At 32.7% G+C, this 144,179-nt stretch overlaps 1 protein-coding gene across 4 annotated transcripts; it reads right to left on the bottom strand.

Moving 5' to 3' along the window:
• Nucleotides 1–1,278: 1,278 nt before the first annotated feature.
• On the bottom strand, nt 1,279–66,755 carry LOC140433288 (phosphatidate cytidylyltransferase, photoreceptor-specific-like). 4 transcript variants are annotated; one of them, XM_072521319.1, is made up of 2 exons: nt 66,598–66,755; nt 1,279–2,548 (listed from the first exon to the last, which is right to left on the bottom strand). In XM_072521319.1, exon 2 carries the CDS (start codon nt 2,540–2,542, stop codon nt 1,364–1,366), a length of 1,179 nt encoding a protein of 392 aa, XP_072377420.1. In that variant the 5' UTR covers nt 2,543–2,548; nt 66,598–66,755; the 3' UTR covers nt 1,279–1,363. The 4 variants fall into 4 exon arrangements, with proteins under 4 accessions (XP_072377420.1, XP_072377419.1, XP_072377418.1 ...); XM_072521318.1 differs by lacking the exon at nt 66,598–66,755 and adding an exon at nt 19,186–19,408; XM_072521317.1 differs by lacking the exon at nt 66,598–66,755 and adding an exon at nt 18,824–19,067.
• Nucleotides 66,756–144,179: the final 77,424 nt, after the last annotated feature.

The following is a 144,179-nucleotide window of genomic DNA, read 5'->3' on the forward strand; positions in this document are numbered from 1 at the left end:
TCCTGCAGCTGGGTGTATACCATGTATCACAAAAAGAGGTTTAAATCTTTGTATGTAGGTATATTTAAAAACCCTTAAAAGGGCTACATCAAAAAACACAAACGTTTTCGGAATAATAATTCCATCGTCAGGTTAAAAAGCAGGTTGACATGCCTGAGCCACCAAAATATTAGGGTACAACCCTTTACAAAAAATTGAAGTTACCAAAAAATGTACATGTTGTTGTTTAAAAGTGAGTAATGTTTAATACTTTATTAGATTTAACTGCATGAAGTATGTCCTTAATATTTTTCCTTACTGTCTTACAAGGTATACACATAGTATTGTATTCTTTGTATATTGCTACTTAATTTCATTTTTCTTCTCTGTTTTAGCGTTATTCAGAGTTTTATCATACCGTTTCCTATGTTTATTTTGTTATTGCAGACACCCCGATAAGGATGATTTTCAATAATTAAGAGCTGTCGATTTCGAAGCACTGTCGAATCTTTAATCGATTGTCCTTTGGTAGTGATCTGAGATTTCTTTTAGATTGTTAATATTTATACCGGTTACTGTTGGTTTTGTAATTTTAATTTTATTCTAGCTAGTTTTAGATCTAGAACAATTTGTGTTCTGATTAGTCTATGGTCGCTGCCTGTTTGAAATTTATTGATTACGCTGACACCTTTTATTTCGTTGAATGAACTCAATGTCGTTCTTAGTGGTTCCATTTGGTGCTACTTAAGGCCATTTTCTATTTTTCTATTCGAGAAAAGTTTGAATATATGTATAAAAATATTTGAAAAGATCTTTTAAACATAACTTTAAGTATAAAATTTATAGCACGGGCCTGATAAATACTTATTCTGGTAGATTTACATTGTGGGCTTTCGTAAGTTACCAAAGATAAAAAAAATACCTAAACCAATTCTGCAGTGAATTGTAGTTTTTTTACTCGTGGACTTATTTCTTATCAATGCTATGATAGCTATGATATCATTTTCATATCATTGCGTCTTGCGTGCATGCGGTAAGTTATCGGTCCAAATATAGTACTGTCAGGCCTTGATATATTTTAAATTAGAACATGTCCTATTTTAATAAAACTTAAATAATCCATAGTAGAGAGCCTTACCTTAAAAATATAATTTTTAGTATCAGAATAAATTTAATGATATTTACTATTATTCTACGGATCTGTAATGTATAATAATTTCTTTCGTACATATCTATTGCTGGATCATGTACCTAGATTATCTGATAAAGGTTGGATTTATTATTTATTCAAAAATGACATAAAAGATAATATTTTATTATAAAAAATATAATTTAACAACAACATCACATTCACTAAAAATATAGAAATAATATTAATCACAAATCATCTATTTAAAAGTCTTTCATGTAAAGAATCTTTCAGTAATTTATAAAATTCCAATTGTGCATTTTCGTTTAAATTTAATATTTGCTGAAACACTAAATCAACGTCTGGTGTTTTTATAAACGAGCTTATATATACATTGACAAAAGCCATCATCAAAAACTGGCAGTCGAATCTGTCCATAATGCCCCCATGGCCTGGGATGAGATCACCGAAATCCTTGACTTTATTGGCTCTTTTGAAACCAGACGCTGCGAATCCTCCGAAAGGAGCTATAATACTAGCAAATATAGACATAAACAAGGAATGCTGAATGAAAGGGTAATAATTTATTGATAAGCCTGTATTTCCTATATAATAGGGAATTGGTTCAAAAACGTAACTTCTAGTACAATTTGTAGAAGCAACAATGTTATCATTAACCTCTATATATTTTATTGGACACACTAAATATTGAAAGTGACAAAAAATCCATGCTAATATACTCCCTAGTATAAAAGTACTAAGACCTCCAAGTACAAAGCCCTCTAGTGTTTTATTGGGGGAAAGACTTATTAAAGGTGTCTTACCAAAAAATTTTCCGAACACATAAGCAAATACGTCATTAAGTATAACTAACCATAAGGGAATAATTAACCAAATCAGACCTTCATACATATTTTGGTAAGTCAAGTACAACTGCAGACTAACCATCATAACAAGGAAATGTGTCCAAAATAATAAACTAAACTGTTGGCGTATAAGTTTCTTTTTTAACATGGTTAAAAACCAAATTATACCAATAAAGTACCAAATAAATGACATGAACCTATGGTATCTAGCAAGAACTTTTAGAAGGTAGTACTTCTTAATAAATACTTGAGTATATTTAGCTAATAATTCTCCAAATAACAGGTAATTAGCTGTAATTACAAAATACCAATTGATTGTCCTAAAAAACGGAACATCGGGAATTTTTTTGATTTGGTAGGCAATTTTGATGATTTCCTGAAAACATTTAAATTGAATAAAAAGTCCGGTGACTGTAATGAAAGGGACTCCGCCGTATACTACAAGACCAAACCCTGCTAACATTGACAACCCAGTGATCGTTCTTTTGAGACCGGTTCCAATCTTTGGTTTTGGTGGAGATTCTTGGACTGATGGACTGGTTTCAACGGGAAGTTTTTCAGTCTCCATGGTTGTCTGGAATAAAAGAAATTTAATTAATAATTAAATTTTATTGCAATAAACAAATATAAAGTTCTTAATTATAAAACTATTTAATTATATTAGTCATTATATCTTAATACATATATATATATATATATATATATATATATATATATATATATATATTGTTATGAAAGGTGTGTGTAGTGAAAGGACAATGGAACCTCGTATAATTATAGATTTAAGAATAAACTTGTAATTGTATTTTGCGGTGGGCATTTTTCGAAAGTAAATAAGAATTAGATTTAGATATAAGATAACAAGAATTTGGAATTTTATTTCTGTTGAAAAAGGCAAAATTGTTAATGGTTTCTGATATTCAGTCAATAGATAGTTTGTAATTAAAATTAAATTTAGAGTATAGGAGTTTGTTGGGAAAGATAATTGCCCACAAAAGTTATTTATTAATATTCATCGTATTGCTTATTGAAAATAAATAATAATTTGTGTGCATATTTATGTTGTTTTAATGTTAGTTCCGTTTCCTGGTCTATCCCGATTATGAGCAACTAGGAGATACTGAACCCACTAGAAGAGATATATAAAGTAAACTGATTAAAGTAAAATTAAGAAGGCACCCTGAGAATTTTTAATAGTAATTGATTTGTATGACTCTGCATAAATTAGTGAATTAATTAATTAAATAATTGGATTAATTAAATTAGTGTTAATTAATAATAAAACATTATAAAGCAGATCACAACAATATATATATATATATATATATATATATATATATATATATATATATATATATATATATATATATTGTTATGATGTGTTTTTTGTTTGAATGATGAGCAATGAGTATTTTTAATAATATAGGGTTTTTATCGCGGTTCTCAAAGAATTAGCTTGTAAGTACTTTTTAAATTATCTTTATTATAACTATTATGAAACACACATATATATCTAACCTAGTCAATGTAAATTTAAAATAAACTATCTTTAAACTGATATTCTTATAAAACTAATTAAATTCTATAGACAATCTAAAATTTAAACAAACTATCTTCAAAATTGAAATTGTTATGACACTAACTAAATTATATTAACAAAATTTTGTACCTTTCTTTCACTGAATGCCTAAATGAACTATTTTCCACTAAGTATATAGATTCTAATCACCACTGAATGTCTTCGTACTTCAGTTATCCTTGTTTTTTGTGAAATTACTTTTTTCAATTATCAGCTTCTACCAATTTAAGATATATTTTTCTTCACCAGCATTTATATACCACCAACCAAACCAGCAAACAGCATTTATATTTATTCTTCTTTTCAATATACCAATATCCAAATTATTATAAGTTGATTTATACTAATCTCCAACCACAATATAATTTAATTTCTTCCAATATACTTTTATAATCTTCAATAATTATTTGTGTATAATTATAAATGTGCATTAATTATATGCATAATTTTTAATCTTCATTTAACTCACTATATTAAACAATTTGACTATTTGTACCTGATTCTCTGACTCCAAATAATCTTTAATATTTCTTACTCAACTTTTCTGACTGACTTCTTGAAAATTCTGAACAATTTACTTCACTAAATGTGTCTAATAACTTTCATAATAAACTGGCCTGACTTCTGACTCAAAACTTCCAAAAACTTCTGAACAATTGACTTCACTAAGTAAATGTATCTATCTTCTAACTAACTTTCATGATAAAACTGCTAAAAACTGCCATCTTGAATCCAAATCACGGGTATTTATATGTTTTGGATTTCTAGAACCATCTCGTAAGATATCATGTTCCAATTTGTTCTATCAAATACTTGTCTGAATTTTCTGGAACAAACCATTTCGCAAACATGGCCATCTCCGGAGATCCAGAGAATTCCATTCTTTTCTATTAATAATTTTGTTTACATTTAGGCTTTTCAGATCAGAATATATAATTAAATTAGTAACTAACACTCTAATTTAATAAAATACACATTTCAAACAATATATTATTATAATAACCCCACTTATATTCGTATTATGATTCTTAATTTGACACTTGGAGTATGTATAGTTGGTTGCCTAGGCACATGGCTCACTTAAATCTATTTACAACATTAAAATTACTAAATACAACTTTTTACAATAATTATTATATGCTAATTTATTAAAAATGCCCTCACATAAATATATTTTTATTAAATTCTCTAGTATATAACTTATTTAAAACAACCAAATATCTAATATTATGTAGTATATAACTTATAAATTATTTTCTATAAACCCTAATCGTCACAATACCCCAAAAATAATATTTAAAATAAATAATTTACTTGTTATTTTTTTAAATATTAATTTTCTCATACCTTATTAAATTTAATAAATTAATAATTCAATTTTTTTTTTATTATTTAAAGTGTGTTAAATACATCCCTGTTCGCTGTCTATGTCAAAGCAGAGAACAACGGAGCACAGTTCGGCTATTCTATGGTCAAACTGTCATGTCAAATGGAGAGAATAAAATATAACCTTAATTAAAAATATAATGGATATTGTGTTCTGTTTATTTATAGACAAAATCTAGGAATTATTTCCATTCAAAATAACTTCATCAATATAAATTGGTAAGTTTTTCCACTTTATTATATTAGAAAGACATTTTTATAGCAATTATAGTATCAATTTTGTGTCTAACCCCAAATTATGATTTTTAGGGTAGCAACAATTTCCACATGTACAAAATTCAACAAGTATGATGTCAAATTTATTCACAACAATGAAATCTACCATCTATTTAACAAATCAAGTCTATTGAATAAAATGGATATATCAGTAAGCTGTTAGTATTTTTATAATTAGTGTTAAGTTTATAATATATTACTTCTTTTTGAAAAATTGTACATTTTTCTTGATTTATTTTAAGTCCAACTTTATCTAATCTGTTTATTATAATTTTTAGGTGTTTCTCATGATCTTCAGCCGTTTTAGAAACAATTAATATATCACCAATGTAGTGAATTACAAAATGTTCATATTGATCCAAAATATCATGAAGACATCTACATAGAACACTGCAAGATGATTGAAGTCCAACTGGTACTACTTTGAATTGATATACTACTCCATCTATCTGAAATCCTGTATACTGTCTACTTTTTCTTTCTAGAGGTATTAACCAGAAACTATGCTGTAAATCAATTTTAGTGAAAAATGACATTCCTGTAATTCTTCCTAATATTCCATCTATACTCATTGGTGCTTCAAATTGCTTTTCAGTAATCTTGTTAATATTCCTTGCATCCAAACATAACCTGATTTCACCTGATCTTTTTCGTACTACTACTATGGGGTTAATAAAACGTGTATCTGCCTTCTCAATGATTCCATCTTCTAACATATTATTAATTGTTTTGTTTACTTCTTCTCTGTATTTATATGGTATTGGGTATGATTTTGTTTTAAAATCTTTTTCTTCTTTAACTTTTATACTATGGATATAATTTTGTGCAATTCTATTTTCTTTATTGACAAGTCCCTTGTGTTGCTGCAATATGGAAATGACTATTGATTTATATTCTTCAGGGCAATTTAAAACTTTCATTATATCTTCTTCTTTACAAATAAAATTATTCTTCATTATGTACTCATTATTCCTTGCTTCCAATTTTACGCACTCCGCCTCGTAGGCATCCATCTGCTTAAAATTTCCATTCCTTAAATATTCACTACAATAATTATTCTTTACATTCTTCTGGGACATTTCCCTATCATCAAAATACATTTCTTCTTCATAAACATCATTATTTTCTTTTAATAATATCCTATCAACTCTTATTCCTTCTTCTACCTCATCTTTCTGCATAAATTTAATTATTTGCCCTTCCAAAGTTACCATTTTTTCTTCAAAATCTATCTTTACTTTCTTCTTTTCCAATTCATCATTTCCCATTAATATATCAACACATAAATCCTTGACAATAAATCCTTGCATATTAATTTCTTTATTAATTTTAAAATTGGCTAGTTTATCAATTTCACCCAACTTCTTATTATTTGCACCAATAATTTTAATTTTTGGAATCTTTATTATATCTGATAGTTTTAATGTATTAAAAATAAAATTCTCCGAGACTAAAGTACTTTCTGAACCAGTATCTATCATAATCTTAATCATTTTATTTTTGGCCAAAGCATTTATATAAATTAAATTAATAGATTCAATAATTTTCTCTTCATCTAAAGAAATAAATTCAGAAGGTTTTTCATAATAGCAATGGCCTAACTTGTAATTCAGAAAGTTTACTGCACAAAATTTTGATTATTAGAATTGTCAGATTGTATCTGACCACTTGGATCTGATGTCCTATGTCTTTCCCTACTATGACTTCTACTCACATTTTCCTGCCTTGTACTATTTTGTTCCCTGTCTTCGCAGCTTCTATTCCTTCGAACACAATTTACCTGTCTGTTATAGTTAGGTCGCTCTGTATTTCTTCTATTATTAAAATCTTGTCTATTATTATTAGTACTGTTATTAAAATGTTGTCTATTATAATTACTGTTATTATTATTAAAATTTTGTAAATTATTACCATATCTATTATATGATTGCCTATATTGTTGATTATCATTTTTATTATATTGAAAGTTATTATTGTTTTTTCTGTTGTTATTATTACTTGTCATATTGCCTCTTTGTATTCTTTGAATAAAATTAATAAAACTATCAATTGTTTGAATATTTTGTACAGTTACGGTTTGCACAACATCAGCATCAAAATGTCTAGATACATTTAAGACTGTTTCATCCTCTCTAAGTGGTGGTTCTAAATATTTTGCAACTGTTATCAATTTCAATGCATAATCTACCATATTTGATTTTAAATTTTGATTATACTTTCCAAAATATAGAATTTCTCTAAACTTGGCTTGCTCTAATTCACCCCAATAATAATTTAAAAATTTATTTTCAAATGTTTGAAAATTATCTAAATCATTCTCAATACTAGCAAACCAAGTTGCTGCATTGTCATTTAATGTCACTCTAATATAATCTTTAATATCATTAATATTATTCACAAATCTTAATTTATGTTTTAAACTATTTATGTATACTCTAGGATGCAAATTTTTTATATTACCAGAGAATTTAATCCCAGTCTCATTTGTTAAATTTAAGTAAGGTCTCCCTATGTCTCTCATTTGTGAAATATCATCTATTCTCTATTCCACATTTCTTATTTGATTACAATTTATTTGGATATTTTGTTGTATATCTTCTAATTTTTCTTCTGTGTTTCTCCTGTCTTCGTTAATTTTTACTTCTAAGTTACATTTCTGTAACTCTATTTTCTGTTCTATATCTATCTTATTATCTTGAATAATCCTCTTTACTTCTGTCCTCTCATTGTCTATCCTTTTCTTGTAGTCATTCCGTATACTTTTTATTTCATTTGCTACTTTTTTCTCTGCAGCTTCAAGTTTTTTATCCATTTGTTTTACAATTTTATTATTATTATCTTCTATTTTCTTTTCTAATTTTCTATAATTCTCTTCCAATTTCTGTTCCATTTTTTTCATGTCTTCTTTGACTTCTTTTGAATTCTCTTCCAATTTTTTTATGTCTTCTTTGATTTCTTTTGAATTCTCTTCCATTTTCTGTTCCATTTTTTTCATGTCTTCTTTGACTTCTTGTGAATTCTGTTCCATTTTGTGTTCTATTTTTTTCGTATTCTCTTCCATTGTCTTGTTCATCTGCATCAATAATGACATCAAAGCTGCCATATTGACATTTTCCTCTCTTTCTGGATTCATTTCTGCAGTATCTTGTGGAGCTTGAACTAAACTCTCCTCTTGTATAGGTTGTGTTTCTACTTCCACATCTTCTTCATTCTTTTTGCTTCTTGTACCTTTCTTTCCTTGAGACATTTTGAGACTTTACTTGTTCAAATATAATTAAAAATAAAATCTATAATTTTTTCTTTCTACTGATAATTAATTTAATTATATGAGAGCACTTATCTTCCCAAACTAATTCTTTTAAATAGAGAGCCACTGCGTTGGGTGCCAAATTGTTATGATGTGTTTTTTGTTTGAATGATGAGCAATGAGTATTTTTAATAATATAGGGTTTTTATCGCGGTTCTCAAAGAATTAGCTTGTAAGTACTTTTTAAATTATCTTTATTATAACTATTATGAAACACACATATATATCTAACCTAGTCAATGTAAATTTAAAATAAACTATCTTTAAACTGATATTCTTATAAAACTAATTAAATTCTATAGACAATCTAAAATTTAAACAAACTATCTTCAAAATTGAAATTGTTATGACACTAACTAAATTATATTAACAAAATTTTGTACCTTTCTTTCACTGAATGCCTAAATGAACTATTTTCCACTAAGTATATAGATTCTAATCACCACTGAATGTCTTCGTACTTCAGTTATCCTTGTTTTTTGTGAAATTACTTTTTTCAATTATCAGCTTCTACCAATTTAAGATATATTTTTCTTCACCAGCATTTATATACCACCAACCAAACCAGCAAACAGCATTTATATTTATTCTTCTTTTCAATATACCAATATCCAAATTATTATAAGTTGATTTATACTAATCTCCAACCACAATATAATTTAATTTCTTCCAATATACTTTTATAATCTTCAATAATTATTTGTGTATAATTATAAATGTGCATTAATTATATGCATAATTTTTAATCTTCATTTAACTCACTATATTAAACAATTTGACTATTTGTACCTGATTCTCTGACTCCAAATAATCTTTAATATTTCTTACTCAACTTTTCTGACTGACTTCTTGAAAATTCTGAACAATTTACTTCACTAAATGTGTCTAATAACTTTCATAATAAACTGGCCTGACTTCTGACTCAAAACTTCCAAAAACTTCTGAACAATTGACTTCACTAAGTAAATGTATCTATCTTCTAACTAACTTTCATGATAAAACTGCTAAAAACTGCCATCTTGAATCCAAATCACGGGTATTTATATGTTTTGGATTTCTAGAACCATCTCGTAAGATATCATGTTCCAATTTGTTCTATCAAATACTTGTCTGAATTTTCTGGAACAAACCATTTCGCAAACATGGCCATCTCCGGAGATCCAGAGAATTCCATTCTTTTCTATTAATAATTTTGTTTACATTTAGGCTTTTCAGATCAGAATATATAATTAAATTAGTAACTAACACTCTAATTTAATAAAATACACATTTCAAACAATATATTATTATAATAACCCCACTTATATTCGTATTATGATTCTTAATTTGACACTTGGAGTATGTATAGTTGGTTGCCTAGGCACATGGCTCACTTAAATCTATTTACAACATTAAAATTACTAAATACAACTTTTTACAATAATTATTATATGCTAATTTATTAAAAATGCCCTCACATAAATATATTTTTATTAAATTCTCTAGTATATAACTTATTTAAAACAACCAAATATCTAATATTATGTAGTATATAACTTATAAATTATTTTCTATAAACCCTAATCGTCACAATATATATATATATATATATATATATAAGATGGAAGGCAACCGTATATACATATTTCTGACTATTGGTCGTCTTCAGTACGGTGCAGCCAAGTTAGAAAAGGAGCATATTAACTTGAGAAAGGATCAATGCAGGAGATAAAAGTCATAAGATTGAAAAGAAAAAAAGAAATTTCGAGAAACTGGTACGGTTGAAAATGCACGCAAATGAGGTCGTCCCTCTGTAAATTATGTTACAACATTAGATGTTCTACTTGCTTTTGAAGAAGATGCGCACACTTCTGTTCGTAAGGTTAGTAGTGATCTCGATGTTTGCAAAACAACGGTACACAAAGTACGTAACAGTAAAGTAAGTAAAATGCACAGTTGGACAGGAATTAAACGAGGATGATCTTGATCAAAGAATACAATTTTGCGAAATAATGATGGATAATAACCACTGAAACCCTTTCTTGGTTCAAAATATTATTTTTTCTGATGATGCTACATTCAAATGAAATGGCGAGGTCAACCGTCAGAATTGTAGATACTGGGCAAAAGAAAACTCCAACTGGATGCGGAAACATCATACACAATACCCGCAAGAGGTAAACGTATGGGCTGGCATTGTAAGAAATAAAATCATTGGACACCACTATTTTGAAGGTAATTTAAACGGGCCAGCATACCTTCAGTTTTTAAGGGTATCTCGTACCTACTTTAGTTAATTTATTCCCAGTACAAATAATCTTGGAGGTTTTGATTAAAGTTTATGGTTTCAACAGGATGGTGCGCCTCCGCATTACGCTTTAGATGTTCGAAGGTACCTAAACGAAATATTTCCGAACACTTGGATTGGAAGACGTGGACATATTGAATGGCCAGAGAGGTCGCCAGACCTCAATCCTTTGGATTATTTATGTGGGGTCATTTAAAGAATGTTGTTTATAAAACGAAACCTGCAAATATTCGAGACTTAAAAACAAGAATTCGTAAGGAAATAAACAATATTTCTCAAGAATCCATAAACAAGGTCTACAAGAATTTGTACAACGTTTGGGTTACTCTCAAATACAAAAAGGGCTACAATTCGAACATTTACGATTAAGTAATGCATTAATTACTGAACTTTCAAGTTATTTATTATAATTTATTCATAATTGACTAATATTATAAATCAATAAAAATTAATTTTCGAAGCGCATATCTTTTAAATTATATCCGTTAGACCCCCAGTATTATACTTTTTTGGAATCAGCTCATTTTTATCGATCTCAAAATGTCCTAAAATACAGGGTGTTACATTTAAAAAAAGAGCCGTTGACGTCATCACTGTAATGTGTATCACCTTGTATAATGAAATTTTATTGTAAAATGTAGAAAATTTAATTTTAAAATCTATGTGTTTTAAATTTTTTTTAAAAAGGCTTTTCATTTAGGAAATATCGAATTTTTTCCATACTTTACGGACACACTGTATAATAACATAATAATATAACTGACCGAAAACTTACCGAAATATTATGTATAATGTATCTGAATTAAATTAATTACATTTTTAAGACCCAAATGCAATTGTAGATCTTGTAAAACTACAAAATTGATATTTTCAAAATACAAAACTATATTTTTAAACATCCTTTTTAAATGTCTTTATTTTTTGTTTGTCTTTTACCTTACGATTTGATAGTGACGGCATTGAACAAAGTTCAGCGTTCTAGGCAATTATATTGTTGTCGTTATAAACATTAAATTTGTAAATTCGAATTAATAATCATCTTCACCCACGACTCATATTAGCAACGGATGTTTTTATGAAGTTGTTCTGGTATAAAGATAGAAATAGGCTAGTACTACTGCCCGAAAGTATTGTGTTTCAAAATTATAGTATCAAAAAACAGTGATTCTGGATAAATGATTACTATCGGCAAAAGAAAATTTAAATTTTAAAAAAATCATCGTTATCATCATTTCTGGCTATGAAGCCGAATATTTCGCCATTTGAGTTTTACTAACTTCTCCACGATCTCCATGATCTTAATTATCCATCTTAATTCGGTGTTTCTAATTTTGCGTCTTGAAACACTCTTAGCATATTTCTTTCGTTCCATTGCTCGTTGTGTTGTTTCTAGGTTTTTAAAATAGGTACTTCGTGTTAAGGAAAATGGTCTTTAATACATAGCTAATCACTGGTAATATAGAAGTCCTCAAAACTTCCACAAAATTTATTATTCGTCGGTCAAGTTTTGAAAACAAAGTTTTCAGTGTTTTATTGTTATATAAGATGAATTTCCATCAAGTAACGGTCGAATCAAACACTTATACAAGTCCTTCTCCCAAGAATAGAGCAAATTTTTCATTATTTACCATATTACAATATATAAAATAAACAAATAAAACAAATTCACTTACCTAAACAGCCCATACGAATAATAGGTACCAGAATAACAAACAAACTGGTTAGGAAAACCGCAAATCTACAGATGCAATGTTAAATTCGATATTGCAAAAGTTAAATGTGTTGGATGAACGAATAAAAAACCTCGACAACGCAGTCAGGGTACGATACTTAAAACTCAGAAAGGTCTAAGCAACTTAGAATAATAGAGGAAAATGCACAGTCGTTCTTGACATAGAAAAAATTTGTGTGTGTCTCATAGCTGAATCGCATTTCACTAAGGAGACATACATTCGATTCAATTGATATTTAGTATATCATAAAATCCTCCCAGAAAATTCGGCCAAAGAAGGCAGCGCAATAATAATAAAACGATGAATAAGTCATTATCAATGAATAGGTTGGCAGATAAACGAAATACAATCTGCAGCTGTATACATTAAACTAAAAACTGTTATATGACAGTAGCGGCAGTATACTGTCCATCAAAATATATAATATTAAAGTAGAATTATTGTACAAAGAATTCTTGTGCTCCATAGGTAATAGATTTGTGCTAGGTAGAGACTATAATGCGACAAATATGGAATGAGAACAAAATAAGAGACTTGATTGACTTTTTCATATAGAAAAATATAGCATCAAGCTTTTTAAAAAAAAAGAGACATGGTAAAAAAATATGAATTCAGATTGTTGTCCTATCTTTCTAACAATCAGTGAAGAAGTGATACAAAAGGAGCTATCTCCTAGGCTAGAAAACAAAAGAAAATAGATCCAAGCAACATGCAACAATACACTAACCATCTTAACTCGAATAGAAGGCAAAAAATACCCAATAGAAATCAAAGAAGAATCAAAGAACCCAATAAAAGCTAAGACGAAGGTGGCCACAAATCAAATATCCTCACCATAAAACAACTACACAATGCAATGCAAAAACTCAAAAGAGAAAAACAAAAAAATACAAATGAATCAATTAAACATTATCTTAGAACATTGACGTATGACAAAAGCACTGACTATTCATTATAGAAGGCTACTTATAAACTAAAATTAATTTCGCACAACCTTCTAATAAGATATGTAAAACGCAAAATGAAGTTTTATTATACAGACCTATATATCTATTGTCTATACTACTATCGAAACTATTTGAACAACTATTGCTAAAAAGATTAAAATCAATTAAAGACGAAATATTCCTTATACCACCTCCTTAGTTTGGTTATAGGAAAAGTCACTTGACCTTAGATCAAATACATAGAATACAAGTAATTTAATATAAAGAGCAATGGAAGGAAAGAAAGTTTGTTCAGACGTCTTTCTGAAAGCTCTTTAAACTTCCATCAAGTATGGCATAAGGGCCTCATTTACAAACTAAAAAGAGTACTTCCAAAATCATACTACCAATTATTGGAATCATACATTTTACACAGATTCTTCAGTCAACCAGTAGGAGGCCTATTCTAGGCTGAAAGAAAACAAAGCGGGGGCACCGCAAGGTAGCGTACTCAGACCGCTACTCTACCTATTATACACTAATGATAATCTAGATCTTGAATAAGATTTGACAGTTTGCTGATAAAGCTATCCTATCAGTTGGAGAAGACCATGAAGAAACTGCACGAAAACTGCAGATCTCAGTGAATAAAATCAATCATTGGACAAAAAATTGAAAAATTTAAATTAATGCAATAATATATTTGCATGCATAAATTTAGAAAGATGAACTGGATGATTAGAAGAAATTCTAAACTATCCATTGATAACAAACTACTGATTTAAAATCAAATACTAAGACCAGCATAGACATATAGTATAAAGCACTTGAGATGCGCTGATGCTCCATGGTACGTAAAAAACAGCTGCAACCACCGAGATCTGAAGATGGAGATAGTAGAACAAAGAAATGCCAAATGTGCAAGCAGACATAAACAATGTCTACAACATGTTATTATCGAGGCCTTTCAACTCCTCTACAACATAGATATAGAACAAAGGCTCAAGAGAACAAAAGCCTTTAAATTAGTGAGTAAACATTGTGAGTAAGTCTAATTTATTATTTCTTTTACCTTTTAAACATAGTTGGTATAAAAGCAAATCATTGTTAGTCCACCTTAATATACCTGTGAAAAGTACAAATTCAACAACTATTGCTCAAAAATGTCGAGACACAAAAAGACCTTTTATTTGCATTTATATACATGAGAAAGCTTTCTACAAAGTTAAACAGGTAATCTCTAAAGCATAAAGAACAAAAATGATATTAACATAGTAAGAAATCTCTATTGGAGCCAACAGGCTGTGGTAACAATAGATGAGAATAGCACGGACGCGCAACAGATAAGTAGAAGAGTGAGACAAGGCTGTGGTGGTGTTCTTTCACCATTGCTATTAAATATATAAAATAAAAAGAGTTACTGACACAACTTATTTACTTGAAATCTGTCCAGAAGGGATCAAGATAAATGGTGAACACATAAATAACATTCACTGTGCCACTGATACAGTCATTATCGCTGAAAGTGAGACAGACCTGCAGATGCTACTGAACACAATTTGTGATACTGAGGAACAATTTGGTTTAACAATATACATAAAGAATACAAAAACCATGGTTATCAGTAAGAGGGGTAAGGTCATAACAAGAATCCAGATAAAAAATGATGATATTGAACGAAAGCGGACGAAATGAAATACTTAGGAGTCTGGATTACTGACGATCTAAATCCGAAATTGGAAATTCGATCAAGAATAGAGCAACTAAGAGCAGCCTTTTTAAAGATGAGGAAATTTCTGAGTAAAATCTAAATTCTAAATCAAAGACTAAATCTGAACATCCGATATCGGATGGTAAAATGTTATATTCACTCTATTCTTCTTTATGGTTGTTTTGAGATGTGGTTTTTAAGGAGAATTTTAAAAATATCATGGACCTATCATGTTACGAATGAAATGGTGTTACACAGTATGGGAAGAGACGAAGAACTTTTGACCACCATTAAATAAAGAAATACAGCATATTTGGGGATATTACTTAGAAATGATAAGTACGAGTTGCTGCAGCTGATTATAAACGGTCTTGAATGAAATCGGTGATCTTATTCTCCATATGATAAGCCACCGATTTAACTCTCGCGGACTTCTTCATATGGGGTTATTTAAAAAGTAAGATTTATAATATCATTCCAGCTTCATTGGAAGATACCGAAATGTGCATAAATGTAATGTAGTAACACCTCATATCTGGACAAAACAAAAACATACATCGATTGTTACAACGGGAACGACAATAAACGAAAAGAGGCTCAAATTACATCTATTGCAGGAAGAATCAATAAAAGATTTATACAAAAGAAGACTAGACCAAAAACTAGAAGAATTCAGATATGACACGTTAGATGAAATGCATGAACACATAAAAACCAGCCTGATTTCAGCGGCCTTAGAAGCTCTTGGAGAAGACGACCAAAGGAACACCCATCAGAATATCAAATTAAGGGAAGACACATTGAAATGCATAAAAGAAAAGAAAAAACTACACATAAAATACCTAAACACCAAAAAACAGGAAGACTTAGACCTATATAGAGCGAAAAACAGAGAGGTAAAGAAAAGAGTAACAAATGAAAAGAACGAACGATGGGAACAAGCATGCACAGAGATAGAACGACATATCGGAGGAACGAGAAATTAAGAATCATGGCGAATATTAAAAGCACTTCAACGAAATAAGACAGAGAAAACCCAGATCGGCAAAATTAGTGAAAACGAGTGGCAAGAATACTACGTAGAACTACTTACAGAAAACCGTCCCCAATTTCAGGAAGAGAATATAGAACATGCAGGAAATGGGGCATGCGACCAGATAGAAATAAGCCTGGCAGAAGTTAAGAGAGCAATCAAGACATTGAAGAACAAAAAAGCCAAAGGACCCGGAGGAATACCAAACGAACTAATTAAAAACGGAACGGAAAAGTTATTCCGCATGCTACATAGAATGTTCGAAAGAGGACTAAATGGAGAAGAAATACCTGCGGAATGGACACAAGCATACATCACATCCATACATAAGAAAGGAAACAGGAAAAAATGTGAAAACTATAGAGGAATTAGTATAATATCGTCGGTAGGTAGACTTTACGGGAAAATTATTAAGGTAAAACTAGAAACTGAAATAATAGGAAAAATTGGAGAAGACCAAGCAGGGCTCACAGTAGGAAAATCATGCCTAGATCATACGTACACATTAGAACAACTGATAGAGAAGAAAATGGCAAAAGGTAGACCGGTCCATCTGGCCTTTGTTGATCTAAAGAAAGCATATGACTCAATACCTAGAGTCAAATTATGGGAAGCAATGAATGATCTCGGAATCCGACAAACACTAATAAAAGCAGTTAAAGCACTATACAAAGAAAACAAAGTAGCTATTAAATGTGGAAATAAAGCCTACAATCCATTTAAGACGACAAAAGGACTTCTACAAGTCTGTGCTACGTCCCCTACTCTGTTTAAAATATTCTTGGAAAAGACACTCAAACCATGGAGGAGAAAGTGCGAAGGAATGGGCATACCAGTAAGAGACGAATACCTATACACCTTAAGTTTTGCCGACGATCAAGTAGTCATCGCACAAGATGAAGAAGATCTCAGCTTTATGCTCAGAAAACTAGAAGAAGAATATAAAAACAACGGAATGGAAATAAACTTAGAGAAAACCGAATACCTAACAACAGAAAACAAGAATATGAGAAACCTAGAGATAGACGAGGGAAGACAAATAAATGGAACAGATAAATTCAAGTATTTAGGAACCATAATATCGAACCAGGGAACAACAGAAGAAGATATAAACAACAGACTGAGACAAACAAGAAACTGTATAAGACAACTAAACTCAGTGTTGTGGGATAAGAACATTACGATAAAGACAAAAAAGAGAATATATAATACCCTGACAAGAAGTATCCTGACATATGGGTCCGAAAACTGGACGATAAACAAGAGAAATAAAGGTAGAATAAGAGCAGTAGAAATGGAGTTCCTGAGGAGAAGCTGCAGACTTACACAAAAAGACAGAATTGAAAACGCAGAGATTAAGCGGAGAATGGGAGTGCAATCAGACATAATCGACTATATAGAGGAGAAGAGACTATCCTGGTACGGCCACGTCAGAAGAGCGGACAGAGGACGCTGGATAAACAAAATCACAGAATGGAGCCCGATTGGAAGAAAAAAGAGAGGAAGACTCCGAAGGTCATTCAGAGATGAAATCGACGAGGCTATGGAGAAAAGAACCCTGCGAGATGGAGACTGGAATGACAGGGAAAATTGGAGAAAACGGTTGAGTGAAGGAAGACAGTGAAAACTGTGGAAATCCTTAGTAGTAGTAGTAGTAACACCTCGAATGCACCAAAATGTTCTTCATAATTTCAAACAGCGACTTTATAATTATATGGACGTTAATGAAGATCATTTTGAACATTTAAATAAATAGTTATAGCTGATGAGTAACCTGTTTAAAATTTTGAATTTATTAATATAAAATTTAGTTCATTTTATTTACGTTACATTTAATAAAGTTTCCTATTAATGTTACAAATTTCGTTTTAATGTAGTTTTGACATGACCGGAAATTAACACTAGCAAAACATAGACGTTACGTTTAGTTTTTAAGAGGTATAACACTTTCAATAAATAGAACCTTTTTCACAAGAAGCGTTAATATAAAAAAATATAGATGTTTAAATTTTCCACCAAAATATTTATCTAACAATATGCCACACATGGTATATTCCCTATTTTAAATTTAAGGGTTGGTAAACTGGAAGGGAGGGGGTTGACAATTGATGGACATCTATATAGTTGAAAGATGACCTCTTTAGAATAAAAATCGACCTGTTCTAGCATTTTTACTAAATCCTATGAATGTTGCCAGCTATGGTGGACTCTTTTTAGTAAACCCTGTATACGAGCTATTGAAACCGTTTTCCGAACAAGCAATTGGATAAAATCAATTTCTGCAGATCCAAAATGACCATAAACCAGATTGTTGCCCGAAGGCAGATTCTAAAAAAGATTGGCGGACATAATATGATACACATCACACAAACATTAACTTTGGAGGTGCCTATGAATATTAATAGAAAATTCATAATCCAAAAATTAATTTAAGTAATTCAATATACCCGATATAAAGAGCAGCTGAGAGCAAGGACCTTGAAATTAACGATAGCAAAACAAAATATAGAGTAAGTACCTTTAAAATCTCAGGAATTTACATGTCTATGTTCGTGTGTCTCTTTAGACAACAAAATTAGTACAAAAGTTAAGAGTGGCGGAACTACTTCACCTCATAAATTTGTGTAGAATTGCAATCCTCTTCTCTTTTCCATTCTTTGTAAACAATTTTTTCAGTCATCTGTTAACTTAATAAGGTCACTTTGAATCCTAGTGGAAGCACTAAAAAATATAGTAATAATGCTAACTGCATGCTTCAGGCAAAAACTGTTTATTTTTAACACCAGACAATAACAACTAGATTCATTCTAAACGTAGAGAATGTGAATATCTATGCATATCTTAACCTACGACATTGAAACACTTCGACAGGACCGGTTATAATAATATTGGTCACGTTTACAAATACCATTATAAATTAATATTAATTAAACCGATTAAAGACTGGTTAACATTATTCCACTGTGTACTTACTAATATCTAGGGAATTACGCGCTCAACGTCACAACAGAAATTCACTTCAATTTCATTTTCACATAAGCAGCGCCAAACCTTGTAAAAATCACCTTTTATTTTAGTCTATTATTTGGAAGCGTTTTATAACCGAGAAAGTTGAAATATAATACCTTCAATGGCATTTGAGTTTGATAAACTGACTTAATTGAAATGCGCTATTGTTGAAAATGAAGTTAATTGATGCGATATATGTCAGCAAATGTGGGTTGGGAGGACAGGATCGAACTAGCTATTCATAGTATTATTATCAAAGATCGGTAGTATTTATTGCAAATTATATTTTTCTTTCAATCTTTCATTAACTAACATTTTTTTATTTGCTATTTGAAAATTTGGTTATTGAATATGCATAATAATAACACTACTTTACAAAAAAGTTTTTAAATGTTTCCTTTTCGTGAACGAAATCTTACTAATTTTGGAATGACAGAAACGAATATGATAATTAAATTATTTTATTATCACTAGCTTCTATAATATGCGGTAGGCACTAGTTCTTGTCTTTAAACATTGAGAAACAAAAAAAACACAAACATAATTTTATATATACAGCTTTATTCCAACGACCTGGGCACTATTTTTGATTACTGAAATATGCTAATGGAATGTTTCACCATGCTTATGCTCATTATTCACAGTAACACTATTATAGAAAACAAGTCAATTTTGGAATGGGGAAAGTGCGTTTTAAGAGACATGTTCCATCCGAGTTGTTGGAATTTGTCTAGTATTACTTTGACAAAATTACAGTAGTTATCATCTCTTTTGTTGCCTAAAAATCCATTAATTCTGGATAATTTCTTGAGAGATTTCCAAAGGTATTTTTGTTTGTCTTTTAAAGCTCTGTCAACTGCTAGATCCTTCATAAGTTAACATATTTGTGGCCCGAAAAAGATACCTTATTGAAATTTAGCTTCATTTCATAAAGAAAATTTGTATCTTAGGTAGCCGGCCTTCTTGATTCATTCCTTTGTCAAAATTTTTTATTAAACCCAGGTCCATAAGAGTAACGAAGTTCTTTTCGTTAGGGTTAAGGTTTCTTGCAGGCTAATCTGATTTTATATAATACGATTTTATATTTCTACTGTTTCAAATACATAAAACAGAAAAGTGTTTTATGTAGTCTAAATTTGAACGGTAATGACTTTCAGATCAACACATATTTTTCATTTAATGTACTTAAATAATAATAATATAATAATATAATATAATATAATATCATGTTTAAATAATAGTCCAGTCTTCACAGATTTGACCTCTAAAAATCATAAAAACAATGGTGAGAATGTCAATTTTGGAAGCCCAAAAAGATGCAAATAAGTTAACCACTCCTACGGAAAAAATCGATTTACCAAAAATTTGTATGTCGAACAAAAAATGTTTAACATAAAAAATGTAGCTGAGATAATTTTACACAAAAATGTTCTAATGTACATTAGAACTTTTTTTGTAGAATGAACCGTTCTCTCAGAAACAACGCTTGAAGCGACCGGCGATTTACAATGTCGGTTACGTCCGCGAAATTAATTTTAAATAGAATTTGTACCAACTCGACGGTAAAAATTCGATGTCTTTTAATAAAAGTGACCTGTCGACAAAAATCAAAATGCGTATTATAGGTGAAGAGTAAAAGTCAGTTTTTATAAAGGGTTACATAAATAAACGTTGCGCTATTTGTGCCATTTTTTACGATTCTCACGAGATCAATAAAATTTCGTTTTAGTTCATTTCATTTCAATCACTTTTATTGACCAATAGTACTCATAGATGAAGTTTCGAGTTTGAGTTTTGTCAACAAATATGAGGCATTTAAAATATATCTTAAAAACGCAGAATTTAAATTTATCTCAAACATAAAAATCGGTTTTACATGTTTTAGATCGGCTGTAATGTAAAAGTTTAAATTCAGCGTTTTTAGGCATATTTTAAATGCCTCAAATTTGTTGCCAAAACTCAAAACCGAAATTTCATGCTGTAGGTTTTGAAGATTAGGCTCAAATAATGGAATTTTTATAGCAACCGGTCAACAAAAGTGATCATTTTATTGATCTAATGAAAATCAATAAAAGTTGCAAAAATCGAGTAACGTTTATTTATTTAATAGTTTTAACTGGCTTCATTTTCAACAAAATAAAAAACTGCATACGAGAGCTGCAGTTTTTATCTTTAAAAAGAATTTTGACTTTTATAGATATGACACTCTGATCAAAAGATATCGAATTTTTACCGTCGAGTTGATACAGTTATAATAAAAATCTTGTAAAAGACTTGTTTCTGAGAGAACTGTTTGTCATACATAAAAAGTGCTAATAAAGATTTTTTTCTTCAAACGTCAAATAATGATGACATTACTTATCTAACTTGATCCTGTCAAAGTTTGATGTCTCCGCCGGCAGCAGTTTTTTTTCCCATTTCTTTACGGCGGAGGGAAAAATGTTGTCATGGCAACAATATGAAACATGTCACAAAGCAACAATACAAATGTCATTAACAACAATTAAACATTATTTTTATTTATAGTAATATTAAAAGTACAATTAGTTAAGAGGCATTTTCAAAATTGAAACCGTGCAAAAATGTTCCCGACTCTTGATACGCATTGGTAATTGTTGATGATACTGATGGTCGAGAACAACTTTCAGCAATCATTCCAACGTGCTACTGCATCATTAGCCGCGGACTCAATTTCGTTTAGGTTTTCCATTTTCGCTCTAAATTTGCGCTTGCGGTTGCAACAACAATAAGCTGTCTTTAATAATTGCAAACAACTGTCAATCAACTGTAACCAGGGAGACGCAAATCCCACCGACGACTTAATTATTTTAATTTCTAACATTTAGACGACTTTGATAGTTGTCACAGTTAATTTCGAGTAAAAATAGCGTATGAATTGTACTATTTATGGTTGAAAATTGCTACGTTTGAAGAAAAAATAATATACTTTATTCGGCAAAGAAGCGACTTTTCTTGACTTGCCCTCTATTACGCGCCTCACTACGTTCAGCGCGTAATATCGGGCGCGTCAAGAAAAGTCATGCGTTTCCGCCTCATAAAGTAATATACTATTGTTTACAATTATCTAAGCTTCAGTTTTTATTTGAAACATTTTTCTCTACGGCGTACAGATTCTTGGTAAATCGATTTTTTCCGTTCTCCCCCTGATGGTAGGGGTTTTAGGGGGAAGCCGGGGGGTGGGTAAAAGTGGTAAACTTTTTTGCATCTTTTTCGGGGGTTCCAAAATTGACATTCTCAGTAAAATCCAGCTGGTTCGTATGATTTTTAGAGGTTTAGCGGTATTTTCGTCTATGACAACTGGGGTATATAAGTCAATGAGCGCTGTCAAGGTTATATAGCGATCCTTCATAATTAACAGGATCCTAACAATATACTTAACAGAAATAAAAGAGACATGATTTATTGTAAAATAACATAGCTTTTAAACTAAGTTTAGAGGGTCAGTCAGTTGGATAAAGGTCCAAGTTTAGATATTTCATCCAATCAATAATTTCTTTACAGATAACAAGAGTTTTTTTTGTCAAAAAAGCAGCATATCTCGCTGCCCATATCTATAATGCGATACCCTGTCATAATGACCACGTTAAAGACCTCCTCTGTCTTCTCCTGTGACAAGTCAAGATATTTAACGAAGTTACTCAGTTCAACTTTAGGGTTTATTATCTTTTCCCTCAAAGTCAAGGTTATGCAATTAACATTATTTTACTTTTTCCAATTCCAAACTCCATTCCAAATCCAACTCATAATTTTGAGGTGGAATAGGAACTGAAGGCTATCTTAATTTAAAGTAGAAGATGTTTGAGTCTAATAGAAGTATTATAGTTAGTATAGTTTTTACAAACAGCAAAGCTATAGAACGTTTTTTATCTGTCAGCCATTCTCGTAACATAACTGATCAAAACTTGCAACAAATATACTAAAAAACCCAGTATAGAAGAAAGAACACTTAGTAATACTGAATCTATTATAACTAACTTCTAGGAATATGTTTGTTTAATAAAGTAAAAAGTAAAAATCCGAGGATTTCTACTACATTCTGTCATAGAGATACAGATCTGTCATCGAGTGTCAACAACATTTTACGTGAGTGCAATAGTTCATATTGATAACTTTTTTTTGCGGTTAATTAGAACATTAGCTTTAATGATTAAATTTGCTTATTTTTATTGACAATAAGCAACCTTTTTTTAAGAGTTTATTTTTAGTTTTTTTTGAGTATGTTAATAGATGTAACGTATAATTTAGTAACGTGAATTTTAGTACAAACAAAACAATGGCCAATGCGATTCGTTCAGGTTTCAGTCAAATATTCATTTAAGTATCATTTTTTATGTTGAGATATTCAAGTTAAAGTAATTTGCCTTTTGAGTTTATTTAAAGTATTTAAATACTGCAATCTGTTTTAACTATAAGATTATTAATGACAATATGTGTCATCATCTGTTTTTTTTAATGTATTTGCTAATAAATTTAGTTTTGAGTATTAAGGTCTTAAGTTTCAGGTTAAAACCCATTGGCGCCCATTTTGTTTTACAGTTTAGCTCTATTTCGTGTTTCTTGTTTTGTTATCTAATTATTATCTATCGCTTCACCTCCAATGAAGCTCTCAAACTCAGCAACGTCGTCTTCGTTAAGTATTGGTGAACGAAAAGCTTTTTATAATCTACTTTAGTCAGCTTTTTCGCTACAAAGTAACTAATAGGAATCCGATGCCTTCAAACTATGGGTCCAAAAAGGATAATTCAATATATAAATCAGCAAAGCTTTTTTAAAAACGTTTGCTAGTATATAAGGAATCACTAAAAAAACTGTAAAAATAAAATAAAAACGATCCAATAGTGTTTGATCTGACCTGAATTCTGAATATTATTAACCTATCTAATGCACTAAAAATTCTTGATAGAATATGTAGCTAAATCCGAGAATCGTAATCAAGTAAGACCAGACCCAAATATTATATTTACTTGGATAGACAGGAGGTGTTTCAACTAACAGTTCAACTAACAACTCAACTTCAACTATAATATTAAGAAAATACTAATAACACGAAATGGGAAGTCAAATCTAGTTGCAAAAATCGATGAAAGCAAAGAACTGATTTGAATTAACAAAATACGTGTGGAGCTTAGTTCATGCCTGAATGGAAAGGCAAGTATAATCTTAGTACTGAGATAAGACAATCCGGGATTGTCACCGGACGATCACCGGACAATATGTGTTATTAGTCATCGGCATACCAACACTGGCTCATTATTGATCTTTAGTAGTAGGAACAGATAAAAATAGTGTCAAATATGTTTATTTTCACTTTTCGATTTTTACTTCGGAAATCGTTTACAAAATAAAAATTAAACAAATTATATTTTGTTACTTTGAAATACAAACAATTCTTCTAATAATTTATTTTATTGACTCATTGATATTGAATAGTTAGATATAATATATTATACATTTTAAAGTAGATGTGTAGCGTCCTTAAAAAACTGCATGCAGCAAATTTTTCCTTTTAGTAATCCCACAGTACATCATGAAGAAAAATAATTAAAAGAGAAAATTAATAGAAAGAAAATACCACTATTAAAAAGTCAATAACATATCGAGGATACATAATTTATGTTTAAATATAACAAAAATTAAAATTAGAGTATGATATTAACACTAAGAGTAAACTAGATAAAAAAAAATATACAAAAAAATTAACAAAAACCAAAAAACCGGAGCGGAAACTTGAGACCCGAGCAAGCAAATTCAGATTTACAAGAGGATAGCAGAAATAAAGCCCCTAAAGGATAGACTGTATTTGATTCGGTTAGGGAACCATGTTGGAATTCTTCTACCCAGGACTTACACATAAAGCGCATTTAGCTAACAGTGTGCCCCTGTCGCGCATCATAGTGCTACAGTAGGGAAAGGCAACCTCTGGACCATTGGAGCGCGGTGCAGTAATACCTGTTTTATACACAAAATAATACACCTCGCTCCAATAAATTGTTACACCTGAAAGTCATTTCAAGGGGTGAACAAGTCTCTTAGGCTGGGTTTAATGAAATTGCTTGCTTGCTAGTAAACTAAATGTAAGACCAAATACTTATTATGTTCAACTTTGTTCAAGATATATATTGCGACAGCATTTAAAGAATAGAAATGTTAATTTAAAGGTATGGGTGTAGACCTTGGAGAGATGTGTTTGCATATTTTCTTGATGACAAAGTCACCATAGCAAATGATTAAAATGATCTGGAATATATGCCGAGAGGCATATATTTCATTATATTTTTTAGTTTTAGTATTTTAGTTTCTATGATTGAAATCCGGACCTGATACTATTTCTACTATAGGTAGTGGTTATCAGTGTTTACTTTACAAGATATGGCAATTTATTACACACCTAGGTTGATTTACTTAAAAAGGTCATATTATTGATAACAAAATATTTCGGAATAGGTATATAATTTAATGTACTATTTTAAATTATACTTTTTGTAGATCAAATAGTGTATGTAGTAATAGTATACAGTAATATTGGTTTACAAGCGCATGGGAGATTTTAATGGGACATTTAACCCAGCATAAATTACATAAAAAACAATATTACAACATGTAATAACAAAATTTTTATTTAAAAATCCTTTATAAAAGGTATATAATTAAAAATACCATTTCGGGCTAAAGCGCAGAACGTTTTCGGACTAAATAGTCCATCATCAGTGTGTTTTTACCAGGTATACAAGAGTCAAGCCATTAAATATCTAGGTAAAAACCCTTAAAAAGTTACTGTTAATATGGTGTGATGTTAAAAGTATTTAAAAGATTCCCTGCATGGCAACTTAAGACTCCCAATAGGGGTTGTTGCTGACCCCCAGACAATGTCTGAATGGGTTCTAGATGACAACTGGAGCCATTGCACAAATTCTATTCTAAAAGCTTACCCGGTTTTTACATATGGTAAGACAATTGCCATAAAATAAAACAAATAACGAGATTAGTAAAAGTACAAATGTTGCAAACAACAAATTCAGTCCAGATTCAGATAAATGGCGAATGGATTACAGTATAATTATGTATTATACAACAAGCATTTAATGATGGTTATTATGGTGGATCATGCGAGTATGAGAGATAAGACATAAGCGGCGTAGCAGTGAGTGTCGTATAGAATACGAGCATCATAATGGCAATTAAATGCGAGTAGCATACATGATTTTTTCTATGATCATTGACAACAAACAAAATATATTTAAATTTATTTTGTAACACAAACAAATTAAGTAGGTATATAATTAAATTAAAATTTTTTTTTTATTTAAACAAAAATGACCCTGCATCAACTACTAAGAGTTATTAGCAGGGGGTACAAACACAAATTACAAGTATTCAATTTCTTACAATGTATATATAACTTAAATATATTCTATTAAATATTGTAAAAATTAATGTCTTTCAAATATTTCAGCACTTGGTTGAACTGGCAGCTTAGTAGATCCTTAGTAGAGAGGTTATTGTTTCTTCTTTCTTGGGTGTATGTTTTGCATTCTAACAGAATATGTTTCACAGTGATTTGTGTCTTGCAGTTGTGGCAGAAAGGGATGGCTTCTTTATTTATTAAGTGAATATGGGTTGGTATAGTATGTCCTAATCGTAGTCGAGTTATTATCACTTGTTCACAACGTTTGAGAGGGAGTGGTAAGGTGGTGCTGACAATTTCTATGACATCTTTTAGTTTGTTCAGGTTCAGGAGTATAATTTTTTTAGGTTTATTATAGAATTCTCTTTGAAGTGAGTTTCTTGTATACACAGTATTAGTGGAGAATATTTTTGAATTAATAGTTTGAGTGATTCGAGGTGAGCGAAATACCCATTTGGGTTCCATTGAAGGATTAGTGATTTATCCATCGGATTTTTCAGTCTCTTCTGTTGAAGATGTGTGAGTGGGGTTAAGTTTTTTCTTTAATCTGGTAATATTGTTTTTTAATGCAGAGTTGTGAGAGTAACAATGAATAAAGTTAAGGATATCGGTTAATTCGGAAGGTTCATTTGAGTAGTTCTTTGAGATAGTTTCAGGATGTTTAGCATGAAGGGTATTAACTAGAAAGTCGCATATTTCATTAAAATTTAATATGAATGGGGGTGATCGGTTTTCAATTTTGTCTTTTATCAATTCTAGAGAACAAATAATGTCGTCGTTAGAGGTTTTAGTTTGTTTTTTAGGTATTTTTAGTTTATGTCTGATAGGAGGTGTAAATATTTGTGAGTCCGTTTCTGGGTTATTTTGGTCGATGTCAGGTGAGGATGGGATTTGTCTTTTAACTTGAGTAGATACTTGAGTAAGTTGTTTATTAATATTAACTGAAGGTCTCAGAGTTACAGTTTCAGCAGGATTATTAATATTATTTAGATTTGATGATATTGTTTCTTTTGGTAAGGAGGGTTGACTTGCGTTTTCTATAGTTTCAGTTATGCTGGCATTCGTTTCCATGTTTTGTTGTGTTTCAGGATCTCTATCATCTATTTCAGGTGTCGTATTTGGAGAGGTTTCTGAGGGTAGTGTTGAGGAGTTAGCATTTGTTATGATGGGACAATCTGTATCGTTATGTCCAATAGTCTTGCACTTAGAGCAGTTTAGTCCATCAATGGAGAGGAATAAACGATAAGTTTTATTGTGGAATACATTGAAGGAGTCAGGAATGGAGGTATTATCAAGGGGCGAAATAAATACTTGCCGTCTGAAGCTTAGGATGTGGCTATATTCGGTTTCTGCTATACCAACTCTTGAGAAAGTCATCTTGAAAACTGCAGTGATGCCTAATTTTTGTAATTTTGCTTCAATAATACTGTTTGGAATTGAAGGACATGCGTTAGAAATTACAAGTCGTTGTGCTGGTGTGATTAATCTTCTTATCTCTATTTCTTACTCATTTATATTAACATATTTGTAGGAATGAACAAGCATATCGACTATGTTTTTGGTAGAGAGGTAGATACATATTCTGTTATTTGGAATTCTAGATGCAAACAAGACGTTACGTGGACCAACCAGTGATCCAATTGCTACGATGTAATTGTAGATTTTGATGACTTCGATTCTGGAGAGTACTACTGCTTGGTCCTCTGTTGGGTGTTTGAACGTATTTACTACATTGGAATAAGTATTTTTTGGTGTATTTGAAGTAGAAGTAGTCATGTTAATTGAAGTCATTTTTATTTTGTTTCCCGCGTTGCCGCAGGTCCGGTCCTGTCACCGGCTAAAGAACCGGCGTGGATCAGTTCCGAACGGTTCCAAAAAACCAGTTGATAAAACCAGTAGGTTGAACTTGATTCGAATTATATAGGTTATATTTACTATTGTAATATCTTATACAAAGGTTTTTTTTTACTCACGTCGCTTTTCTTCTGCTTCTTCTTGTTCTTCTTCTTCTTCCCTCTTCTTTTTAGTTGCATATAAGCAATTCTGCTTATTCATTGGCGGATTAATACCTCTATGGAAGGTTGGTGACTTATCTCAGGAATAGCAAATTTTAACGACACAGGTTTCCTTCATTCTGTTTGTGTGGTTATTCCATTCTTTTTTTATATTTTGTATTTATGTATATTTTTTTTATTACATTTTCTTGTAATATCTTAACTTCTCTTTTCTTGTCTTGTTTCTGAGGCGTATGTCATTATTGGTCTTACACTGGCTTTATAAATTCTTGATTTTATCTCAGTATTAATGTGTCTGTTTGGCCATATAGTGTTATTAACGCATCATCCTGTCAGTCTATTTGCTTTTTGTACTTGATCTGTCACTTCTTTGTCCAGGTCTCCATAGCTAGACAGTGTAATTCCCAGGTATTTATTTCCATTACTTGTTCAATACTGATGCCATCAATTTCTATTTTATATCTGGTTGGTTCTTTGCTAATTAATATTGTTTTAGTTTTCTGAGATGAGATTGTCATATTAAATTTTTTTGCTCTTATGTTAAATCTGTGGACCAGCCTTTGCAGACTATTTTCATATTAGGCTATCAATATCCAATCGTCTGCGTAACCGAGTATTTTTATTTCTTTGTATCCCATTTTGTATACTCTTCCTATGTTAACGCTTTTGATGAGTTCATCCGTGTTAAATTGAAGAGCATGCGGCTCAATGAATACCCTTGTTTTATTCCACTGCTTATTTCTATGGGTTCTGTAAGTTATCCATCTATTCTGACTTCCATTTTGCTGTTTTGGTAGAAGTTTTCGATAGTTTTTATAATATTTATGGGAACTTCTCTATTTTAGGGGAAGATAGATTACATCTTTGAGTCGTACTCTGTCAAACGCTTTCTTTAGGTCAATCAGAGACAAAAAAGTGCTGGTCTATTATACTCTAGTGATTTCTCAATAATTTTCTTTATAAGAATATTGCGTCTAAAAAACCGCCAAGTGCTACCATTTAAAGTGGTGCGTTTTTAAGAAAGTGGTGAATTAGTCCCTATGTGAATTCTATATATCTATGTACAGAAAAGTGGTTCAAGATTTTTATTGAAATGTTACCTTTTAAAGTAAAAAATTTTTTTTTGACAAAAATATATTCAAAAAACAAAGAAAAAAACAAAAACACGCGGTTTTCCTTTTTTGCACCGTAACTTTTTGCCATGGAGGAATAGGTATAGACCTTGTTTAGAATGTCTATACCTATAGAGAGGCTTTAGAGAAAAATAAATTCTATCCTTCTTCGAACAAACGTTTGGTAGAAGTCTTTACGGTTGACAGTATCCGAGATATGATTTTTCAAAGTTAGCCATTCACACCACTTTTGGGCTATTTTCCCTATTTTTCCGCAAACATTGTTTTATAAGTTATTTCTATAAGTATATTGATATAAAGAAAAAATAGTTGGCTTTAAAATGATATACAGTAAAAAGTTTTAGGACTAATTTTAAACAAGACACGGTTCTTCAAAGTTTTCCACTATGCAACGATTTTTGCTGTTTTACGGATATTTTTTAAATTTCTCATTATACCTTTTTAACAAATAAAATAATAGCAAAATAAATAAAAAATAAAAAGAAAAGATTATTTTCTGTAGTATAAAATGTCTATTGTAAAACATTCTAGAACTAACGGTAACCAAGATGTGGTTCGTCTAAGTTATATATGTATAAGTATGATGCTGGCAACGGTTTTTACTAACTTTTACGGATATTGTTTTAATGTCTAGTTACAATTTGTGGTCCAGTCATCAGAAATTTGACATTTTAATACGAACAAGCTGAATTTTGCTGAGAATGTCAATTTTGGGACCCAAAAAAAAAATGCAAAAAGTTTGCCACCTCCCTCCGCCCGCCAAAATCGGGGGAACGAAAAACATCGATTTACCAAGAATCTATACACCATAAAAATAAAAAACGGGTGTGGCAGTCCAGTGGGACTACCGCTGGAAGTTACACTTCTATACACGCATTCGCCGTTACAAATTTATTTGGGAGTCAATCTGCACAATCATTACATATGTAATGCTATAGGTAAGACATAGCAGAAAGAGAAACAGAATTAATAACAACTTACTAACAATTAATAAACAACTTTTGACCTGTAATAGGAGTATGTGAGTAGTAAATGAAGGATTGAATCAATATTTTGATGAAAATGTATATTTTTATTTTCATATGTATGAAAAGAGTTGAATGCAAAAATTTTTTTACACATACATATACATAACTTTTCTACTTACACATATATGTTTAATTTACCATGTAATAATATTAATAAAAAAGTCCTCCCCGACTGGGAATCGAACCCCGGTCTCCCGCTTGACATGCGGGGATACTGACTACTATACTACCGAGGACATGACACAAATGTATTTCAAAATTGACAGTTCTGGATCATACAGTGTGATTTATTGAGATTATTATTTTGAAATACAAAAGACTAAAATAATTATGAACATATAATATATAATACAAAACATATCACATAAATAATAATATTAATAAATATTTTATTATATACAAGGTGGTCCAGAATTATGTACATTAATTTCTAGAGCTCATAGTACGTCCAAAAATAAGGGTACTTCTTTATGTACACTTTTTTATAAAACTGAATAATAAGGGAGATACAACCCTTTAAAGAGGTGAATTGAAATTCCTATTTTCTCAAATATCTTCCAAACGGTTTTGAATACGGAGTTCATATTTTGGGAGTGATTATAAGACATTAGGATAATTAATTTCATGTCACCACCTACCACATCCTATATTAATACAGAGTAGTTTTGGCGGGTAAGTGGGGGTTATTGCGTCACATGTTTTTTAATTTTTACATATTTTAAAAAAATATTTTAAAAATTGTTTCCTTAGACTTTTCTACGCAAAAAAGGTGCTTTTGTAATATTTCGATAGATATCACCGTTTTCGATTTATTTAAACTCGAAGGTATACATGTATTTTATTGTAATCGTTACATTTCTTAATATTCATCAAGTATGCTTTGGAATTGACACTTGTGTTAGCAACAACACTTTAATCTCAAGTAGTCTATGAATTGTCAGTGACGTTTAGTAACAATTAAATTATTTTATCTACAGTTTTATTGTACTCGACAGTGAAATTTGTTTAACACGTCTCTTTTGCTATATTTTTAAATTTGTTTGCCCGCAATATGGCACACTATTCAAATTCTGAGATGACAGACATACTTTTAGTATTAGGGGAATGTTCGGGAAATGCTGCTGCCGCTGTAAGACGCTACAAAGAAAAGTATCCGAACAGAAATATTCCCAATGCCAGGACTTTTGTAAGTACTGAACGACGACTGAGAGAAACCGGTTGTCTTCAAAGAAGGAATACAGATGCTGGTCGTCGTAGAACAGCAAGAAATGTTCACGTTGAACAGCAAATATTGGATGATGTAATAAATGACCCCACAATAAGTACACGCAGGTTAGGATTAAGAACGAATATTTCCCATCAAAGTGTTTTAAGAGTTCTGCATGAAGAGCAATTACATCCTTACCACTTTCGACAAGTGCAGGAATTGTTACCTGACGATATGCCACTTAGAGTTGATTTTTGTGAAGTATTGCAAAATAAAGTTCAAACTGCACCAAATTTTTTAAGCAATATTCTGTTTACAGATGAGGCCACATTTACAAGACAAGGTATGTTCAATTCTAGAAATATGCACTTCTGGACTGAAGAAAATCCAAGGGCTACAATGGAAACTTACTTCCAACACACGTTCAAGATAAACGTTTGGGCAGCTACTTTAGGAAATAGTTTTCTAGACAATATTTTACATGATATTTTGGAAGATATTCCATTACAAATACGAAGAAACATGTTTTTCATGCATGATGGTGCTACACCACATTACACAAGAATTTGTAGAAGGTGGTTACATGAACATTTCCCTGATAGGTGGATAGGCCAGGGTGCGGATGCACCGATTCATTGGCCTGCTCGTAGTTGTGATCTTAATCCAATGGACTTTACAGTATGGAGATATTTTAAATCAAAAGTGCATAACACTCCAATTAATACAGTAAATGAGTTGTACAAAATTGAACAAGTATTTACCGATTTACAAAACGATCCAGTACATTAAATGGATTAATGCGTTCGCTAAATAAAAGAATTAGATTATGTATTCAACAAAATGGAGGACATTTTGAACAGTTGTTGTGAAATATTATTTTCGCCATTAATTAAATGTTAAGTATTAATTAAGTTTTCCATTAATTTGTAATATTATTGCAAACACAAGTGTCAATTCCAAAGCATACTTGATGAGTATTAAGAAATGTAACGATTACAATAAAATACATGTATACCTTCGAGTTTAAATAAATCGAAAACGGTGATATCTATCGAAACATTACAAGAGCACCTTTTTTGCGTAGAATAGTCTAAGGAAACAATTTTTAAAATATTTTTTTAAAATATGTAAAAATTAAAAAACATGTGACGCAATAACCCCCACTTACCCCCCAAAACTACCCTGTATTAATATAGGATGTGGTAGGTGGTGACATGAAATTAATTATCCTAATGTCTTATAATCACTCCCAAAATATGAAGTCCGTATTCAAAACCGCTTGGAAGATATTTGAAAAAATAAGAATTTCAATTCACCCTTTTAAAGGGTTGTATCTCCCTTATTATTCAGTTTTATAAAAAAGTGTACATAAAGAATTACCCTTATTTTTGGACGTACTATGAGCTCTAGAAATTAATGTACATAATTCTGGACCACCTTGTATATAATATTATATGTATATATATATATATATATATATATATATATATATATATATATATATCTTTATATAATATATATATAATATTAAATTATATATACAAAAGTAACATTTTTATATTCGAGAGAGGAAGAGAGAGAAAATATATCTTCTGTCTCTCTCTTACTCATTATCTTACATATGTAATGATTTCACAGATTCACTCCCATACAAATTTCCAACGTGGAGCGCGCATATAGAAGTATAACTTTAAAAACGTTTAAACAAGAAATGAAGCTAAGATAATTTTAAACAAAAATGTAGATTAGTACTTTTCGTGTAGAATGATCCGTTCTCAACGCTTTGATCGTTGTTTCTGAGAGAAAGGTTCATTCGACAAAAAAGTACTAATTAACATTTTTGTTGAAAATTGTCTCAGCTTCATTTCTTGTTTGAAACATTTTTTTCTATCTTTTTTGAGTCTCGAAATTGACATTCTTCAAATTAGCTTCAGAAAAATTCAGCTTGTTCGTATGATTTGTTGAGGTTCAGTGGCATTTTCGTCTTTGATGACTGCGACTGGAATATTCTTTCCTTGTACATTTAGGTATATTTTAATCGCTGCAAGCATTACATACATTTGACGAACCATATCTTGGTTACCGTTAGCCCCAGAATATCATATAATAGACTTAAAAGTCCAGAAAGTGAGCTTTTTTTATTTAGTGGATATACCTAAATGTACAAGAAAAAAGAAGTAAAACTTAGCAAAAATCCTCAAAAGTAGAAAATTTTGGAGAACCGTATCTTGCTTAAAATTTATCATAGAACCTTCTACAGTAGACCATTTAAAAGGAAATATAAAATGTACAATGCACCTTCCCAGATCGGCAAAATTTGTGAAAACGAGTGGCAAGAATACTACGTAGAACTACTTACAGAAAACCGTCCCCAATTTCAGGAAGAGAATATAGAACATGCAGGAAATGGGGCATACGACCAGATAGAAATAAGCCTGGCAGAAGTTAAGAGAGCAATCAAGACATTGAAGAACAAAAAAGCCAAAGGACCCGGAGGAATACCAAACGAACTAATTAAAAACGGAACGGAAAATTTATTCCGCATGCTACATAGAATGTTCGAAAGAGGACTAAATGGAGAAGAAATACCTGCGGAATGGACACAATACATCACATCCATACATAAGAAAGGAAACAGGAAAAAATGTGAAAACTATAGAGGAATTAGTATAATATCGTCGGTAGGTAGACTTTACGGGAAAATTATTAAAGAAAAACTAGAAACTGAAATAATAGGAAAAATTGGAGAAGACCAAGCAGGGTTCACAGTAGGAAAATCATGCCTAGATCATACGTACACATTAGAACAACTGATAGAGAAGAAAATGGCAAAAGGTAGACCGGTCCATCTGGCCTTTGTTGATCTAAAGAAAGCATATGACTCAATACCTAGAGTCAAATTATGGGAAGCAATGAATGATCTCGGAATCCGACAAACACTAATAAAAGCAGTTAAAGCACTATACAAAGAAAACAAAGTAGCTATTAAATGTGGAAATAAAGCCTACCATCCATTTAAGACGACAAAAGGACTTCTACAAGGCTGTGCTACGTCCCCTACTCTGTTTAAAATATTCTTGGAAAAGACACTCAAACCATGGAGGAGAAAGTGCGAAGGAATGGGCATACCAGTAAGAGACGAATACCTATACACCTTAAGTTTTGCCGACGATCAAGTAGTCATCGCACAAGATGAAGAAGATCTCAGCTTTATGCTCAGAAAACTAGAAGAAGAATATAAAAACAACGGAATGGAAATAAACTTAGAGAAAACCGAATACCTAACAACAGAAAACAAGAATATGAGAAACCTAGAGATAGACGAGGGAAGACAAATAAATGGAACAGATAAATTCAAGTATTTAGGAACCATAATATCGAACCAGGGAACAACAGAAGAAGATATAAACAACAGACTGAGACAAACAAGAAACTGTATAAGACAACTAAACTCAGTGTTGTGGGATAAGAACATTACGATAAAGACAAAAAAGAGAATATATAATACCCTGACAAGAAGTATCCTGACATATGGGTCCGAAAACTGGACAATAAACAAAAGAAATAGAGGTAGAATAAGAGCAGTAGAAATGGAGTTCCTGAGGAGAAGCTGTAGACTTACAAAAAGAGACAGAATTGAAAACGCAGAGATTAAGCGGAGAGTGGGAGTGCAATCAGACATAATCGACTATATAGAGGAGAAGAGACTATCCTGGTACGGCCACGTCAGAAGAGCGGACAGAGGACGCTGGATAAACAAAATCACAGAATGGAGCCCGATTGGAAGAAGAAAGAGAGGAAGACCCCGAAGGTCATTCAGAGATGAAATCGACGAGGCTATGGAGAAAAGAACCCTGCGAGATGGAGACTGGAATGACAGGGAAAATTGGAGAAAACGGTTAAGTGAAGGAAGACAGTGAAAACTGTGGAAATCCTTAGTAGTAGTAGTAAAATGTACAATTGCCTATACCTAAAACTGCTTAGAAAAAACTGGAACAATGTTTGCGGAAAAATAGTAAAAATGGACAAAAATTTTGTTTTGAGTGGCAATCTTTAAAAAATCGTATCTCGGATTCTGTTTATTATAAAGACTTCTACCGTACATTATTTTGAAGAGAATATGAAAAATATAAGTTTTTCATCTATAAAGCAATGTCTATACCTATACTCCCCTGGGAAAAAGTTACGGGACAAAAAAAGAAGCGCGTGTCCTGTTTGTTGCTTCGTTTTTGAATATTTTTTTGACAAAACAAATTATTTGTGATTTTAAAAGATAACATTTTAATAGGAAATATAATTTTCTGTAGATGTTTATCGTACTAAAACTGCATAGAACTCGCAAAAATGCTCTTTAGTGTTTAGGGACAAATTTACCCCTTTCCCAAAAACGCATCTCTTTAAATGGTCCTCGGTTGTTTCATACTTGGGGGTCCATTGACCACATAAAACAATAAAACCCTTTTAACATTGTAATTTCTTTTAGCCTTAATATAATCAATAGCCTATTATTGTCAATCTTGGTCAGTTATTCTATATGGAGTTGAAGCCTGGACATTAAAATTAAAACCATGAGATGGCTAGAAGCCTTTCAAATGTGGCTTTATTGCAGAATGCTCAGAATATCATGGACACAACACATTACGAATCGAACAGTATTAAACACCATAAATAAAGCGTTAGAACTTTTAAAAACGATGAGGAAAAAAAACAGCATAAAAAAAGACCCCATAACGAAAAATGGCAAATATAACTTGCTACGATTATTAATTGAAGGAAAGATAGAGGACCGAAATGTAGTAGACAGAAAAGCCATGTCATGGCTTGGCAATATCAGAATTTGGACGGGCATAAACGTTCAACAATTACTAAGAGTGACGCAGAATAGAGAACATTTTGATGTAGTGATCGCAAACCTCCAGTAATGGAGTGCACCAGAAAAAGAAGTCAATTATCCACTCATAAAATTACAAAAACACCTTTCCATAAGTTATTTTTGCTCGTACGTTTATTTCAGGTGGTGTTAAATTTTTAATATCCCTATCGTCTTTAGTCATTTTGTTAGGACTTAATCTTGAAATTTGTCAATTTTTTTAAATATTCTGAACTGTTAAATCGTATGCAGTTGACTTGAAATTGCTCATTGCGAATGTATTACCTTAAATACCGTATGTCATCTCGCGATTCTATTGGTTAAAAATCTGTATCATAATAAAAATTTGTATCATAATAAAGTCCATTATCATACAGGTACTAAAATTTTAAGTATGAGAGTAGAAAAATATTACAGTATAACGAGAGTATAATATTATATAATGACAAAAGAAAAAATACAAGAATAATTTAACTTAAACATTGCATTTATATGGGATTAAGTAACAATTGATTATAATAAAAATAACATTTTACATTTACTTTCAGGTTTGGATTTATTATAAATGGACTTATTTTAATTGGTAGGTGTCTATTAATTGGCACTTCTAGCATCTAATTTGACAGTGTCCTTAATACTTAGCCTGGATTTTGTAGTCAAATAGTTATGTTTTTGAGTTGAAATTCTGAGGGTGATGGTTTTACACTCGGATTTTATCAAATTTTGATATTTGTATATTAAATGTAGTTAATTGTAGATTTAATTATGTCCCTCATCTTCTATTACTTTATTAATGTTGGTATATTCTTATAGCAACTCTTTTTTTTCATTAGGTAGAATGAAGGCTGCTTCTTTGATTTTTCTCTTGTTCGCGCCTGTTTCTTTCATACATATTAATGCATATTTCCATTGTACTCTGTATTCTTTAGTACACACTCTTATAGCACCACATTTTAAACGCTTTAAGTCTCTTCAGTAACGTTTCCATTAAGGTCCATGACTCAATATAGAAGAAACGAGAATACGTAGAATTTTAATAAACAAATATAAATAACAGTAGGAAAAGAAAACAGGGATATCGAAGTATGCCAGAGACTGGGACTGGGGTGGACAGCTTTTGGTAAACTGAAACAGGATCAGAAAACTCTCCATCAATATTTTTCCCTTGATAAAAAAAATGAAGTGTAAATCTGGACTTAGTGAAAACAAAAACAAATAATAAAGAGAATAGAAGTTGTCCAAACCGACATGCATGCTTAAAAAAAATTCTTCTTTTCTTCTATTTTATTAACTGATGCTTTAAATAGATTAGTTGTTGTTGTGTAGAACCAATTCCTCAGGTTTTTTAACCATGATATTTTTCTTCTCCCAATTCCTCGCTTTCCGAATACTTTGCCTTGAAGGATTATTTTCAGTAATCTGTATTTAGTGCCGTTCCCCCTTATGTGTCCGAGATATTTAAACTTTCTTCCTCTCCTTTTAATCGTTTTCATCACTTCTCTTTCTTCCCCATTCTTCGTAGTACAGTCTCGTTGGTTATCTTGTCCTTCCATGATATCCTTAGGATTCTTCTGTATAGCTACATCTCGAAGGATTTGAGGTTTTTTTTCATCGCTTTAGTGAGTGTCCAGGATTAAACTCCGTAGTAGTTATATCAAGAAGATATAACATCGTAGGAGCCTTACTTGTATCTCCAGATTAAGGTTGTGGCTTTTAAAGAGTTTGACCATGTTGTTGAATGCACTCCTAGCCTTCTCTATTCTACATTTTACTTCTTAAGAGTGATCCCATTGATCGTTTACTATTGTTCCAAGATAGGTAAATTGGTGTTTTACTCAGTCCACTGGTGTATTCTTGATAAGCAATTGGACGTCTCTAATTTTATTGTTGTTCATGACCATAAATTTAGTTTTTGATATGTTTACTTGTAGTCCAAATCTTTCACTTTTCGTTTTCAATTTAGAAGGATTCTATGTTCGCAATTTTCCAAGGCTTTACTAAATATTTCCTCTGAATATAGTTGAATAATATAGATGAAAGTATACATTCTTTTCTAACGCCTCGCAGAATCTGGATCGCTTCCGTCGGTTCATCTCCAAGATTTGTTCTTATTGTGGCTGATTGGTTCCAGTATAAATTTTGTATTATACGCCGGTCTTTATCATCTATTTGGGCTTTTGTTAGAACATCCATCATTTTTTGGTGTTGAACTGTGTCAAATGCTTTTTGGTAGTCCATAAAGCAGGTGTAGATATCTCAAGTTATATCTCTGCATCTTTGGAATAATACCTGTAGACTGAACAGTGCATCTCTCGTACCTACGCATTTCATGAATCCAAATTGTGTGTCTTGTATTCTCTCTTTGCATAGCTTGTATAGTCTGCGATGTTTAATTTTAAGAAAAAGTTTTAGTGCATGACTCATTAGACTTATTAGCCTATATTCTCAGCACTTTTTCGCCCCCTGTTTCTTTAATAACGTAACAAATTCTGAAAATAGCCAATCTTTTGGAATATTGCCTGTGTCATAGATATTATTGAAGATTTTGTCATAGATATTATTGAAGAAGCCAACATGCATGCTCAAAAAAATTTGAAACCCAATAGTATTAATAACTAACTTTTTTTGGACAAGAACCTAGGAAAAATATTCTTTTTCTTAGCTATTGCCACTACTTTTTCTTTACATCATGGAAATTGATATGATATTCGTTTAAAATATAAATAAACATTTTATTACTCTTTTGTTTCTGATAAGATTTTAATATTAACTTTAATAGTAATATGTATTCACGTTTTATTATGTATTTCTATTAATTTTTTATCTAAATTTAGAATAATACTGTAATAATACTAAAAAGGTTCTGAAACTGTTTTCTTGTGGTATGTCTAAGTTAACAATTTTATTATGTTTATATGGGATGAAGTCACAAATGATTGTAATTAAAATTACATTTTATATCTGTTTTTTTTTATATTTGACGTTTCGATTTCTAATCCAGGCATTATTTTTAAAAAAGATTGTTTTAAAATAGTGTGATACTTTTTTAACCAAGTTGTTTGGCATTTATTGTTTTCTAAAAAATTGACGACTATCTATTGTTGGATATCATGTTGTCTACCATATTTCCTATTATAACTTCATTGGCAGCAGCACTAAATAATGATTTAGACGATTTTCCATACTGTTGTCCGGAGCACAGCTTAAAAACAATGACTTGTGATGTTTAAGGCCATAATTTATCTTTGTACTCCTGAATGATGTGATTCGAAAATTCATATTTTTCAGGGTGCCTCATAATTTGATTGAAGTATTTCACCCCCTTTTTTTAGTATATTAACCAGTTGTGTTTCTTGATTCAATCATATAAGGACCTCCTCATTTTTATTCTGTCAACCCAGCTTATTTTTAGGAATTATAGGCTTTTTAGGAATTAATAGGCTTTAGGAATATCAAAGACTTCTCAGAGCACAAAATTCAAACGTCCGATTTTATGAGACGAACGCGGTCTGCTAGAGTACCTTCAACTTCTGATAAATCCGCCGTTCCACCTCCTTACAGGTTACACCCTTGCCTAACTCACCTAAACAGGATAGTTAGTGGAAGTTAGACGTAGACCAGGCGCATGCATCCCGTGTTGACAGGACGCATCTGCGCAGCGGGAGTGATTCGAAGCACAGAGAATCCAAAAAATCAGACCCCATGCCCTTCAATGAATTTGTGTCAACACAAACTGATCCGGTCTTTCAAATAAGCCGCCAACTAAATATGACCATTTCTACCAACAAAACTAAATGTATGACAATAGCAAAAGATCCGCTCAGATGTAAGTTAGTGGTTGAGAACAACCCCATAGAACAGGTGATGCAATTCAGATATCTGGGCATAGATCTATCAAGCACACACGACCCAGTAAAGGACCTAAGGAGTCAGATCAACAAAGCATCCGCATTGTCGGGATGTCTGCGAGAGATAGTCTGGTCACATCCGTATATGCGCACAGATAGTAAAATTAGAATCTACAAGACTTGCATACGACCGATCATGACATATGACATAGAAGTGCGCGAAGATAACAACAAAACGAAACAGATGTTAAGGGTTGCCGAAATGAAAACCCTAAAAACAATGGTGGGCAAAACAAGAAGAGACAGGGTGAGAAATACAAACGTCAGAGAGCAGTGCAAAATTCAAGATATTGAATGATGGGGAAGGCAGCGTAAGAGGATGTGGTACAATCAAGTATGACGAATAGATGAGAATAGAAATAGGCAAACAGTGCCCTAGAAAACAATACGCCCGGTTCAAGACCTCCCGGAAGACCACCTAAAAGATGGAGGGATAGTTGGCAATCTACATATTATATAATAAGTTGGCAATAAGCATATTAACTTGGGAAAGGATCACTACAGGAGCAATGCAACCAATTTGTGGCATTAGAGTTAGAAGACCCTGATGGTTTCCAGGGCAACAACTAACACCAACCACGGAGGAAGCTACAGCTACATGGGGAAAGGAATGCCAAATGCTGTGGTTGGTGTTAGTTGTTGCCCTGGAAACCATCAGGGTTTTCTAACTCTAATGCCACAAATTGGTTGCATTGTTCCTGTAGTGATCCTTTACCAAGTTAATATGCTCCTTTTCTAACTTGGCTGCACCGTACTGAAGACGACCAATAGTCAGAAATACGTATATACGGTTGCCTTCCATCGATATACCATTTTTGGTTTTCTGTTTTGCGAGCCATGCCATTACTTTTATTATTCACTCGCATTACCCTTTTCCATTTTCTATATATATATATATATATATATATATATATATATATATATATATATATATATATATATATATATATATTGTATGTATTATATACATATATATATATATATATATATATATATATATATATATATATATGTATATAATAATAAAATAATAATTGTTCCATGTATTATTACCGTTTCAATATGTTTTATTATTTGATTTCCACCTTTAAGTTAATTTCAACGATTTTATTAGTTTCTATTAACATACATACATACACACAAATACACATATATATATATATATATATATATATATATATATATATATATATATATAGTATATATATATACATATATATATTTATATATATATATATATATTTATATATATATATATATTTATATATATATATATATTTATATATATATATAAACATATATATATATATATCGTTTATGTTTTAAAATAGCATTTATATATAAAATTAGAATTTAATATTAATGTTGTGAATTATAGATTCGTGAATATATTATCAATTTCCCTAATGTTCCCATTTCAATTTTAAAATTAAAAGACAACCCTCGCTGGTCATCTATATTCAAAGGCCACGGCTTCAAAAGACCCACGACAGAACTCTCATTATTAGCATATATATTTCTGTCCTCTGCATTAGTATCCCTTCTATAGTTCTCAATACTTTGATCATTCAAATGAAAAGTCCCCATGAAGTAATGAAGATTGAATATATATTTAAATGTTATCAGCTATTGATGCTTTAGAGCTTTTGTATTATAAACTAAATCTTTTTTTATATATACTAACATGGTCTTAGGAATTAATACTTTAATACGATTTTTAAATAAGTACCGGTTTACAAACTATAAATCTGATATCTTAAATCTGAGTAGTGTTTTAAAGTTTGTCAACTTAGTAGTATTATTACACGACTGCTCCGAACATTTTTCATACAAAAATACCAGTAAACTTGGTGTCGGGGACATGTATTCATGAAAGGAATATTCGATAAGGATTAGTAAAATGCGCTTTTACATCCCCAAGTACTTTCGTATCTCCAGGTAATAGGTGTTGCTTTTTGCACATACAATGACCTTATAACATATAAAGCCATCAGAAAGCAAGGATAATGTCTGTGTTCAATCTAGAACTCGCTGGTTTCTCACTTTCGCATTGGGTATATATATTAACATAGAAAAATAAAACCAAGAGGACTATGTGAAACTCTATTACAACATACATACATACATTCAAACATATTGAAATATAAAAAGCTACAAATTTAAATATTATATGATAGGAAACGATACGATAACCAATATTTCATTTATAGTTGAAATGAGTTTACAAAAGGTTACTTATTATATAAGCGACAATAACAAAAATTATATATTATAAATCCCTAATATTTACAAATTAGAATATGCGTGGTAAAGATAAAAAATCAAATCTTAACTGTCTTTTCCTTTTTATAAAAAAGTAGTTATTCATAACCAAGATTGCTTTAAAAAGGGGAATGAATTGGCTTAAAAACACAACTGTTTTAAAAACTAAATATTACGAGATGAATTGCGGATATCTATGCCACACAATCTAAACCGCTTGTCTACAAAAGAAATGGACAATGACAATGAACAGCTGATTGCCACATAAATACCAATGTAACGCATTAAGATTATTTTGTATATAAGACAAATAATATTATATTATACACTATATATAGATACAAATGTTAAACAAAACTACAATTAGTATACAATACAGTAAATTCGTGTTTAAATAAACGTAAAATGTTTCATTGAAAGTTGGAGATAAATGTTCCAAATAAAGGTTAAAATGTCTCAATACGCGGGACAAGATTTAATACAGTTCAACACAGAAAAACATAAATTGGTAGCAAATAGTTTGATAACAAATTATGTAGGTTTTACTTTACCCCAATAGAATGATAGCACCGGCTTTCGAAAACGATGTCTTCTTCGACTACAGCAACCACAAAAATATTGATGATGGCAAAGCAGCGGCCACCCCTACTGGATGGAATGACTCTCTGCTAGTGACTTGGCGGAGCAGCTTAATCTCTCTCTGACTCTCTTGTTTGGCCGTTGGAACTCGTCTTTTTGTTGACTGAGCAGCCTCCACCCCTACTGGCTATAACGACTGTCTGTAACTCACTGGTACTGATTAAGACGGCCGCTGGGTCAAGAGTTGTTTTTTACAAGCTGTCGGTACGTGTGGGCCAAAATTACCCAGCGATCTGCACTTTTAACGAAAGCCACTCATTTTTCTAGGGCTCTTTGTTAACATACAATGTATGAAAGAACAGTATTTTGTCTGCAACAATATATTAACAACAATAATTTATTGTTCGATAGAGTCTGTGTTTTTGTATGCGGAATCTTGGCTAAATATATGGGGAAAATAAAAAATATTTTACCAATGATTATATACAGTTGCGAAATTGCAAATACAGGTCATACTAAGGCATTCCTCGTGATGTGTAGCGTAGCTGTTATCTTGTTCTCCGTTGTATTGTGCCTTGTCCATATCTGATAGTCAAACCTTCACTTCAAGTGGAGTTCTCTGAAAGGCTTTACATTCGGTGTGTGCATTGGTTCTTTTAAAATGTTATTTGGTTACTTTGGTTTGGAGATTTTTGAGTGCCATTCATAGGTTTGTAGTCATAGGTCACTGAGGCTTTTGCAGTTATTTTCGCCAACGTCTTTTTACCTTCCAGCTACCGAAAACATATATCTAATATAGGTGTGTGAATTCAACTAGCGTGTCGAAGGACAAATGTTCCGATTATACTATTGTTCTAGTTTTCTGAGTTAAAAACGTCTTTTTCTTTTGTATTAAATCTGCGAGCCAGTCTTTGAAGGCTTTCTTCATTTTAATATATTAATATTGAGTAAAATTCATTAATATTTCTATTAATTTTCAATTAGTTTTCAATTTACTTCATACTGGTTCTGTAGAAGTGATCATACATTTCGTTATTTCAGTTTCTATTGTCATATTCAGATTTTTCAACATTTTCAAGACCGTGTCTACTACCAATACAGCGTCGTCTTCATAACATAGTATTTTTATATCTGAAATTCCCATTTTAAAACCATTTCCTTAAAGTAATTCCGATATTATCTCTTCCATCTTTTCTGATATTACTGTACGATTTAATGGGTTATTCAAATTCACCATTTACACTTGCCTTAACTATGCTTTCGATATAAAATATGTGAATCTAAACTCTGTAAATAGTTCTAATTATATTTTGCGAATTCCCTATTGCATAGTTATCAATGGATTTCCGTCAGAAATTTTCACAAACCGCAAATATGGTGAAGAAGTATTGGTTCACCAAAACACTAGTCTGCTCATTAGTGAGAATAAATAAAAAGAAGAAAATGATGTTCTGTTTTAAATCCCAATCAGATTCTTCTTCTTCCGATGCCGTCCCCATTAACGGAGGTTGGTGACCACATTTTTAAAAGCTTCTCTGTCTTTTTCAACGTGGAATAATTCGTCTACAGTCATGTTTGTCCAGTCTCGAATATTTTGCAGCCATGACTTCCTCTTTCTACCTATTCCCTTTTTGCCATCGACTCTACCCTGCATGATGACCTGCAGAAGACTATATTTATTATTTCTCAGTATGTGTCCAAGGTATGCAGTCTTGCGCACTTTTATCGTTCTCAACAATTTTTTGTCTCGACCCATCCTTCTCAGCACTTCCTCATTGGTGACCCTGGCAGTCCATGGAATTCTCAACATTCTCCGGTATATCCAAAGTTCAAAGGCTTCAATCTTCTTAACTATTTGCGCTTTTAGTGTCCATGTTTCTACCCCGTACAATAGTTACGACCAGACGTAACATTCAACAAACCTCAGTCTCAGCGCAGTATTCAGATTTTTGTCACAGAACAATTGCTTGAATTTTAAGAACGCTGCCCTTGCCATTTCTATTCGTACCCGGATCTCTTGGTGTGGATCTAATTCTGTGTTGATGTAAGCTCCCAGATATTTATATTTTGTCACTCTCTCTATTTGCTGTCCACCAAGAGTTGGTTGTTCATTATTTATTGGACTCCTTGATACTATCATAAATTTGGTCTTATCTTATTTGGTCTTATGCAATCAGATTGCATAGTTTAAACTGTACGAAATTTATTTTGTTGTTGTATATTGTACCTTTGAATTATTTATATTTGATTTGACTATTATGCACTAAATATTTCAATCAGTTTGTCTGTAGATTTCATTACCTTCTTTAACGGGTCGCCAATTACTGTTTCAGGCCGGTATAGCTATATCATGTACATAAAGATTAAATAGTGTCACCGGTATATATGTTTACAGTATTGGTGGCTACATGTGGGACTGTTGCTACAAGTTAGACGATACTTGATGGAACTTATCCTGTCTGGGCCTTAAACCCTCTAGACATAACGATATCAGACATGTCATGGCTTGATGTAAACTTAATTGAATATTTTGCATTCTATTGCGGGCAGTTTTAGTTGTTTGTCAACGTAGATTAAGGTTACTTGAATTTTTGGTAAAAAAAAATCTCGCCCACCGAAAGTCGTGGGTGTTACAAATTATATAAAGGTCACCCAAATTCGGTTATAAAGGGCCAAAAAACATGAATTGGTTTACTTTGAACATGGCATAAGTTCTGACGAAAAAAAGAATATATATATATATATATATATATATATATATATATATATATATATATATATACAATTAAAATAAAAAATAAATAAAGAGTTAAATAAAAAAATAAAATAAAACTAAAATAAATAAAAAATACAAAGTCACTAAGAAGATCTAAACCTCCGAGGTGTTGAATGGGGTTTATGTCTCAGCGTAGTAAAAAAAGTGTAAAAAACTTCTGTTTCTAACATTTCATATACTAACTGTTATAGAAAATGCAATACAATACTTTTAAATGTAGATACTAACCCTATCTTTTGTAAAGGAAGAACTCAAAACAAAGTAACTGGCCAGTTGATTGTTAAAACCAGTGGCAATAAAACACAATCACACTCACACACACATACTTAATAGGTGTCCAATGTATGATGTTTTGCGGACTTTGATGGTGTGAAGTAGCTCTTTTTCTTTGCTTGAACGATCGAGTATCTGTCTTTTTGTTATACAGTCAGACCAAAGAAATTAACAGAATACAACATAAATAGATAGAAATCACCAGAATACAACAAAGCAGTCTCTTTATGTTTACTAGACTTCTAGAAGAGGTCTGACTGTATAAAGACAAGAGTACCACAAAAAATCTTGATAAACAAAGTAAAGAGTAATAAGACCAGAAACATGTACAGAATTGGCAATATCAATAATTGTCTGTAAGATACACATTAATAATATCAGAGAAAGCAGAATAGTTAGAACAGCCCGAAACAAGTCAAACAATATATTCAAATTAAAAAAGATGAAGAAATAATTGTTTTCAAAATGTAACAACATTATCAGACATGTTGTGTTTGCTGCTCATTGATTGGAAATGCAGTCTTTAATTCCTTTTCAATAGACTTTTTTTTTAAATCATTACTCCATATCTTTAGTAAATACCTTTTACTTACTTTTGTACCAATTCTTATAAAAGAACATTTAGAGAGATTTCCTGTACTTCTTCTTCTTCAGGTGCCATCTCCGCTACGGAGGTTGGCAATCATCATAGCTATTTTAATTTTTGAGGCAGTAGCTCTAGGTTCTTAAGCCATGAAATTCGTCTTCTTCCGTTGCTTCTTCTGTCATCTATCTTTCCTTGCATTATGAGTCGAAGGATGCAAAACTTCTTGCCCCGCATCACATGTCCGAGATACTGTAGCTTTCTTTCTTTAATTGCAAGTTTAACTTCCTTCTCTTTACCTTTTCTTCTCAGTACTTCATTGTTCGTAACTCTATCTACCCAGGAAACCCTCATAATTCTTCTATAGGTCCACATTTCAAAGACGTACCTGTACTAAGGTTCCTGTACTAAGTTCATGCAAATCACTTGAACTAAGTGAAATTTCAATATAACCGAAAACACCAACAATTATCATGGGTAAAGTTAAAAATTGTTAAAGATTGCACAGTCTCTTTCTAGTGTGGAGATTGTAGAAACCTCTGAAATATACCACAACCAGAGTTAGGTATGGTATCTGTTATAACTCTCTTAATATAATCATCTGGTTTTAAAAAATCTAAATCAAGTAGTCTTGGTGCTCTTTTCTTCTTTTTGGTGTAGAATTTTAATGTAGATCACGAAGCTTCTTGTTGTGCATGCATTACAGGACCCATCGTAAATAAATATACGTTAAAAGAAATATATCTCTCCAATTTAAATCAACTTCAACATTAACTTGATATTTATGATCAGGTTATTTGCATTTTGAGTATGATTTCCGGACTGGAAGACAAAACGACAATCTTCCAGCTTTCGTCAAGTTAATAGAAAATATATTCTCCTTTCACTAAGGGAGATAATTAATAAGTGTATAAGAAGAAACAGTAAAAAACATAATTAAAATTGTGACTCAAAAAGTTTGCGTTTGAATAATCTTTTCAGTTAAGTTGTAATTAGTTATTCTATAATTTGTGCGATATTTTAAAATTACTGAAACAATTTACAGTTTATCATTCAATTCATTTTGCTAATTAAATCAAAAATCAGAATGACTAGAAGTTCCAGAAGAAATTTTTACTTAAAATATAATCAACGATAATTGTAAATTATAGAATGTGTCGATATATACATTCCTGAAATATCACAGAAGTTTTTACTCACTTCGTTTATAAGTATAGTGTCGTTTTTATTGCCTTGATTATAGCTTGTTTTTACAATATGGTTCCCACGAGAGGGTACTAAAACATCAGAGAGGCCTAAACAATAGTATTACTTTTGACACTTCTCCGCCCTGTGTCTCGCACTCAATGATTCCATTAGCAGATGAAGATGAAGATGAAGAACAAAGATGAACCAACATCATCCGATGTGTACCTATCTACATTATTCTGCAATTCAAGGTTCATAATTGCGTGGGAGAATTTTAGGGAATATCCAGTGGTGGCAACGATTGGTTGTGATACCTTTTATATATTGGGGAATATTATTTTACAGCATAAAAGAGGTGGAGATAAGCAACAAGTGTATTCTTGTACAGCGGGAGGCAAAATTATGGAATAAATAAAAATTTTTGAGAATAGGCGACTTTGGAGACAAATTTTTTTTTTATAGTGGCGTTATCCATCTGGGCGTAACGATGTAATCGATTTTTTTTTTTAAAGGGAGGAAGGGTCGTGTTCTAGTTTATTTGAAAGGTTATTTAATTCTCTATTAACAAAATATTTACGCGTAGAAGTAATATTTGAAGATTTCTATTAATGTAAACTTAAAGAAATACACTATAATTTGTTTCGTTTAATTTGTATTAGTGGATTATAAAGCCGTCTTACGAAGCTCACTTGTCCGGATCACACTTTAACTGTAATCGAACGAAGGTGACATTTTGGCATAAATTAGTAATACTTATTTGACTGTTGCGGTGTTGACACTTCAAATTTGTTTTTATTATTAAATTCTATTCTTTTTACAACAAAATTATTGTGATTTAATTCCAAAATGTCACATAAGAAATTAAATAATCGTTGTATAGAGATGGTAGATTCTTTGATTCATTATTTTGAATAGGAACGGGAAAATAACGGCCTAATTCTAACTTTGATTGCTGTTATGAAAGTAAGAGTATGTATTTTTTATACGTTTATAAAGATGCTTAAAATATACATTCTTGTTTTAAAGTGTAGCTGCAACTTTAAATTTAGACATTTTATCTGTGAGTTATATCTCTCATCATTAACCTGTATTCGTCCACTGCTGGACATAGGTCTCCCTCAGTTGTTTCCATCTGTCCCTGTCTTGTGCGGCTTGCATCCAGTTATTACTAACACGCTTCAGGTAGTCAGTCCATCTAGTTGGTGGGCGTCTTCTGCTCCGTATTGATATCTCTGAAGAATCCGTTCGTGATTTTTAGTTTGTTTAGTTCGCATCATTCAATCAGACGTTATCTGTTATCGTTTTGTTTATCCTCTCCAAATCTCCCCACTACTTTATCGTTTTCTTTCCTTCCGGTTCTGCCGTTAAGGTCTCCTGTTATAATTATCTCCACGTTCTTCTTAATTAGCTCTATTTGATGTTGAAGTTGTTCCGTGAAATGTTCTTTTTCTACTCTCGGGGAATCGTCTGTTGGTGCATATACTCCGAGTATCACTGTCTCTTTACCGTATATGTCTATATGCATTTTAATTATTCTTTCTTTGATTCGTTCCCATGTTCTAACCCTGTTCTTCCACTTATTTTTGATTAGTATTCCCACTTCTGCCTTTGCTCTACATTCTTTATTAACTCCGCTCCAACAGTGGATATGGTCTTCTATTGTTTCCGTTCCATTTCCTTTCTTTTTGATTTCTGTTACTAGTATGTCGATGTTGCTTACTCTAAACTCCTTGATCACTTCCGTCGCCTTTTTGTTCCATCCTTGTACATTCCATGTTGCACATATGAATGTTGAATGTTCTATCCTTCCTTCGTTTTGGTTTTTGGTTAAGCTCTTTGATAAGACTGGGTCTTCCGAACTCTTCGCAACATTGCCCCCCCCCCGATGGGAATCGTGTGGATTTCCACCCGGGGATGTGTTTCCGTATCTGGCTTTTTCATCTTGCGATTTTCGTTCTTCTTATCCTTATGTTTTTCTGTGTGTTAGGTTGCTAATTCTTAACGCCACAACCCCCGTTTGGAGGACCTATTCTTTAGCCGCGTATTCTGGATCAGACGCTCTTGGTTCTTCCGCCCTCTCGACCATTGTGACTTTTACAGCCATCCTCTGCTCTCGAGACCGTTGACCGGTTTTCACCTGTACCCCAGGCAGGGACCCTTACAGGGTGCTATCAGCCGGGTCAGCTGAACCCTGGTTTTTTTAGAGGTGTTACTCCTCTATCCCTCCTCTTTTATCCAGGCTTGGGACCGGCTATAGAGCTGCATCGGTTATAGAGCTACTCAATTCACCCCATACCAATCCAGGAAGAGCTAAAATAAATGCTTATGCATTTGATACTTACCAGGTTTAAAATAAATGCTCGTCAAACAGTTGATCCTTTAGAATGTTAAAAATCTTTTATTGATGATAATATTCTTAAATCCATTATACAGATCACAAACATATTTATTTCTAAACTAAGAAACAATTATGCAGTAAATGAAAGGCACTAATTGGTCTATTATACCTAACTGGGTGTTTTAAAGCAAGCCACCGAAATTACAAATTTTTGGCTACTGATGGAACAGGCAAAGAGGTGTTTGAGTTACTATGGCTCATAGACGATTTGTATTCTTGCTACGTAGCTTGCGTTTTAATGACGTAAATACTAAAGAAGAAAGAAGGACCATAAACAAACTTGCACCAATAAGAAACGTTTTCGACTAATTTACTCAGAAATGCAAAATTAATTACGTTCCTGGATCATACTTAACATTAGACGAGAGGCTTTTTGCATTCCGAGGACGTTGCGTATTTCGCATGCACATCCCGAATAAGCCAGCCAAATACGGCATAAAAGTATTTTCCTTAGTGGACGCCAAATGCTTTTACACGGTAAATATGGAAGTATACGTTGGAGCTCAGCTTCCAGGACCGTATCGCGTTAGTACTAAAACCACCGATTTAGTGGCAAGAATATGTGAGCCTATGTTTGGATGATCTAGAAATATAACCATGAATAATTGGTTTACAAGTTACGAAATTGTACGCATGCTGGAGCAACATAAAATTACAATTATTGTTGGAGCAATTCGAGAAAATAAAAGGGAGATTCGAACGGAATGGGAACTTCTTGATCCCACCAGACCACAATACTCGTCTATGTTAGTATTTTCCAAATCCAGTACTTTAGTCTCGTATATCTCAAAGAAAAAAGTCGTGACGCTCTTATCATCTTTTCAGTATGATGACTCTATTGATGAAAATTCTAGAGATGCCTTTAAGCAAAATATTATTACTTTTTATAACATTACAAAATCGGGCGTTGACTCAGTCGATCAGAAATGTGTATCGTATAACGTAGGCAGAAATACCCGAAGATGACCAATAGTCATTTTTTATAATTTACTCAACATTGCAGGCATAAACTCTCACGTCATACACAAATGTAATGCAAATGAAAACGACCTGATTTCGGAACGAAGATTGTTTTTGAAATCAATTGGCTTAGCCTTGACAAGAGAGAACATGCTGATCAGAGCACGAGACCCTCATTTACAAAAGGATATTAGAAATATAGCCCAAAAACTAAGCGGAGTAGATGCAGATTCAGTGCCTCCGCGTCCAAATACACGAGGTCGTTGTGCCTATTGTCCAAATCGTAAAACACTATATTTTTGTGTCAAATGCCAAAAATGGCTATGCTTAGAGCATGTTAAACCGATTTGCGAAGACTGCAATTAATTTTATTAATGTAAAAGTTTATTAAATGTAAGAGAAGTACAATTTTGTTAACTTTTTTTTTTTTCATTTTCTTAAAATTGTTGTTTATTTTATTATTGGGTTTAAAACGGTTAAGATGTATTAAAAGTAAAATTGGGCTTCACAGGCACCACCCGACTGTTCATGTAATTTGTATGTACCCGATTATTCAAGGGTTAACAAGTAGGGAGTTTAATTGACTTGCACTATATAAACAAAAATATAAAAACAAAACTTTGATGGCAAAAAATAACATGTATACATATCGTCCACCTCTATTCCATTATGGTATGGTAAAATTACGTTAATTAATATTTTATTGGTGGCCTTGTGGCGCTTGTTAGAAAAATTTCTTACTAATTACCCTTTATTATATCTGTCATTTATAATTAATCGTATACGTGCAACTAATACTTGATTGCTTTCAGTGAATAAATCTTCTTCGTCTACGCGGAACACCTGGCACTGGTACATATACACGGCGATTGAACGAGTGTTCCAGGATGTTTTCATAAATAAATATAATAAAAAATATGTAAGGTTTTATGTTAGATATTTTTTACGTTTAATTCCTTACATTATAGAAAAGATTCGTTCGGAATAAGGACGGATTGAATTGATGATCAATAATGCAATGCCAAAGGACAAACGAAAACGGAAATAAAGGGACGAACAGGACGGAAACAATTATTATTGAAATGAGAAAACATAGAATATACATCATCAACATCATCCAGCCTTCATTTCATTTATCACGTCCACTGCTGGACATAGGCCTCCCTTAAACTCCTCCATTCTATGCGATTTTCTGCTCTTCTTTGCCAGTTTTTGGTGATACGCCTGATGTCGTCAACCCAACGTGTAGGTGGTCTTCTTCTACTTCGTTTGTCTGCTCTTGGCCTCCAAGAATAGACATATTATGCTGCTTATCAGAAACCAAAAAGAAAGGCCAAGGAACAATTGGCTATGCACAATACATTCTAACATATAGTGGTAACCAAAACAAAACAGCACAGTCAGACGTTGGCATTCTATTACAAGGTAAATATTCGGATCACGACATGGTTTTATTGACCATGGCAACACAATGGCAATCGCTGTGACATGTTACACGTTTTCACCTCTATATTTATTTCAAAGTAGGTACGAATTGTAGTAATTGTCACATTGGCATTAAAAATTTTAAACGAAGTTCTGAAAGAACAAACAAATAATTAATAAAATGCCTATTACGTTGTATACCGTCCAAGAAAAACTGCAACTTGTAATATGGTACTTTCAGGGTCATTCGATACGCGAAGTAATTGATTTATTTATTGTTGCCTTCGAAAATAGACCCTCACCAAGTGTTAAAACAGCTAAAAATACCATTAAACATTTTCAAACTTCGGGATGTGTAAACAGTTGTAAAAAGTGTTATGAAGGTAATGAACCACGTGTTAGACCTGTCGATCAGGAGCGTCAAAACAGGGATATTGATATTTGTACTTTTGTGGAAGCTAGTGAACCCTGCAATAGTGTACAAATTGCTAGGGAAGTTACCGTTAATGCACGAACTGTCCAGTGAGTTCTCAAAAGGAATGGGTATCACTGTTTTAAGATACAACCAACACAAGAACTGTTTCCGGAAGATAACTTTAGGCGGATGTAGTTTTGTGGAGTTATGTTAGATAAACGGAATGAAAAGGTACACTTTTTAAAAAATATTTTATTTTCTGACGAATCTTCATTTTCATTACATAAAAAACACAATCCATCCGTTGCAAGGTATTATTCTTGGAAAAATAAGCACCTCAGTATTGCAGTGCGAACGAAGCATCCGCAAAAGTTAAATGTTTGGACTGGGATGTTAGGCGACCATATTGTCGGTCCAACACCTACTGTGTTTATAGCATTGGAATCTGGTCAAGGCTGACCAATTATCAATTTTTATCTGTCTTAATTTACTAAAGGATGCATTGTAAGAGCTTACCCTATGGCGTCCTCTTATTTTATCTAACAGCTATGCACTAATACCTAACATGCAAATTCACAACATAGCACTATGCTCTGCTTTTACACCAATGACACTTTACACTAAATCAAATGGTTTTGATCATTTGAGTCTTCTTTCTAACGCAGTATTATCGAGGGGCTGGATGGCCTTGATGTTTACGTGTTTATGGAGCCGTTGTTCGTGACTACCTGCCATCTTCTTGGTAATTTTATGTGCCATCTCAAGTGGAGGTCGACATTTCTGATGTACCAAGGAGCATCAACGATGTTCCTTAGTACTTTATTCTGAAATCTCTGGATGATCTGGATATTACTTTTATTAGCACAGCCCCAGAGTTGGCAACCATAGATCCATACTGGCCTTAGTATTTGCTTGTATATCAGTTGTTGATTATGTGTGGACAAAACTAAATTTCCTCCCATCAGCCAATACATTTTCTTGTAACGGATACCTAGTTCCTCCCTTTTCTTTTGATATGGGCTTTCCAGCGAAGCTTTGCATCAAGTGTGATACCCAAGTATTTTGCAGTAGATGCGTGCGGTATTTGGGCATCATTTATTCTAATTGGAATGTTTTGTGGATTTTTTTGTTTGTAAAATTAACGTGAATTGATTTAGACTCGTTTAGTTTGATTTTCCATTTTTTTGTCCACTTATGAATTTTATCTATTGACAACTGTAATTGTTCTGCTGCTACTTCACTGGTATTACCTACTGCTAGAATGGCAGTATCATCTGCAAAGGTGGCTATAGCATCCTTTTCTAGTTCAGGTATGTCGCATGTGTATAACAGGTAGAGGATCGGACCTAATACACTTCCTTCAGGGACTCCTGCTATAATTTCTTTTAGAAAATTAGAAAGGAGAGTAATCCAATATTAACCAACAAATTAACAGACTGGGAAAGTTTTAAATCAACTCTTGAAGAAAAAATTAAATTATTTGTACAATTAAAAACATCTGAACAACTAGATGACAAAGCAGAGTTGTTTGTTCGAAATATACAAAAATCAGCATGGGAAAACACTCCGATTCAAGTATCGAAAGTAAAAGGAAACAACTATCCGAAGGAAAAAAAAATTAAAGAGAAAAGAAAATTAAGAAGGAGGTGGCAACAAACCAGAGCTCTTCAAGATAAAACAAATCTGAACAATGCAACTCAAAAGCTTAAAAGAGATTCAAAATATAAAAAATGAATCAATGAGTTCTTACCTGAGAAAACTGACGAATGATAGCAGCACTGAATACTCCCTATGAAAAGCAACCAAAAAGGCTAAAAAGACCAGTAGTCCATTATCCACCCATTAAACTGGAAGATGGTAGTTGGGCCAGGAGCAATAAGCAAAAGGCAGAGAGATTTGCCACTTATTTAGAAAATACATTCAAACCACATGAAGACCAAATTAATGATCAAATATGGATAGAGCCTAATCAGATAGATGAGACAATCAGACCAACATCCCCAAAAGAAGTAGCTGATGAAATAAAAGAAAACATAAATCTGAAGAAAGCCCCAGGATACGATCTAATTACTGGAGAGTTACTAAAAAACCTGCCTCGCAAAGACATAGTAAAATTGACCAACCTAATTACTGCTGCTTTTAGATGAAGATATGTCCCAAATCTATGGAAAATAGCTGAGGTAATAATGATACCAAAACCGGGGAAATCACCAAAAAAAAATTAACTGTTTGTTCCTACATAACAGAAATTACCAAACAAAGACAGCAATATTATAGAGGACTTCTTCATGTACCATGTCGTTTCAGAACGTCATCATAGCTATCTTAATTTTATTCACTGCAACCCTAAATAGCATGCTTGTATCAACACCATACCAATCTCGCAAGTTCTTCAACCATGAGGTTCTTCTTCGTCCTTAACTGCGTTTGCCTGCTATTTTGCCTTGCATGATATTTTATACTTGGGACCTCTCATTACATGTCCGAAATACTCTAGCTTTCTCTGCTTATTGCTTTTTATGATCTCAGTAGTCTTGCTGAGACGTTTTAGTATTGTGGAGTTTCGAATCTTCTCCATTCAGGAAACTTTTAAAATTCTTCTATAGCACCACATTTCGAAAGCTTCAAGCCGATTTAGATCGATTTTATTCATAGTCCAGGACTCGATACCATAAAGTAAGACCAATAACACGTAGCAGCGAAGTAGGCGGATCCTCCTCAATGCCAATTACAGAGGACGGTGGTTGATATTGGGAATGTAAAGTATTGTTTGATTTATAATTGTGACAACTAATTTTAACTAATTTTTTCAATCTTAAATTTGTTTTTGTGCCTTGTTATAATATATTCCAAAAGAAGTTTTTATACGACTAATAATAATTAATTTATTGTTTCATTGCGTAAAGTAACTGCATATTTATAAGCTTTTAACTTCTTCTTGTTCTTATTTCTCAGTATTTCCCTTTTCTGGGGTAGTTGTTCCTTATTCTTTTTTTAATCATTTCTGCTCATTGTATCTTCTACTTTTTACCCTTTCTCTCTTAAATCCTCTGCCAAATAGTCCTTCCTCTTTGGTTTTTCATATTTACCGCGCTCTACATTAACTTCTAATAGCTTAATCCTTTGTCCACGTAGTGTTTATTTCTACGTGTTAAGTGACCGAACCATTAAATTCTTCGTTTTTCAACCTTTATTGAGACTGTAGTTACTCGGGCTTTTTCCTTAATGAAGTCGTTTCTGATTCTCCCCTTTTCCTCTTACCCAATATCCACCGTAACATTTTCATTTTAGCTACCTACAACTTCTTTTACTAAATCTTTTTTACATGCCACACCTTACCGCAGTACACCAACACAGGCCTTACCACATTATTCCTACCTATATTCCTCCTTACTATATATTTCCTGGCAGCCCTTCTCCGATTTTTTGATCACAGATACACCTCTTATTCGCTTCCAGTTAAACCAACCAGCCTGTTTTTCTGTGGAAAATCTCTCGATCTAGTGTCCCATTTTCCGTTATGTAAAAGCTAATAAATTTAAATTCTCCTACTTGACCTAATTCCTAATCACATATAAATACACTATTTTTCACACCTGCTAACCTTCAGTCCTTTCTCTTCAATAGTCCTTCTCCAAGCCTCCAACTTCTTCTTTAACATTTCTTTGCTCTCCTCCACTAACACAATTGACCATTGACCTCACTTATCTTCGCTGTCAGTACATCCATAAAAAAAGTTAAACACGTCACTGGAAAACTTTAGGTCAATTCAAAATCATTACTTTGGTATACGCTTCCTTATACATAGTAGCTCTCTTTTCTTCTCGTCATATTTCTCTATCAATTGTCTTAAAGCAAACAAGGCATCCGTTGTCCTCCTTCTTGGCAAAAACCCAAACTGTTCTTCTCCTATCGATGTTTCTCTCCTTAACCTTCGCTCTACAGTTTTCTCCCAAATTTTTGTTGCGTACGACCTTAATTTTATCCCTCTTTAGTTCCTGCAGTCCTGAATGTCCCTTGTATCTTTATACAGAGATACCATTACGCTCCATCTCCAGGCATGACATACTTTGTTCCCCATATATCTTTCTCATAATTTGCCACAAAACATCAACCCATTCCTTTCCTAGAGCCTTCCAAACCTCTGCAGGTATTTCGTCAGGTCCTACTGCCTTACTATTCTTCATCCTATTTAATGTCACAATATATATTTTTTATAAGCTTCTACCGAGTATACCTAATTAATCTCTAATTAATTTAACATAATTATTCTAATTCTCACATCGACGACATATATGTGAATTGTGTCACAGACGTGTCAAAGCTCAACGACCGATTATAGAAATTCATCCACGTTACTTTCAATTTGGAATGACTGGGTCACGAAAAAAAAAAAACATTGTCGTAGATGTACTGGTGTTGTTATGAGAACTAGATACTGTGAAAAGTCCCTCCTAATAATAAATTTTCTACCTCCAGATCAGTAACATAGTAATGGCTGCTACAGGATAACGACTCTCTCTCTATGATCAGTTGATCATGGGATCGTGTTAACCGTGTGTTATATTGTCATATACCAAAATCCATTGGGGTGTGAGATTGCAGTGATACGTGAAATCAAGAGGCGAATCAATAATGAGTTTTAACTTTTCTATGAGTTCAGAATGAACAAATAAGAATTAGATGAAGACGTAATCAAATGTGGAAAATTTAGTTTTGCGTAGGATACTCCTCGCTGGTGCAAAGATTATGGGGTGTAGTTCATTTGGAAGTAGGTCTAGATTAGTATTTGTTAACAGAAACCTATATTTGCTATGTTCTAGAACAAATGCTATACCCTATTGTCAGTAATCAGAGAACCTAACTATTAACAAAATAATACCAGAACTTATACATCAGCAGTTACTATCAGTTTTATTCGTAACTCTCACGTTACCTTTCTTCCCTAGCCAGTTAAGAATACTGATCTTTTACATTGATAGCGCTCTAGCTACGAAACAACAACGCAAAGCACAACGCAAACGGGTTCGTCGTTTAAGGTTGCTGTAGTTGTAAAGGAGCTACTAGTATCCGATACGACTATATTAGATGTACTCTCGTTAAACCACTTTACTTTTAATCTATATATAACCTGTAATAAAAAAAGCCAGAGGCATAGACATCTTGCCCAAGCGCACCACAAGCGGACACAAATGATGGATGAGTGCACTTTCGGTGGTGACCCCTCTAATGTGTCAGGTTTAATGATTCATATTTAGAATAAAAGATAGAATAACGGAGTGGAGCCCGATAGGAAGAAGAAAGAGAGGCAGACCCCGAAGATCTTTCAGAGATGAAGTGGACGAAGCAATGAGTAGAAGAAACCTACAGAAAGGGGACTGGCTAAACAGGAAAAATTGGAGAAAACGGTTGAGTGAAGGAATACAGTGAAAACTGTGGAAGTCATTGTATATATATATATATATATATATATATATATATATATATATATATATATATATATATATAATTACTATCATCGATTTGCCCAACGGAGATCACTGGCTGAAGGATAGTTGTGCAATGGAGACTAAGGGGAATATGGAGCCTATGGCAAACATGCCACTTTCACCTAGAGACGGTCTCGTAGGGTTCTAACAAAAGTAGGATAAAATATTATGCTGATGAAAAAAAAGCTGAACCACACACTATCTATCTTAACATAGTCCCTCAAGTGGTCCTAGTGGAAAGTGAATTCTTGGTTTACATCGGCCTGGGAATTTTGCTTTCCGCTTAGAAACGTCCTGTGAACGCAGGAAGTGTGCGACATATTTGCTCGTAGGCCCAAAAATTGCACAGTACATAACGCTCTTGGAAATGCAATCCAAATAATGATGCCGCATATGACATTGCCAATATCTGCCGCTGCCATCCTTGCCCAGTCCGCCAAATGCGTGACTGGACTCCAGTATAATCAGGTAAGGGTTTAACGACGGATTCCTTCAAGTCGATGGTAGTCGTGCAGACTGTACCGCCTTAAAACTACTAAGAAACTGATCGGTCCAACACTATTAGGAATTTTCGGACACTAGTATCTGAGATAAAATTTTCCCCGGGAATTTTTTATGTGACTGTTTTATTTATCAAAATCAAGCTAGTTGAAAAGTCGTTCTGTCCTCCCCCAGACCTCACTGGTACAATCGTATTTATGATTGCATGTTATGCTTCTGATGGCTAGCACAGTTAATTAATTTATTAACTAATAAGGAGTACTGACCCATTATTAATATTTCTATTGCTGAATTTTTAAAAGAGTATCACACAGGATATATATTAGTATGTAAGAACATTTTCTTTATTGAGTTATCAGCAATCTTACTGATTTGTAAGTTCAAGTTTTTAAAGTTATTGGAAGCCACAATGAAAAGGCAACATTATAACAACGAGTTCTTTTATTGATTAAAGTAAGAAAATGGCCCTGTGGCATTTTATCAAATTACAACAAGAGACAAGAAAAATAAAACTACGAATTGGCGATTATAATTATCTTTTTAAAAATGTTTATAAGAAACGGATCACTGAAAACGACAAAAACAAGATGTATATTGCATCGCAATAAAAAGCCTTTCAATTTATTAAGAAACGGAGTTAAACATACATCGAGAATCAAAACATATTATTCTAGTCATACAATTACTATGTTTTGAATCTGGACAAATTGATGAAAATTGGAACAACTTCTAGTAGTAATACAGATAAATTTTTAAGGAGTTTGGATGTGAATAGAATGCCTCACACCTAATTGATCACAACAACACACAAGCAGAAAGAAAGCAATGAGAAGTATCCAGATCTGCAAAGGTTAAGAATAAAGAAAAGCACATCAGATAGAAAGGTACAAATCATAGGCGTGTTTCTCCAGTAGTATGACTAACAGATGAAATTGGATGAAGTTTCATGCTTGAACCACAACAGAACATCTGAAAGGAAAAAGTAAAAAAATAGAACTATTTCATATCCTAAAATATACAATAAATAAATTTTATAGTTCATATACGATTTAATAACTATAATAAATATAAGACATAAATTGTTGCGATGAGGTAGTTTGGGAACCGGCTGTATTGGTATTTTGGCACGACTTACATTGGCGTAGCAGAATATTTAAAAAATATTTCTAATATTGTTGATATGTCGAATAATTATATATTTACAGTATCTCTTTCTCTTATATGCAATATAACATTAAAGTAATTGTTAATTGAAAGTTAATCTGCTGTATTAAAAAATGATAAATAATACATTCCACATTAATTATCATCTTAATTATAGACAAAGTACATTCATGTATCATAAGTTTTTAAGTTAAAGACTTGAGGTAACTATTTAAAAACATTTTTATTTAAATTGGAAAAAACTTTATAAAATATTGGTTAAACCGGCAACAGGTGTATCTTTTTAAAAAAACTTAACCCTATAACCGTAAAATCTGAAATAGTGCATATTTTCATGTATAAATTTTTGTTTCTAGTTAATCTTGCTATGACAATGACGAATACGAAGTTCCCATAAAGATTTTTTTATTGTCTGATTCGCCAGGTAAAAAAAACGTAAGACGTCCTCAAGGACTACAAAACGGTTTAAGTGAAATAAAACAGCATATTTCGTTAAATGTATTTTTATTCGAACAAAATAATAGACAAGGAAATTACATTATTTATGATGATAATCGTAGAAACAATTTTTTGAGTTAGAGCAACACAAATGTAGGTCGCACTTTTGGCACACACACTGGGTTACGGAGTCTTTACAATATTTACATTTCTTTCGCCCTCCTGATTTACCTAGCCATATTGGAAAATGGTCGTAGTTGTCGTGTCTGATATCGGCTACAGGATGTTTAGCTTTCTGACCAACACTACTAGTACCGGGATGTACCGACTGAGAAGATGGTCGACCAACAGAACGTCTTTGTGTATACGCCACAAGGCCAGCAGCTATCTGTTCACGAAATTGAGGTAATTGGTAGAATTTCTCCTTTGGTTCATCACTATTAGTAGATTTATTAGCATGGACTCGACGGTATAGAATGTATGCGTTTGTTGCGGTCATGTCTATTAGATGATAGAACGTCCGAATAATTGGATTCCTAGTCTTGAGTCTGATGTGATAACGACCCATCAGTCCATCCATCAAGTCTACGCCACCCATGTGACTGTTATACTCACGTATTATTTGTGGACATCCTACTTCCATGTACTTTTTTTCTTTACGATCATATCGTGATATTTTAGCTGGTTGAGTCTCTACCGGATGGTTTCTAGCAAATGGTTCAATCCCAACGTATGTTGAAGCTAGTCTTACGTTTTTGTTATCTTTCCATTGTACCGTATTCACATCGACACCATATGCAATGCCAACATATTCCATGGAATCTCCTCTTTCTGCATCCTTTGTTTCTTTATCACTTGGCAGTTTACAATTTGGAATTCGATTGATCCTTATAGTACCAAGTGCATAAATACCGCTTGCACGAAGATATACTAATAAGGTAATGAGGTGTAAAAATTGTCAAAGTATATTATATGATGCACGAAATTAGGCACTGTTTGAGACAATCGTACAACTACATTACCTGTAGCACCAAGATCTGGAGTACCAGGTAAAATGATATTGTCACCTGCACCATTGTATATCTCAAATCGGTAAGCATAACCATGTGAATCGCATAATACAAAAAGCTTTATTTCCCATTTATGTGGTTTATTCGGAAGGTATTGTCTCAGATGATGCTTCATATTGGTACTACACATTTGCTCGTCTACGCATAAACGAGCTGTTTTCGGAATGGAATCAAATCTTTCATTTATTATATCCGCCAGTTTTCTGATACGAAAAAGCTTGTCATATCCAGGCTCACCTTTTCTAGCACGTCGACTCTCATCCTCAAAACATAAATATCTTTTGGTCAGTTCAAATTTCCGTAGCTTCATAGTGGACTGGATTGGTTAAAATGCGTTTTTCCCCAATAACTTATAGGATTTGATCCTATTGGGATCCCAGGTTTGGATACTTATAGATCGACATGTACAGCAAAATACCGATGTAATGATACATGTCCTCAAAATTTGTTGTGAAATTTGAGTTGGCAATAAAAGCAGCTCGATTTATTTCTTCAACAATCAAAGTCATAACTTCTTCACTGAAGTAATAATTTAAATACTGCATTGGTGATGACAGATGGGTCATATTGTCGGGCAAATTGTTGTTATCTCTGAAAGCTATTTCATTTATATGCAATTTCATGTTTTTTTTTCTCCATCGTATATTCGAAAACTCGGTTGAATCCTTCTTTATTGCATCTAAACCTGGAAAAATAGAGAAAAATGAGGTGTCTACATAATTACTTAATGTATTTTTGACAATACCTGAACCAGTAAATCCACCTCCAGACGGCACAATTTGAGGCCCAGAAGACTGTATAACTGGCAATGGAGATCTTGTTCTTTTTGGAGCTTTCACTGTTTCTACTGCTGTACTTGGCGCTAAAATCTCTGCTTCATGTGGTGTTGGTTCCGGTATTGAAACTTCTGAACAATGTTCTTCAATATTACTAAAATTTACAGCTTCCATGAAAGTTTCACTGGACTCAGTTGTATTCATTTCTTCGATGTATTCGGAAATACACTGCTCATCTACCGGAGTTATATCAGTTGGTACATAATTTGGATCTGCAATGTCATCATCATCATCGTCGAAATCACCCTCTTCTTCTTCTTCAGAACTTTCAATACAGTTCATGAACTCCTGTTGTTCTTCTTCAGACATATCTGACAAATTATACTTCTTTTGTCTTTCAAATTCATTGTACTCTGACAATTTTTTTCTAATGAAAAAACGTTGTGGTAGCTGTCCGTCCATTGTTTCTTCTTTTTGTCTTTCTACGAACCAACAAACATAAATTTAGGTGATAAAAACAACTCAAAATTCACAAAAAGTTTTATCAAGAACAATAGTGAATTAAAAAAAAATTCACGTAAACCGTTTTGTCATCCCTGAGGATGACAATACAATATAACAAATACAGAGAATAAACTACATATTGCACAATATTGAACAATAAATTAGTAAAATATATGTATTTATATACTCACCACAAAAATTCCTAGTGTAATCCGATACTTAGAAATATCTGTTACAATTTTTTATTTGTTCGTAATACGGAGCAATAATAAATACGTGTCTACTCACTTATTGTTCCTACTCTACTGGTAATAAATTTTGAATGACGCATCGTACAATTTTCAAAAGGCCAAAAATGAATTACTTTGAAACATACTAAAAGACGCCTAAACGGTTTGATCGACACAACATGTTACTTATTAAATTATTTGAATTAATGGAATGTAATCCTCAGGGACGACTTACCGGTTAGAGGGTTAATAGTGTGTAAAATTGTTTATTAAAATCAGCTGAGTACTTTCGGAATGTAACATGCCAACTTCAGAGCTTCGTTTTAATAGTTACAAACACCTCATCGAAGAGTGATTGTCGACACAAAACACATTAAAAAATATTAGAAAGCTAACGCCTCTGTTATAAGGGTGAAAACCCTTGTAAAGTTGTAAAAATCACATTTTAAAGGTGCTTGGTATATCAATGGCTCACTCGTTTCAATCCATATAGCTTGTCGAAGATGTTGTTCCTAGTTCCAATTTTAGCAGGAAGTTTTATTAAATGTTCTTTAAATATTAACGTTCTATCTAATTAACATCTTGATTTTCGAAAGTTACATTAAATTTTTTTCTTGTCATCTTCTCTTCTTTGTGTGCCGTGCTTGTTTTTAAGCGTTGGCTATCGTCGTATTAACAAGCTGATGAAATATTTCTCGATCAACAGCTACATTAAATAATTCTTCGATCGTTCGACCTGTCCAATGTCTAATGTTATGCAGCCAGGACAGTTGCTTTCTTCCGTCCCAGCGTTTTCATTCGATTTTGCCCTGAATGATCAACTAGAGTAAGCTATATTTATGTCTCCTCATTATATGGCCGAACTATTAAACCGTTCCTATGACATATTATGAATATCTTTTAGCATTCTTTTGTCTTATTGGTATCTGGCCGCAGTCTCTATTTACGAAAGTAATTACCAAGGGTTTTGGATCAGATGTTACAGTTTGTTCGGCTCTTCAAAATTCTAGTGTTAGATAACCATTTCCCAGTCATCTGCGTATCCGAACTCGTTAAATTGGGTTTTGAGCATATCCGCAATATATAAACTAAACCAAATTGGTGCCAGAATTGAGCCCTGGGAAGTTCATTACTTAATTTTGACATTCTAGTAAAAAGGATTACAGTCTGCCGAGAAAACTTGACGGTCGTACAATACTAATTGACAACAAAATAAGCTTAGGTACTCCTGATCAGCTAACTGCTATAATATTGGATTTATCCAGGGTCCCATTCCATAAAGCATATATTATTAAAGTTTAACAAGAACTTAAATTTTTGAATAGAAAAAGGCAAAACAGTCCTCGCAGACTTTGAGCAAGAAAGGAGTTGAAATGACAACAAAGCAGGTGTATTAAATTCTACTACTTTCTCACATCTTTTGTCTTATTATGAATATGGCATCAACAGTTGATCTGTTACATCGAAGCCCTTGTTGCTCTTCGCATATTTGATACTTTCCAATTATATTCTCAGCAAGTATTTTAGTAAATAATTTCAAACTAGTATCAAACAACGTAATAGTTTGATAATTAGATGGGCCATTTTTTTCCATTTTTTTGTATAAGAATTGTTATACTTGATTTCCATTTCTTTGGTATGCATTTCATTTCAAGGTTCTTTTGGAATAGTTTCGTAGTATTTTCTGTCAATGCTCTTCGTCCATATTTTAGTAGTTCAATCGTAATCGTACCCTGACTTGGGGCTTGTCGATTTTTAAATCCATCTCTCTATCTTCGTCCTTGTAAAGCTGTTCTATATACTTTTTCCATCGTTCTCCTTGTATACTGTTTATGCTTTTATACTTAAATAGCTTATATTAATAGCTTTTTTCCTTCCCTTTACCATCTTCCATACTTTTCGTTGTGCATCGTATAAATGACGTTCTATTCCAATGTAACATTTCAATGAACTAATACAAATTATATTATTCAATACAGCTTGTAAATCTCCGATTGCTACTCTGTGATGTTCAGCGATGGTCCTGGTGTATTCTGTACAGAATAATTGTGCTCGCGTATGGATGGACAGCCCTTACTATAGTATGTAGGTACTAACTTCACAGGACTATGCGCATGATAACCGGATCCTTAAGATCATCCTCACTACAATGGCTTGCTGCCCTACCTGATATCTGTAGGTAGTGCGCTACTAAGATAACATAAAAATATTAATAATAGTCGTGCCTTACCTATAAACTAAAATTTCCAGCCTTAGAAAGAATAAGGCTAAATTATCAGACGACATTAAGGCAAACCATAGTAGAAATATAAATGGGAACAAGGCACATACCCTCACATTCATATACTATCCCATCCTAGTCACTCGTTTCTAGAATTTTATTGGAACCGTAAAACATGGGTGAAATAGAATCCATACCTGATGGGGTAGATACGCTAATAACCCAGCAAAGTGGGGTCATAAAAGACAAACCATACAACACATTATTTCTGGATGCAATTTTGAAGCATATCCAGGAAGAAGTGACTTCCTTCACAATTGAAGCAACACTTGAGACAATAAACTAGTTACTTAGTCCCGACATCAAAGTTTAATAAATATATTTTAATGCTATTTGTTTACTTATTTGTATTATTTTAACTTTTATGGAAAATCTGTAATTTACAGCATTTTTCTTAATTTGTACCATAAGCTAAATAATAAATGTTAGTTTTCTCTTTCAAGGTTAATTGAACTATTATTGGTTAATAGTACTTACAGATTATGAGAAGTCTGATATTGGGCAATTGTTTTTTATTCTTTATCCAATCTCTTATTGAGCTATATCTTGAATTATTTCACAATTACTTTCTTTCTTTTAAAACTATTCTAAAATTCTCTTATTTCAAGGAACTTCTGGCTCATATTATACGACGTTAGAAAAATCTTATGACACTTTTGACAGATATCTAAAATTACTTAGACATTCTCTATATATGAGTACAACCTCGTTTGAGTAGATATTAAAAAGTAAGGGCACTACCACTGTTTACCAACTCTCTTTCAACAACGATTTAGTTGGTTATGTTTTCTGTTTTTTGCTGTTTGGTCCTAATACAGATTGCTCATTATTCTAAGTTCTCTGTCAAGATGCCACTGCTCCTTAACATAGATATTAGTTTATCGTGTTTAACTCTCTTAAATTCTTTTTAATAGTCGACAAAACATATGTATATGTCACAGTTGACATCTTTTCAAAAGTAACCGGACACAAGTTTATTTTAAGTAAAATAAAAAGTATTAAAAAAACTTCAATAATAAGAAATTATTTTTATTGTATGTTCAATAACAAACCATTAAATTAAAAACAAATTCCAAAATAGTGCCTAATAAAACAACAAATAAAAATTTACATTTTTTCATTCCTGAGTAAGATATTTTTCAAATCAATTTTTCAAATTTTTTAATTCATTCATATAATATTTCTAAAATAGGGATACTAAAATCGAATATTTCTTCTCCTCCAGCTTAAATAGCAGGTCTTATCCTTCTTGGAATAGACTGGATCAAAGCAGCAATCTCGTATAACAGTATTTGTTCCCACTCGTTTATTAGCGCCTATTCTAATGGTACCACAGTTTTAAAATCGTAAGAATTTTATCTAACTACTCTTCCTAAGTTGTTCCATAAATGCTCTATCTGGTTAAGGCCTGGACTTTTAGGAGGCCAGACTAGTTACGAAAACCAACATTTGTAAAGTATTGCATTGTTATTATGGCTATGTGCGGCCGAGCATTATCCTGCATTATGAGATTATCAACTACATAATACTCAGAGATGATAATGGTTAACTCATTACAGACATCAAAGATAAACTAAGATTTTGGCAAGAATTCATACTGAAACTATTTGACGATGATAGAATGATACAAGAAGAACCACAGAAACAAACAGGACCGAAAATAATAATGTGCGAATTAAAACAGGCAATTAGAAATGTAAAGACCGCAAAAGCTGTAAGCTCGGATCAAATACCCAGAGCTAATTAAATGAATGCAATGAAGAAACACTGCATATACTTTTAGATCTGTTCAACAAAGTATATACAACAGGAGTAATACCCGAAGATTGGTTGCTGTCCACATTTATAACACTACCAAAGTCAGTACATGCGACAAAATAATCCCAGTACAAATGCTCCCAGTACAATTTCCTTAATAAGCCACAAATTTAAGATATTTCTCAAAATAATACATAGAAGACTATACAAAAAAAGTAGAAGAAGATACAGATGATACCCAGTTTGGATTCAGAGGAGAACTAGGAACGAGAGAGGGTCTGTTCGCTTTTAACGTTCTAGCGCAAAGACGACTAGATATGAACCAGAATTTCTATGTGTGCTTTATAGATTAGCAAAAAGTTTTTGATAGACTCCGACATAAGAAACTCGTAAAACTGTTAAAAGAAAAGAATGTGGATAGTCCAGATATACGGGTTATTGTCAATCTGTACTGGAATCAAGAAGCAAAGGTTAGAGTCGAAAATGGCAATACAGAAACTAAAGAAATCAAAAGAGGTATTAGACAGGGTTGCGTGCTGTCCCCATTGTTATTCAATCTGTACAGCGAAACTATTTTTAAGGAAGCAATATCAGAGGAACAACAAGGTATATCAATAAACGGAAACATCTTGAACAACATAAGATTCGCGGATGACACCACTGTTTTTGCAGACAGTCTATAAGCACTGCAACGCTTAGTAAATAGATTACATCAAGTCAGTATAAAATATGGACTACAAATGAACGTTAAGAAAACCAAGTGCATAATTATTTCTAAGCAACATACAGAAGGAAGCTAGATATCGAGGGAAAATAAATAGAAAGAGTGAATCACTACAAATATCTGGGAAGCTGGGTAAATGAAGACAACGACCAAGGTAAAGAAATAAGGACACGCATTGAAATTGCAAGTCAAACATTTATAAAAATGAAAACAATGTTTGTTAATCAAGACGACCTTCCTGTGGAGCTGAGGATAAGAGCCTTAAGATGCTACGTGTTCTCGACTTTGTTGTATGGAATGGAGAGCTGGACACTAAAAGTGGGTAATATAAAGAAGTTGGAATCACTTGAGATGTGGTGCTATAGAAGGATTTTGAAAATACCAACGAGTTACAAATGCAGAAGTGTTAAGAAGACTACAAAAAGATTGCGAGGTCATAAAACACATCAAAACAAGAAAGCTGGAATATTAAGGCCATACTACTAGAGGTGCAAAATATGAGATATTAAGGCTCATAATGCAAGGTAAAATCAAGGGTAAAAGTAGATCTTTTCAGAGCAACCGCCAATAAGGTACGGATAGCTGTGATAATAGCCAACCTCCGATAGGAGAAGGAACTACTAGAAGAAGAACTACAAAAAGTCTATAAGGTAACACATGTTCTTCCAGACATTTCCTAATGTACCCACCAGCATTAAGGCCATCTGCCTCTAACATAACAATATCTGTATGTGTTACCAAAGAAATGCCGCCTCATACCATTTTACCTCCAGTACCGAACTGCATTTTAGGAGTTAAGCAATAATCGAATAAACTATCTTACAATAAAGTCGTCCCAGGAACGCATTTCAGCAATATTGGCAATGTCACTTTAAAGTCGTCTACTTTAAAATGTATAATATATGTCTGAATTGTCAATATAAATGAGCCAGATAAAATTCAATTATTAGAAGAATTTTTTACCAAGTAACAATTTATTATTATTTGTATTTTGAGAACGATCTCCAAAGTGGAAACTGAAACGTCAATGAACTTATTTTAACCTTTAATTGTGGCTTATTCCCATTTACATAGTATCTACTTTAAAATGCCATAAGAAAATAGCTTCAAAACAATATCCCACTTACTGACCAATGATGAATGCATTAAAAGCTTAAAACACATCCCGAGTTAACCATCATGACTAAAAAAAAAATAATAAAGTAGACACTTGAAATGTTAGAAGTCTACATCAAATAGGAAAGGTGCATAATGCAGTTAAAGAAATGAAAAGACTGAATATAGATATACTAGAAATCAGTAACGCCAATAGCCCAAGACTCAAGACAGTTCACACGATTATGGTGTCGGGATAATACTTAACAAAAACATTGATGAAGCGGTAGTAAATTTCAACCTATACTTAAACAGAACAAACCCAAAATAAACATTATACAAGTGTATGCTCCAACTGCGGACAAAGCAAAGAACGATTTTGAAACTTTCTATTAAGACATAGACAATATTATATAATAAGTCATTAAAACCCAGGTTGATACAATTATAATGGGAAATTTTAACGAAAAGGTTTAGAAATCAAAAACTAGAAGAATGTACAGAAGAATACGGTTTGGGAAGCAGAAGCGAAAAGGGTGCTGGCTTATCGAATTTTGCCAGTACAATAATTTTGTTATAGCAAATACATTGTTTAAACTGCCAAAAAAAGACTAAGACATGAAAGTCACCCGCAGCTCAAGCAGAGAGAGTTGTAAGAAATCAAATAAACTATGTATTAGTTAGACAAAGATACAGGAACGCAATTATATCAGCAAAAACTTAGTATCGACATAGGATCAGATCACAAGCCAGTAGTTTTATTTATGAGACGGTTTCTAAACATGAATAAAAAAATCCCACTGAAAATCCTTCTTTCCGTATACTATCTCCACCCATGGAGAAGCTGTGGTAATTGAGAATGCCGTGGAAAGTATACATGCAAAGCCGCGGGCGCAGGGCCGGTATCTTGATTAGAGGCTGCGTGATAGCTTCATTAGGTCAAAAGTTTCGGTTTTAGGGCCCACCTCTGACGCCTGGCCCGTTTCATTTTCCGAAGCCGACTCAATTTTGTTTGTTGAGCACGGTAAGCAACCACTAAATTTCGAACGTACCCATAAATTTGTACAGGGTGGTCTATATTTTTGACAACGCATCATTTGGAATGATTTAAGTCGCAAAAAAGTATTTCGATTTGCTTTAAAAGACTCGTAAATTGCAAGATGACGTTGTAGCTGGTAGATAAAAATTATGTTGTAATTGGCAAAAAATACTAAAAATATTTTTAACAAGAATAATCTAATGGCTCAAAAATGGTAATAATCAAATACTAAATGACAAATGACAATTGCCATTATCATATTTTTTTAAATTCCTATTACTACATATCGATTTTTATCTTTCTCACTACACGATCTTACTAATTGACTGTTGACATAATATATTATCATTTATAGAGTTTGAAGCAAGCAAGTAATTATAAAAAATAGTGTTTTTGGAGGCAAAAAATTACAAAGCAGCCACGGAACAATTAAGCAATATCTATTGTTATATTCTTAATATTTTAAATTCATTTTTCTATGTAAACAATACAATTTTAACCATTCTGTATATTTTTAACATATATAAAACTTTTCTATTGTATCCAAGTGACTTTGTCCGTACTGTTTTGAACGAACATGAAATTTTTTTAAGTACTCTAAATCTGTAATTTAATATTAGTTTTATTCAAAAGTATATTGTTGTTTTCTTCTGATGATGCTAATATGACCTCATACCCGATAACTCACTACAATTATTTATATATATATATATATATATATATATATATATATATATATATATTTATATATATATATATATATATATATATATATATATATATATATATTTATATATATATATATATATATATATATATATATATATATATATATCGAAAAAAAAGTACGACCGTCAATTGAAATAAAAAATGTAGTTTACACGGATACTTGTGGGATGGTTATCGGTCACAAAATCGGAGAAGGAAACAAAAGAATCTTGTTTCTTCATTTTTTAATAAAGACGTTACGTATATGGATCCATACACATCATCGGTTCATCTAAAAGTAAATCAATCAGCTTACAGCCATCGAATAAAAATTACAAAAAATAACTTTTGCAGTTGTCAATATAATGGAAGTGGAGCATAAATAAGTTCAATATTGAGAAAACATAATAACTAAAATCCACAAGGAAACCATAATAACTAAAGGTTCAATATTTTTTGGAAGCAACTCAGTTTTTATAAAAGTCACAAAGAACAGAAGTATGTAAAAGATATCACAACCGGACCAAATCTATTAACGATCAAAAGTTATTGTCAAGATCAACACTGACAATAACATCTATAAATATCGTAAAAATCAATAACAGCAAATAAAAAATACTGGCAGAGTATTATAAAGCAAATAATCTGGACATCCTGTGTGCCTAGGAAACAAATAGAGGAGAAACACAGAGGCGTCCTGGCATCCCGGGTATGCGTCTCGCTGTCGAAATATTACATGAAAGACACGGTAGGTAGTCCAATATTTGTAAAGCAGTATTTACACGTCATAACGGCCGACTAAACAACTGAAGCTGGTATAGAAATACTCACACTAAAGATTGATAGATATGCCGTAACTTCCGTATATAAATCACCATCATTCATCTTCATCCTAACTAGTAACTTTGGATCACAACCAAACCGATTCATTCTTGGTGACTTCAATAGTCATAGAATCGAGTGGGGATACAGAAAAAAGAAAACAATGGCAGATTGGTCGAGAAATGATCCAACAAAAAGCCAACAATTTTAGCAGTATACACCACCTAATGTTGCCATATTCCTTTTAAAGCAACACCTGAAAGCGTGGATATCATCCTGATCTCTGTGTTGTCAGCAACAGCCTCGAAAACCTCTGTATTAAAAAAGTGTCTGACTCCATTACTAAAACTTAACATCGATCAGTAGGAATAGAAGTCAAGGCAGCCATAAAAACATCTTACAATGGGCTCCAAAAGAGATTTAACTTCAAGAAAGCAAAATAGTCATATTTTATAGCGGAATTGAACAAAGCTGTTACGGATCTTGGACCAGACACAACAAATAACAAAGAAAATAACCAATTTCAAGAGGTTACAAGCAGCATTAGGCAGACAGCATTAGCATCCTCGGTCTATTGGAGGGCCCCAAAGGAAAAATCAAGAAGAAGGCAAAAGTTGACCCTAGAAACGGAATGAACCACCACAACACCGTTTACAATAAAGGAACTAAACAATATCAATGTCAATAATAATATCAGTATCAATGTATAAATCTGTTTAAACATGGAAACGCCGCTGGTGTAGACGACCTGAGTACAGAACAGATCAAGTACTTCGGACCCTCTACTGAATTATGGATACGGCAGCTATTCAATAGGCAGATTTGAAACAAGATGTGTCCGACGATGACGTTGCCTCTGTTCAATAGGAAAGCAAGGCTAACAGATATAGATGAACTGTAAGGCTTATGCGGATTACTCTATATTGCTGGTAAAAATAGGCAAAATCATCAAAATGCTTCGGAGCTTTTCAGAACTAACGGTATGAGCACAGAAATTTTTCGGTTAACCATGTCTATGGAAATACTGGAACTGTTACTTCAGAACTTGCGTTTCGACGATACTTCCTCAAGACCAGAGAGACTGATCTGTTCATAAACTGGCTGCCATCCGGGATGAAATGTTATGGGCGTTTAGAGGCCACTGCGGATTCAGACTATATACACGATTCAAACTCAATAGGTATGTTTTATACGACAAAAATTGAGGTATATGTTGGAAAATAGCCAACACGGCCGTATGAGCCGAAAACGTCTAATAAATTCCCTAATACCGAGATTACGTCAAGTGATATGGGGAACGAAACGTAATGTAACTATGAACAATTTTCTTACAAGCATTATTTTGGTGGAAAAGCTTCTGAACGATCATGGACTCGTGATAATTGGAACTCTAAGGAAAATCAAACTCAAACTCCAGCTGAAATGAATATGAATAGGCCTGAAAAATCTATCATGTTTGCATTTTAAGACACATTAACCTAAGTTTCATACATTCCAAGAAAAAATAAAAATGTATTTGTTCTTTCCACAATGCACTGTGATGATAAAATAAACATTGAGACCAGAAAATCAGATATAATTTGTGATTATGACAAAAGAAGATGTGGACAAGGTCAACAAAATGAGTGCAGTTTATAACACTTCGATACACGGCGGTGATCTATCAGAATGGGGTTTATATGCAAAAGGCTATTTCTTACAGAAATAAATTGTTTTTTTCAGTACCTTTCGGGCACCGAAAAGAAGGTACTTATATTTGACAACAATAAAAGCTTTTAGTTTTAAAATGTAGATCATTTTGTTCTAATAGACCACCGTCGTATGGTCATGTAACTTTTAGAAATATGTATTTCCATCTATCGGCTGTGGATTAAAGTCACGTTCGAACGTTAGTAAATAGGAATAAAAACAGTAGGCGGCAGTGTTTGTTGTGGTAATTTCCAGAGTGCTCATATAAGGTTAGTTTAGGCTAATACACGTGGATATATCTTATAATATGTTATCGGTCATAGTGTTTTTGTATTTTACAAGTGATTCAATGATTGCACTCAGCAATGCAATGCAATTTGTAATATTATAACAAGTTCAGGATGCTTATAATTTTTTTAGTAATATGGAGGCCTATGAAAGGGAAATACAGCGTCTGCAAGCTCTATGATGAAGTTTAGATTGACGAAGGAGATTTATGAGGTCTGAGGACCTCAGCTACATAATGAAGAAACTACAATAAGAATATAACAAGGCTAAATATTAACCTCGCGAAAACAGAGTACCTATCTACAAGTGAAAAAGACATAGAAGATCTTCAGATTTATGACAACGTAACAATCAAGGGAAAACTGACAGATATAAGACATTTTTACAATGTTACTAAAGTGGGAGTGGATGTACTAGATCAAACTTGTGATAATTATAAAGTAGGAAGGCATACTAGAGGATGGCCACAGGATATTTGGTTTCGGATATTAAAAACGTAAATGGGGGTATTTTATATAACAGTGCCCATCCAAAATCTGAATTGATACGACAAAAATTGATCATCGCTTTAGCAAAATAATTAATACAGGACCACTCAATTCGACGTGTTCAAATGGTGAATATTCCCAGAGAATTGAGAGCAGGTATTCGCCGAATTGGCCACATCCCACACGATAACCAAAGGACCAAGATAGGCTCGTTGAAAGAGCATCTAAACGAGCAAGGTTTTATACTTGTCCACGTAATGATAACAAACAATTTGTATGTAACATATGTCATAAACACGTTTGTAAAACAATTGTATCAAAACAAATACTTGTAATAGATGTAAGGATCAGCAACTTGATAGTTTATTTGTTTATATTCTCAAATTAACTTCTGATTTGAATTTTTTAAAGATATTTGAACATTTCTAAATAAGAATTCTTTATTTTCAACCCGATAATGTGTCCTTTTGTTTGTTTCAAGACTTTCAACATCAACCTAGTTTTGTTATTGACCCTGTATATTTTATTTGTGAAATATTTGTAGTAATATAGTATGTTGGTTTTTATAGTTTTTTTATTAGCAATCTTATTTGCCTATATATAAAAAAGGAGACAAAATGGAGTGCGAAAACTATAGAGGTATAGCACTATTAGAAGTAGTCTATAAAATACTTGCAAAAATTTTTAGGAAAAGATTAGTAAAATATGACAAAAAACTGATTGGAGAATACCAGGAAGGTTTTAGACCAGGAAGAAAAACTACTGATCAAATAAGTATGTTAAAATTAATACAAAATAATAGCTACAAACAAAACTTAGGATTACATATGCTATTTATTGATTTTAAACAAGCATATAACTCCCTAAATCGAACGATGCTATATGAGGCCATGAAACATTAGAAATACCAGAAAAGCTTATACGCTAGTGAGAATAACGCTTAAGAATACGATAAATAAGGTTACAATGGAAGGAAGCTTTTCAAGAGAGTTTACAGTGAATAGAGGTTTAAAACAAGTGAATCCGCTATCAATGAATTTATTCAACCTAGTATTAGAACAAATCCTAAGAAGATCAAATATGAACACAAACAGAACTATTTTCAATAGCAGGTAAGTACATAGCCTATGCGGATGATGTGATACTAGCGAGAACAAAAATCATTTAAAAAAAGTTTTCCAGAAATTTGAAGTAAAAACGAAAAGATACGGATTAATAATAAACCAAACAAAAACGCAATATATGAAAAGGAGAGGAGATATAACAAATAATAACAAATATATTAAAATGAAAGGAGTTGAGACTGTCTTGTCTATAGTTTTAAAAATGTGTTATAATTTGAATACTTAGGAGTAACCATAACGAACACGGGAAAAGAAGAAAAAGAGATAACAGAATAATGAAGGGAAGCATAGCGGTAGAGTCACTAAATTTATTACTGAAAGCAAAAAATGTGTCACGAAGAGCTAAGAACAGTAAGTCTACGAGACAGTAATCAGACCCACAGCGATGTATGCCACAGTGAAACGTGGATTATGAACCAGCACGAAAAAAAGAAAGTAGAGATCTGAGAAACACAGGTGCTCAGAAAAACCATCGGAGGAATAAAGACGGCAGATAATATTTGCCAGAGAATCGAAATGTTAAAACAATACTGAAGGGGGGTAAAATGGGGAAAAAAAGAAGAGGATGTCCAAAGAAGCAAGACTTGTCAGAAATAGGCGTGAGAAATTGGGGAGAGAAAGCAAGGGACCGAAAAAAATGGAGAGAATTAACCAAGTTCTTTTTTCACTTTTGTACATTGATTTTCTATTTTATCTACACAAAAAATATAAAGATCTAATTTGACCCCGCTCTTAAACGTTTTTTTTTCATTATACCAGTTAAAGAAGAAGAAGAAGAATAAATACTCATCGCAACACAGTAGCGAAAGGTTTTGACAAAAACAACCAAGTGCGCAATTTAAAACATTTTAAAGAGATGACGTGACGGACATATTTATAAATTAAATTTTTTACCTCTATTTTTTATGTTTAGTACTAATTTTAGTTATTATAAATGAATAACTCAGAAGTTGCTTAAGTAAATTGGAGTCAATTAAAAATATTATTAAATTAAATAAACATTAATCTAAGGAATAAACCCGTACTTATTATAGATCGCAATCGTCTTCGTCTTGGACAATATTGAATTTTATTTCTCAAATAACATTGACTTACTTATCTACGCGTTTTATTTTTTTATGGGCCTATTTATAGACACGTCAAATTAAGTGCCTCAATAATTTCTAATTGATTATAAACCAAAACGCGCAAATCACTTTTCTAGATATAAACAATGAGATTTTCCTCCAAATAAAATTCTAAGAACATAAATATTTCTGGATGCATCGTTATTAGTCCGGGAGATAGCGGTAACACATTATCTTATCCGGCTTTATTAAAATTAACTTCTAAAATCGGAAGTTACAAGAACAGTGAGAACATATTTTTCTCATAGTTGCCAATGCATTTTAAGAAAGTCACTGTTTGGTGTGTATTTTGGGCTGACAGTGTCATCAGTCCATATTTCTTTGAGAACGCCAGGCCGTCACTGTCAACTGCAAGCACGTTATGTCAATGATTACCAAATTATATTGGCCTAAATTAGATGATATGAATAACAACGAGATATGGTGTATGGTTTTGCCACAAAGCTCATGTCACATTGTATATTCTAAACGAACGATTTGGGACATGGCCATCTCAGGTGAAGATGATGTAAACTGACCAAAAGGATCATGCGATTCGACCTCGTCAAACTACACCAGTCATCAAAGCTAAAATAACCCATGACATTGGTCAAATTCAGCCTTTTTTATGCACAAAAGTCATGAAAAATTGGACATTTACAAACGACCTACTTTGAAGAATATATCGCTTGCTGAATGCAATAGTGGCACAACTACAAATTTTTAAATTTTGATTTTTTCGTGCATTAGTTTGTAAATTGACTATATTTTTAATGCAACACTGGCTTATTTAAGTTTTGTTAACATTTTCACCCAGATGGCAGCACAGGTGGCAGTTTAGCTTTGAACAAATCTAGCTTAAAATTGTGCGCAATATTGGCATATTATCAGTAAGTTGCGAGATTCCTTGCAAGCTCAACCATTAGTTCCTGCAATAGTGACTCTTTTTAAGTTGTGCCGCTGTTGCATTAAAAGTTATAATATTTTTTTTTATTTAATAGTGACATTTTTGAAATTTTTGTGATTTTATGGTTAATATTGCATAATGAATATTCAACCAGGAACTTCCGGAGGGAAAATAATGCTAGCCTCAGCAAGTCTTGGACTGAGGTAAGCATCATTTTTAGTCTAAAATATTATACGGTCATGCTAATTTTAAATTTATAAGTTTTAGATTTAAAAAAGTAAACCAAATCGCAAAATGGAAAGTTTGCGACACGAGAAGTACAGCTAATGAATCTGACACAACTTGCTTGGCCAAAGATAAATATGAGATCACATAAGAAATTAATAATACTCAACTTCACCTACATGAACTGTCAGAAGTCAAGCTCTTTTATTATTGATGGTTACCATAATACAAAAATTTAATCCTTTATAATCATCATCATCATTGGTGCTACAGCCCTATAAAAGAGCCTCGACCTTCCCAAGTCTATTACGCCAGTCAGTTCTATCCAATGCCAACTGTTGCCAGTTTGCTGCACCTATTTGTCTACCATCCTCATCTACACCATCCCTCCATCTGAGTTTTGGTCTACCCCTTTTTCTACTTCCCACAGGTTGTGACATAAGGATTCTTCTAGGAGGGTTGTTCTGCTGTGATCTTGCCAGATGTCCTGCCCATCTTAGTCTTCCTATTTTTATAAAGGATACTACGTCTTTACCACCAAATATATGTTTATATCTGTGATATATCTCGTAGTTGTACCTCCTTCTCCAAACACCATTTTCACAGATGCCACCAAATATTCTTCTCAGGATCCTTCGTTCAAATATAAGCAGGAGATTTTCATCTGCCTTGGAAATGGTCCATGCCTCCGACCCATATGTCAACACTGCTTGTATAAGGGTTTTGTATATGGTTATTTTTTGTTTTTTGGCTTAAGTTTCTGCTTCTCATATGTCTACTCAGTCCAAAATAGCATTTGTTTGCTAGGATTATTCTTCGCTTGATTTCTTCCGTCATGACGTTCTCCTTGGTGATCAGGGAGCCTAAGTATGTGAATTTGTCCACCACTTCAAAGGTAGAATTATCAACCGTGAATTGGTGGCCGATGTTTCTGGCTCTATTGTTGGGTGTTGATGCCATTATCTTAGTTTTATTTTCATTTACTTGCAGGCCCATATTTTTTGAGGCGTGTGACAAGGTGGTATACATTTCTTCTAGCTTGCGTGTTGTGCGGGCAACTAGATCAACATCATCTGCATATACCAAAATTTGGGATGATTTATTAAAAATGTTTCCTCTGCTGTCTATTTGGGCATCCCTGACCGCCCTTTCCAAAGCTATGTTGAAAAGGAGACACGCCAGCGCATCTCCCTGTCGCAGCCCAACATGCGTTTTAAATGCCTGTGATTGTTCGCCCTGTATTTGGACTTTGCAAACAACTTTACGCATTGTAGCCTTAACCAATCTTATCAGTTTATCGGGGATGTGGAATTTATCCATGGCTTCATACAATTTATTTCTTAGGACACTATCATAGGCCGATTTAAAATCTACGAAAAGATGGTATGTGTCGATATTAAATTCATTGGATTTTTCCAGTATTTGCCTTAGCACAAAGATCTGGTCTGTTGTTGATCGACCAGGCCTAAAACCACTTTGATATTCTCCAAGAAGCTCCTCTGAATATTCACTCAGGCGACCATATAAAATACTCGAAAATATTTTGTATGCTGTATTAAGGAGGGTTATTCTCCTATAGTTTCTACATTCTAATTCATCGCCCTTTTTGTGTAGCGGGCAAACGATCCCAATACACCACTCTTCTGGAATTTGTTCCTCATTCCAGGCTCTCAGTATGATTTTATATATATGATTAGTCAGAGTAGCACCTCCACATTTAATAAGTTCCGCGGGTATACCATCACTTCCTGGAGATTTATTATTTTTTAGGTGTTTTATTGCATCCCGTACTTCCTGAATTGATGGAGGCTCCAATGGTGTATTGTTGTTTGCTCCTGGGGGTGGTTGATTTGGATCTTCTACTTCAATAGTAAGCAGTTCTTTATAGTGTTCCACCCACCTTTTCAATACTTTTTCTTTTGTATTAAGTATATGCCCCTCCTTATCCTTACATAGTCCGATTCTTGGTTTAAATTCATTTCTTGCTTTATTTAGATTTTTATAGAATTTTCTTGTTTGATTTTCCTTTTTTAATGCCTTAAGTTCTTCCAATATTCTATTTTCATAAGTTCGCTTTTTTCTCCGATGGATGTACTTCTCTTCTCTTCTGAGATCTTTATATTTTTGTTCTTTTTCTCTGGTTCTTCTTTGCTGTATCAGTTTATATGCATTGTTCTTTCTTCTTGTAATGTCCTCGCACTTAGCATCGAACCACTCATTACGTGGTGGTGGTCTTTGCGGCCCTAGAATGTTATTTGCTGCGTCTTTAATGTAATTTTTACACATTTCCCATTGTTCACTAATTGTTAGATTCTCTTTAGTTATGTATTTAGTTTCGATATAGTTGTGAAACCTTTCTACCGTTTGCGGGTTTTTGAGGAGTTCAATATTAAGGCGCCTTGTTTTAGTACTTCTCTCCTTCTTCGCATTTGAGATTCTAGCCCGAATTCTTGTGCCAACTAGAAAATGATCTGAATCAATATTGGCGCCTCGATAGGTGCGGACATCCATAAGGTTGGAGAAGTGTCTAGCATCTATGATCACATGATCAATTTGGTTGTTCATCCTTTATAATCCTTTATAATAGGTTTTATTATTTTCAGATACACAAGAATCAATCAAAGATGAAAATATAGAAGAGCATTACTTGGAGACTAACAAACAAGCAGTACCTTCTACACACAGTTAGTATTTAGTACATTGGACATACAATTTTTAATAAACCTACCTTTTTATTTTACATATAGCAGCAGTGATAGTTCTGATTCGTGAGTTTAATGATACTGAGGGTGTTCCAAAATACTCCTACAGTAGCTCATCTTTATGTTCAACCAGATCTTCCTCTTGTTCAAGCTGCACTGAAAATATGGCAAGAAAAAGGTAAATAACAGTAAAAATTCTCCAAAGAAAACACGGAAAAGAAAAGTAAAACCTTAAGACTCTAAAAGGAACGTTACCAAGAAGTTGGGAAACACCGGCCAGGCCTATGTTACATCCAAAAAAGAGACAAAAGTACCAGTTAGAAAGCTTCAGCAAATTAACAAATGACAAATACAGATTAAAACTTTCTACAAAATTTACCCAACTAAAAAGAGAACAGTTTTTTAAAAACTATTGGTCTCAAGACAATATTGACCATCAAAGAAATTCTATTTCACGATGTATGCTTTCAAGAAATATCCCACGGGGAATAAAGCTGCCAGGAAGGTGAATCATGCCTTATTTCTTAAAAAAAATAATACAAGGATAGAGATTTCTTAAAAGTTTTTTATTGTCACCTTAGGTATTACAAATAGAACTATTCGTACTGTAATTAGTAAATGGCAAGATGGATTTGTTGTTAATGATAAATGAGGGAAATAACATAATCATTTAACAATTTCTGACGAATTAAAAGAAAGTGTGAGAATTCACATCAAAACTATTCCTGTAATTGAAAACGTTTAAGTCAACACTTGAATTTTGTTAAATTTCCTATTTATAGGAACATTTTTAATTACGAGTTTAATTTGGCGTTATTTAAGCTAAAAAAGAGATTTGTGCCAAATCTGTAATAATGAAGAAAAAGAACAAAAAATGACTGATTACAAGTTGGTGTTGGCGTTTCCCACATCAAAAGGTGAGATGTCGGTATTTTAATACAAAAGCAAACTTCTAACTTATAATTTTACTATTTGTCAACTTCAGAAGCAGGGACTTGGCATTATAAGTGATTATAAATTCTTTTATTAAGCACAATGAAATTCCAATTTGAAGGAAAGAGGATCCAATAAAATTGGATCTTGTCTTTCTAAAAAAAATAACCCATAAATTCCTTGTTGTTGGGCACACACAAAACGATGGAGATTATGCCCACTTACTGGACGTAATCTGGAACAAAAGCAGTGCATGAGACACTTGAGACAGACGGCCAAAGTCCATTCTGACGTCACTTTCGGTAAGCGTTGAATCTGTATTACTAGCCGAGTATGAACCTTAGCCAAGACCGGAACTATTTGTCAACTGTAAATTCTTCTTTTTTCCTAATTTATCTTATAAGAAGCAGCGAACAGATCGAAAAGCAAAGAAGAAGACAGTCGACGTAAAAAAAAAAGATTTGACAATTTAAATGATATCTGACGGTTGCTGATAAGAGTAGCGAACAGATCGTTTTTGACGTAGGTGGACGGGACTTTGTTCCCATTGGTCGGTGGCTTTGTTCTGACATTAGCTACGGAAAAGAAGAAGAATTGACAGTTGACAGACGAAAAAGAATTAACGACATTAGATAAGTAAAAGAAGAAGATTTTACAGTTGACAAATGGTTCCGGTCTTGGGTAAGCTTCATGTTCTCCCAAAATTGACGATTTCCAATCTTTAGTAGCTAACAAAACCATTCCAAGCTGCCATGCAAAACCTTTACAACTCTTTAAATTATGAATAATTGTCTTCTTCTTGTGGTGCCTATCCGTTACGGATGTTGGCTACTAGCATGGCAATTCTAACTTTATTGACTTCAGCTGGATATAATATAAGTTGCAGCAGGTTATATCTATGATCGTTTCGCATTATATGTCCAAGATTTTCTAGCTTGCGTTGTTTCACTGTAGGACATCTCAACAAACGGATTTTCGTTTTTAAGGGTAGGTCTTGGCTCTGAAATAATTGTCTAAAAACTAATATATAAGGTGAGCTTATGTGTAATTTTGCATATGTACTCATTTTATTCTTAATTGATGTCCCATTCCGTTTTTTCTTCGAAAAATATATTTGTTTTGAATAATTCGAGTTTTTTTCAAAATAAGTGCCACTCAATGTCCTACAAAATCGCTCACACAAGCTATTTTTTTTTAATCAATTTAATATATATTTTCTTCTGAACTATTTTACAAAATTACAATTTTACAATTAATTATTTAATATCAAGGAAATAAGACTAATATGCTCCTCCTAGGTATTTAATACAGCCCGCGATTTTTCAAACAGTCATTTTTCATTATTTTATTTTTTTTAATTGTGCCACTAGTGAATTCACCAATCGATATTAACACTGGTTAAATGATTTATCACTGCTATACCCAAGCTGCTTATAATATAAACAGTTCAAACATAACATTAAAATCTTATATTTATGGATTATGCGTATTAACATATAGATAAAAATTTGTTTAAATTTAATTACACAAGCAATAATTAACACTTGTTTGTGTTTTATTCAAGTAATTATTTTAAAAATAAAATAATGTTGCAAAAATGCAACGCTACATCCTGGACTATAGTAGAAATAATACTACGAAAATTTACAAACATTTCGTTAGAATGATGCGTTGATGATGGAACCAAGTTGAAGTGTCTATTTAGAGTGTTTTCATAGCTGGATTGTTTCATCGTGGATTTAAAAGCAACAGGTTTAATTTTGGTTTATACAACCACAATGTTTGCTTCTATGGAAAAGAAACATGGCTAAATGTGTTTTTATATATATAGGTATTGTATATAGATAGTATTCTTCTCTGTGGTGGTGTCATCACATTTAAATAAACCTTTTTATTAATTAACAAAGTCTGATTTAATTTTAAGCATAGGTTTTATTCATACAAATTATCGTACTCCTATATAAAATCGTAACAGCAAGTATGGAATCGCTGTTACGATTTGAAATAAAAAAATGTGAATATATTTGAAATAACATTTGAAATAGAACGTGTACGGCAAGGTGATAACATTTCACAAAAAACTACCAGTGATCGAGTGATTTCAATCATCATCACTGTAAAAAAATAAACCACGTACGCCTCGTTGTACGAAGATTTTATCCAAATTATTAGTAAATTATACCAATTGTTTAATTTTTTACTATACTTAATACTTATTAAAAAGAACCATAATATACAATATAAAAGTACAGCTCAGTATCTACCAAAATAACTTAAATAGGCGTCAATATTAGTAACACGATATCGATTGCGGGTTAACTTGTTTTTCTTTGCCTACAATACGTCAAATCATCAATTGAACCGAAACGAAACAACAGATTCACGGAAGAAATTCAGACAAAGTATAATTCCCTTCTTCTTCTTCACGTGCCATCTCCGCGACGGAGGTTGGCAATCATCATGGCTATTCTGATCTTAGATGCTGCTGCTCTGAATAGTTCAATTGATGTGCATCCGTACCATTCCCTCAAGTTACGCAACCATGAGATTCTTCTTCTTCCTACACTTCTCTTGCCCTGGATTTTCCCTTGTATAATCAATTGAAGTAGGTTGTATCTCTCATTACGCATAACATGCCCCAGGTATTGCAGCTTTCGTGTCTTGATGGTTTCCAATACTTCCATTCTTTTGTTGATTCTTCTCATGACTTCGTTGTTTGTCACATGCTCGGTACATGATATCTTAAAGATTCTTCTATACACCCACATTTCAAATGCTTCCAACTTTTTAGCAGTCGACGCGTTAAGTGTCCATGCTTCTATCCCATAAAGCAGAGTCGAGAAAATATAGCACCTTGCCAGCCTAACTCTCAAGTCCAATTTCAGTTCTCTTGCACAAAGTACCTTTCTCATTTTATTGAAGTTTGTACGTGCTTTCTCTATTCGAACTTTGATTTCTTTGGAGTAATCGTTTGTGTGATTAATTATTGTGCCAAGATAGTGGTAGTTTTCAACTTGTTCTAAAACACTACCGTTAATTGTCAGGCTTTCACCATTATTTTGGGTTTTTGATATCCTCATAAATTTGGTTTTCTTGGTGTTTATTGATAATCCATATTCCTCTCCATACTCAACTATCTTGTTCATTAGCTTTTGGAGGTCTCGGAGGTTGTCTGTTATAATGATAGTATCGTCCGCATATCTAATGTTGTTAATTGGTGTTCCATTGACCTTGATTCCTGCTGTTTCTCCCTCAAGAGCTCTTTTCATAATTTCTTCAGAGTATGCATTGAATAGTAGTGGTGACAATACACACCCCTGTCGCACTCCTCTTTTAACTTCGAACTCTTCTGATTTGTGTTCATTAATGCGTACGTGTGCCTGCTGTTTATAATATAGATTTGTTATAATTCGAAGGTCATTGTGTTGTATTTGTTTTGCTTTGAGGATGTCCATTAGCTCTTTGTGGCGGACTTTGTCGAAAGCTTTGTTGTAGTCTATGAAACAGACGTACATATCTTGGTTCACATCCAAGCATCTCTGGATTAGTACGTTGAATGCAAATAGAGCTTCACGGGTACCTACGCCATTACGGAATCCAAATTGAGTTTCTTCAATATCCATATCAAGTGTTTTGTAAATGCGTTTATGAATGATCTTCAAAAACAATTTAAGTGTGTGAGACATCAGGCTTATGGTACGGTGGTCGGTGCATTCTCTAGCATTTTTCTTTTTTGGGAGACAAATGAATGTTGAGGTCAACCATTCGTTGGGTATGTCACCCGATTGATAAATTTTATTAAAAAGCTTTAAGAGGACATCAATGTACTCATTTTCTATTATTTTAAGGATATCAATAGGCAGTTGATCTGGCCCCGGGCTTTTTTTGTTTCTGGTGTTCTTTAGTGCATACATTATTTCTTCCTTTGTAATTTCTGCACTTGTTTCTCTGTCCTCAAAAGACAAGTCTTGTGGGTTTCCTCTTTCGTCGTCGAAGAGGTCTCCCATATACTCTTCCCATCGTTTTAGTTTTTCGTCAGTCGTTATCATAGTATTTCCATTTTTATCTAAAAGAGTTGTATTGTGGTTTCTTTTTTGCAGTCCTGCCATTTCTTTAACCTTTTTATGTATGTTGAATAGGTCGTATTTGTTCTGAAGATCCTCTATCTCTTTACATTTTTCCTCATAGTAAGTTTGTTTTGTCTCTCTTATCTTTTTTCTGATTTTGTTGTTAATGATTTTGTAATTGTGACTGTCTTTGTTCTTGGCTTGTCTTCGTTGTTCCATCATGCCGAGTATCTCGTCGGTCATCCAATTGTCTTTCTTTCGTGTCGGTTCTTTTAATATCTCTTTGCATGGAGCGAGGAGGCAGTTTTTTAGTGTTTCCCATTGTTCGTTTATCTCGTAAGGGTTAGTATATAATTTATCAATGTTTTCGTATATTTTCTGTTGAAGTTTGATTTTTATGTCAACTTCTTTCAGTTTTCTAACATCTAATTTTGGAGTTCTTTGTGGTTTTCTTATACGTTTAAGCTTAAGCGTGACATTAGCGATTAGTGGGTTATGGTCTGATGCGACATCTGCTCCTGGATATGTTTTAACTGATTTGATGGTGTTACGATATCTCTCTTTAATCATTATATAGTCGATTTGGTTTCTTACAACTTTTTCCGGTTTATCTGCTGGTGAGCGCCATGTATATAACCGTCTCATTGGTAATTTAAAGAACGTGTTTGTGATTATTAGACTTTGTTCTTGGCAGAATTGTATTAGACGATCGCCTCTATCGTTACGTTCCCCTAGTCCTTGGTCTCCCATTACTGTTTCAGCTCTTCCTTTGCCGACTTTTGCATTGAAATCGCCCATAACTACCGTGATTTCTCTGTTCTTTGTCATTTTCAGTGCATCTTCAATTTGTTGGTAGAATATTTCTACTTCATCTTCTGTTGCATCCGTCGTTGGCGCATATACCTGGATCAGATTTAGTTTTGTGTGTGATGTCCTTATTTGTAGTAGCATCACTCTTTCTGAGATTGGGACAAAGCCCTCTATTGACTTGTTGACCTCTGTATCGACAATAATTGCTACTCCACGTCTATGTTGGTTATCAGTGTTTCCCGAATAATATAAGGTACCGGTTTTTGTTGAAAGATATCCTGAGTTAGGCCACCATGTTTCGCTTACTCCTAATATATTTATATTAAGTCTTCCCATTTCCTGAAGGATGTTATGCATTTTACCAGGTTGATACATGCTTTTGACGTTCCACGTACCTATTTTTGTTTTTGATAATTTTAGTTTGTCTTGTTTCAAAATTTGACAAGGATTTCGCCGGTTAACGACCTGGGAGTCCTTGTCTGTTCCTCCCCTGCCGGATCTTGGGCTCCGATTCCCATGATCAGTTTCTTTTTTTCCTTTAGTACTCATTGCCATGATAATTGTACTAGAGATATCCAATTGGATCTTTAATGCAGTGGTTTCTCCTTGCCTTCTGCATCCTTATGCCGTTGACCATTTACTTGATTCATTCGCCTTTGGTGCCAATTTCTTAGCACTAGGACAAAAGAGTGCCCTTCCACTTACCAACTCATCCGCCCGAAGCCGTTGGCCAGTAAGTGTGGGATTGCTTATACCGGCAATCGCTCGGTGGAATTTTCGCCATATCTGGCTACCCTCACTTAGTTTAGCCTGCAGACCAATGCAGTTGCCCGGGGTGTGGCACGTGGAGCCATAAGTGAGAGTTAGCTGTCTTATGAGGACCAGTTATCAAGAACCATCTCCCGTCTATGACGCTCGATGTGGTCGTTCCGATAAAAGGTGCTACCTCTATAACACAACTCTGCACCCCTGATAATTCCCTACCTGATAATTCCCTACCTAGTTCTAAAAACGCATATATTATTTGTTTGAATCCCCAAAAATGCTTTTTTAAACATAGACAATGTGTGGGTCGCAATATGAGTAAAAAAGTAAATATCTCCTGCAAACGTGGTTATCCTCTAGACTCCCGCCCCCATGTCATCAAAAATAAGCAAAGCAAAGACAGCCCCCTTCGCTGCTTACGTAATACTTGAACAGTCCCCATGGCTGTACCATGTGTCGTTGTTTTTGTATTATATTCTATTATATTCCTTTGCACTTCATTTGTCTCCTAATATCGTCATTTCTTATGTGTTCTAACCGACATCTTCTTGTAGCTCTCCCACAAAAGTCCATTTAAGTACTTAATATGTTAACACTTGTTTTAATATTGTACTGTAAATTCATTTCTTGAATCTTTTCTTATATATTTTTTGCCATAAAACAGAATTCGAGAACCCTATCATCTGTCTTCCCTTTAGAATCCAGTCTTTTAAATTTTTTTCGCTCCATCATTTAGGTGAAATAATTACTATTTAAATGGGAATAAGCCATAATTAAAAATTAAAGTACGTTTATTGACGTTTCAATTTCCACTTCGGAAATCGTTCCCAAAATACAAACATTAGTAAATTAAACAAATTTCGTTTTTTTTTTAAATTTGTTTAATTTAATAATAAATTTATATTTAAATGGGAATAAGCCACAATTAAAGGTTAAAATACGTTTATTGACGTTTTAATTTCCACTTCGGAAATTGTTCTCAAAATACAAACATTAGTAAATTAAACAAATTTTGTTTTTTGTTACTTAGTGAAAAATTCTTCTAATAATTTAATTTTATCTGACTCATCTATATTGACAATTCAGACATACCTTATACATTTTAAAGTAGACGACTTTAAAATGATATTGCCAATATTGTTGAGTTGCGTTCCTGGGACGACTTTACTTATAAGATAGTTCATTCGATTACATGAAATCAACTTTAACTTGAGAATATCCGTCAGAAGAGATCATAACATGTAATTCGTCTTTAAAAAGACAAATACATGCCATGATGACAGTAAAATTCTCCTGTTAGTGATTCCATAGTAAATTATGAGGGAAAAACCAGGAAAAAAACCTCATAATACTATCCCGACATGGTAAGTATTTGATCGTGCATTTAGTTTACCTTCAATAAACACCAAATTCCGATTTTATATGTTTGTTATTTAAAAAACATAAATGATGTATTCTCTATATATGTTACTGACTTACCAATACTGGTATTTTTCTTTTAATAACTTCCTCTTTCAATATGGGTAACCAGATCCTACTACATTCTGCTTAAGAATTTGCGACACAATTGGTCTCATTTAGCATAATTAGAGCCGCTTCTTTGAATTTTCTCTTTTTACCATTTTATTTAATATCTGACGGATATTCTCAAGTTAAAGTTGATTTCATGTAATCGAATGAACTATCTTATAAGTAAAGTCGTCCCAGGAACGCAACTCAACAATATTCGCAATATCATTTTAAAGTCGTCTACTTTAAAATGTATAAGGTATGTCTGAATTGTCAATATAGATGAGTCAGATAAAATTAAATTCTTAGAAGAATTTTTCACTAAGTAACAAAAAACAAAATTTGTTTAATTTGCTAATGTTTGTATTTTGAGAACGATTTCCGAAGTGGAAATTGAAACGTCAATAAACGTATTTTAACCTTTAATTGTGGCTTATTCCCATTTAAATATAAATTAATTTAAAATGCCACAAGAAAATAGCTTCAGAACAATATTCATTTACTAATGTTTGTATTTTGAGAACGATTTCCGAAGTGGAAATTGAAACGTCAATAAACGTACTTTAACCTTTAATTTAATTATGAGCCAAAGTCTTCTTCAGAACAATCTTCCATTCGCCCCTGTCTCTGGCAACTCTTCTCCATGCTTTAACTCCGATGGATTTTAGATCATCCTCTATGTTATCTTGATACCTAAGTTTTGATCTTCCTCTGGCTCGTCTTCCCACTGGTCCTCTTCGGTCGAAAATTTTTCTGATCGTTGCATCTTCATCTCACCAATTACATGTCCTGTCCATCGAAGGCGTGCTAATTTAATATATTTTACAACGTCAGGTTCCCCAAAACTTCTATATCTCAAATTTTTAGCGCCTACGCCACAAACCCTGTTCTTGGATTCCTCCATTTTCCTTAGAATTTTTCTCTCGAAACGTTTAAGTAATTCTTGGTCGTTCTGTGTAAGTGACCACGTTTCAGACCCGTATGTTAACACTGGCCTTATTGGTGTTTTATATATGGTAACTTTAAGTTTTCTGGGTATTTTTGGGGCCATATGTTTCCTCAAGCCATAATAGCACTTATTGGCAAGCATTATTCTTCTTTTAATTTCTTCGTTGACATTGTTGTATTTGGTCAGCAGCGAGCCCAGGTAGACGAAGGTGTCCACACCTTCCAGTTCCAGATCATCAATTAATAGTTTAGGTATCTGGTTGCCTGATCTAGTACAATACAATACTTGGTTTTCTGTGCGTTTATTTTTAATCCCATTCTATGTGCAAACGCCCTTAGATCGAGATGCTTCGATCAGAGATTCTGTGGACCTAGCAATAATGTCTATGTCATCTGCATATCCGACCACTTGTACAGATTTATTAAAGATGGTGCCATTCGTATTAATATGGCACTCTCGAATTACTTTTTCTAGTGCAAGGTTAAATAAGAGACACGACAGTCCATCTCCCTGTCTCAGTCCATTTTTACAATGGAAGGGTCTGGAAAAGTCGTTTTGGATTTTGACTACACTCTCTATGCCTGTGAGTGTAAGTTCCATTAGTTGAACAAGATGAAGCGGCATTTGAAATTCCACCATAGCCTGTAGAAGTTTTTGTCTGTTGACTGAGTCGTATGCGGCTTTGAAATCCACGAATATATGGTGGGTGTCGACTCCGAAGTCAAGCGTTTTCTCAAGAATTTGACTGTGAAGATTTGATCCGTTGTTGATTTATTGGGTCGGAAACCGCACTGGTAGTTCCCAACTATTTGTTCAGCATAGGGTATCAATCTTCTGTACATTACGTTGGACAATACTTTATATGCCACGTTAAGTAGCGTGATGCCTCTATAATTATCACACACCATCATATCTCCCTTTTTGTGAAGAGGGTGCATTACACCTAATTTCCAGTCCGCGGGCGTTTCCTTCCGTTGCCAGATTGTGGCTTATTCCCATTTAAATAGTAATTATTTTAACATGCCACAAGCAAATAGCTTCAGAACAATGATTTAGGTGAAGTTCTTTCATAGCTTCTTCCCTTCCTATACATAAGTAGTGTGTTTTATTTTTATTTTGACTTCCAGTCTCCACTTTCTACCATAAGTTTCCTTGACATATTCTAAATCTTCCTTGTACTATTCAATAACTATTTGATCATCTGCGTAATGTAAGGTATCTAGAGTATTGTATCTCCTATTGGCAGTCCCATTTTCTTATATTTCTTATATTTCTTATATTTCCTCTTCCACTGTATCAGGGCTTCGATAATTATATATATATATATATATATATATATATATATATATATATATATATATATATATATATATATATATATATATATATATATAACCCAAATCAATAGGAACATTCAAAAACATCTAAACCCCATTCCATCTAACACGGAAACCTTGCCGCCTGATCAACTGGAATGACAATTTTTTCTGTTATATGTATATAAACATAGTAGTTTAAATCCATTTTTAATGTAATCTTTTTAAATATAAAATTCTGCTTGATTTTTTTTCACAAAAATATACATGTTAGAGAATTGCCTAGGGAGGGCGTCAATTGACCTAAATGCGGCCCTGCATGAAAGCGATATCGAAAGATAGAATTGGTAGTACTATATCCAACAAAACTTCCTCTATTTTATTTCCCAATATAATTTTATAGGTAGAGTTTCTGTACAGTTCTTTCCGAGCGACAATGAGAGTAATTAATCAATCATCAATTATTTTATTTTTAAATATGTTTTTCATATATATATATATATATATATATATATATATATATATATATATATATATATATATATATATATATATATATATATATATATATTTCACCATCCATTATGATTAGGAAATTTCTTACTATCTTAATTTTAATTTGTTACACTTTCTTAATTTTTTCTGCAGAATCTGTAAGACATTATGAAGAACAATTTTAAAATAATTTGAAAATTATAATTAATACAAACTACGTTTTATTTTTTAATTTTGAAATTGAACATTTTCTCAAAACGTGTTTTATTCGTTTTATATTCCAATAGTCGAATGAAAGAAACATCACCTCCTTCGCACTTGAGTTATTAGCATCGAAAGTGTTATCAAAGAAAATTAATGTTGTCAGCTACTGCATAAATATCAAAATGCAAACCACGCCAAACTATCGAGTGAATATTACACAACAAATATGCACAATGTGTGTGTAACATTCAACACCCAATACATTAATATCTTGAGTACCATAAACTAAGTAAGCGTGGCTAATAATCATGTCGTTTGAACAACAAGTGTCGCACAATGAATTTCAATCGGCATTTTCACCTGGGAATCAACTAATAGCTAATGCACGATTCGCCTATTCACGAACAATATTTACTTCACGCTTAAAATATATTCACGTAAAAGAAAAAATTCATAAAGAACGATACTCAGCGTTATTAACTTTATGTACGAGGTAAAGTTGACAAGATTTATTCCCTAGTGAAAAGGTTGCACCCTTTAACCTTTTTTACTTCTCGCCTGCCTCACCTTATTGTAGGAGCAGAATTAGTTATATTTAGGTTATTTATTGATATTAAGTGCTATTTTTTACTTCTTGTGAGAAGTGAAATCTCTCTTTACATGAGACCTTTCCTTTGAAATGTCTTCATTATCTTATTTTAGTTCTTATCGAACACATCCCACACTGTTGTTGAACTTTTTGTTGTTGAAATGTCTTTTTATGGATTTATTTGTTATACGTTTTTAGTTCTTCCCGAACACTTCCCACACCGTTGTTGAAGTCTTTGTTGTTAAAATGTCTTTTTATGGATTTATTTGTTATACGTTAAGTTTTTAAATACGGTTAGCGCATCTGCTTCTTACGTAAAGTATTGCAGTATTTTGATACACGAATAATATGTAATTTGCTGGTTTCAAGTTGAACAAAAATTTTGTCCGTCAGTTTTTGTTATATATTTATCTAGTGAGTACGTTATTTCGAGAAATATCTGGGGTAGGCCATCTTTATTTGCTGCTTGGCTAGCTTCTCGAAGGCACGGCGCTATTGATATTATCGAATTCTGTCATGTACCATGCGTCATGCTATTTTGTTACACTGCCCTTCTCTTATATCTGAACGTCCCGATCAGCAACTGCAAATGAAAGGACAGCTCTGGACAGGACTCTCCAGCCCTGCATAAACTTTTCAGAAAGAAATAAGTCTACTGTCTTTGTAGGGCACGATCTCTTTGGGTTAATGCAACAGACAATAATTCGTAAGAAAGGTTTCTCCAAAGATCACGTCAAGCTACTTCTGACAATCTTCCAATCCAGATTTTCTAGTGCATGGCCTTTTTTGGTAAAGCAAATTCTTGATGTCATAATTGCACACGATTTTCATCAAATTAGTTAGAGACTTCCTGGTAACCATATACAGCAAAGATTAAGGACCATCTTCTAATCGCAGTACCCTTTTAACTTTAGGCTGCTGATTTTTCAACTCCTCTACGCTACGGAACTTCTTATCGAATACGGTCGAGATTTCTTTAGTCATCTAGGGGTCTTGCGCAACACAGTGGGCTAACGAAATGTTTTCGTGAACACTAAAAAGATTCTGTTAAACTTCTGTGGTCACGTCGAATCTAGCACTCTTTGTTTCTGCGTAATTTGACATAAATTCTTTAAAGCTTGGTCGCCTGTCATGTTTGATCTTATGTAAAATGGTTACTGCTTCTTCGGTTTCATTTGAGCCAACATAAGGTGCAAGACGATTTCAAGTTTTCATTCTTGAATCAAAAATCATATTGATCTTTGGATGTATTGTCAGGCAAGTTTATGAATGTTGTTCATTCTTAACTTTAGGTAGTCGACACATTCTTCGAGGTTGGAGGGCAAATGAACATCACTATCCAACATCAGGTAGGATGGAGTTTGGCCTGTAGTTTCATTTGCGGCCGAGCGGTAGATCATTAGGAATAAATGCATGTGCTGGTCTCAATCTCTTTGATATTTGGATACAACTTTGGATGGGTGTTTACTCATTGTTCGGTTTATCCTCTCGACCATTGCATCTGACTAAGGATGTTGAAGTGTCGTTATAGTTTTATTGACACCAATAAATTTACAAACGTTTTAGAAGAGAGTTGGCTCGAAGATTTCTCGAGATTTTTGATTTGATAGTGCATAGGCCTTAGTCTATTTGGTAAAATAATCCATGGCTACCGCTTTCCGGAACCATCTTCTTGCATCATCTTTACAGTTTACCCAATACAACCGTTCTCAAACCTTATGCAAAGCCTTCGTAATACCAAAGTGTACACGTGATGCACCGTCATGCAACTAACGTAATACTTCAGACATTTTAAGGTACAATCAACTGAAGCTTCTGTACCATCATCGTTCTCAAAGATGCTGTACAGAAGATCATTTTTTAGTACCAGACAGTTTTCTTACCAGGTAATTCCATTGGCTCCAGTAGGACTTGATTTCTGGACTACATGCACTAATGTCTTTTCAAGAAGGTCTCTCACCTCGAAACATCCAGTCCAATACTCTTTTCATAAATGGATCATCTGATTCGGGGTCTTGTAGCTGTTGAGGTTGCCATTGGTCCTTAATGACGGTCTTATGGGGCAAAGTCGTTTCTCTAATTAAAGATAGTGACTATAATTCGCACTACATGACCGTCTTGAAAGAGTACCGCATTTGAATGATGAATTCTTTTAGTCCTGTATTTTGATCTCTTCACTATCGTGTAATTCGTTCATCGCCTTCTTAAGTGGTTTGTACTCGATAGCTCCGTAAAGCTTGACTAGCTATTTCACTAGCTTGACTAAAACTTTCGGTCTTGCAAGTCGTAAAGCTTTCTGTAGTTTACTGTGTTTCAACCAATTGATAAAGATATCTACAGCAATTTCTTCCAAAATGTTGACTGGTGCCTTTAGATAAGCCAACCGCACTATACTAGCAACATCTGCTTCAAACTCTAGCAAATTTTCACTTACTCATTGAATTCTACTTCTTAGTTGTACTTTTTGTAGATAAGCATCTTCATAGCGTTTTCTAGTCGAGTGAATAAGGTTTGGTAACATCTTTCTTAACTCTTCAAAATCGATCTTAGGATATCTGCAGCATCAGCTCGTAAAGCAGCAGTTAAGGAAAAGCCTTTTCTTGTTCGGTTCAATGATTGGCTATTGCAATAGCTTCAAACTGTCTAAGGTATATGGACCAAGAAGACTTTCCATCACATGGTGGCAATTTGAATCTCATTTTTTGAGATTCAAGTCGTTTTTGTCTTTCAGTGATTATTTTTAAAGAACAAGAAGCAAACCTCTAACATTCAGAGGTATGAATATTGAAATTCTTAGCCTACGTTAATTATGGTCTTTTTGGTGGCTCTATCAATATTTACTATCGTTTTAAGATTTTTCCGATAAGCCTTTAACATTTTTGGTATAGTCATTTTCTCGAATAATTTCTTATTCTTAATATTTCAGGATCTTCTTTAATATCCTTTTGTCATATGTTATTGTTTATTAGTTCCTGATTTTTGTTCTCATATTGACATATCCTCATATTGATTTATTTATTATAACAATCGCATATCTCTTGTCTGCTGGTATAGGGTCTTAGGACTCATGTTTTTTTTTATGAATGCAACAGCTTTTTTCTCTTCCTGGCTAAAATTTGTTTCATTTTAATAAATTTTTAATTTAATTTCACATTTCATTTTCACATTCTTGGTTTTTCGAGTGAAGGTAAAATATTTACATACTTTTTCATGAAACGAGTTTTGTCCAATTCTATAACATATAAATATTAATAGCAAAATTTTGTCCTTATCGACATATTGAATCCTTCGTTTTTTTATATGTAGTTACCAATGTATCATTGTATTTTCACTATTTTCTTTTAGTTTTCTAATGTATTTTATTTTATTGTTCTAAAAGATAATTAAAATTATTTAAATATATCAAAAATTGTTGTTATGAAAAGTTGTTTACAATTAAAAACTTTGTTTTAATGTGCAATTACATCCTCCTAATTGAAAAAACATTTTTTATAAATGTTTTTCAAATTAATACCAGTAATTTTTACCAAACATTTTTAATTTTTTTTCATTTTTTGTATTTAGATACATACAATTCACATCAAGCGCGCAGGGTTATTAGTAAAATAATGTACCCAAGGATTTGGTTTATTTACATTAAGATGTATGTAAACATAAATCTTTTGAACAATCTAGTACATGTTCAACGTTTGTAGTCGCAGCGGTATTGATGTCATCTGAGATTCCATATTTTCTTTTTTTTTTTTCGTTGTACTGACAATCATTCAGAATATGCTTCAGCGTCAAAGGAAGAGTGTATTGTGAGTTTATTCTACTTTTGTTGGTTAACTACTAATTGATCTACTTTTAATTGCCCTAAACATTGGATTTATAGATTATATTGTAGGCATATATCATTATGTGTTTTAAAGAAAATAAAGGCTTCCAAAATGGCTATGGTCTCACCTGTGAGAATACAGCAGTTTAAACGCATTGCTATGGTGTAAGTAGCGTATTTGCAGCAGTATATATGTTATGAATTTAAGAGATTGGAGATATAAAGATAATTAGGATAGTAGACTAATTTTCGAAACCAAATGCAAGAATTCCGCTTTAATCTGTGCCTTCTAAGAATTGCAAGGCAAAACAGACGTTGATAAAGATGTTAAGAGAGACATGGGGAATCTAAAAATTGCATTCCACAACATATTTCCTCAACTAAGCAAAATTCTTAGCGAATTGGTTTCTAGTACTCGTACAGAGTGTATCGAACTAAAAAGGAAAAGACAGTTAAGATTTTATTTCACGTATAGGGAGCTTGCGCATCCGTTAATACGTATTTCAGCCCAATAGGCCTCATCCCTATACGTGAAATAAAATCTTAACTGTCTTTTCCTTTTTAGTTCGATATACTCTGTACGAGTACTAGAAACCAATTCGCTAAGAATTTTGCTTAGTTGAGGAGATATGTTGTGGAATGCAATTTTTAGATTCCCCATGTCTCTCTTAACATCTTTATCAACGTCTGCTTTGCGCGGAATTCTTGCATTTGGTTTCAAAAATTAGTCTAAGATTTTATTATCAGATGTCGCTACATTGCGTCTATACGAAGCCATGTTAGAGTTGCTTCCTAGGGCAGAAAAGATTTATTTCACGTTCAGAGCGTTTGCGAAAGCCGTTCTGATGAGGCCTATTGGGCTGAAATACGTATAAACGGATGCGCAAGCTCCCTATACGTGAAATAAAATCTTAACTGTCTTTTCCTTTATAATTAGGATAATAAGATATAAATTCCGAGTACAAGTATTTAATGATAATCGAACTTGTAGTTGATTTGGCGCATTTTGTGAGGATAACGTCAAAGGATTGTCCATGGAGGAAATTTTACACTTACATGTAGAGATCAACTTAGCTAATCCATATCAAAATAAGAAGATTTTATTGGTTCTAAAAGGTCAGTGTTATTTTCAGTTTATTCTATAGAACCAATACTTGTACTGCAAATTTGGAAGAATACTGGATTCTGTTTCTGTGCTGATATTTTCCCCAAACAGTACCCGATAGTTCTTGGCGTCTTATATACTAAGGACCCAGTGCTAGTCTCAAAGCTGTAGGTTGTATGCAGTTTAGGTTTTTTAAAGACGGTTTGCTTGCTGCACCGTAGGCAACCCTAATCTAATTTACTTCTAATAAGTGATTTGTAAAGTTTAATTAATGTTTTACAATCGGTACCCCAAACTTTATTATGGCATGCTTGTTGTAATTTATTACTATGCAGATTCCAATTGATTGTTTTATCAAAAATTTGACCTAAAAAAGGTACTTCTAATGTCTGATTAATAGTTAAATCATTTAATTTTAAATTAATTATAAGGTGAGTGTCATTTTTATTTTTTTTTTCATTTTTATTTATTACAAACATGATAACCTTCATAAGAAAATTTTCACACGGTTGATACAGTTGATAATCTTTCAATTAGTTAATGTCTGTCTTATAACATTTTAGTGATGTATTTAAATTAATAATACTATAACAATTTTGGCATATCTCGTGTAAGATTATTAAGTGTAGGTTAAGTTTAAGACCACGCAGAACTTTTTATGAAGAATAACTTTTTTTCTGTAAAATTAATAATAAAAAGTTTCCCATATATTACGAACTTAATAGACGTATGTCTCTAAAGCATTGCTATCCTATGTGGAATTGTCCCTAGGCGCAAAATTTCGAGCAAATGCTTTTTAAATGCATTCATTTTTTCAAATCCTGAGAAAACTAATAAGTATTTTTGAAAAATTTAAACTCAAAATGAAAGATCACATTATTATCGAGGGCCGAAAGTCCCTGAAAAGTTCTATAATGTTTATTTTAGTAGGTTACAGAGGTGAAAAAGAATAGAAAATTAAGTGTGATTTTTTTTTTATTTCGAAAAATTTGTGTCTCGACAGCTAATGGTCATTGACACAGATATAATTTACATGCATGTTTACATGGTTAATACTTTACATTGGGTACAAATTAGTTACAATACATTTTTTATAATACATTTTGTTTTATATTAAATTGTATAACTTTGTGTTTTTTAAAAAGTTTAATAAATTTTCATAGTTGCTGCTGTTTGAGATAAGTATGTCTATTAGGTTGTTACCAAGATTGTATTTTCTTTTGGTCGCTAGGTAGTGTTGACAGTCAAGAAGTACATGTGTTACGGAAGTCGTGCTGTTGCAGTACTGGCACAAAATCTGATTACTGGAATTCATTAGGTGTCTATGTGTAAGGCGTGTGTGCCCTATTCTCAATCTCCGAATGATAGATTTGTCCTTTCTTTTCATTGGTGGGAGCTGGTGGTAGAAAATGTTTGGTTGTAGAACGCTTAACTTGGTATTGCTTCTTTTCCAATGATCATTCCAAAGGTCCGTTATTTTATGTTTGATTATTCTTTTTAAATCTGATTATGTTTGAATGTCTGTTGTTACGTTAAGAGAACATGCTTGTTTTGCTGCTTGATCGGCTTTTTCGTTACCTGGAATACCAACGTGTGATGAAACCCACAATATTGTTACTGTAATTCCATTAGTTTGAAAGCGATTACATATACTCTGAATTTCTTGAACTATTGGGTGGATAGAATGTACGTTTCTTATGGACTGCATGAAGGACAGAGAGTCCGTACAGATTGCTATAGTTTTATCATCGTTGAGTGCAGTTTTCAATGCTTGTAGTATTCCATATAGTTCAGCAGTATAAATACTGCAATTGCTGGAGAGTCGAAACAAGTTGACGGTGGTTGTAGTCGTTGTAACAGCACAGCCAACACCTTCTTCAGTCTTAGATGCATCTGAGTAAAGGATCTTATCGAAGTTGCATTGATGTAGTATTTCATAGAATCTTTGTTTGATAACGGAAGGTGATATTTCATTCTTATTATATTTGGATAATTCGATATTGAAATTTGGAAGTTTACATATCCATGGAGGAGTTTGAGGGACCGTGAAAGGGCTGGTCGACAATACATTGATATCTAAATATGGAATTAACATCTGTATAGTGGACGGTACCATTCTAGGATTATTAGTAACTGCTAATTGTCTATTACATATGAGGTTTCTTGTGGGATTTGTGGGATTTGCTGAAACTCTAGCGAAATAAAGCAGTAAAAGTTGTTATCGTCTTAGATGAAGTGAAGGTTCGAAACATTCTACATGAATGCTTTCCACCGGACTGAATCGGAATGCTCCTGAACAGAGTCAAAGGGAAGTATTTTGGACTACATTTAGTGAACGTAGTAGTGAGTTACTTGATGACATGTAGAGAACACTACCATAGTCAAGTTTGGAGCGAATAAGAGCTCGATATATTTTTAGTAGTGTTTCCTCATCGGCTCCCCAACTATAATGAGCTAGTGATTTGAGAAGATTCATTCTTTGAAGGCAGCTACCCTTAAGTTCTCAAATGTGTGGTCTCCAGGAAAGTTTTTTATCGAAAATAATGCCAAGAAGCTTTATTTAATCTACTACTTGGAGAAAATTTTCATTCAAAGTAATGGTTGGAGATTGCGTGTTTTGTCTTCTGGTAAAATGAATAACTTTGGATTTGGATGGGGAGAAGTTAAGGCCGGATTGACTGGCCCAGTTGTTTATTTTACTTAGCGTGTTTTGTAGTAAAGTATTTGTGCTGGATGTGACCTTTCCATGACAGAATAATATTATGTCGTCAGCATATATTTCGTATTGTACAGGGTCGTTTATGAATGAACTAATATCGTTAATACTAAGGAGAAATAGTGTGCTACTTAGGACAGACCCTTGTGATTTTTAATTTTAAATATCTCACTCAAAAGAAACTTTTTGTTTATTCTAAGGGACTTTCGGCTCTCGGTAATAATGTAATCTTTTATTCTGCGTTTAAATTTTTTAAAAACATTTATTTGTTTTCTCAGGATTCGAAAAAAATCAATGCATTTAAAAAGCATTGTCCTGAAATTTTGCTCTTACACTCTTAATCTTCTACTTGAATAAGATGGTCTTAATATCAATCAGTTGGAAATGACCTAATTGTCGCATCATTCTGGTAAAAATTGGAATTTGACGAATTTTGATACAGATTATTTAGTTCTGTAAAATGTTATATGTATGGGGTAATAGTAGCCACATACCGGTTTCTTAATATATTTTTGAAGCTTTTTTTGTAGCATCTTACGTTTTGGTTATTATATTTTTTTTAGAAATTAACAACAATAAATATATTTTGAAACATTTTCTTTTTATCCATTTCTAGCTTGGATATTGTTTTCAAAATACATCTCAAAATGATCGAAATGTACCCATGGACCAAGTTTTTTTCTAAATAAATAGATGTCTCTTTATTAAATTTGTTTTTATTAAGAATATTTAATTATTTAACTATAAGCATAAAATTTGGACTGTGGTGTGGTTTTATGGCATGAACCATAAAAAAATTTAAACCAATATTACAATGGTAATCACCCTATACAAAAAAATCCGATTTATGTATAGCGAATAGTTAATTTTCTGCGTACGGTTAGTCGTAAGGCATGCTCGATGTGTGTAGAGTGTAGTGTATTGTTTTTCGTGAGCATAGAATCTGAATCTGAATCTGACTGACAATACCATCCACATCCACATTCTCGATTCTCCTCACATCGAGAAACAAGTGAACGGCTACAAATGTAATCATAAATATCTCAGTCGACTGTGGATCTGCTGCTCAAGAACCCGTTTCGGTTATTTAAAAAATGTTGCCTTATCAGAAATTACGGTAGGCAGAAGAAGAAGATACGCCTCTATACAATTATAATTCTTGCCGATTGTGCTTTCTACTTTAGTGCTGATTATATTGTAAAATAATTGACAGCTAAACGTTATTTATCCCTTTTGAGATTCGTTTCTTTGACTATTGTTTTCTTCGACTCAGTCATTTAATTTTTTTGTGCGTTCCAAAATTTTCAATTTGCATATCTTCGAATGCAGAACAAATTCTATACATTGTAGTCGGCTATTACGCCTCTTAAAGCTTTATGTGCAAGACTATATTTAATATGGATAATAAATGTTTTTAATATAGCAAGCAAAACAATTTTTGCCAAATTAAATATTTTGGAACTGGAGTAAATACTTGTTTCAGCAAATACGCCTTTTTGGTAAAAAAAATGATTATTCATTGTCACTACCTATAAATAAGAAATTCCAACATATAGAATAAATGAAGTAACAAAACAATAAAAAAACAATACCATTGAAAAAAGACTTTATAAGAATTAAAACATATAGGAAATAAATACAACATACCAACAATATTTACAACAAACTTAAACCTTTTAAATAAGAAAGATCAAAGTACTGAATTTATAAAATAACTTGAAAATAGTGTTGCCCAAATGCAAGAACAAGACGAGACTTAGGCAGTCTTGGTCTTGGTCTTGCGCCAATACACCTGGTCTTGGTCTTGGTCTTGGTATTGCACTCCTGGTCTTGGTCTTGGTCTTGGTCTTGCAGCAAGAGTCTTGCAAGTCTTGCGGTTACCCATTAGCCTATTGCTATTTATTAAACGTTACTTTAGATCTTAGAACAACGTAACGGAGTAAGTACATTTTAAGCTTGAATTAACATAGCCATAATAAAGACCAACCAAATTAATAAATGTCTAAACAACTGACATCAGGTGGGGTTTGAAGCCACGATCTAAGCTTACCGTGCCTATGCTCTAACTAACTCAGCTATCTACCATGCCCCACAGAAGTCAATCTGTTTCTTAATAAACGTTTGCATTAACTAAGCTTAAATGTGCTAAAACATGGTTAAAACACAAAAAAAAACAAATTAATGACATAAGCATGCCTGTATTTTAAAGAACATTATCTGCCTAGAAAGAGATTGATGGACATGATGGGCAAAAAATCCACATACATGTATCACGGGCACAGATTTTTTAGGTGATAAGATAACAAACTATAATCCACTTATTAAAGCAAAATAAATGTTTTTAGAAATCTTATCTCTAGTTTTATATAAAAAACTAACTAAAAAAAATAAAGAATAGGTAAAAAAGCAATGACAATCAAAAGAAGTTCTTTTAAATTAAGGAGATACCTACCTACTTAATAAATACATTAATTTACCAAAATAAAGTAGTAGGTATATGATATATGTAGTTGGTAATAAGGTAATTTATTAATAATAAGGTAATAAGGAATTCCTTTTTGTGAAAAGATATTAGATGCTTCCTTAAACCTAACGTGTTTCTGTTGTTCATTTTACAGAGATACATGAATTATTTCGAAAAACTCATCAAATTTGCTTTTAGGTCTTTTAGATCTATAACTCCAACGCTCACTATTCCGACTAGAATTATTTGAATCTTTGTCCCTCACGTCAAATTGTAAATTTGTCACTCCGGGAATAAAAAGGATTAGATGAAAAACAATTATTACATTAAACTCAAAGGAAAGCTCAATTGGGAATGAAGTCAAGTAATGTCGAAAAAGTAACTACGATACTACTAGTTACTTTATGTTCGTTACTATCCAATACCTTAAGTATCTAATAACAAACCGAGAATTATATATCGTTACTTCGTTATTCTAAATACTTCGGTATTTTGTTACGGTAGGCGGCATGTTATTAATTTGTCTCGTTACTTTCGCGCTCTTTCAGCAAATTTTGTTTAACCGAATGATCTCATCGCACACTCAGCAGAAACAATTTATAGTCTTCAATTTATAGATTCCTTCTGACTAAATTATAATGGGAATACGATATTACTGTCGGCGTCGCAATGCAAGAAGATTATTTTTATGATTAGAGGGCGGCTATACTCAAAATATGAACAATTAATTTCAGAGCGAAGAAGTCGTGTGCTGGAAAAGAATGTACAAAATATTTAATTTTGTAATCTCGACCTCTGAGCACGTAGCACGTGTCAAATGTGTTTTTTTAATGAATATTTTGATTCGGTATGTATGTTTATGGTATTGTTTGTAATGCGCATTAGTTCAGTTTTTCAAATTTTTATTACTTTTTTTTGCGACTTATTGAGTCTTTAAGCCTATACCCGAACTATTATACTTGCTAAAACCACATTCAGTTGTAACTGCAAGACGCAAGAGTCTCGCAGGCTTAGTCTTGTTCTTGCTTAAATCTTGCATGGTCAGTCTTGGTCTTGGTCTTGCTAAAATTAGGCGGTCTTGGTCTTGGTCTTGGTCTTGCAAAAACGCAAGAACAAGACCAAGACTGCAAGACCAAGACCGATTTTGGGCAACACTACTTGAAAATGTGGCATCTGATAGTGATGCCACAGACCTGTAAGTGTTAGAATAAACGGAAATGAATCTTGCATGCAAGCATGATTTTTTAAATCATGCTTGCATGCAAGATTCATTTCCGTTTGCACATTTAACTAAAAGATGCATCAATAGTCCTGCAATGATCATTATTGTAAAAAGAGGAAAACTAGGGAAGCAGTCCTCATCCTAGTACAAAATGTTTTAGCAATCTCAATAATAGAATGCAGTAAGATCTTGTCATCGGTAGTAAGAGAAGAAGTTCAGTTAGTTCATTATTAATTAATTCTTAATTCACGATTGCTTCATTGATTTCAAATGAACCTTGTAGTAGTTTAAAGTACGTTATCGAAGGCTTGCTCATAGTCCATGAAATAGAGTTATATGGGGACGTTGTAATCTCTTGATCGTTATTGTCTTCGCAAATTCAAAATTGGTCCTCGTGTCCTATTTACGAATTAGGGGTTTTCAGGAGCTATTTAGCAGACAACTAATTGATCTAATCGATTGGATTCTAAACTCATTCTATTCTAAATTATTATAGAGCTGCCACAAAATATTTGGATCTCTCGTACTTTAGCTCCAGAGTACTGTTCATAGGGACGTTTCGAACTTCAAAAACACTATCCAGACCGTACAGGATTTTGGGATTTTGACACACTAAAAATCTCCACACATCAACAAAAATATGGGTAAAACCCTATGTAATAGCATTTACCAATCCTCTTCACTCCCTCATTCGCTGTCCGCCGAATCTACTCTACTTCATTATAACCTATAAAATTCTCACTGCGTTCTTCCGCTCCCTCCTTAGTCTCTCTCTTTCATTCAGCTCAGCAGCAATGGTATTCACGAGATTTGATGATTTGCTTTTATTCAACCATCGTGTACAAACATCTAAATATTGTAAACACGTACTAGATCATCATAACGGGTAAGTAGAATTCATTCTTGTGTCGTTGGTGAAGAAAGTGCAATATTCCTACGAATAGGTGATACCGGTGACTGCCATGCTTAGGGCATTGTTATATTGATATCGGTTTTTGACTACCTATAGCAATTGGTCTGCTGTCAAACCTGATATCTATCGCAATTTCCTTAACCAGGAAAGCGTCGACGAAAATTAGAGCTTGGTCATCTAATTACAAGTCCAATATACTCTAGTTTACGTCTCTTAATAATATTTACTAGAGTTCGTTGATATCAAATTGAATTAATAATTAATTCAATGCGAAGTAAGAATATCTGAATTTTATAAAACTCTAAAATATAACAACACTGTCAAGTAAGTCTGAACCACCTAGATTTTATTTAATGTTAATTAAAAATATCATTTAAAGGCTATACATATGTTTATTATTTTTATTTCAGGAGTTTTATGAAACAATTTCCGGATTGAAAATTAAAGACTCAAAAAGATTCATTGTGGTTTATTCCCAATTACTATTTAAAATATTCATTGAAGAGCACAAGTCTTAAAGCTATGGGATAAGGCGTAGGTAGTAGGGTTAATAGTTTTTATTAAAGGCTATGTTACAATGACAGAATAAATATTTTATTTTCTTTCTTATTTTATTCTAATGGCACTACAGCTCTAATTGAGACCTAGAGTTTCTGACGGTCATAAAGCAATGTGGGCCATCACTCGTCGTTTGACTCTAAGTTTTGACTCATCACTCATCAAGTTTTGATCATTCTCTATCATTTCATTTTTTCGTCTTGTCCGTGACCCCTTTATGGTCTTGTGCTGTGAATTTTTGTTGTTTGGGGCTCTTCTTGGCAATTGGCCGTTATAGATCCTTACTGTATGATCCGTTCATTGAACACTTACCACACTTCCGAGCCGTACGTTACTATGTTTTTAATTATGGTATTGTAAATTCTTCGTTTGTTGTTCTTGGATACCGTTTGGTCTCATAGAATATTATTTAGTTGTAAGATAGCTCTTCTATCCTAAGTATTACTGTTTTTTATAGCTTTGTCTAGTGTACCGTTGTTTGTAATTTATAAACCTAGGTAATTATATTTCTCACATTGTTTAATTCGCTGTCCACCTAGTAGCTATTATGTTGTTGCCTAGTGTCTGTTCATCTTATGATGGCATTTTCTCTTCCACGCTCCTAGCTCCTCGTCTAGGTATATCTTAAAAAGTGTGATAGAAGGGGATTATTCCATCGCTAACTTTTATTTTGGGCTTATTATGGAGATATAGGTTTTAATTGCTTTAATTATGACAATATTGGAATGCCACAATACAACATTGAAGACCTTACAAAGGTAGACGACCAAGAGGCCACAAAAGAGAAGAGTAGACGACATATGTAGCATAAATAATTTCCTTATATATATCGACAATTTATAGTATAAAATTTATTTGGTCCCTGGCTGTTTTGTATAAAAATTCCCTTGAAGTTTGTTTATACAAATATTTTTGCAACACATCTAAGAGAAATTTTTAATGCGTAGTTAAATAATTGTCATATTTACGTTTTAATTTCTACAATTCTGAAAGCCCAGCACCCTTAAGTTCCATAGTCGCATAAAAAGCATTATTAAAAAAAATTTCGATTGGACAGCAGCGAGAACTGGTCAAGGGGGGTGGTAGAATGCCAGAAAACCGAGACGAAGAGGGACAGTTAAGTTTGGATTGAGATTTGGAAGAAATAGCTTGCGAGTGTAGTCTTCAAAGCCGGCAAATTTTTTCAATTTGAAAGGTGAATCTGTACTCAAAATGTGATCTGGCAGTTTATGTTAATCGCCGATTTGTTTGTTTTGTGCCTTATCTGAGAGATTTGTAAGACGGCGTTTCCAACTATTTGAGAGGTCCAAATGGTTCTAAGAAGAAATTGAGTGGCCGAGTTTTGAAGATTACAATTTGTTGTCATCCAGGATAATCCAAAGCCCGAATCAGTTCCAACTTCTCAAGAATTGGCCATTTCAACGGTCCAATTGTCCATGGTCACTTCAGACCAATTCTAGCTTATGTGGGACATAGTTGTGTTTGTTTACAGTGTTTGGATCCAGTTTCAATCCCAAAAACTTTCTTAAAGGAAATACATTAGCGAGAGTGATATAAGGTACTTTTTGTTAAAAAAATTTTAAGTAAAAATAGACATTTTTCATTAATAAAAAATTTGCTTTCATGACAAACTAAAAAATTGTAAATAAATGAAATTATAAGTTTTATGGATTAGCTAATTGTCATATTAGTTAAATGCAATTAATTTTAAAATTTAATTAATATTTCAAAAAGTTTTGATATTTCATTTCGACATATGACAGTCAGTATGATCCTTTTTTTTGACAATTGGTACATAACCATGAATTTGAATAGTCTTGTTTAAAGGTTAACCTCAAGGTTAGCTCCATTGAAAAATCTAGATATTTTCATTCATTCACATCTGGAGCTTGTTGTAAATTGTTACAAATAGCACCATTGTAAGTTTTGTTGATAAATTTTGTTAATATTATTTATAATAACTGTTAATGTGAAGTAATAATAAATATGTAATGATTCTCTCTAAACCAGCAGTTGTAGAATTATTTCCTTTAAAAAGATTTTCACCTTTTAGTATTTTTTTAGGAAAGGAAAGCCTTTTTTTTATCCAGCGAGAAGATTTTTTTAAACGGCGTCCAAATTTAAACACTTTAGGAACCTTCTTGTGTGTGTTTGTGTATTTCCCAGGAAATCCTTGTAAGTATTTTTTTTATTTTTTTGTAGTTACCCAATCCAGTTCCTCTTTTATTCACTTACTTACGATTCAGCTCTCCAACCAAACGAAGAGTGGCCGTTTGCAAACGTTTCGGTTTGTTTACTTACCCTATCTCCAGCCCTGTAATTTCTCAGTCCCCACTTTCAACCCCCTATAAGTGATACTCAATGTGGTAGGCAAATTAAAACCGTTACACATGAAAAAATAGCCAGAACAAATTAGAAGTATGTTGCTCAGGATAGAGATCGATGAAAGGAGTTGGTAATTATAGGCTTATGTCCTAAAATGGAAGATAGAAGGCTAAGAAGAATGTCAATATTTGTATTGGTTTCTCTAAGAACTTTTTACTGTTCCTGGCACGGAACACTGTCGTATGTCTTTTTTAGGTCCACATAGAGCAAATGAGCGCTGTTCTCTTCACAACTATTTGGGTTACACAAAAAAAATGATCCTGCTCTAAAGCCTGCCTCTTCTTCAGATTCCATATCTTTATACAGCCTTTATACCGATTTTTAAGGATCTTTCCAAATAATCTGCTAATTTTGCTAGTAACCGAGATACCGAGATAGTTATCGTAGTCACTTTCACTGCTTTTTTATGGATGTTCGAAACTATAAATGGTTTCCACTCTTCAGGTACTTCGATTCTGTTAAAGCAGATCTGAAATAGTTGGGCGGAATGATAAAAATCCGATCCGTATTGATGAGTTTTGCAGGGACGTTTCCCGGTTCGGGAGTTTTCCGTTTTCCCCAGCCTAACGTATCTATCTTACCTTATTATTCGTAATTCTCAGAGACAATCCCACCGTTATCACATTTAGGGTTTCGACTATGTTGAGAGTTCCTACTATGCTTTGTGTTAAAAGCTCCTCGACATATTCGTCTCACTTCTGTGCTGTTATTGGTGACACAATATGGTGGTAATACAATACAATAAGTGGAACAAAAGCGAATAAAATCAATGCTGAACGATTTAAATGTGAAATCAACGAAATGTGAAAATAAACGGTATAGAAATTGATCAAGAATGAAAAGAGAATCTACATCAAGTAAATGCCTAAGTACACACAATTATTTGAACATAAAATTTACTAATTGCATAAAAGTTCTTCAGAAGACCAATATCATTAAGTTAAAAAAAATGCTTATTAACTTCAGCCATATATATTTTTCTATAATAAAAACTATTATAATGTGTGGAACGAACTAATAACGTTTCACAAAATTTTTTTTGGGCTTCAACTAGCTCTGTCTCAGGTGAAGCTACATTTTATCTTAAATGTAAACCTGAACAACGAGAAATTTGGCAGTGACAAATAAAAGATTCTATTAACTAATCGCATTTATTAAATATAAAGAAATTAAATTTAATATTAAATCTTTACATCTGCTGATTTAGTCATGATCATGCACTTAGTTTTCTTCAAATTCATCTTCAGTCCATATTCATAACAGCATTCATTAAGGCATTACACTACGTTCTGTAAATCATTATTGCTATCCGTCATTATTAATCTATCGCCTGTAAACCGAAAGTTATTCAAAACTTCTCCATTGATAAATATCTTCCTACTGAATTTAAGAGCACTTCTTTAAATACGGCTTCAATGCAGACATTGAAGAGCAAAAGGGAACAGCACGCAACTCCTGCGGTCTACTCTCTGAATTATAATATTTTGGTTGTTCTGGTTGTCAACTCCTACCTTGGCAGTTTGATTCCAATATAGATTAGATATAATTTTCGTATCACGACTGACAATATTTTTGCTTTTTAATATATCTATAAGCTTTATGTTGAACCTTATCAAATACTTTTTCAAAGTCTACAAAATATAAGTACATGTCCTGATTCACGTCCATGCATCTCTAAGCCAGCACATTTAAGTCGAACAAAGCTTCTCTTGTGCTCATACAATTTCTAAAGCCAAATTGTGTCACTAATTTCATATTCAAAAGTTTTAACAATTCTGCTGTGTATTATTTTTTTGCATTTTTGGGAATTGCTACAAAGATCGATGGTAGCCATTGTCTGGGGATTGTGGCAGTCTGATATATTAGATTAAAGAGTTTAACCATTACATCACATACTCATTTTAGTAATATAAACATGTTATACCAATAGTTCGGATAGACCAAGACGAAGCAAAGCGGGGCAGGCAGGCCCGATCTAAATCCCATAGAGGATTTGTGGGACAATATTGATTGCCAACTCAGGAGCCGTCAACTACCATCAGTCTCTCTTGATGACATGGTTTTGTTAGAGAAGTTTGGGATGAAGTTGATCAAGACCAAATACGTCGCTTGATCTTAAGTACGCCTCGTCGTTGTAAAAACGTAATTATCTGTATAGGTGGAAATACTCGTTAAGTGTTTTTGAGGGAGGGAATTGTTAAAGATTATTAAGGTTATGTTTTCTTAGGCTTTTGTTGTATTAAATGTCAATAAAGTTTATTCAGTAGTGTTTTCTTTTCTTTAAATATTAATAAAAACTTGTTACATTTAAAGTTCTGTATAATATTTGATAATAGAGGTATCGAGACAATATTAGTTATTTGGTTGTGTTAAAAACACAACTTTATTTTTACACCCCGTAAACTGGTTAAATATTAATACAGTGATTTATTGGAAATATACCTATAATATGATATATCATCAAAATCCATTCATCTGTTTAGATACTAGAGGTAAAACAAGTAGTAGATCGATATCTGATGATAAAAGGGAAGTTAAAACTCATATTAACTTATTTCCTATACTTGAATCTCCTTATTGCCAACAAACGAATAAACGGAAGTATTTGGAAGCCAGTTTAAGTGTAGCAAAATTATACGACTTGTACTTGAAGTGGTGTGAAGAACTAGGAAAAGAGCCAGTTAAAATATCCTATTACCGATTTGTGTTCCACAATGAGTTCATTTATGGTTTCATGTCCCTAAAAAGGACCGTTGTGTCAAATGTGAAGACTACAAACTTAAAAGTCGTGACAAACTTTTGACAGAAGAGGAACACCGAAAGTTTGAAGAACACATTGAAATAAAAAATAGTATGAGGCTAGAAAGAAATACTGATAGGGAAACCGGAACACCTGTTTTTAGTTTTGATTTACAGAATGTGATAAAGTGTTTAAGATCGGAAGTTGGCAATTTCTTTTATTTACAAAAACAAAAACTGTTTATTGTGCCATATGGACAGAAAAAGAACAAGGAAATACCGGCAACGTGCTGGTTAGTGTTTTTCATAAAATTTTGGATAGAGTTTTGGAAGATAATAATATTAAAAAAAAAAGAGAAATCATACGATTTCTACCTGGAGAAACTGAATTCAAATTTTTACCACTGTGCCTTCTAAAAAATTGCAAAGCAAACAGCTTGATAAATTACTCGGCAAGGGAATTTAAAAATTGCATTCCACCTGCCGTTCATCATGGTCAAAATTCGTAGTGAATTCAGTTTCTGGTACTCCAGACGGAGTGAAGAAATAAAACATAATGACGGTAGTAGATTTTTGTTTCGATACAGGGCAGCGGCAAGCCGTTTATACGTATTTCGACCTCTTTAGGTCTCCTCAGAGCGGTATAGCCACTGCTCTGAATCGAAACAAAATCTATCCCGCCGTAGACCAATAGTTATCAAAATAACTATTTACGGACGTAGCTACGCCATCTAATAACAAAAAGAGAAATCATACGATTTCTACCTGGCGAAACCGAATTCAAATTTTTACCACTGTGCCTTCAAAAACTTGCAAAGCAAAAAGCTTGATAAATTACTCGGCAAGGGAATCTAAAAGTTGCATTCCACCTGCCGTTCATCTTGGTCAAAATTCGTAGTGAATTCATTTTCTGGTACTCCAAACGGAGTAAAAAAATAAAACATTTATTAATCATCTTAACACTTTCGCTAATAGTGACATGCTGACTGTAATACTTTAGCTTTCTTTACATTTTCCTTTTAATTTTATATTCCTAGCCTTTACGTTTTCGTTCCTGTCTTTTAAGTTGCTTCCAATCTTGAATACATTTTTCTCGTTTTCTTGATTTATTTTTTTCCACTGTAACTGTTAAAATAGGCTCATTCTCTTCGCTATCGTTTTCATCTGGACTATAAATAAGATCTTGATCATCAGAAAAGTTCTCGCTACTTTCTGATCCCTAAAAAAATTAAAAAAACAATGTAAGTGGAAAAAAAGTTTTTTAAGCTTTTAAGAATGTTAAAGACATAAATTAGTATCCACAAGGAGACTAAGTTCCTGTACAAACATAAATTAGTATGTTGGAAGCACTTACGTTTAAAGTAAGTTCATGCTTTTTTGCTTTTTCATTGTATTGATTGCTTTCATGCGTTTCATTAAGTTGTTCTTCAAGCAAACACATTGAATTTAACGGCGGAATATTCTAAAAGAAATGAATCGACATTTTAAAACTATAACCACCTAAGCGTTATACATAGGTACAAAATATACAACAGCAAGGTAATAAAACATATTACTTTATTATTAAACCAGTGGGTATTAAAGATTGCAACAACTTAGATAATTTAAAGACTACCTACCTGATTTTCAAAATCGACATACTATCTAGGCTACCTATTGCACTTCTATAGAGTTTCTTGACCGATCTGGGCTGGGTAAAAGAAGGTGATATGGATTTTTCAGTAGAATGACCTAAACCCATTTTTTATATTAATAAAATAACGCAATTTGCATACCTATTTTATTTTAGTACTTACCATTTTCGTTTCTATTTTTATCACCAACTTATCTTCTTCTTTAAGTGCCATCTCCGAATCGAAGGTTGGATATCATCATCACTATCTTTACTCTTTCTACTGCTGCTCTGAAGAGTTTTATAGAACTGCATTTAAACCAGTCCCTTAAATTCTTCAACCATGACACTCTCCTTCTTCCTATACTCCTTCCTCCTCTTATCTTTCCCCGTATTATCAGCCTTAGCAGTTCTTATCGCTATCCCCTCATTACGTGTCCCGGAAATTGTAACTTTCTTATTTTTATTGTGTTTATTATTTCGCATTCTTTGCCCATTTCTCGCAATACTTCCGTGTTAGTTTTCTTCTGTGTCCATGCTATTCTAAACATCCTCCTGTAACACCATATTTCAAAGGACTGTAACTTATTTATGTATTCTTGCTTTAATGTCCAGCTTTCAAGTCCATATTGCAGTATCAAAAACACGTAGCATCTCAGTGCTCTTACTCTCAGTTCTAATCTAAGGTCTTTGTTGCAGAGAATTGTTTTCATTTTTACAAACGCATTTCTTGCTATTTCTATCCTTGCTCTTATTTCGGTTGTTTGATCATTATTGTTTGAAATCCAGGTTCCTAGGTATTAGTATTTATCAACCCTTTCTATCGGTACATTTCCCAAATGTATGTTTGTTGGTATATTTGTTTTCTTTGTTATTATCATGTATTTGGTCTTTTTATATTCATTTTTAGTCCTTATTTTTCACAGAAACTGTTTGTTTTGTTTAGAAGTAATTGGAGTTGTTCAGCAGAGCTTGCCATAATCACGGTGTCATCTGCATATCTTATGTTGTTAATAGATCTTCCGTTAATTATTATTCCTTCACTTTGAGATAGTAATGCTTCTTCAAAAATGGCTTCACTATATACATTAAAAAGTAATGGGGACATAATACATCCCTGCCTAACTCCTCTCCTGATTTCAATTTCTGGACTGGGTTCGTTATCTATTACGATTTGTGCTCTTTGATTCCAGTAGAGGTTTGTTATTATTCGTAATTCCCTATTGTCTATGTTTTTTGTCTCTAGAATTTGGACTAATTTTTCATGTCTTACTATGTCAAATGCTTTTTCAAAATCAACGTAACAAACATGCACAGCAACATTCATATCCATGCATCTTTGAGCTAACACATTAAAAGAAAATAACGCTTCTCTGGTTCCTAGTTCGTTTCTGAACCCAAACTGACTATCATCTATTCCTTCTTGCAGTTTTTTATTTATACGACCATGTATTATTTTCAGGAATAATTTGAAAATGTGACTTATTAGTGATATTGTTCTGTGTTCACTGCAATATTTAGCGTTTGTATTTTTGGGGATAGCACAAAAGGTGGAGAGTAACCATTGTTTCGGTATGTGTCCTGTTTTGTATACTGAGTTAAATTAGTCTACTATAATGTCTGTTTCATCGTTTATGAATTTTAAGGTGTCTATAGGAATTTGGTCTGGACCTACTGCTTTACCATTTTTGTTGTTTTTTAATGCCGGTTTAATTTCCTCTTTTAATATCTTTAAAACTATATCCTCTTCTACTTCTATCTCCATCTGTTCTGTTCTCTTATCTTTGAAAAGTTCACTGATGTATTCTGTCCATCTTTTTAATTTGGCGTTAGTATTTAACACAAGTTTCCCATTTGCATCTTTCAGTATTCCCTGTTTTCTTGTTCTATTGTTGTAAGTTCATTCTTTAATTTTTTTATGTGTGTTAAAACTATCATGTCTTTTAGGTATTCTTCTATTTCTGCGCATTGTTCTTTTAACCATTATTCTTTCGCTTTCCTAATTCTGTATTTTATTTTTTTATCCACTTTTTTGTACATCTGATTATCTTTCTTTTTATATTGATGTCTTTCTTCCATTAAATCTAAAATTTCTTCCGTCATCCATTGCTTCTTTTTATATCTGGTTGGTATTAAAATTGTTTTTTAGCTTTTATCTATTTCTGTCTTTATTAATAACCATTTTTTATCCAGTTCAGTAGTTTGTAGAATTTGTTCTTTAACATTCATTAATCCGTTGTTGATTTCATCTACCAGGCGTTGCCTTATGTGTGGGTTCCTTAATTTACTTGTATCGATTTTTGCATTTGTTGTTCTTCGTTTTATTATTTTCATTTTGAGCCTAATTTTGGTCACTACTGTGTTGTGATCTGATTCTATGTCGGCACCCAGATAGGTTTTTGCGGATATAATTGCGTTCCTGTATCTTTGTCTAACTAATGCATACTCTATTTGGTTTCTTACAATTCTCTCTTCTTGATCTGCTGGTCACTTCCAGGTATATAGTCTTCTCTTTGGCATTTTGAATAATGTATTAGCTATAACAAAATTATTGCTTTGGCAAAATTCGATAAGCCTGTGACCCCTTTCGTTTCTGTTGCTCAGACCATACCTTCCTATACATTCTTCTACTTTTTCTTAACCAACCTTTGCGTTAAAGTCTCCCATTATAATTGTTACATTTTGCGTTGTAATCGATTTTAAAATGTTGTCTAGGTCTTCATAGAAAGTTTCAATATCGCTCTCTGGTTTGTCCGCAGTTGGAGCATAAACTTGTAGGATGTTTATTTTGAGTTTTTTTCTGGTTTAATTGTAAGAGTATAATTCTGTTGGAGTATGGAGTGAAATTTATTACAGCTTTATCAATGTTTTCGTTTAATATTATTACGACACCAACTTGTCAGAAGAGTCATTTAGTTCGGCTTGAATACATTTTTTTGCTATACTTGCAGTAAACTCATACTTACTTACTTAGTCCTAAGCCTTTCTACCGTTAGGTGTACGGCTGGTGGAGTTAAGTTTTGCACTGTTGTCTCCATGCTTTCCGGTCTTGTGTTAGATTTCGTGCACTTTCCCATGTCAATCCTTTCTTCCCAACTTTTTTTCTGATTTCGTCTACCCACCTAACTCTTGGTCTTCCTTGTTTGTTTTTCCCTTGCACTCTTGTGTCAAACACTCGTTTTGTTAATCTTTCATTCGACATTCTACACACGTGCCCGAACCATCTTAGTTGCCCCTCTACTATTTTTTTGTTTATTGGTCCTAGTTTTAGGTTTTGTCTGATTGTTTCGTTACGTATTTTGTCTGTCCTCTTTCTGTTTGCTATTTTCCTCAGGAACCTCATTTCCATAGCATTGACTCGAGATTTTTGTCTCCCAGTCAATGTCCATGACTCGATATTATACATGATTGTAGGTCTAACTACTGATTTAACGACTGCCGTTTTTACCTTCTCCGGTATTTCTTTTTTCCCCAAAAATGTTGTTTTCATAGTGTTAAATAAGCTTCCTGTTCGTTCCATTCTCTCAATTATTTCCATGTCTTGTTTACTGTTTGATTCAATTATTACTCCTAGGTATTTAAAATGTTCCACTTGTTCTAGTTGTTTTCCGTTTAATTGTATTGTGTGTGTCTTTCTCTTATTTAAAATTATCATTGTTTTTGTTTTCTCTGTATTTATTTTCATATTTAAGTTTAACAGTTCTTCTTCTAGGATTTCAAGATTGTTATGTAGGTCTTCTCTGTTTTCTGCTATCAAAACCATGTCTGCAAATAGAAGATCTTATAGTTGAGTCTGTTTTATTTACCAGTATCCTAATGTTAGTTTTCCCATTCTTCTCTTGGCTTTCTTTGCAGTAAACTCACTTAAAATAAAACACAGAAAAGCTTCTTCGGTCACTACAACAACAACAATTTTTTAAGGCTATGTTTTTGTAAAGACTAATCTCCAATGACTTAAGAATAAAAAAGCCAAAGTCCAATGTGCACTTTGACTGTTCTAATTTAAACTGATTTGGAGATAAGCCCGGAATTAAAATGAAGAATTCGACAACCACTCATACAAGAAGATTGGCCTTTTTTCTATTGAAAGTTTTGAATATTATAGTGTTTAAAGTGATACTAACTCAATAAACTTGCCGGTATCATATTCGTGTTCGGACACCTTGCAAATCTTTGAGTAACGAGTTTTTGCTGATTATATAACAAATTTTCACAAAACATCGGAGAAAGGCGTTGATAACACACTGAGCGTTCACCAGGTACTCCAAAGACTACTGCCGGTATCATAACTATGTTCAGCGATTGGACTTATTTTTATCAATATTAAATTTATCGTGTTAAAAATTTTTTATCTTTGAACACTTCAAAATACACTTTTCTAATGCACAAATGCAGTTTTTCATTTATTTAATGATTAGATACGGTCACAAAGTTTGTAGAGATTATTACGAATTGAATGACCAAAACCTCATTTAACTCATCATTGCAGTGCATCATTTCCTCGACTATTAACAATACTCGAATAATATACCGTGAAACGTTGCATAGTATAAACTAAAAGTTTTCACTTCTCTTATTCACTTTATTTTATGCGTATCTCTAAAATACATATATAGTATACCTGCCAAGACATTTATTTTAACTGTATCTCCCGAGTAATGCTATCGATTATGCATATGGTGATATTTTAGCGTTAGAAATATTAGAATAGCCCGTAAACAATTACCTATTGATCGGAAACTTATGTGGCAGTGTACGTGAAGTGCAATTATCGATTCGAAAAAGGCCATTTTCAACTAAGGCCATAGTTTAAAGCGACGACAGCCATGCGGACATAAATATGCGGCGGTGATTTAAGACTGCAAAATATTGTGCGTCTTAACTTTGAATACAATTTAAGACGACCAGAATGATTTTAATAAAGGATAGTATTTTTGATTTAAATAAAAACGTAATTAAAATATGACATAATGGAAATCTTGAATAATAAGAATCATTTATATTCGAAACAATAAAATGATTAACAAAAAAAAAGTTAACTGAAAATTATTCAAAACCTGGACATAGGAAATAAGGTTTCATAAATAATATTGAAAATAAGAAATAATAAACGACATATTATACTAACTATCAAATTAACATTTAAATTTCGCAATGACATTTTATAAATAATTATCGTTAATTATGAATTTTTACCGCTTACAAATTACTTCTTCTTCACACTTGATTGTTTTGTGTTGTCTATATTTGGTCCACGCTCAATATTGTCGGTATAAATTCTAACTAATTAGAAATTTTAAAGATATCTTGACGCTAGTTTTGGCATTAAGAATTTAGCGTAACAACATTAAAGACCTAAAGATTCATTTTATTTTTGATAAACCTCTGAGAATCACTTCGACTCACAGTTACCGGTGTAGCCAGTATTTCATTTTGCTGTTCCTTTATTTTTCGGCTTTATTCATTACCATTTTATACTGACTTAAATATTGCTCAAGGCTAAACCCAGACAGAGAATAGCATGGAGTAGTGCTGACCAAGGACAGCAACAGAAGTATGAAGACATGGTAGACACGCAGTTAGAGTCTAAGACAATAGCTTCCACTAAGGAGAAGACAATAAAAGAAAACATTGAAGACATGTGAGGGAAAATTAAAAATATTGTCTTGGAGGCAGCAGACCAAAGTATACAGAAAGAAAACTGTAAACATAGAAAACCATGGATGACAAACGAAATATTACAAATTATGGAGAGGAGACCGATAGTAAAAAACAAGATACAAAGAACTCAACAGGGAAATTTAGAAAAAAATAAATGTAGCTAAGGAAGAGTGGATGAAAGAAAAGTGTAAAGAGGTAGAAGATTTGCAAATGAAGCATAAACATAGAGAACTACACAGAAAGTTTAAAGAAGTAGCTGGAATATGGAAACTCAAACACTTATCGATTGTAACAAACAAGAAAAACCAAATAAAATGAGACCTTGAAAAACAGAAAGAAATATGGGAGCAATATCTTAAAGATTTGTTTGGTGATCAGAGAACAGAAGAGCCCCCACAAATAGATACAGATGAAAAATTAAACATTCTCACCGAAGCAGTTTTGCAGGCAATAAAAGACGCAAAGAATAACAAGGCACCCGGCGAAGACCTAATAACAGCCGAACATTTTAAACACCTAAGTGATAATGCTGTCAGGAAATTAACATAACTTTGCAACATGTTATATGAACATGGCATAATACCGCATGACTGGCTAACATCCACATATATAGCTCTTACTAAAAAACAAAAAGCAAGGAAATGTGAAGACCATCGAACTGTATCCCTAATGAGTCATGCTGCTAAGATGTTTATGCGAATAATTTATAACCGAATTCACAATAAGTGTGAAGAATACTTGAGTCGTTCTCAATATGGTTTTAGAAGGGGTACAAGCACTCGAGAAGCAATTATGGGATTGACACTGATGGCAGAAAGGTATCTTGAGGTTCAAAAACGGCTGTATGTGTGCTTTGAGGATTATAGAAAGGCCTTCAACCGCATCAAACACGGAAAATTGATTGACGTGCTAAAAGAAGTAGGGTTGGACGGACACGACATAGCTATCTAAGTACTACATACTTAGAACCACACAGGATGCGTTCGAACAGAAAACGAAAACACCAAGTACATCAACATAGAACGAGGAGTGCGTCAGGGGGAAAATTTAATCCCCCCTGTTATTTAATGTATATGTCGAACATATAATTAGAGCTTCTCCTGGAGATCGCTTTGAAGGTGCCAGAGCCAATGGAATCATCATAAACAATATAAGATATGCCGATGACACCGTAGTATCAGCAGAAACAGAAGATCAACTAAAAATATTGATGAACATATTATCAGAAGAAAGTCACAGGCTGGGCTTGGACATTAATATTTCCAAAACCAAAATTCTGGTATTCCACAAAAACCCCCATGAAACATTTACACCTAATATACAAATACATGGTATCACCCTTCAGAGTTCCCAAAGCTTCATATACCTGGGCAGAGAACTAAATAGTCAACTAGACCACTCAAAAGAAATTAGAAGACGCATTGAAATAGCAAGATCTGGTTTCATGAATATGCGTAAAATGCTCTGTAACCCCAAGCTATCAGTCTCAATAAGATTAAGAACACTAAAGTATTATGTGTGATCTCTATTACTATATGGCTGTGAGATCTGGACATTAAAACAGTATGACGTCAACAAATTAAATTCATTTGAAATGTGGATGTACCGCTGAATGCTAAGAATAAGCTGGACCAGCAGAACTACGAATGAAGAAGTACTGAAAGCAATGAACACACGCCCCCATCTGGTCAATACTATCAAAATTACAAAGACGTCATATCTAGGACACATAATGCGCCATAGGGAATTCGAACAGCTCTAGGTAATATTAGAAGGCCAGATTGAAGGTAAAAGGGGCATAGGACGAAAGAAAAAAAAAATCATGGCTACGAAACATCAGAGATTGGACCCACACAAGAGGAAATGAATTAATTAATCAAGCCCAGAACAGAGAGAAATTTGCCATATTGATCGCCAACCTCAACAGAGAAGGCACTTAGGAGCAGAAAATATTGCTTTGCTACATTATCCAAATTGATATTTCCAAAATAATTTTAAACTTATGTTTTTTTATTTAAACAAAGATAACCTGAATCAACTTTGACAGTAGTTGCAGGGGTACAACACAAATTACAATTTTTTAATTTTTTACAAATTATATAATTTAAATATATTAATTAAAATATTGTAAAAATTTTAAATGTGTTTTGTCTTTTAGATATCTCAGCACTTGATTGAACTGACGGCTTAGTGGAGATCCTTCATGTTGGTAGTCCTTTAGGTTGCTTTTTTTTCTTTCGTTGATGTATTTTGGCATCCTAAAAGGATACGTTTAACGGTGAATGGGATGGTGCAGTTATGAGAGAAAGATTGATTTATTAGGGGAATAAGGGTGGATAGAAGTAGGGCAAAACTAATCACCAGACGTTCTTTTGCTCCAATTTTTTTAATGAAAGGTGAAACAAAAAAATTGGGTGTCTGACCGGCCAGAGCAAATCATCGAAACGAGAGATTAGGCGGTCTGGATATGCTTCGTTTAGAATATCGGTTGTGGCTCAAACAGTGTTGCATCGTCCTGTTGGAACTACATGTTCTTCTGTTTTAATTCATCCAATTGAGGAAGATAAATTCGAAAATCATAAAATTATAGCTCGCGTTGTCCACAGTCGTATTTTGTGCTGCGGCGATCTCAAAGAAAAATGTCCCGATAACTCCTCCATTGGAAACACCACACCACACAGGAACTCTGAACTCTTTAAGCGAGTGCAATAGCTCTTCATGAGTGATACAAGTAGTCTTGGTGACCCAGAAACTATAATTTTGTGTATGCATGTAACCGCTAAGATGAAAATGAGCCTCATCACTCATGATAATTTTTGATAAAAATTCGATCTCCTCTTGGTTGAGATTCAGGTTGGCTCGAGAGTAGATTACACGCGTTTGGCGGTTAACGGCTAACAGCTGATGCACTGCCTGCGCTTTGTAAAAGAAAATCTTACAATATATTACCAAGATTCTGCGTAGAGACTACCGACTAATGCTCAATTGCATGGCACGTCGTCTTGCCGATGTTCCGTGCTCCTCTTTAACATTTTGGGCAACAGCAGCGATATTCTCAACATAATGACTGCTCCTGGGCCAGTTAGCCTTGGGAGCATCTAGTGTTGCCCTAATCTGTTTAAGGAGAGTGGTAAACACCCAGGTGTTTATTTAGTTGTTGGCGGACGACCATGAAATCTGCAACGTAATTCGTGCTGCGCCAACACAACCGACAAATTATTGGGCAAAAAAAATTAAAACAATTATTCCGCAACTTTGCGGAATAAACCGATTTGTATTCTGCGTTTGTTTGCTTTGCAAATGTCAAAAGCGAATTGGGATTTAACGCCATTTGCAAAAATTACAAATAATAAACTAGTCAATTTACCAGGGCGTAAAGAAATATTAGTATGTATTTCTTTGCGCATAATTAGGAAATATATATTTGGTTATAGAATATAAATATACAGTATGATGTCAAAGTATTATAATAAATTCATTATTTCAGAAACAGATGACTTTAAATAGTATATTAAAGTATAAGTGGATATTGAGGTCTTTAAAACACGCGCGATTTTTCGAGAACGACGGCGCAGCCGGAGTGCAAGCTAAGTGCAAGGTTCTTTGCAAGGTTTTTAAGAAAATGTCTCCTTTTGAGTGATTTTGAGTGATTTTTTAGCATTTGGAATTTAGAACAAAATATTTATGCCGCCAATATTCATTAAATTATAGAATATAACACACGGCCATCTTTTAGTAATTCGTGAAACACTGTATGATGAACATACTTTATCTACAGTGTCAACTCCTCCTTTTTTTTGGATGTAATCTAAAATCAACTGTCGTTTTTTAATACCTATCCATGTCAACTTTACTTTTGTTGTGCGTAGACGATACAATATGACCGACTTACTTTTCCACGGCACATAAGAGGTAATCATATAATCTTTTTAAAATCCAAATATGCTAAATTGAACTGCTCTTAATTTATGTGAAAGAAATTCTTGAGGAATTTCTCTCTTATTTTTCTTTTGCGTCCTAAGAAAAGTAACTTTCTTCCCGTTATTTCTAAGGACTCTATTAGACGTTTTATAAGGTCAAAAGCCGAACTTAATACGTCGTATGGGCCACTTGGCTGCTTACCGCAATATATCTCTAAATTGGCTTTAAAAAATTTAGGTTTGTTGGGTTTATATTTGATCCAGCTACACCCACCTTTGAAGGAAGGGAACATTTCATCAACTGTTGTATACTCAACAGTTGATGTAAATGATAAATTGTATGAGTTTTGACATTTTTTTATAAATTTGTAAAAAAACGATCTAATGGCCGACAGATTGTCTATTTTAGATTTATCACCTCTTCTGTGTTATTCATCAAATCTCAATGAACGTGCAATGAATTTGAAAATAGTTCATAACTACTGGTCGAACAATTTCGATCCTAGTGCCATCTTTTTCACAAAGTTCCATCACAATTTTGTGATTGCCGTGCTTTATGTCAATCGAACAAAAGAGTCCGAAGAAGATCAACAACTCACTCCTGTCCACATTCCTGCAATCTCTATCACTCGAAAATTGCGTTTTATTTCTATGTTCATTTATATATAAATTAGTAAAAATTAGAATTTCATTAATCATATCAATATTGATAATAGTAAAAAATTCATTAATTTTTGTTTTTATTTGACGTGTATTTCTTTTCAATCCTGGTTGTACTCCTATAATGTTTTGCTGCTTTGTCTTAGACGTGGCGAAAGATGCTTCATACCACTTATTTGTTTTATCCTTCCAAGGAATGCATCTTCAACGTTTTCGTAAAACACGTCCTCATCATCTGGCATATCTTGCTCTGAACACGTATCGTCTTTATGGTACTCAAAATGGTAAAAAAATATTAGAATCAATAAGAACTATTTTTTAAACAATACTCTAAAATTAAATTTTTTACCAAATTTCCGATATTCTCAAAAATACATATGAGCATAAATATTATCTTACTGAAAAAGTATACGGAAGATGTTTACTTCTTGCAAATATTTGTAAAAATCCATCCATACTGCACCGATCGCGTTATAAAAAACAAAATTATCAGGATACGCAAAAAAAATAATGAAGCAACTTGACCTGAATTTAGCTGAAATATAACTATTACTTGAACAAGATTCTAATACCTCTTTAGAGCCCTCACAAGAATAGGGATATGTAACAATAAGTATCTTCATTGTTAGTATATACAGTGTAAAAAGTGCTAATAGAATGGAACACGAATGGCATCAATCACCATCATTTCTACGTACTATTAAGGGTACAACAAATTCTTGGTGTGTGATAAATACTTCAGTTCCGGAAAGACACAAAATTATTTAATAAACTTTAATTTATAACCTTCCCATTTGTTAAATTTTAATTTACTTAAATTGTGTATGACTTTATTGTAATATTGAATTTATAATTAACTTATATAATTGTATATATATATATATATATATATATATATATATATATATATATATAAAATAAAGTTTTATTTTGAGGTTGCAGTCATTAATAGGGCAGGAAAGTGAAACTCTTTGTTCTTTATCAAGCTTTCGCAAAATTTATTTGCTTCATCAGGATATGCTAAAATATGGTATCAGTAAATACAAGGAAATTAGAATTAAATAGCATTGTATAAAACTAATATAAAAACTTTCAACATGAGGTTAATCCATTAAATTTTCAAATTTACATAACATTAAAACTTAACTTATTAAAATTATATAGTTATGAAGTACAATATTTTCATTTTATTTAATTTTGTACAAATTCATTATGACATTGATTATGTTGATTTTTTGAGTTATGTCAGAAAGACACTCGTTTCTGTTTATTATATTTTTTATTGTTGATAACTAGCTTTTGATTGTTATTATGGTTAGGTACAAAGTGGCGCCAAATATGAATATTTAAATTTTTTGAAATTATAGTATTTATAGTCAGAAAATCTAATATTAGAAAATTATAGTATTAATTTTGGTAAGATAGAATGTAATTATAGATATTACTTACTTTATGAATATCAGTTTTTTTATTAACGCATTGATATTTATTTATGCATACCATTTCTAAGAATTCTCTTTTATTTAATTGGTTTTCACGTCTTAATATATTAGTTTTATTGAAATTAAATGAATGATTTTTATTAATTGCATGATCTATTAATGCACACGTATTTTTATTATTTCTAAGGTCACTTTTATGTGATGTTAGTCTGCCTATTAGATTTCTAGATGTGTGTCCGATAAATAAAAGAGAATTCTTAGAAATGGTATGCATAAATAAATATCAATGCGTTAATAAAAAAACTGATATTGATAAACTAAGCAATATCTATAATTACATTGTATCTTACGAAAATTAATACTATAATTTTCTAATATTAGATTTTCTGACTATAAATACTATAATTTCAAAAAATTTTAATATTCATATTTGGCGCCACTTTGTACGTAACCATAATAACAATCAAAAGCTAGTTATCAACAACAAAAAATATAATAAACAGAAACGAGTGTCTTTCTGACATAAATCAAACATCAACATAATCAATGTCATAATGAATTTGTACAAAATTAAATAAAATTAAAATATTGTACTTCATAACTATATAATTTTAATAAGTAGTTAAGTTTTAATGTTTTGTAAATTTGAAAATTTAATGGATTAACCTCATGTTGTAAGTTTTTATACTAGTTTTATACAATGCTATTTAATTCTAATTTCATTCTATTTACTGATACCATATTTTAGCATATCCTGAAGAAGCAAATAAATTTTGCGAAAGCTTGATAAAGAACAAAGAGTTTCACTTTCCTGCCCTATTAATGACTGCAACCTCAAAATAAAACTTTATTTTACATAACGTGTCAGTCAATAATACCTAACTACTTTATATATATATATATATATATATATATATATATATATATATATATATATATATATCTTCTTAGTCGTTAACCTGATGCAGGTATCGTGATATCATGAAGCTATTAGCTAAATTTCCCAATGTTCCTCCACGTTTTTCTATCTTCTGCCATTCTAGCACATTCTGACAATGGAGCGCCAATGGTAGCAAACAATATGGTCCGTGTATCGTGTGGGAGATCTACCTCTATTTCTTTTGCCTTCTACTTTTCCCTGGATGGTAAGTTTTTCAAGACCATTTCTTCGAAGCACATGTCCAAAATAGCTTATTATTTGTTCTGATATTTGTGTTCTTAGTCTTTTCTTTATGTTTAGCTAAACATAATATATATATATATATATATATATATATATATATATATATATATATATATATATATATATATATATATATATATATATATATATATATATATATATATATATATATATATATAGATTCTTCCGCTAATAACTCCCATTAGTTGATGCGGATTAAACATAAAAACATAAAACGGGTAAATACTCTAAACGAATTTTTATTTTCTATTATTAAAAATGGTTTCGGATAAATAACATTAACTAATGATCGAGGAGAAACACTCTTTTGTACAAGTACTTATATTACTTACTATATAAAGCATATCACACATTTTTTTTAAAACTTTAAATATAAACACATACCTAATTTAGTTAAACCATAAAAAATTCTCGATACTAATCCCAACTGTGCAATTCTACACACATGAAGCAAACAGAAGTGTAAAAAGAGGTTTCAACGTCCTCACAAATCCATCTTCTAAAGCCCATCGGGACGTCGAAGTTCTGATAGATTATCAGACGTTTAGGTTGTATGTAAATTTCACGGACGTATTGATGTTTCTGTCGCAATACGTCTCACAAATTTGTCAGAACAGTCTCCTGCGATGAATGCAGATCAGAGAGTTCTTCCTCCTCGTTTATTAGTTACAATTGGATAGTGAGTGACAGTTGCTTTGTGGAAGGTTGATGGAAGAGTTTAATGCGACAGTGAATGAAAGTGACGTCGAATTTACTATGTAGTGGTTAATATCATTTAGGACAAAATGTTCTAATTTAATCATGATTCAAACAAGAAACAAGGTAGGTAGTTTTAAAAATTACGTCGGTACCAATTTTTACGTACCAAAATTAACTAAAATACAAACAAGATTTTTTTAAATGACCAAAAATTATTAACAAACCAATTTCTCAGAAAATTCTCTCAGTGACCGATTCCAGATTTCTTTTTATAATCGAGTGTTACTTTTTAACATATTATCTTAAAAGAAAATAAAAACTACATTGTTGATTTGACTTTTACCGCATCAAAATTCTTTTCTACTTAAAGGCAGTGAAAACATAATATTTTTTTTAATTTGTACAACTCTATCACCGTCAGAATAATTGAATTTCTGTCAGCAAACAGTACAAAATAACAAAATAAATATATAGAGCATTTACTTTGAAAATGTAGTTACGTAATTATTTTATATCCACAATTATTTTATTGGAATAAATTTTATTATATTATTACAAACACATATTTATAGACTACAAATCAGCCTACGACTCTGTGAATAGAAGAGAAATGTTCAAAGCGATAAAAGAGCTAGGAATACCAAATCAGTTGGTATAGTGATATGAATAAGTGCTTGGCGAAGGAAGATGATGAATAGGGACGACTGAAGAGAAATTCTTGACGAGGCTGGGACCCACTCAGGATTTTAAAGCCAGAATGATGATGTTGATATTACAAAAAAGCTTGACAAAATATAAACGCTCTTAGAAGAAACAATAAACCGCATAGAAAAGAAAGAGTTATCCACTAAGACTAGATACTATAGCAACCCATTGGAAGAAAAACCTTCAGAGTATTTAGAAACACAATTAGTTCTAGAAGAAACAAGGCTTAACGGAGTAGATCTTATTACTGTAGAAACAATATAAATAGCTTTACAAAGCATAAAGAATAATAAAGCTACAGGATCACGTGATTTACATATCGTGTTAATTAAACTTGGAACCAAAAGAACCTATGAGCTTCGTTGTGTAATTTTAATAAATGTCTAGAAGAAGAAACGGTTCCAAGTGATTAAAAAGCTCTTAATTTAAAAGTAAAAATGCATTTTATCGTTACCAACACAAGTCCATATCAGTGAAAGCCAAAACATCGTAACCGTGCGTATAAAAAATCGTTAGGATACTTGTGCATGGTTACGATTTTTTGGACAAAACCCAGTCGAGTCGGGATCGGCATGTGACAACTTTTCTTATCGGTAAACAAGCCTACACAACATTAAGTTATCGGACTCAAGGTTGTTGAACAAGACAATTCGGTGGTTTAGGAGGGAGGTGTGCAGGGGTGCAATTTACCGTTATCGGCTGGTGAATGGTGACCTTATCAAACACACCCGTACAGTGTATCCTATGTACAGTTTAAATAAATAAGTTTTAGTAGTTTTTGAGAGTTAACAAGTTTTATTGTGAATTAATTATTGTTTGTTTTTTATTTTAATCAATACATAAATCGGATTACCTACAGCGAAAAATATCACGACTAAAGGCATGTACTTAATCTTTTAAGATTTTAAAATTCATAACGTAACCTAAAATAGTAGTTCTTGTTCCTTCTTAACTTAAATTTGTAACGATAATATTTTGCCTACCATAGGGTAAGATTATGAGGGTAGAAAATTGGGGACAGAAACTATGGGGGCGAAGATAGGGCAAGCAAAACAATCGTTACGTATGCGAACGGCACTCAGGGGGTTGCTGGAGAGCTGGGGTCGTGGGTAAGTAAAAGACAAGGGGCCGGATTGGGGCTGCTACAAAAAAAATGAAAGGGTACTTACATAAATCTCCTGGACAAAATGAAATAAGATATGGCAGACAAGGTTACTTCTAGCTATTTTAATTTGGACGCCGCTTCGAAGAAAACTTCCTGCTGGAAAAAGAAAAAGAAAATTTCTTCTTCCCTAAAATCAAAAATACATACAAAGGTTAGGAGATTTTCTAAAATAAAATAAACAAAATGGTTGGAGCAATAAATTAAACATTTATTTGTGTCTCTAACAAACAGTTATCAAAATACAGATTGTACAAGAAATATAAATAGTTGCAATAGTTTTGCAACTATATAAATAGTTGCAAAATACAGAATAAAAAAAAACTTACATGTGTCCGTTTACAAACTCCGTTTACAAAGAGGTTGGAGATACTACAAAAACATACAAATGTTACCACACAGAGATTACCCTTTTTTTTTAACAAACAAAACAAATAAATATCGAAAAAAATAAAGCTAGCTGTCGTATGTTAATATTAAATTAAAAAAAAAAACAATTGAAATGACAGCTAAGTTAAACCATAAAATTTACAATTTATTATTTATTACAAAATCCCTTTAAATTTTAATGAAAGCAATTATGGTTTCAGCAAAAAAATGTCTGTCTTTACTTTAAAATTAATATACTGAATGTTACCTTATAATTCACATTTTTTACACTTAACTTTGAAACTTGCTAGGCATCTATGGGAAAGCTGCTTGGACAAGTTCTCAACGGGAAAGAAGGAAGGCGATTTCTATAGCCTGGAATCCTGAACTGGAACGAGGTTGGGGCAAACAGACGACAAACGAAGCTGGTGGCACACCCTATGTACTGTTTTAAAATTGTACCATGTTCTGGTATACTACACAAATCTTCTAACTATTCAAGTGGTTACTCTTTTATAAATCTGCCATATTACAGAGAGTAGATTTCCACTACTGTTTTAAAATTGTACCATGTTCTGGTATACTACACAAATCTTCTAACTATTCAAGTGGTTACTCTTTTATAAATCTGCCATATTACAGAGAGTAGATTTCCACTTTTTACCGGTCTTGATTATTAACCCATTACACAAAATTACCGGCTATGTTCAACTCGAGCTGCCTTATACAATCTGCCTGCTTCGTTGCTCTTCTCAACCTAACTTGAATTCTCCTCTTGACCTAAATCTAATACTAGTGTGGGCGACCCTTCATTGATTTTTCTACCTCACAATGTATTCAGAGATTTGGGGGATTTGAATGTAAACAAATCGTTGTTCAGCGACAAAAAAATTTTGAAATATTATAGTTAGAAATAACATGTACGAAATGGGGAATTTTAACTTCGTTGCAAACAAACAAACAGGGGAGTATTTAGAAATTTTGAACATATTAATATTTCGTAGTTAAAAGAAAAATTTAAAATGCTACAAATTAGCTGAGAACAATTTGTTTTTTTTTTTGGTGATCTTAATTTAATTAACCTGTCACTGCATTATGTAAAATTTGCAGCAAATCCTACTCGAAAACAAAAAAATATAATCGTATAGGAAAACAATTCTTTAAAAAATCTACTTATTTTTCTTGGGCCAAGTGGGAAACTCTTTTTTATTTCTAAATGAATTTAAAAATGTTTATGGTCAGGTGTTTGTTATATTTATCATAAATTTGGTTACTTATATCGTAAATGAGAATGACGAAAATTATTGGATATTGTTGGATATTATAAAGCCTGATTTTTTTGTCTACGAGAAAATAATTCATAGGTATTTCAGGGTGAAAAGGCAAACCAAAATGCAAGAATGCTGAATATGGTATTATCTTCGAAAAACGACGAGTATCAAATGGAGGAAGACCCACCAGTTGTATTAAATGAAACCGTTTCACAAAGAGTTTTTTTAAGTAACAGTACATATGAACGTGTTCAGGAGTGGATTAGTAGTAATGTACCAAATAGCACACTTGTAGATTATTCATCATCTTCATCATTGCCGGATGCTATAACTATACCCAACACAAAATCTTGTTTAAATATTGATGTCGGTCCACTAAGTAGTCATCTGGAAGATTCAGAAATGTCATGGAATCCAGAAATTCAACAAGAAGATAACTCTAATACCAAGAGCCTTAAAAGTATTCCACCCAATGGAGATCTTTTAGTGATAGGGGAAAGAGGAATCCGAAAGCAAAAGTCACTTCCGAAAAAGGTTTCGAGGAGAATAGAAAAATGCACAGAAAAAAATAAAGTAGTACAACCTAACCCTTGTCCTAATAAAAAATGTAGTAATAAATGTGCTGAAAAGTTAAGTGAAGAAGATCGAGATTGATTTTTGAAAACTATTGGGGTATGGCAAGCTCACAACGGCAAAGAGATTGAATCTTATCCTGTATGGTGGAAACCCCAATTAAACAAAAAAAAAAGCTAAGTCTATGAGAGATCAAAAACCATGGAATATTATATTCCATATAATAATGAAAAAGTAAAAGTTTGCCAACAATTTTTAATCTTTTTCTTCTTCTTCGGCTTTTCGCATCATGAGTTCGCCGTTTTCGTCCTCCACAGCAGCACTTTATTCTCCCAATCAACTTCTCTGAGGTCTCTATCTATCATAGCATTTCCGACGTATGTTTTCCATCTTGTAGCAGGTCTTCCTCTCCGTCTTCTTCCCAGCGGGTCCCAGTTTAATATACTTTTCAGCCACCTATGCTCTGGCATTCTTTGTACATGCCCGTGCCACCGCAGGGCTCTGTTTTCCAACTTTTTTGTAATTGGGCATTCTACTTCCATTTTGTTCCATATTTCCTTCGTTCTTATTCTATCCGCTCTTGTGATTTGTAAACATCTTCACATAAAGTCCAGTTCAACTGTTCTTATTTTATTTCGTATTGTTGTTGTCATTGGCCATACTTCCGCTCCGTATAGGGTAATATTCATCATTATGCTTTGAAAGATCCTCTTTTTGTTTTCTTTGGTTAGAGTGTTGTTCCATATCACTCCATGAAGTGCTATTGTGGCTTGTTTTCCCTGTGCTATTTTCATTTCTATATCTTTCATACAAGTACCATCTCGGCTAATTATTGACCCTAAATACTTAAAAGCCTTACAGTTCTTAATAGTCTCTTCTTCTAAACTTAAGTTCAAATCTGCAACCTCGGGTCCAATACATAAGTATTCGGTCTTGCACATATTTATCTTGAGTCCCCAAAGTTCATATTCTTCCTTTAATTTCCTTATCATATATTCCATATCCTCCCTGTCTTGTGCAAAAATGACTTGATCATCTGCGAAAATATATTCTCTTGTACTGGTATGCCCATTGTTCCGCATTTTCTATATCATCTTTTCAAAGCATGATCTATATATATATATATATATATATATATATATATATATATATATATATATATATATATATATATATTAAAAAGTGTAGGTGAGAGACCACATCTCTGTTTGAGGCTGTTATTTCATTACCTAACTTTATTTGCACTTGTGTTTCTTTATACAGTCTTTGTGTTATATTCACCCATTTCTCTCTAACGCGCATTCTTCTGATTGCTTCCCATAGTTTTTTCCTAGGCACGCTATCGTATGCTTTCTCTAAGTCGATAAAGGTCATATGTGTTTCAATGTTTTTTTCTTTGTTCTTTTCAATCATCTGTCTCATAATGAATATATTATCTAAACATGATCTGGCTTTTCGGAATCCGGCTTGTTCTTCGCTGTAATGGTCCATGTGTTGTTCTAGTTTTTCTTTTATAACTGATGAAAAGATTCTTGCTATTAAAGGCATTACACTGATTCCTCTGTAGTTATTTGGTGACCTTTTGTCACCTTTTTTGAAAATGGAGGACATGTATGAAAAATTCCACTCATCGGAAATCTTCTCTCCGGCTTCGATTTTATTGAACAACATTCGTATAAAGGATACTATCCTTGCGCCTCTTTATTTCAGCAGTTCCATTTTTATGTTCCCTGGTCCTGGTGCTTTATTGTATTTGGATTTATTTAGTGCTTTATTTATATCTTCCTCTGTGATTTCTGCTTCCTCAGTTATTATTGTCACAGGGTCGTATGAGATATACTCCGGCCTATTCTCCTGCAATAATTTTGTGTAATGCTTTGCACTATTTTGATGTAATTATCTGTATGGTATTTTTACTTCGTTTATTACTTCTGATGTTTTTTTTTGTCCATGCTTCCATTGATCTGTTATACCCTATCGTGTTGTCTATGTCTCTGCACATTCTCTCCCAGTATTCGTTTTTCTCGAGCTTTATTCTTTGTTTAACTTGTTGTCTGAGGGTAACATATTCTCCCCATGTTCCTGGGGTTCTGTCGTTTAGCCATTTATGAAATGCACTTTTTTTTCTTTTAATTATCTATCTCTTCTAAGTCGTCGCTGTATTTCTCCAAATATGTATTCTTATGTTGTTCAATACCCAGCACTTCGTTTGCCGCTTTGTTTATTTTTTCCTTTAGGTGTTGATATATTTCTGTTGGGGTCCATTTTTCGTTCATCTGTAGCATATTCTGTAGCCTATTCTGATATAGTGTTCGAGTACTAAATTGTTGTAGAAATTCTACTTTATATCTCGTATTTGCGATTTTTTGCATCTCCTCATCTTTCTGGATATTGTCTTTTTGTCGTCTTTTCGTGTATATGAATTTTCCTAGCACTAATCGGTGGTTACTTGTACATTCTGCTTGCCTGTATACTCTTACATCTTGTATTATTGTTTTGCTGGCTTTTCTTACTATTTTGCTGGACAATTTTTAATTAAAACGCTTAATATTTCCCAAATGACGCTACGATATACCAAAGAAAATGCCCTAACCAATAACATGGCTAAACAAGACCAAAGGGGAAAAAGAAGCACTAAAAATAAATTTCATTCTAATCAAGTCCCTTTGGTTAAGGAATACATTAAGCAACTACCGGCTGTTCCTTCACATTATTCTAGGAACAAAAGCAATAAATTATATCTTCCAGCCGAGTTTGAGAGTGTTACAAACTTGTATCGCTTATACAAAAGATATCTCGTTGACTGTGAAAAACTAACTGAAATTGTATCACTCAGTAAATTTCGAAAATTATTTCGGTCAGATTTTTATATTGGTTTTCATATGTCAAAGAAAGACAAATGTAATCTTTGTGAGAAGATTAAATATCTACCTAGCCTTGAACAAGAGGAAGAAAAGAAGACAGAATCCTACAGGTAACACATTAAAGATAAAGAAAAGTGCCGTGAAATTATTTTAAAGACCAAAATCTTTCAAAAGAAGGATCTGTGCTATGTGTAATCTTTGATCTGGAGAAAGTACTTAATACTCCTCATGGAGAAAGTGTAAATTTATTTTATTGTAGAAAGTACGCATTCTATAATGAAACATTTTATGAGCGCGGCTCTGCAATTGGATTTTTCTTATTTTTTAAATTGGAAAGATTTAGCTACAACATTAATACCAAATAAATTCAAAATCAATATTAGCAAACTTCTCATGCCATGTTTAATAAAGATAACCCACAAAGCTTTATTTTAAAGTATGGATTCTTTGGCAATAGTAAACTGAAGACTATAAATTTGCAGGAAATCTTCAGAATCTTCAGAACACGCCGTAATCGTAATAATAACAATACCGCTCCCCAACAGCTCTACAATAATGGACTTAAAATTTCGTCAGCTAAGTACCTAGATCCTAAAAAACTCTGTGATAAGAGTATTATCCCAGCAGAGTTTAAAGATGACTTCCTTTTATTACCCCATAGTGGTGATATTACAGACTGCTTGATGAAAATAGATAACGAGGATACAAGTGACGTTGATTTTTCATTATAACTTTTGTTTAATAAATGTATAATTTTCATAATTGTAATTTTTTTCATTGATTCTTACCAAATAAAACACAATTAAAATAAATTTTAAGCAACGTGAATGCTTTAAATTTGAAAAACTAAACATCGTAAGTAGCAGTACTATTACAAAAATAACATTATTAATGACTTTTAAGTCTTAATCACAGTAAATAAGATCACTTGAAGAATGTAGAGTGCTACTGAGGTTATAAAATTCGTTGTTTAAAATATTATATAAAAAAATTAGAATATAGTAATGCCGATTATTTATATAAAGTTTGAGTGATATAAAAAAAATAAAACTTACAAGCAACGTCTAGAACATTAGGCGAAAGCCTTCCCATGCCCTCATGTCCTCCCGTCACAGAATTAATTCCCCATTGTGGCTGAAAGTGCAGTTCATTTACTTAAAGCCAGTATATCGCCGTTTAATCAGACCTTATCCTGGAATCCACAATCCGCTGGGCTGTACATTCTTAATGTCAATTATATGCCACTATTAAATCCTCTGCTGTCTCAGATAGTACCCGCGATACACTACTATTTTACTTTGGAGATGGTCTCTTGCCCTGAATTAACCTTGGCAGCAAAATAAAATACCTGCGTTTGCTTTTTTTAACCAACGAGTGACAGCTAAATGCGACTGTCTTAACGTCAAGGGAAGGAATCTGCACACCATACATAGGCGGAGATATACAGAACGGCTCAGTAAATTTCACTGCAAGATTCAATACTTACGGTTTCAATTGTTCTTTCATTCAAAAAATGGTTTAAGACCGAGAGTACAACAAGAGTAGTTATACCAATAATGCAACGTTGCATTTTTTATTTTAAAAAAGACAAACAGGAATTTTTACCTACGTTAGATATATAACTATTTCTATTATTGATTATTAAATTATTGATTTCTTTAACAGCGTGGTAAATAATTAAAAATGAGTAACATATAATTAAAACCAACATGTGGTATAGATCGACTTGCACAAATGCCTACCTAGCACGTCAATTTATACGCTGTTCAAAACGTATATAAGAACAACTTTAAATTAAAGTAGAAAACAAAATCTCTCATCGCTTTATAAACCACGATAAAGCAAAAACTGAAATAGTGTTACTCACTTTCCTTAACTTTGCTTAAAATTTACTTCTTCTTCAGCTTTTCCCATTATGAGTTAAACGGCACTCTATTTTCCCAGTCATCTTCGCTGGGGTCTCTATCTATCATAGCATTTCCTATGTATGTTTTCCATCTTACAGCAGGTCTTCCTCTCCGTCTCCTTCCCGGCAGGTCCCAGTCCAATATTCTTTATGGCCTCCTGTACTCTATGTACATGCCCGTGCCACCGCAGGGCTCTGTTTTCCAACTTTTTTGTAATTGAGCATTCTACTTCCATTTTGTTCCATATTTCCTCTGTTCTTATTCTATAAGCTGAGGTAATTTGTAGACATCTTCTTATAAAATCCAGTTCAACTGTTTTTGTTTTATTTTGTATTGATGTTGTCATTGGACATACTTCCGCTCCATATAGGGTAATATTTATCACTATCTTCTGAAAGATCCTTTTTTGTTTTCTTTGTCTCGAGATCTTTGTCTTGATCTGGAGATAAATATACACATATTTATCTCGAGTCCCCAATAGCTCATATTCTACCTTTAACTTCCGTATCATATATAACATTTCCTCCCTGTCTTGTGAAAAAATGACCTGGTCATCTGCGAACAGTAGTGAATGTAATATATTTTTTTGTACTGGTATGCCCATTGTTATACATTTTCAATACCATCTCTTCAAACCCTGATGTATATATATATATATATATATATATATATATATATATATATATATATATATATATATATATATATATATATATATATATATATATATATATATATATATATATATATGTTAAAAAGTGTAGGTGACAGACCACATACCTGATTGAGATCTTTGGTTGCGGTGATTGTTTTTGATATTTCATTGCCTAACTTTATTTGCACCTCTGTTTTTTTATATAGTCTCTGTGTGATATTCACCAATTTATTCTTTTATCACTGTGGAAAAGGTACTGTGTTCTTTTATTACTGAGGCACCTGCATAAAAGTATCTCTAAGAAGACAATTTATTTCTAAGAAATTTAAGTTAATACGAAAAATACAAAATCGATGGGGATATACTGGTATAAAAATGAGAATGTCCTTGATTTAAAGTAAGTGGGCTTTGATATTTTTGTACAATCAGTGCTTACAGTCAGGTGTTTGGTATAATTTGTAAAATAGTTATTTAACGTTAGTTGTGTTGTCATATTTATATTCCACGATGGTAAACACATTAACTTTGAATGCACTGAAACTGGTCAGTAAAATTTCTTATTCTCAACGGGAAGAAACTATGATATTGAATGTGCATAATGCGTTTGTTCACTAAACTCCTAAGCTCCGCACTAAACTAATAAGGAAATAAAATAGCTTGGAAAGTATTTTTAAACTTTTAAAATGATACATTTACCACTTGTAAACCCATTCAGCCTTCACCTAATAAAATACTAAATGCTTCAAAATCACTATTAGTGCTACTATCTGTCGATGACTAAGCCCAGTTAGTAAAATTATTTCAATAAGTATCCGCTAAATGGCATACTCATTCATGTTTACTGCTGTTATTGTTGCCTTTGTTGTAGTCAGTTCTGTATAGATATTCATAACAAATGTACATAACCTCCAATTTTTGTGAGTTGTTCAAAATGTTGCTTTCCTAGTTTATATTAGTTTGATATTCAAAAATGAGTAGTGCAAGTCGCAGAAGTTGTGTTAATCATCCTGATGTGTTTTGTTACGTTTGTGGTGAGTATACTTTTTGAAACGTGAGTATCTTGAATTTTTGGGTGTTGGGCTTGGTGATCAAGATAAATGAAATCATGGGCACCGCATACTGTATGTAAAACATGTACAGAATACTTACGGCAGTGGATCACAGGAAAAAGAAAAAGTATTAAGTTTGGCGTGCCAATGGTATAGAGAGAAACTACAAACCACGTTGATGACTGTTATTTTTTCCTGGTCAATGTTTTATGGATCAGTATTTTAAAAGTTACCTGACATTTGTGAGGATGAAAGTAATATTTTTGAACATATTTCTGACTCCAATAAAGACAGTGGTAGTGGTTACGACAGGGCAACAACAAACCCACAACTATTTAGTTAAGAAGAACTAAACGATCTCGTTAGAGATTTAGCCTTATCGAAGAAAGCATCGGAACTTCTGGTTTCAAAATTAAATGATAAAAATTTACTGGAACAAGGCACAAAAATTACTTTTTATAGAACAAGGGAAAAGGAACTGCTACTGTTCTTTAACCAAGAAGAAAACCTTACTTTTTGTTTGGGCGTTAAGGGGCTCTTTGAGAAAATGGGACTTCCACACTACGATGCAAATGAATGGTGTTTGTTTATTCATAGCTCCAAGCGCAATTTAAAATGTGTTCTGCTTCATAATGGAAACAAGTTTGGCTCAATACCAATTGCTCATTCAACCGCGATGAAAGAAGAATATGCTACAATAGCTTTAGTTTTACAGAAGATAAAATACCAGGAACATCGCTGGGTGATTTGTGTAGACTTGAAAATGGTAAACTTTCTTCTTTGTCAGCAAAGCGGCTACACAAAATATCGTTGTTTCTTGTGCCTCTGGGATAGTAGGGACCGAAAAGTCATACCAAAAAAAAAGTCTAAGAGAAAAAAACTTGATAATTGGACAAAAGAACATTTTTGCCCAGTCTTTAGTCGAACCAGAGAAAATAATCTTACCTTAATATTTACTTTGTCAATCTCATTCTCAATTAATGTTATAGATAGCATAATTTGCTATAATTTATTATGATTTTATTGTATTTCACTTGTTCATAGTTTGTTTTATGTTGTTTTAGCTTGTAGTTTTTAGTATAAATAAGACTAACGTATTGTATATATACCTGATTATGGTGCAAATATTGGAAGCCTTAAAACCGGTAGCCCAAAATTTATTATGATTAAATAATAAGAACTACTTAACACGTTGAGTGTTGTCTAGATACCGATTTACTCCATTAGATGGTATTATCCATGGTATTAAAATAATATATAATACCGAAGTGCTTGTATCACACATAAGTAAAATCGATTTAGTTCACTGTGTTAAAGATTTACAAAGATAATTGCGTAAAGATAAAGTTTACCTACACCCGAAGTAAATGTAGAAGTACACGTGAAAATTCTAACCTAAAATGTTTAAATGGTATATAGTTACATCGTGTTTGTGTATTATTGGGTAGAATAAGTACTAATTTAATGTGAATCGTAAGTAAAATTAGTAATCGAATAAAAACATCGAAGAAATATACGAACATATAAAGGCGAGTATAAGACAAGCACTCGTCGAAGCCCTTGGAGAAAAAGAACATATAACAAATCAACAGCACTAATATGAAATAAATGAACCAACAAAAAGAATAATTAAAGAAAGAAAGCAACTATACAGAAAATGGATAACTACAAACAACGATGAAATTTATAAAGAATATAGAGAAAAATATAGAGCAAAAAATAACACAACAAAAGAATGGATAATGGGAAAGAACCTGCTTAAATATTGAAACATATATAGGAGGTACAAGAACTTCGGAGTCATGGAAAGTACTGAGAGGATTAAAGCAAAACTCAAAAGAAAAAATTAAATTGGGAAATATACATGACAAAGAATGGAAGGACTATTACAAGAAACTGTTAACAGAACAAAGACCACAATTAATTGGAAAAGAAAACAGGCGAAGACGAAGCAGATCCCCACAACAAGAAATAGAAATAACAGATGGGGAAATGAGAACGGCCATAAAAGCAATCAAAAATAAGAATGCACCTGGACCTGGAGGCATCTTACCTTAGTTTATAAAATACGGAACAAAAAAATTACACCGGATGATACAATGGATATTTCAGAAAGCCATAAATGAAGAACAGCTCCCAAAGGAATGGACGTAGGCATATATGACATCTATATTTAAGAAAGGACTTAGAAAACGATGCGAAAACTACAGAGGAATAAGCGTAATATCATCAATAGGAAGATTATATGGGAAGATACTGCGAGAACAGATAGAGCAAGCGATAAAAGGCAAAATCGGGGAGGGGGGATCATCAGGCAGGCTTCACGGCAGGAAGATCATGCATATACCACATATACACACTGTAACAACTGTTGGAAAAGAAAAAAGTAAAACATAGAGATAAACATTTGGCATTTGTCATTTGTGGACCTGAGAAAGGCGTATGACTCTGTACCAAGGTCAGAACTATGGGAGGCAATGTCTTCTTCTTAGCCTTCTGTCGTCCATGTTTGGACATAGGCCTCTCCAAACTCCTTCCTTCTATGATTATGAAATTGATAGAACCTCTAGAGAAACACAAAATCTTATTCGCTGACAACTTTTATTCCAGTATTCCTGTTGCTGAAAATTTGTATGAATTTCTGTACTGTGGTACACTAAAGAGCAGTAAAAGAGAACTTCCCCAAATGTTCAAAAAAAAATATATATAAAAGGGGGAAATTTAAGGAAGGCAGAAAGGCAAAATCAAAATCATCAAATGGATGGATAAAAGACCAGTTTTAATGATCTCTACCATCCCAGAACACGATGCTGCACTTACAGACACTGGTAAGTTGTAATTACAATTTGTTGTCAGTAAACAAATATCCATTTATATCTATTTTAGGTAAAAAAAATTGCAAAAATGAAATGTTATGAAGCCATCATGTGTCATCGACTACTACAAAGCCAAGAAGAGGGTTGATGTCAGTGATCAAATGAGTTCTTATTACTCTGTATTACGAAGAACCTTAAAATGGCACAGGTAATGTTAAATATGCACATTATACCACCATTTTGTTTATTTTTTGGAAAAAGTTGCATTTCAGCTCCCTTTTGGTACCACTGTTGTTAATTCTTGGATTGTATTTAATAAACTGTCAACTACGAAATTAAATATTACCGAATTTAGAAGACAAATGGCAGAAGAATTAACCTCAGCAACACCTTCAGCGTCACCATGTAATGAACAAATAATCGGGAAAGTCTCTAAAAAGAGAATTCATACTTTTGTGAAACCTAAAGGGCCTGGTAGAAAAAAGAAAAAAGTGTGCACCAGTTGCTACAAAATACTTTGGATTGCCCTATCTAGTAGAGAAGCCGACCAAAAAGTTCGCAAAGTAACGTCATTCTGCCAAGATTGTCCAAACACCCCAGGATTTTGCTTACCGTGTTTTAATAAATTTCATTTTATTTTACATATTGGTACAGAAAATAAACGCTACTTTTATTTGAACGTTGTGTATCGTTATCTTTGCATTGATAAATAAACTTGCATTTATATGATTTACTGTTTTATTTGGGCCACAATTTTAAGTCGAAACGTTAATAAATTTTATTCTTAACTTAAATTGTGGCTTTATTCCCAAATAAAACTTCAAACAAGGAAATAGCTTCAGAGCAATATGCATTTATATGCGTTACATACACTCGAACACATGTACAAATCGAGTCTGGTATAGTCTACTACTTTCTTATTACAAAAAATCAATTATTTAGGTCACTTCCTCCTAGATGACAATATAGCCATTGATGCATACATGCTTTCGGGTGCTTGTATCGCACACAAAAAAAGATGAGATACGAGCACCAAAGTGCATGTAATGCATGGAAATTGAAAGGGCTAAGTTCGCTAACGCTCTCAACGTATTAAGATTGTGAGTATTGACTTATTTCCCATATACTGGTATTATGGACTTACATTGGCAACTTTTTCAATATTTAAAAAAGATATGACAAAAAAATTACTGAATAATCACAATCGCGTAAGAAAAAATACTGTCACGTAAGCTTTTTCAATAATATTGAGCGATATTAAGTTGCACATTCATTGGATATATCTTCCTTTTTGTCATTGGTTCATTGTTCATTATCCCCTTTTACAAAGCTGTATTTATTAAAAGTAACTTTTAGTACCAACAGAAAAAGTGTCATTTATGTAAGATAATTATAAAAACATTAAAGTAAATAATTATTTAACACATTATCCAACCGTAATACTTTTTAATTGACTAATTATTTGCAAAGTACCGTATCGAAAGCCGAAATGTATATTCCCGTAATTATCTACCCTGGGATTTAAAATATACCTACAATTTAGTGTAAAGCAAAACAAATTGGCCTTAATAGCCATTTAAAATATTTGAGTGTCGACCGATTGTGACTTTTTGCAGCCATTGCGACGTCTCAAAATGGGATGTATGTGGTTTCTTTCCCAAGCCTACCAAAAAGAAACTGTTGAGGACAACTTTGGTTATTCAGTGATTCCATTCAGCGACGGCGGGTCAATTCGTTTTGTTTCTTCGTCAAAGGAAATAATTTTAAAGATAAACTTAAAAGAAAAGTTATTAGACGATTGTTGTTGTTTAAAGGAATTTAATATTTAAAGCATGTAAGGGGCATTTACTACCACATTTTTTTATTAAGGGATATAGCTAAATATTAAATAAACAATAATACAACAATTATAATGTTGTATTTATACACCTGTATAAATTAATTAAGCCACTTATCTACATCAACAATGAAAACTAGTTTTTTGTTTTTTATTCAAAGAAATAAATAATTAAATTAAATTATATTTATAAATTAGTTATAATTTATTACAACATGAAATGAAGCCAAAAAATCACTTGAAAATACGAAAATTTACTGTGAAAAACTACGCATTCTTGCGTGAAAATACTTGCTCTTTAAATTGAGATTTTCTAAATTAAAAAATGTTTATAAACAAAAAATTTATTGCAAAATAAACCCGAAAGTAAGAATGTTTTTCAATTAAAAAATTTTATTAAAAAAATTCCTTGATAAAAGGTATAATAATAAAATCCCTATCGGGCTACATCACAGAACGTTTTTGGTCATCATCAGTGCTATCCTAAAAGTGTAGCATGCAGAAAATTCCTTTAAAAAATATCGGTATTCAAGTAATAAAAAATTTTTTGGTAAGCTCTTGGGTTATATATATAAAATTTAGTGACTTTGGTTATACATATCACACTCCCCAAGAAAGAATTCGGCTGCGAAGTTAAATATGATTATATTTGGTTTATATTTAAACGCGCCAAGGTCATTTTACGATATAATTTGAAGAATGTTTGACGAGAATTCCGACCCGCTTGCCCCTTCTACTTGAAATGGGGGGTAAGCGACGGTAAAAGCCGGTACACAGATCAAGGTCGAGGGAATTCAAGAGTTAGGTTTGAAAGGGTGGCCATAATGATCAGATGTGTTTAGTTAGTCGGAAAAAAACCGGCAAATTTGTCGAAGAAAATATATACTCAAAGTAATGTGTTGTCACTTCAGATAAGAGTAATCACTGTTTTTTGTTTGTAAGCCGTCTCTCATATGAGATGTTTGTTAAACGGCGTTTGTAACAAATTTGAAAAATACCCGCATGGTTCTAGTTCTTTAAGAAGCAGATTTTCAAAGTTTGTGTCTAGTGCCGCCAATTTCAACCTCAAATTGTTGTTCTAATTAAGAAGCCGTTACAAAATACTTTTCGTAGTACGGAGATGAATTTGTTCGCGTGGCAGAGAGTATAGTATAAGTCCAGGTCCTACCCCAGAAATTTAAAGTAAAAGTGCATTTTAGAGAAATACAGCTACCTTTTTTTGTTTGAACTTTCAAAGTAAAAATAGACTTTTTTTCATTAATAATTGCTTTCATAAGAATTTGTAAAGAAACTGTAATAATTAAAATAGATCATAGGGTGTGGCTTAGCTGTCATTTTATTTGTTCTCGTTTTAAGATTTAGTTTTGACATATGACAGCTAGCTTGATTATTTTTGACATCTGGTAAATATCTGATCATAGTTGAGATTTTTGTTTTGTTTTTTTAGAAAAAGGTTAACCACTATGGATAGTTTTATTCAAAAGTTCAAAAGGATAATTAAAATTAAAAATTTATAATGATTTATTTCTGCTACAAATTATAGCTCAATAATATTTGTAAGTTTTGTAGTATCTCTAACTACTAGAGTTTGTAAACGGATAAGATAGAAGTGTTTCTCTTTGTTTTTGTATTTATTTTTTTGTAACTATTAACATATGAGAAATAGGACATAGTAAGTCTGTTTTTGATATTTTTGTATTATCCATATTTGTAACTGTTTGTGGTGAGATAACAATAAATGTTTAATTTTTTTCCCTCAGCCATTTTGTTTATTTATTTTAAAAAAGATTCTAACCCTTTTTCTTGTATTTTTTTACAACGGAAGAACCTTTTCTTTTATCCATCAGGAAGTTCCTCGAAGCGGCGTCCCTATTTCAAATAGCTAGAGGACCTTATTTTGTTTTGTTTGCCAACGTGTCCAGGAGATTCATGTAAGTACCCCTTTGTTTCATTTTTTTGTAGTTGCCCCAATCCAACCCCCTTACCGTTCGGATAAATTTCGTTTATTTTGCTTGCTCTATCTTCACCCCCAGTAACTTCTGTCCCCAATTTTCAACCCCCTATAGTAATACCCTATGTGGTAGGCAAAATATTCGTTATAAAAGTATAAGTACTTTAATTAAATCAAACATGAAAGTTAAAATTTTGACAAAGGTTATTACAAATAGTGTGGTTAAAACTAACTGGATGTAAATGTTTGAAGCCACTAAATATATGAGTAAAAACCCTTTAAATGCTGTTAGATTAATTTTAAGTCGCATTTTTTAAAAATATATACTTTGATGTTTAAGTTACAACAGGAATAGATTACATGGTAACGTAAGACTCCACTGAAGGTTGCTAGTCCTTAGACAAAGAAGTAAGAACAAAGTAGTCAATCTAAACGGAGGTACGTGTCTAAATGTGACAGTAGCCAGCAATATGTCAAATTAAATAGGTATGTTAACATTTGATTAATAATACCAGTAGCAACCATCAATATGTTGTAATTTGAAGTATGATTTATCCTAAAATTACGTTGGGAAATTTGTAAATTGGCTATTGGTGTAGATGGACTAAAGTTTGGTAAAAGTTATGAGTATAGGTAGGCAACCAACTATACAGATATCTGAATTCAGTGGTGGTGAACTAACGATTTTTATAAAAGGCCCTATATGTTTTTTCAACATTTGGTACCTAAAATATCTTCTTCTTTAGGTACCGTCTCCTCTAAGGAGGTTGGTAATCATCACAGCTATTTTCACTTTTGAGATTGCAGCTCTGAACTGCACGTCGGATTTGAAGTCGACGGAACTGCAATTATATTAGTTTATCAGATTGTTGAGCCAGGAGATGCGTCTTCTTCCAATACTTTGTTTCCCTGTATTTTTCCCTGCATTATGGTTTGTAGCAACACATATTTATCCCCTCTCATAACGTGGCCGACCTATTGTAACTTTCTTATCTTAATCGTATTCATGATTTCCATTTCCTTTGTCATCTTTCTGAGGACCTTAAGATTATTTGTTATTCGGTCTACCCAACCTATTATTAATATTCTTCGGTAGGTCCACATCTCGAATGCCTCAAGTCGATCGCTCACCTTTTTCTTTAAGGTCCAGGTCTCCACCCCATACAGCAGCACCGATAACACATATAAACGTAATACTTATTTTGAGTTGCACACTGAGGTCTCTTCTGCATAATACTTTTCTCATCTTATTAAATGTTGCTCTAGCTTGTCCAATTCTTATTTTTATTTCTTCTGTATAATCGTTATTTTCATTAATAATTGTACCAAGATATCTGTATTTTTTTACTTTTTCTATTGGAACCCCTCTTATGTTTAAAATGTCTTGTTGTTTTGTTTTGGAAATTGTCATAAATTTTGTTTTCTTAGCATTAAGCGTTAGTCCGCTTTCCTCTCTAGCATTTACTACATT

The sequence above is a fragment of the Diabrotica undecimpunctata genome, chromosome 2 (genome assembly GCF_040954645.1).
Source record: "Diabrotica undecimpunctata isolate CICGRU chromosome 2, icDiaUnde3, whole genome shotgun sequence".
NCBI classification, from domain to species: Eukaryota; Metazoa; Arthropoda; class Insecta; order Coleoptera; family Chrysomelidae; genus Diabrotica; species Diabrotica undecimpunctata.

What these genes read in the sequence shown, in the direction of transcription:
- LOC140433288 (XM_072521317.1), bottom strand. Translation starts at nt 18,892, where the DNA reads ATGACTGAAAAAATTGTTTACAAAGAATGGAAAAGAGAAGAGGATTGC. An exon ending in ATTCTACACAAATTTATGAG is followed by an intron (nt 2,549 to 18,823) that starts GTGAAGTAGTTC and finishes CTTTTATTCCAG; the next exon opens with ACAACCATGGAGACTGAAAA.